The 121,896-nt window shown below is 31.9% G+C and overlaps 1 protein-coding gene across 1 annotated transcript; it reads right to left on the bottom strand.

Annotated features, from left to right (window-relative positions):
• Positions 1–387: 387 nt before the first annotated feature.
• Positions 388–119,296, bottom strand: LOC113404017 (uncharacterized). Its single transcript, XM_026644748.2, has 8 exons — positions 119,188–119,296; positions 95,567–95,717; positions 33,680–33,792; positions 27,178–27,273; positions 21,059–21,194; positions 13,010–13,143; positions 3,298–3,514; positions 388–871 (listed from the first exon to the last, which is right to left on the bottom strand). The coding sequence occupies exons 2-8, from the start codon at positions 95,622–95,624 to the stop codon at positions 720–722; spliced, it is 906 nt and encodes a 301-aa protein (XP_026500533.2). The 5' UTR covers positions 95,625–95,717; positions 119,188–119,296; the 3' UTR covers positions 388–719.
• Between the last annotated feature and the right edge of the window lie 2,600 nt (positions 119,297–121,896).

Here is a 121,896-nt window from a genome sequence, read left to right as displayed (position 1 = left end):
TATAGAAAACCGTTACTATTATATATTTATTAAGGTTAAAGAAAATATAATACAGAAGTTTTTGGAAATATTCTGATGTTAATAAAAATGATATGTTCTACACAGTTGCTTCACGTAAGCTGGATAGTTGGAAGTTTAATTATATACCTAAATATAAATTTAGAAAGTACAATTACATAAAAATCGATAAACATCATTATCTCTTGTGTAATAATTGACAAAATACTAAGTAAATTATATAAAATATTCTTCATTTATAAACAAAAATAAAGAAAAGCTACGTCTTTTTGTAATTGTAATTAGTGATTTCTGTAATTAATATATACTATGTTTACGAATTGTATTTTTTATACAATTAAAATTTTTACAATGTTTTTTCCTAATCGTAAACTCGAACAAAAATACGAACGTTGATTTTAAACAAATGCCGGTTACACGAGTATTAGTTCGTTCGTAAAATTATCAAATTATGTAACATATTCATACATTTTAAAATACAGTTGGAATTTCAAATAACTTTCATCCGTTAAGTTTACTTTTTCAGTAAACACTGAAAAGTTATCCACGGTATAAATTAACTCTTTACGTTAAATTATATAAAATATTAGAACATGAGTATATTATAATATAATCTCGATCTACGATAAAAATACAACGTCAAATTTTATAAAAACATTTATAGCAACAAAATAATCGTGGCATATACTATGTACACGGTTCTACATATAGTTTCTCATCCCATTTAATACAGCGATAATCAATATTATAATAATACTACGGCTTATTATTAAATCGTTTGAGTGATTATGTTCTAGAGTAATTATCTTAACAGGTAGCTGTGTTGGCGCGAGTTCCATTCGTATAACGTTCACTGTGAAATAAAAATAATGTATTAATAATTAATATTACACTAATACGACTTACATAAGTTGTCTGTTAAATATATAAATCACGTAATTGCTTTTTGACAAACAGGAAATGAAAAATAAAGGTCTTAATTATATAACTCCTGTACAAATAACAACCACGTGGAATAGTGGCAAAAGTGCTGGCACCTTTTCCCCGTTGTATTTCAATTCCGATCCGAGTGGCGACAAATGAACCAGCCCTCTTATTTCATTTTTTTTTAATGGTGATTGATAATTATCAATAAAATTTGATTCGATAAGTTTGAATAGAATTGGGTCTGCCAATGATTAGTACTGTAACAAATTGTCTAATATTATACTTTTTTTAAATCATTACGACGAGCAAAAACGGCCCGAACACACTGGCGCCTTAAAAAAATTATTCTTTGCATCGCCACCAATCTTGGGTGCTGCGGTGTTAGGCCTCTTTTATTTATAGTTTCACTGGATCCCTCACCCTTCAAACCGGAACACAACATTACTAAGGCCGATTCACGCCGTAACGACAGAGGCCGGGAGCGGCTGGCAGCGGCCGTCAACGACCGGTAACGACGGGGCAATAAAATCAGTTGCAGTGACGCGTGCAGCCGCGCGCCCTTTTCGAACTTCTCAAGCGTTTTTGTTCGCTTAGTTATGTAGATAAAGTGAACTGACACACTGAAAATGCTCGCCGCGCTGCTGCTCTCCCGGTATTAATTGAGCACTAAGCATTCCGGTTTAGCTGTAGAAGATATGATGAGTGGATGGTACCTACCCAGTTGGGCTTGCACAAAGCCGTACCACCAAGTTCTCGTTACAAATTTTAGCAAACCAAACATATTCACTAAATTACTTTGGTATACTGCGTTCTTTTACAAGTATCATACTTTTAAAATAATTATGTAGACGATCACATTTAATTTGAAATGAGATTGCTTAATTTTAAACTCTACCTCTTTGTAATGACAAACCAAATTACCCAACTATTATGAGAATTAAATTAAAATAGGCATTGAAACATAAAACTTCGTTAAACAAAATTGCTGAGAAGTACTAATAGCACCAGATGTTCTTTGAATCATGAGACTGATTCTTTTTTTCATCGTTTACTTAGTTCATTTATATATGTAGATAGATTGTCGCACTACAAAAGAACTACAACAAAACAAGCCAACTTTATTATCTTGGTGTGCGTGACAACTATGCTTGACATGACTTGACGTGACATGTCATACTATATATATTATATTAGTGTGCGTGACTTAGTGGCCAATCGATGGTCACTTTTTTGACGCGTCTTCAGCTTTGACATTCTATCATATAAATAATAAATCATAGTTTACTCATCCTTTATAAAACAATTTGAAAATTAATATAACTGGTGCATTGCAATGCGATTGAGACAATTAAAAATGTCCAAAATATGACATAACTGCAAAATATCGAATCAAATTTTATTAAATAAAAACGAAATCATAAGAATTCATCATAGCTGTTTCTCACATAATTATATATGAACATCTCGACACGCGCTCAGAAGCTGCGGACGTCATCAGTACTAATTGTAAAATATATATTTAACAAAAAATTTTTTAAGTTAATTTAATAATATTAAAAAAGTTTTTTTTATTAAATAATAATCTTGTATAATATTAAATTCTTGCAGTTTATATTCATTAAATTTTCATTGCGTTCAATATCCAATTGTGTATCCTCATCACGAATAAATTCAGTTTGAACGCGATTGTGATTGCAAGTTATTACATTTTGGAAAGTTTTCAACACACAGCGAGAGTTTTATAATATAACATAATATAGCTTATAGTTCAATTTATCTTAGTAGGGCCTTTTGCAAGTCCGTCTGGGAAGGTACACTCACCACCCACAAACAATCTCAGCACACATTCTAGCACAAGTTATTGTTTTTGTGTTCCGATTTGAAGGAGTTATACTCCTTTGTTCTCGTTGTCTTAGTTCCCAGGATTGTGGTATATTGGCGATATAAGGAATTGTTAATATTCTGAAGGCACCAATGTCTAGGCAATATATATTGGTGCTGGTGACCACTTACCTTATGGCAACATTCCGGTGAAACCATGTTACGATTATAATAAATTACAACAGATAAGAGATAAAATATATACAGAATAAAACTTATGATTTCGTTTCGCGAGCCAGGCCTCGGAACTCTGAATTCTATGTATACATGTGGCTGTTCGTCATTTATAATAAATATTTAAAAGAACAGTTAAAATAAAGGCAAAAAATTATGCAGGAAAAAGAATATCAAGATTAATTTCATTATTATTCTACCCTTTATTTAGAAAACGTATAAGCATTAATATGTGTACAATAATGGGTGTACAGAGATAAAAAAAATCAAAGGTAGGCAATATTTGCAGTAACTTACCCGTAACTGTATGGTTTTGCACATCCGCAAACCCGTCGTTGAGGTTTGCGTAACTGGGTATGGTGCTGAGACAGGTGATTTCAACCGTCTGATTCGGGAACAGTTGTAGGTTAGTGAGGGGAAACCGTAACGAGGAGTTGGTTAAGGAGAGCGGCATACCGTGATGATGGCGATGGACGTTAACCGTCCCGTGAGGAATGGTAAGCCTTTCATCTACCTGGTGGAAATAAAAAAAAATACTTTTAATTGGACCCCTTAATAATAAACAAAATAAACAACGAAACAAAATTTTGGTCTAAATTATCTCACAGAAAATCAAAGTAGTGGTTAGCCAATTTTTTTTCTATCCTCCCTTTATTTTAAGAAATCTAAAATGATTATCCATAAAAAATACTCATATTATAACTTATTCAACTAAGATATAAAATAAAATAAAAAATAAATAATATAAGCAAATTATTACGACAATTCACAACTAGATGGCGTTAGTTGTACTTTAAATCGCGCTATCGTTTGGTATAAACCGATCCATATAGTGTCTGCGATGCTTCGTATCTGTCCTCACGATTAAGTTTTCCTTCACCGAAGAGTACGGTATTTACATACCGATAGAATTTTTGTTCGTCTAGTACTTAGGTACGAAGACGTCTATTAATATATAAAAAACCGAATTTAATATATCTATATATTTTTGTATATATATATAGTCAGGAAGTAAATGTTGTATGAAGTTATGAATATGAACCATTGGAGTGGCTATTATCTGCAACTCTAATAATAAATATTCATTACTACTCTCTGCAACTAATTTTTGAGATGTGATGCCCTTTTTCAGGGCTCTTGGAGATGGAAAGTTTCCATTGGAACCGTAATTGATCTGAACGCTTTCTTCCAAATTGAACTTTATTGTTGACGAGTTTTCAAATAATATGATATACTGATTACTTCACACAAAACTGTCAAACAAAGATTATTTAAATATTATAAATACTTAGTATAAAGCTAAGTCAATAGATGTTTCACCAAAAGTAAAATTAGTATGATTTAAGTACCTTTTAACGCATTTTTTTTGTATAGTATTGAGTTACACATCACAATATAAGGTATATCCTTAGGCTTAATCTAAATTATTGTAGAATCAAATATACTACACTAGAAATAAACCATTTACGATGGTTCGTTAATTTGATATTTTTTTTTGGTAATAAATCAAAATGATTGCATAATATGGTGTTCAAAAATGAATTGGTCATTTTATTTGACGCAATAAATTTGTAAAAACTTTAATTTGTTTCAGAGTTATTTTGTTATTAGACAATACAAACCGGTATGTCCCTGCATTTTAAATCTGTAATATTTTCGTAAATATTCATTTAAATTACTTGCTGTAAAGGGTTATATAGACCTATGCACAATGTATTTAAGGTATAGGTTAATTGGACATACATAGACCATCATGGACTTTTTTGAAGACCTTTTTAAAGTGTACTATACTGTAGTACATTATCTTGATATATCTTATAATATAGGTTATCTATAAATATTCCTTAATCTATAAGCTTCGACATATTGAATTCTAAATATAAAAATGTCTGCGGTTTCTTGTTACAGAATTGTAAAGCGAGTTGCTGAAATGTATTTACGTTGCGAAGTCGGAAAATAGAAGGTCTTGATTAAAAATATAAAAATACAATAACAATTCCTTCATTTTAACAATTTAAAAAAAAAAAGTTGCTCTGTATTAATGATTAAAAAATTTACAGCGAGTGTCACTCGGTATCATTTAGGGATCTAATACCCAATAAACCCAAAATTGTTTATGCATTTAAAATGTTATGTTATACATACTTATAGCTCATACTCATAGGGCTCACATTAGGGAAAAAAACATCTTCTAAATGTTTACGTGAAAAATTTGTAACTTATCTCGTTATATTGCTTCATAATGAGTGGATAAACTTCTTACAAAATGTGTATCGACTTACTCTGATTTCCACGTTGTTAATTGTGCTGCCCTTTCATTATTTATATGTCTAGACAGACTGTCAAAGCTGAAGACGCGGATAATCTAAGGTGCTAATTTTTTAACTCGTAACCTAAATGGATGTTAAGTATAAGTTTCCTTAGGATTTAAGTCATTTGTTTACTGCTGTTTTATTTAATTATTGTGAATAAATTAAAGGTTGTTTGTAATACAAGGGTATTTTCAAAATTGGAATAACACGAGGTCACAATAAATAACATAAAAAATTCTATTCGCCATCGAACAAATCACAATAACGTAAATGGGTTCATTAAAATCGACCGTCGCGTCCCGCCTCACACCAGCTCCAGCTGTTATTAGCCGCAAGACGTTGACGACACCCAATATAATACCGCTGTTGTGGTACAGTGTTGACTGTCTGTCAAATCCAATCAATCTAATAAGTACTAAATTTTTTAAAACGGGTGTATATACTTGTATCGCCAAGATGTCATTTTCAAGTTTGACTGCACATATAAAACCAACTATATAGGTAGGTACATATGTTTGCGTGGGTCGAATTATTGAACCATTTTGTAAGTGGTCCAATTTCGAGTAGTTCCGCAGTACGCATTAAGATTTCTTATAAAAATACTTGGTCTATATTTTAAATTCATTATTTCTCAATAAAAATGGTTCGTCAATTTTACGAAAGTAGTTGTGTAAGCAAATGAATGCCGCTTGATTCATAGTCCATTGCGGTATTGTTTCAAAGCAATAGACGCGTTGTGTTTTGTTAACACGGAACGTAAATGAACGCAATCGATATTGTTGTGTGTATTTTGAACATTTCGCGGTACAGATAATTTTGTCATTTCCTTGTTAAATGGAGCATTATATTATTTTTAGCTTTTGTTTGTCTTTATTTTAAGAGTGTTAAGGATATTTTCTGGTGGATTAAATTTAGATATTATTCTTTGTTGTTTTTAATGAAGTAGTTCAACCGAAAATCGTCTTAATGGTAAAGATCATTAATTTTAATATATTTTCTGCGATATTATTACGCATAACTTAAACTAATTTTAACATAAATTGCGAACTCTGTATATTTTGACAAAGCAATCGACGTTACGAATGTGTTAAAAGCTCGATTTCCTTTTATGTGGTCATTTATTAATCTATAAATTTTTTATGGTCGTACACCGCTGGAACTGGTGGTAGGCTGTATAATTTTAACAACCTTGATATCTGACGTTTTGTTTGAATAAATCAAGAACTGAAGGGATGTAAAAATTTAATAGTTTCCGGCTTTGTTCGTAAAACAGCTTACTGGGATCGGATCTCATTACTTACATAATACTCGGCTGTGGCCCTCTGCTAACGAAAAATGAATATTTATTCATTAGGATAAGTAAAATGTACAATATAAAATGTTCAAAGCTATTCTTATAGTATTTTGTTACGAATTAGTAACAATGAGGACATAAATAAGTATTTACAGATATAAATTTAAAATAGCTTCCGTATAAATCAAACCCGTGGGGACTGTGCCAATAATACTAGCAGCATTTCCCTGTTGAATCGCAATTACGATTTTCTGGGCGAAATATGATCCAAACCCTCCTGTCACCAGTGAATACGTTGGGGGCGGAACCGGTATATGTTTCAGAAATATTGATATTTTATTAAAGAAACACATAAGAGATATGTTTAACTATATATTTTTTTATATATATAACTTTAATGCTTTAAATTTTCTTCTACTAAATAAAAGTTAATGAGCATAAAAATATATGATTTAAAAATGGACGACACGGACAGCTCAATATTTTATTTATTCAAATATATGGAAGACTCCAATATCGATATCTAGTTGTACGTGAGCAAAGAATCTAGACTGTTCCATATCGATTACCAAAATTGGTTTAATAATTACGTATGTAGACGATATGAGCGTCAAAGACACTAAATTACCACTATTAACAATTTCGATTTATTTTATTATAGTTTTTAGTGATATTATAGTTTAATTTAATAGTATTCTAATATTAATGATTGGTGGCGATGTAAGGAACTGTTATGAAAAACCAAAATATACTTTACTCAAGTAAGCTGTAAAAGCACCTTTTTAATCGTCATTTTATAGTTACCATCAAAAGTTAATATTTATTACAGCGCCATTGCAGAGGTGACCACAGACCAACAGGTTGCACATTTGCCTGTCCGCCATATTATATCATAGAAAAAGTATTTCGGGTTAGGTATATCTTTCCTAAAGATAATACTACTGTTATTATTGCATTAGTTGATATTATAGCGAAATAATATACGTTAAAACACATGTTCATGTAAAATTATAGCAAACATGCAAGATTAAACAAACATTTCATGATTTTAGGATATGAGCCGGAAATGCAAAGCGACGAAATAATTAAACGGACAACAGTAATAAACGGACGATTGATTTCAAATTAAAACAGTTGGTTTGAGTTGGTATAAAGTACAGCAATTACTGCATTGCTCGTGTTATTTTTATATAACAGCTTTATATAAAATTTAATTCATTTAATACTATTTGGTTCTCGTCATTTTATATGCGTTAAATTTGTATTATACGTTAAATAAATACGTAAACTTCAGTTGTTTAAGTTTTGATAGACTTTATCGATTTTAATAAAAATATACAGAACGGTTGTTTAGTTACCCTTATAAATGGATGAATATTAATTTGAAGGAGTCATTAATTTTGAAACTACAAGCGGAAATTTCAGTGTTATTTGTACAGATCAATTTTAGTCGATGAGAGTTATAAAATGATTAGAAACGATGCAAAATTAGATCCAAGCCAAGATAGTAAACGAATTAAATAATAAAATATTATCCCAAAAATCATTTCATTGAAACGTAAAAAAACGAGAAAAATATATGTATTTTTTTTTAAATTTTAATTATAAGAAAATGGCAAAATTAAGAATTAAGTTAGCAACAAAAATATATGGGAAGTAACATACATAAAAACATTAGCAGCCTGTATATTTCCAACAAGCATATTCCACCACGCTGCTCCAATGCAGGTTGGTGGAAATATGGGTAGTAAGACTTAACTGATTTCAGCGAGTTAACACTTATAATTCGTATTATATAATTATTTAAAAAAAAAAAAAAGTTATTAAAATTTGTTTTTAATATAACAAAGCAGGCTTTGGACACATGTCATAAAAGCTAACTGAAATATATTATATAACTAATTAGTATAGCTTTAAAGTTTATTTATTAAAAGATATATTATAGATTTTTTTATAAATGTATTTACACAATAATTATTTGCATATAGGCATTGCATAATTGTGTGCAAATGAAAAATATTATTATTATTGCACAGATTATGACCACTGTGAATGGTGGCAAGGTATGCTATGTATACATATATAGCATCGTTTATATTATACTTATGTAATTAAAAGACAATTTAAATAAAATTATGTTGAGATCAGTTTAAGGCGAGAGGAAGATAAATATTTGTATGTCAATATATATAAGCTATTCTCAGAAAACGTTGAAATGATAATCTTTTTTTTATACTATTAAATGGCGGACGGTAAAAGGCGACACTTGATCACATGATGGTAAGTCGTCACCACTACGTACACATTGACGCTATAAGAAATATTAACCATTCCTTGTCCCCAATGATTCTACAAACCATTTGTACTATTAATACTAAGATGTTATGTCCCTTGTGCATGTAACACTGGTTTACTCACCCCCGTCAAAATACAATACATACAGAAAACAATGTTTAACGATACTTTAAAAATAATACATTTATAAAATAAAATGATTAGTATAAATGTATTTTTTTAACTTAGACTTAAAGTTATAAATATCATATTGCTTAATTCCTCAAAAAATATCTAGGGATCGTTTTAATTTCAAGGTAAAAATAAGTGCGTAAGAAATATAAAATAAAAAAGTTCCCATCATCCTCGAAAGTTAAGTTACTTACTTAATTGAACCCCTTAAGAGGTAAGAGAATTCTCCTAGGGGTATTTAACGATACTTGTATAAATAATAAACAAGTAATATATACTAATAGAGCCGAGATGGCCCAGTGGTTAGAACGCGTGCATCTTAACCGATGATTGCGGGTTCAGACCCAGGAAAGCACTACTGAATTCTCATGCGCTTAATTTGTGTCTATAATTCATGTTGTGCTTGAAACCTGCATCTTCTAATTTCAACGAAATTCTGCCACATATGTATCCACCAACCCGCATTGGAGCAGCGTGGTGGAATATGCTCCAAACCTTCACTTCAAAGGGAGAGGAGGCCTTAGCCCAGCGGTGGGAAATTTACAGGTGGGTAGAATAATAATGTAATATACCTACTAATATTATAAATGCGAAAGTAAGTCTGTCTGTTAACTCTTCACGCTTAAAGCGCTGAACCGATTTAGATGAAATTTAGTACGGAGAAAGTTTTGAGTTTCGGGGAAGGCCATTAGCTACTTTTTCCTTTTTTTTTAATTCAACCAAAAATTGGAGGTGATTGTTTGTGTGATAGGTAAAGTTTTATAGAATTCGCGCAGGTATAGCCGCAGGCCCATCTAGTGATCAAATAATATAATAAGCCGTCCTATCAAAATACTCACAATATTCAAGCAGGCTTTTATAAGCACGTTTGATTCTAAATTTCACATAATTATATTAAATACAAATTGACCATCGGTTCGAAAGTAGATTCTACCGAAACAAACCGGCTATAATTTCGGTAGGCACACTTTTCCAAAATCTCAATTAAAAAATTATGTCAATCAAATGTAATTAAAATATATATTCTGCCTGATTTTCACCAAACACTAAATTCACGTTTTAACCCTATTAATATATATCGTTTTAAATTATAATATAAATTACCAACATTCAAAATATCAACGATCTTTTTTTACATAAGAATTGTTTACATTGAGGCCAATTAATTAATTCTTAACACAAATTACTTTATTTGATTTTATTATAAATATAAAATGATTCAAATTTCTATATACTATTCGCTTAAGTAAGCACAATGCACATCATTACACTGAGAAAAGTTACTATACGTTTCATCAGAATCTTCGTATTGTTACCCATTTAACCTAAATGCAGTTTAAAACGAAGCCGTGTTCGAGAACTCGTTTATAAAGACAACCTAATTTAATGTTTAATCCGTTGTTGGATTCAAGTTACCTTAAAATACGAGTAAATTTATTACCTTTGTTTATTATCAAATTTTAGGTGTTGCTATTAAAACCAAGAAAAAAGTGCATTTATGTATTAGACTAACTATGCACGGTGTTTATAGCAATGCCATTTATTATATATAAAATTAATAATACGACTCAGGAACTACCACGCGACGTTGATGTCACTGTGCTGGAAACGTTGCAATGGAAATATCAACGAGTTTTTTCGATAAAGGTTTATCGATACGTCGGTACCTTAAGTTAATAGCGGGGCTGGAACTACTATAACCTTTTTTGCCTTTTATATTGACTACCTCAGATCCTAAGAGGTTCTGATCTTTGAGGTCAAAAGTAAATGGAATCGGTAATCATACTCGTAGTTATCAGAGAGGAATCGGGGACTAAAACTTCGATGCCCGTACCCTGCTAGGACTAATAGCAGAGAGCTACTGTTGTAAGTGTCGACAACTGGTTGTAGTTTCAACGCAATCGTATGTGTTGTTTTGGAATAGAATTAACATAAAGAGGTTACAAATAAAAAAAAATATATTTATTAATATATTAAGGCATACCAACAATGATTATTTATAAGTTTAAAAACAGACGAAATACTTCGTTCTGTGTGAACATTATTAACAGCAGAAGAGGATTAATAAGGCATTGGTCTGATTGAATTGAATTGAATTGATAACATGGTTAAATAAGTTCACATAACTAATGTAATAACTTATTATTATATGTGTTTTAATATAAAGTTTAAACTATTATAATGTATTGCATAAAATAGTGCAGAGCATTCATATACTTCCAAGCTTGTTGACTGAACTGCGCTTCCATTGGTATTATTTATTATGCTCAATTTATCACCTCACAAGAAATAGTATACCAAACTTATAGAACTGGTTCAGAAAAAACAAAATATATCACCGAAATAGATTAGTTAATAGCTTGATGAATGGTGACGTGAACGTGAATATTAACGGAAGATTCCGGATTCAAACCAGGCAAGAACCAATGACGTTTTCGTGTTAAGTACATGTACACATTTGCGTTAATAATTCATCTCGTACTTAGAAGTGAAGTGGAACATGAGGAAAATAGCATCTGTTGGATGAAATTACGCCAACCTGCGTTGGAATATCGTGATGGAATAAACTGAATCATGTTCTTCAAGACGAAAAGGAAGTATTTGCGAAGATTTTATTTACTGTTTGATAATTACTTAATGATATGTAATTTCATTTAAAACATGATTGATTATGTCGTCCTGTCCGATTTTGGTCAGGGCGACTAACCTCAAGGGAGATCAGCTAACTAAGAAGAACTCTCTATTCTCTCACTCTAATAGTTAGTTTAGGATAGGATGACAATCCGACACGTCCGGGTAGAGTGAACAACTCCAACTTCCTCAGACTTTGGGCTATTACTGAGAACTTTTCGACTGAAAAACCCAATAACTTTTTAATAGCCTGACTTAGGGTTTGAACTGCGGGATCTTTGTCATTATATCTAGTCACTAGACCAAGAAGCAGTTGCTCATAAAGGTATCATTGTAACCTGTATCAGGGTATCGGGGATAAGAATTTAACAGATCCTACAATATTGGTTTTATACATCAAATAACATAAATAATAAAAGTAAATCACTTCAAGCGTTCAAATGTATCATCATCAGGCCGATGATGCAAAAGGCTGGTTAAATGTCGCACAGAGAATCGAAATTTCAATTCATGGGAGAAATTATTCTAGCATCATGTCATCGCTCCACACATTAAAATTTATACAGTAATTAACATTTAGTTAAGTCTTCAGGTGCAATAATTAGAATTGATATATTTAGTAACATCCGGACCAATCACAGATTAGACCATATCCTATCTACTAATATTTATAAAATCGTTTTGTCTTCATTGTTTATCAATGAACAGACAAAACTATTGAGCTTAGAAAGCTGAAATTTGAAACATAGGTTTATTACGAAAATATTTTTTATTTGGAAATTTTAATTTTAGGTAGAATATACGTTGTTGAAATTGCGGTTGAGCGTTACCGATAAATATGCCTCGCGAAAACCTTAAACTTTCTGTGCTCTGTATTAGTGGGGAAAAGTGTCATAAGTCCATAGGTTCATTTATTAGGCGAAGGAGGGATTGCATAATTTGCGCGCATCGATTACGTTTTTATTTAATAATAAAAAAAAAATCTGTAAATATAAGCTGAAGGTTCCCTTTGTAGTTATTGTGTTATTGAAAATCTAAATGTAAAAGAATCTTATCTTAGAAAAATAGCCAATAATAACAAATCCAGAAGTTACTTTGTGTATTTATTTCTATTACTTCTAATTATTTTTTTAAGAAAAAAGAGGAAATGCTACTTATGATGTAAGGATTACAGAAAAAATAATAATCAATATAACTAAAATGAAGGCACAGATATCCACGTCTTAAAGGAGAAATGGGTATGAATTTTATTCCTACGAAATTGGGACAACCGGCTCGTAGGTAATATTGTATATATTATACTTACTTTTACATTATTGATGAGCCACGTTAGGTGTGGCGCGGGATGCGCCGGTGAGCTCTGACAGATAGCCTCTAGATCGTCGTTGGACGAAAGTTTTTTATGTTTAATCTTGATTTTTGGACGGTATTTTTGCCGAACTGAAATCAGACAAGAATAAAATACAGATAAAACAACGCAAAATCATATACAATATTAATATATCTATTATAATAATTATGTTGTAGAAGCAGAACATAATACCAAACAACGGAATCCTAAGGTTTTGCATAATAAACATTTTCTTTGTTTAAGTTGGTTCATTAATTATGCTATGAAAAAAAAAAAAAATACGAGTCAATACACGAACAAACGTAGTCTTTTAAAGAGCGGCTCATAGTAAATACTAGATGCATAGTGTAAAATAGCACAAAGGCTATCGCTGGACCATGCAAAACTCAAAGCCGATTTTACGATCGCGCACTTTTATTCCACTTCTATCGTTAAAAACGTACACATTCTATTCACGATAAAGAGATTTAAAAGCTTTCATTTTTTTATTCAGTCTTGACAAGTGGACCTGATCATGACTAACAGCGGTATTGTGATAAGTAATCATTCATTAATTGTCAATCTTCCAACTTATGATATTTTGCCTCCTATGCAAATATTTATATAAAACACACATACTGTACTCATTACTCAGTTCTCTGTGGCTCACTTAATAAACAGACGTGTATTTGTTCAGAATTCTCATTTTACTTGCGAGCCGTCCTTCATATAGGGCACAATCTCTAAAATGTTATTTCAATTATATGAATCTTAATACTTGAATATTAACAATTCAATCGTGTTTGATACCTTTGGTTTATTCACAAATCGTAAGGCGATATTCGCGTATTGAATGAAAATCAAATACATGGAAATATACAAATCAACAGTAAACTATTTGCGTGTGGAATAAGTTCTGGTTTTGGAACATTTACAGGATGATATTAATAATATTAAAGGTAATTTCGATATTTTATTCTTATGTAAATAAATGATACATTTAAAAAATAATCAAACCGAGCAATCGTTTCAATTAATATTTTTGTAATCGAATATATTCAACAATTTTAAATTTCGTTTAAAGTTTTAGACAATCTATCTTTCTAAGTAGCATTTTTTATTAATTAATGGTTTTACTTATATTGTTTAAGGAGTCATTAGTTTAACGTTATATCTTTTTCTGAATATAAAAAATCAGTTTAAATAGAACATTTATAAGTAAAGCCGTTAACTAATATAATAAATACTTTGTTACTCTGAGAAATACGTAAAGTATGGTCTCAGATAAGAGCATATTTTCTTTTAGCAATTTCCTGTTTCAGTGTAAGTAAAATTAAAATTCAAACGATAGTGTCCGATTCAGAAATGAATACCAGTATCTCGTTAGTTTTCGTTTTCCGTGTGGAGTTAAAATACCGTTTACATACATATGTCTACATAAAGAATTCTAAATGAACTTCGAACAAGACTAGCGCAAACATTGAGCAGTGGAACGACATTTACGACTATAATACCCAATCAAAGCGGACATGTATTGAAAATACAGGCGTCACATTAAAACAGTTGAGACAGTTCTCATTTAATTTACATTTCCAATATACTGATAATACAGCCAATCAAAATGCGACGATCACCGTCACGGTATAAAAATAAGCATCCGTATTACGATAAAATCAAAATACTAACAAACAGTACTACAGAGTCGAGATTCAAGTGAGACTTTTGCTTGTACCGTCACTTTGTTTAAAGTAGCTGCGGTTTTTTATAGGCTTATTACGAAATTTCCTAATTCAGATGACGTCATCCAGTCCCATGATCTCGACTCTTTTCTAATTGTTAAGAAACAAACTGACAGCGAACAATATGAAAATATACAGTCAGGCATTAGATTCGTAATTTAGAAATGTGCGGTGCAGTCGACGGGATGAGGTAGCTCTCCAGGCTGATTAGTCTTGGAAGAAAAAGAAACGCGTGATGTCGGCGGCTGCACCTTACATTTTTAAATCATGACTCTAAAGCTTGTTGCTCTTTTAACCTACTTCAAGAAACGTAGAACGTTATATTTTATATGTGTTTTTCGGAACGAAGTTCTTTTACGCGCCTTACAGTAAAGTGAACTGGAAGCCCCTTACTTTATATTTATCTTTCTTTCTCTTTCTATTTATTATTGTCATCTCTTTCTCTTTATCTCTCTATCTATCTATTTATTATATACGGTTTAATATAATATTATTTAAACTTATTTTTTGTTGCTGTACTAGTGGCTCGCCGGCGAAACTTTGCGTTTATTCAACAGATTTTTAGGAAATTCGATAGCCATGACAGGTTTTGTTTTAATTTAATTTCATTTTAAACTGACGATGTCTGTTCGTACGTTTTATATTTTTCTTTATTCCGCCATTAGCGCCGCTTTCTACCCGGCCAGTAACTTCGTTCCGCTCCCTAAAATCATAACAATTTAGTAAATTGCAATCAAGAATCCTCTATATTTTTCTGCACATCTACGGCTGGCGTTCTTCAATATGAAACTATAACCAATTTTTTATGTGCAGCTAAACCGGCTTACGCTATTAGTATATAAGATATTGTTCCAAACGTTGTTTATTTATTCCATTGTATCTGTTATTTAATACATAATATATAGGACAAGCAACTTCGTTCCAATAGGATGTTCCACAATCTCTATTTATTTTTGTATTTTCACCGACTTTTTAAGAACGATTTATAATTTTTATTTGAGTTAGATCCTCAGGTTGAAAGACACATTCAACACTGACTTACAATAAACATAACTATACCATACTTTGTTATTTAGTACTTTCGGATATATTTCGTTTAGTAAAACGTTTACAAAATTACGCGACGTATGATTTTGGTATTTGTAATGAAATTTAAAATATACGAATCCTATCAATTCGATATATATGTCAGTATTCGTGTTATTGAGTGTTAATGGTATTCTAATACAAGAACAGACTACGCAGGGCCTTCAGACAAATGTTATAATACAATTGCACTGTTAATATATTCAACTGTTTTCTTAGACAATACGACTTCCCATCGTTTACAAAGTATTACAGGCTTTTAAAAATAATCTAGCAATTATTGTTTTCAGAAGTTACCAATGTTCTCTTTGAATTAATGTTAGTTTAATAGGGACATAGAGACATACAGCCGTGTTAACCCAGTGGTTAGAATACGTGCATCTTAACCGATTATTGCGGGTTCAAACCCCGGCAAGCACCACTGAATTTTCATGAGCTTAATTTGAGTTTATAATTCATCTCATGCTCGGCGGTGAAGGAGAACATTGTGAGGAAACCTGCATGTGTCTAATATCAATGAAATTCTGCCACATGTATATGCACCAACCTGCATTGGAGCAGCGTGTTGGAATATACTCCAAGCCTTCTCTTCAAAGGGAGAGGAGGCCTTAGGCCAGCAGTGGGAAATTTAATTAACAGGCTGTTAATGTTATGTTAGTGGGGACAGGATGGGATAGTCAGGATTTAACTTGCTGGATATTGCAATTACCATTATATGTACTTGATAAGCCTAGATGACCTATTGTAGGAATACGTAGACCTATGATGTGTAGGACAAACCAGTCATTATTAATAAATCAGGCAGGCTTATAACTCAATTATATACACATTATTTTAAGTCGGTTATCCACTCAAGTCAAACAGCTCTCTGCTGTACAGCACCCGTTATTATTTCGTGATTTGCAGTGCATTGACGTCTTATGGTATATACCCGATTGGGTTATATTATTAACTGTCGGTATCTACGGACAATGACCTAAAACTAATTAAAACAAAATTAAAACGTTTCAAAGATTTTCTTCGTTCAACAACAAATTAGTGAGGATGGTCGTTCGTGCTTAAGTTCCGCAGTCAGGAGATTGTCTAGTTTCTAAGAAATAGTGACTCGGCGAACTACTTTGATCAATGTGTAGTGGTCTATAACTTTGTAATTTAAGTGCAATTTGTTTGAGGATATCAAGTATTACATAATAGGTTTGAATAGGTCGGAGGTACTTTCTGATTCTTGTGAAAATGGTCACATTATATCATCTTTTTCAAAATGGCGGATGTAAATGGTGTCCATTCTTCTCCGCCGGAAATTACACAACTGAATATCAAACATGGTGGTTAATAAATAAAATTATCGTATCGCAATGTTATTATTATTTTATGAAGAAGGAAACTTGAGGTAGAAAATAGTTGGATGTTTTCGTTACGAAGGAAGGGCAAGTGAAGGTGTCAAAAATGTGTTACAGGTCTTTATGTAGAACTAACAACCTCTCTCGACGTCACACAAGTAAGATGTGATCTTTATTAAAATACATTTTTAAAGAAAAAAAAATCGAAACTAATTTACTTCAACCATATGTTTTACGTCAAGGAATCTTTGATCTAAACCGTACTGTGCGAGTACCATCAACATCTTTTTTGATGTGTTTATACTAAAAAAAGAGTGAGCCTCACAGTAGTTGCATTTGATATAGTGTAGTGTGACATTTGACATAGTATCCTGATAATTGACAAACTTTGAGATTATCCTTTCGGAAAATGTGTTCGTACCATCTGACATCCCACTCTAGCATAGCGTTTATTGGTCAAATCAAATAGCGCGCGCTCTCCCAACTTCCTGTTACAAACTTCCGTCCCTTTTTACGTTATCACTCTTATAAAATAATTCACTTTTTCTTATTTTTAAAAAAGTAAAGCTATTCTACATGTAGTAACAAACTCGAATCTTACAGCACCTTGAATTGTCATGTTATTACATTAACAGCCTGTAAATTTCCCACTGCTGGGCTAAGGCCTCCTCTACCTTTGAGGAGAAGGTTTTCTAGCTTATTCCATGTCATAATATATGCTACACTAACTATATACTAATATAATTAGACATAATATTTCTCCAAAGTATCGAATGACGTAAGTCGATTTCCAGTAATTCACGAGTCAGAAACAAGTGAGTTTGAAATTGCCGATATTGGCCTAGCTTCAGCAATGCTATTATTATTATCCTAAAATTGCAAGGAATAAACTGCAATTTTGACAGGATTTCTAAAAATATACGGCAAATAAATTAATACCGAAATTATTTATGTATTTTTTTACATTTCTTAAATTTAAAGTGTTTATGCAAAAACCCAGCGATTAGGAATAGGAAAATTGCTGGATTTTTGCATTGTTTACAAGATCTTATTTATACAGTCGATCTGAATTGTAATCCTAATGATAAGATCATGAACAAATAATACACTGAAACATTCGCAATTTCATGAACTCTATCTAACATTTCTGTATGTATATTTGCTACGAATTATGATACCATTTCATTTCTATAAATCGGGGTCGCTTCTTGCACCTGACGCCTTCCTGGGCACGTGATATCTTAGTATGCATCAAATGCGCTCACCTGTTAACTAGCACGTTTCTTGTGATAATATCCAAGTTTTAATTGAAAATTAAATATTAATGATCATGTTCCTTAAAATAATCAAGTCCATAAAAAAAGACATTCACAAAAAAAGAGAGATACGTGGTTTTTTTTTCTTGTCATATAAATAGGACTAAACAGGAAATATAACTTCCTAACCAAAAAAATATTTTTGACAAAACGGGTCATAAATGACGGGGTTCTAAGGTAATAAACATGATAAAAAAATTACAACCGAATTGAGTACCCCCTTATTCTACAGTCACCAAGTCAGTTAACAACATTTTATAAATGAGATACGGAGTGAGTTCTCAGAGAATAGCACTGCTGTAGATAAATTGTAATCTTGACATAAACATTATACATACAATGAGATTTTAACAAAGGAATTTATGTTATAACAAATTAACTCCATTTGCGATTCCTTGCATCAAAACCGAAATTATGATAGTGAGTCTTTTAGCTTAAATGAATACGTAACAGAATTTTAAAACTAAAATTAAAATTAACATGATGCTATACTTTGTCTATTTACGTATTTATTATGTCCGTTTGACCGATTTTTGCTACGGCGGCTAATATCAAGGATACCTGGCAACATATATCAAGAAGACTGGCAACTACGGACATATAATAAACACATGGGCATTTTCTATTCCGATCTCGTAATCCGATGTAACGGCAAATCGCACACGACCGGAAAGAGTTCAGGCACCAGGGACGTGATTTCTTTGTTCTTTATTCCCAAGATTGGTGACGTATTAGCGATGTTAGGACTTGTACTTCATACAGTCCCAATGTGTATGGTATGTACCACTTATCATTAAAAAATCATTATTCTATCAGTTCATTAAAAAATCCAACTTTCTTATTATAAATGTAAATATATGCAAATGAAAGTTATTTGTTAATTAATTGCTGCTGATTATTTGTACGGTGTATTTATATGAGCTGTTTTTTTTTTTTTTTTCGAAATTAATTAAAAACCTTTTTCTTTATTAATTAAGTTAAGCAATTAATGTAAAACAATACAGTAATGTAAGATAATGTTATTACAATGTTCCCGGTTCCAGCGTATCCAGAAGGCAGCTTAACTTTCCCGCGAATGTTATTTTTTTTAATGTTGCCCGCTTCAAAAATCGTAGCTACAACATATATATGTTAGTATTACGAATAACAGTACCTATAGAGAGCCGAGATGGCCCAGGGGTTAGGACGCGTGCATCTTAACCGATGATTTCGGGTTCAAACCCAGGCAGGCACCACTGAATTTTCATGTGCTTAATTTGTGTTTATAATTCATCTCGTGCTCAGCGGTGAAGGAAAACATCGTGAGGAAACATGTGTCTAATTTCAATGAAATTCTATCACATGTGTATACCACCAACCCGCATTGGAGCAGCGTGGTGGAACATGCTCCAAACCTTCTCCTCAAAGGGAGAGGAGGGCTTAGCCCAGCTGTGGGAAATTTACAGGCTGATAATGTAAAATGTAAAAAAAATTGAGTACAATAAATAAATAGGCTAATCTTATATATTAATAGCGCAAGCCGATTTTTGTCCAGTGATTATGGGACGATAGCTGCATATAAAAAACGATTATAGGTTTGAAGAGCTCCAGCCGTAGGTGTGCGAAAAATAAAGAGGATTCTTGGTTGCAATTTATTAAAGTGTTATGATTTAACAAATAATTAATCTTAGAGAACGATGAAAGATTCTGGCCCCGTAGAGAACGGCGCTATGGCTGTATAAAAAAAATCAAATGTAAATCATACGAAGAGACGTTGTCAATTTACAATGAAATTAAAAAAAAAAAAAAAACCTTGTCATAAGTTTCGAAATTTGTAAAAATCTATTAAATAAACGAGAAGTTCGCGTGCGACCCACTAGTAATAAATAATCGTTGTAATATATTTGCATTATGAGATGCACTGACGTTACATACGATGTCAATAAAATGAAAAAGAACTAAAAAAAAAGACTAACTGTATGTCCACGTCATACCATTTCTCATATTGGTTAACGTTTAATTGTAGTTCTAATGATCGTAACGTGATGATTAATAGCTCTCTTCATTCACTATCCAGACATGTTTTACGTAGTTGTTAATGCCTTAAGGCGCGCTCCTCCACGTGAAATTATGTAAGTTTTAATAAAAATAACCTTAACCAATATAATCTATTTTGTATTTTTTGTTCATTACTCTTAGTCGTCTCACTGGCACTAAGACATCTCGTCAGCACGCCGATAAAATCATTTACCGCGAATGGGCGTTTCTCCTTGAATAAATCTATAGTAGTTCCTGAGATTAGCGCACATAATGATACAAACTAACTAGCCTATAACATATTTAATATCATAACAAATATACAAACAAATAAAATAGAATCGTATATCTTAAATTAAACTATTGTGTATTAGCCTACTTGAGTTTCATTGTACCTTACCAACCTTACGTTAAGAGTTCTATATAAATAAAATGGGTGCCTAGTAACTCAGAAAATAACACATCACTTGAGATCCTTATATAGCTTTCCGAGGCAAATAGCCCGAAATAAAAGTAAGTTTTACTCACCAATAACGCTCACTTCGTGTATTTTGGACGCCTTTGAATATAGAGGTATTTCCAAGGCGATTTCGCACGCGTAAGGACCGGACGCTGGAAAATCCATTCTCTCCAACGTTAGGGATGTTGGAGTCATTTTTACTAACTAGAACAAAAAAGAATAGATAATTAAGAATTGCGAATACTTAGGCGACACTGCTGCAAACATTGAGGTACACTTTTATTCCAATACTTCTGTAGTATTCCTTAAAACAGGAACAGTCTCATCGATTTGGACGATTTTAAAAATGGAATGTTGTATTGTTCTTTTTTTATTGACTTCCAGTGTTGTCAATGATACTTACAGGAATGTTTTTGTGTTTTTTACTTGTTAGGGCTTTGTATAAGTCTGTCTGGGTAGGTACAACGCGAGCTGGTGTAAATACAGGCATAGGGGACATAACGTCTTAATTCCCAAGGTTGGTGGTGCATTGGCGATGTAAGGAATGGTATATATTTCTTACATTGCCAATGTCTATGAGTGATGGTGACCACTAACTATCAGGTGGTACTGTTGTCTACCTATATCATATAAAAAATGCTACTGTAAAGTAAGTCATAGTTTAATTATAATATATATATAATAAATTGATTTCGTCTACGTTTTAGCTGTCAAAAACCAAGAGGTGGTCCTTTCTTTCCCAAGGTACGCTATCATCTATGGACTGACTTATTGAATCTTAAAATAAAATATATTTAAATTATCTTATATCTGGCATCTTAGAAACTATTATTTTATCTGATTCGATTTCCGCTAAAATATTTTCCGTGCTCAATTGTATAAAATACGTTTTATATTCTAAAATCTCCGAAGCGCGCTGCATTTACTTGTATAAGTCTTATGTATATATTGTCCAAAAACATAATCAATTTGAATTTCGGGCCTTTAAATAACTCTGTCTTTGCTCTGCTCCGTGACATTGAAACGCGAGTGTTAATTGTAACCTAAATACTGAAATAAAAGACGTTTTATTGCTTAACACAAATTTATTATTATAATTTAAAATTTTAATTTATAGAAAGCAGCATTTAGCAACGACCTTGCCAACAATATATTAATCAATGCGTTTAATTCTTTGAACGTTGTCAAGTATGATATTGCAAAAGTAATTGTTATTTATTTTGAACTTGGAACGCAGATACATGTCTACGTGTCTGTGCATTGTGTTTTAGTTATATCACACTCAATTCTAATGGAATTTCATTGTAGTTCGAAACATCTTATTTGTATTCCCGTATTCAGCGTATTTCGTAACACACTCAGCATTTCTCCAACTGTTTAACATTCGTTCTTCATATAAGAATATTAATTCATATCTGTGTAACAATATTTTTGTCTTAATAATGATTAATAGATTGTCGCGCGGTCGTTTTTTCATTCATGAATTTTTCCGATTTTAGTTATTTTTGGTTGAAAATGTATTTGAATGTAAATTCTGTAGTGACGATTAAAATAAAATGTGTTTATATGTTAAAAATAGCGGTTTCAATAATTATAAAACATATTAAATAATTAAAACTTTATTATTATTAATAATAATAACAGTTAATTTGTTTTGGACCTTATCAAATATCAATAATCAAAGTTAATACTTTGTAAAATCGTTTATAAATTTGAATGCATTCTTGAATGTATCGGAATGAATGAAAACTCTTTATAAGATTACAGTTCTTTGTTAATGTTCGAAGTTTGTTCAAAGTGAAGTGTAACCGTATTCGGTAAATCGGCTAAGTTGTTTTACACTCAACCGAATTCGTCCTTTCGTCTTTTGATATTGTATCATTTAAATCATTTAAATTATTGAAGATCTTAATTAAATGAACTCTGCAATTTTGCCCATTTTTTGGGAAATTAGATTATTATTAATTTCCGGATTATTATTAATTATATATAAAAAATTACCTTTTATATTTAATACTAATTGTCACTCTTGGATTCGCTCGCGTTTGAAGGTTTAGTCGTCAGGTATTCGGAGTAGAACAGTATCCTATGTCTTTCCTTCTAGATCCAGCTTGCCTCATACAAAATTTCATTAAATTCGGTTCACTAGTTTAACCGTGTAGTAACAGCTAAACAGACAGAGAGAGATAGAGAGATAAGTTTTCTTCTCATATTTTTGTTATAAGTAACAAAAAAACGTAAACTTTCAATTTTCAGGTATTATACATATTTTTGAAGAAGTGTTCTTGGCCTTGGATATCGCTTGATGTTTGGGTATCTCTTTAAATTATATTCCTTAACGCATTATCCCCATCAATTAGCAATCGTTATTATATTATAACAATACAGTCGATCGCTTAATGACTAGCCTGTTTGGCCTCGGGCCGAATTCCGAGTCATGCCATTAACAAATTAATGAGTTTTTCTGTCGAATTCTTAGTGACAGCTTAGCGTGCATCCTAACCGATGATTTCGGGTTCAAATCCAGGCAAGCACCACTGAATTTAATGTGCTTAATTCGTGTTTATAATTCATCTCGTGCTCGACGGTGAAGGAAAACATCGTGAGGAAACCTGTATATGTCTAATTTCAACGAAATTCTGCCACATGTGTATTCCACCATATATGCTCCATACCTTCTCCTCAAAGGCAGAGGAGGCCTTAGCCCAGCAGTGGGAAATTTACAGGCTGTTAATGTAATGCTAATGTGTCTTGGTAATACACGTGATCATTAAATCGTATAGTCATCTCATCGGAGTTCGAGAAATCATTGCATACATCTCACGCAAAGAATGGCTTCCTGCGTAATTGTCCCTTAATAAATCGTTCATGAGGACATCGATACCTGACAATATAATACTTTGAAAATCTTTTATGTATATAATACTGTAAACATATACGCGAGGCGAACATATAAAGAACAAAACATAGATCATTGTGGCAGTAGCGATCTCAGTTGATTCGCTATCTGGATGTTGTTTCTGAGAAGTGTTTCAATTTTCATTTTTGAAATTGCGACAAAAATAAACACATCGACTGAACTAACAAAAGAATTTTTATTTAATTGATATATAAAATCATTTGCTTTGATTTCCGATCGCACATTTTTCTCGAATTAATTTTTATTTACAATTTGTAATAAAATGAAATAAATATTAATCTTTTATGATGTATTCAATGAAATATTTTAATATATATGTTATTGCATTTTGTTTATATCATATTTTATAGAGTTGTGTTGTAGCATTAAATATTTATCGTTTTATATTTATATAGTCAAACATACATATATGTATATTTAAAACAAAGAGGGTAAGGGAAATGTAATGAGAGAGATAGAATAAGTATCTATTCATACTGTTTCATAGAATACAGTTCGATACCGGTAACAATAACTTTGATCAATATTTCAAAGTTTCCATTGAATAGTGTTTTGACGAGCACTAAAGACTTAAATATATTTTTTTATTATAATATAGTTTATAATTTCAAGATGCGATAGATCCATATAATTTAGAATATATTTTTTTAATTTATTTACTGAAGAGCGTTGTAACATTGTGAATTTTGACTTTTTATCACTAATTTTATTAGTACTAATTATAAAAGTTAGTATTAGGTAATTAAAAAGTTTCCAAAACTTCTTGGATAACTGAATATATTTGCAAACGTTGGAAAAACTATAAAATATACTAAAAATATGTATTTAATAGTCTATAGGATTTGTTGATGTTTCAAATTTAATTAGGATAGAAGTTAAAGTGGGGAAATAGGAATAAGCTCGTTTTTTAATTTTATTTTGGCTCATCCATCACTCGAGCATGTAAACCTGAACCAAATAAACCAATTTCCCTATGAAACCATTTTCAAGGATATGCCTTTAGATAGGTCGGAGAAGTCTATCAAATCATTTAGAACCAGTGCATTGCTCTGATACTAAATAAACTCTGTATTTAGGCGTTTTTATGTGTAATGTGATTAATAAACTAAGATGGCCCTGTGGTTAGAATGCGTGCATCTTAACCGATGATTGCGGGTTCAAACCCAGGCAAGCAGCACTGAATTTTCATGTGCTTAATTTGTGTTTATAATTCATCTCGTGTTCGGCGGTGAAGGAAAACATCGTGAGGAAACCTGCATGTGTCTAAATTCAACGAAATTCTGCCACATGTGTATCTACCAACCCGCATTGGAGCAGCGTGGTGGAAAATGCTCCAAACCTTCTCCTCAAAGGGAGAGAAGGCCTTAGCCCAGCAGTGGAAAATTTACAGGCTGTTAATGTGATTAATAAAAAAAGTTAATAATATTAAGGATAGAATTAAACAAAGTATAATACCATCACTATTTGTTTTGTTTTTAACGTATAACCTTTGAAAATATTTTATATAGAAGATAATTCCTGTGGTTCGGTTTTATTAATTTGTAAATGACAATATGTACGGTTATATTCGTTTTCCATTCTCATTTTTAGAGTTCTGTCACTTTGGTGAATGCTTACAGAAACTTATAAAACTGCATTCAGTTAACTCATTGCTGTAAACTGTACATATATCAATATACTTATATGTAAAAGGCACTATCCCCCGCAATATACTATCAGCTATGTCAATTAGGTTCAACCGTTATGTATAGTTATATCTTCATAATAAATTATGAAAGAGACTCTTGAAGGTGATGCAAACGATTTGACATTTCATAAATCGCGGCAACACAAGACGCGTTCACACAAAACCTTTACATAATAGACACGAGTAACATCAGTAATTGTAAAAGGATATCTTTTTTTTCGATGCCTAACTGAATAAAAAAAGGTAGTAATTTTATTTCAAACTTATATAAAAAGATGCAGTGCTTTTCGGTGAAGGTTTATATACGTATAAAAAGCGTTATATGTTAAATGATTGCTTAAACTACAACATATAGAGCTGATATATAGAAGATTCGGTCGTCTTTTTGTAGAGTTAGCGCACCTCGAATATATTTTGTGGCATTTCGATTTTAAGAATTGCGATGGACGACTACAATCGTGTGTAAGATGATTATCTTTAGCAACTCGCATTAGAGCATCGCTATGTCCTCTGTCTGATATTTACGAGTTCATAAATTACTATTGAAATTATATTTTTAAACCTTATATTATTTTTATTACACGTTTTTAATGCCTTAGAATGAATAATTATACTAATTATAAAAAAAAAACATTTTATTTATTGTAATACCTACATTCATTCATATGTCTAATTACTGTGTAAATATAATGAAACTGCAACAGACAGAGTTACTTTCACATTTATAATATTAGCATAGAAGTATTTATTATTCATTTAATTTAAATTTAGATTAATACGACTATTAAGTCTCTAATAAAAGTCACTATTTTTCACAACACAGAGCTCACTTGTGATAAATATTCACTAAAAATAATGTTGTGTAACGTATCATTTGAATTCCTTTAAATATCTTATTTCGCGATGTGATCGAGCCCTTACAAATTGTTTTCGAATATAGCCTTTATGTCAAGAGTGATAAAAGCTACAAGCGCTTACAATGTATTAGGTAAAGGCAATTTTCGATCCGTGACGGTTATGGGTCACGGATAACGTGATACTCCTAAGACCTGGCTTTTTCATGTTAGGTAAAATAGGTTGGTATTAAAAACAAATTGGTTTATAAAAACTTTTGCTTCAACTCCATACTAAGAAGAATATGATTATATATTATTATTATATTATGTGGATCCCAATTAGATTTTATGTTTAATATGACACATATATTAATTATGATGAGATGAGCACGTTGAAATAAAATCCAAGCCTTTTTCTTAAGAGAAGAAGAGCCTTTACCCAGTGTGACATTTAATGGAGATATTATTGATTCTAACAGATAAAAGTAAAAATTCTAATACGTATAAATGTGATTAATTAATCAAACTATCAATATAAATAAGCTTGTAATTTTATTTTTATTTAAATAAATTATTTAAATAAATAAATACATTATTGTTGTTTACGATTTCTATATGGTTGTGTGAGTTGTGTCATTTGAAGGGTTATTGACCCCAGCGGGATTTCAGATTTCTAGAATGATCTGGATAGTATTCAGCCTGTTTGGAAGATGTATTAATTTGTATAGATATATATTTACTTACACTTATATCAGCCCCTGTGAAGTTGTACAGCTCGAAGGGCGGATCTCGACCCTGTACGTACTGCATGATACGTTGTCCGTTCTTGAAAAACACCACCTGCGTTGAAAATAGATTTTAAATACGTAATCATTAATTATGTATTTATTCATTGATTTGTGATGTGATCAACTTGTAAAGTGAATTGTTTCGATTGTTTGAAATCCACTATTTTTGTTTATTTATTTAAATACATGTTTATTTATTGAAAAAAAATATATTATATTAAACTAAATAGTCATGATAAACAAATTGTAGAAAATAACCCGCCGTCCAAAAGATAGTCCTGTAGCAATTACAACCACTTGGGTCACCAGAAGCGTGGACTATTTATTTAGAATGCTCTTTTATATTTTAAAGTACTTATTTGGTACATTTTTTTTATTTGTTCAGATAAATAATAATAATATTCCATATGTATGACTCCTCAATAAATGAACATATACATATTTAATACGAATTTATAGTTTTATTAAGATCACTTGAAGTTTAATTGATCTGGAATTATTTAGTAAATATAATAGAAAGAATTCATTTTATCTTAATCTAATTTCATATATATAAAATATTTTTTTTTATCACCCTCGATATTCTCTTCCAACTCACTTCTCAACCCAATATGTTAAAAGAAAAAAGTAAAGTAACAGCTTGTAATTGTCTCCTGGGCTAAACACTCCTGTCCCTTTGAGGAGTTGGTGTAAAGTTAATTTCACCTACGCTGCTCCAATCGAGATTGCAATGGATACACACGTCAAAGAATTTCATTGGAATAAGATACGACGAGAAGAAGCGTTAAGAAACTTAATAGTAACTCTTTTCCACAATTGTAATTTATATTTACAGTTTATGGAAATTCAATATAATTGATTGTATATATTCTCATGTCTGGAAATCGACGAATACTAAGTCCACGAAAGTTAATACACGCTTGTATTGAGTAATATGCCTCATTTATTAATGTGTTTTTGTCGTTATACATATCGACGTAACTGTAAATGATTGTAATTTTTTTTTTTTATGTTAACGGTAGGCGGACGAGCCAGTGGTAAGTGGTAAGTGGTGACCTGATGGTAAGTGGTCACCACCGCCTATAGACAATGGCGCTGTAAGAAATATTAACCATTCCTTACATCACCAATGCGCCACCAACCTTGGGAACCAAGATGTTATGTCCCTTGTGCCTGTAGTTACACTGGCTCACTCATCCTTCAAACCGGAACACTACAATACTGAGTACTGTTGTTTGGCGGTTGAATATCTGACTACCCAGACGGGCATGCACAATTTCTGCAACATTTCTTTGTAAATGTTTAAATATATACTTTTAATATCGGTTCTATGATAACCAATATATTTAAGGTGTAGTTATATGTCTTGATGCAGCTGTTTATGCAGTAATGCTGGTATTATCGTTGCCTTCAGTGGCTTGGAGAGAGTAAAAGGAGAAAGAGGAGAATTAAAAGTTATTTTGGAGGTTCGGACGTGAAAACACGCGCACGAATGTACGAGTATATACATCCATGTATGGAACTGTGGTTTCTAGAATCGCGTTAATTGAAGTTTTTAGCTAAAAATAAAGCTGAATGTTCTTTGCGGTTTTATTTCGTGAAAATAGTGATCCACGATATCACGCTCGGCCACCTTTGACTCGATACGCACATACTATTTTAGCGCTATTGAGTAAGCTATATTGTATAGTATGTTGTTTATAATTAAATTGGGATGCAACATTTTTTTTTATGAAAAACGAGTTCTTGTATATATTATTCCTATCCTGATAAGTGGACTAAGTTCACAAATAAAAAAATAAATAATTGCAATATACTTCAAAAATCCTTTTTAGATCAACCTGTATAGAATGAATGAAATACGTACGTATATACGAATTTATATTTTTTATGATATAGGGAGGCCGTCGTACAAATGGCCCACTTGATGGTAAGTAGTCATCACTGGAAATAGACACCACCATACATCGCCAATGCGCCACCTACCTTGGGACCTAAAATGTTATGTCCCTTGTGCCTGTTAGTTAGTTTTATTGAGCTGCTTCTTATTTATTCGAAATGTTTTTTTTTTTTCAATCGATAATCAAAAAATCAATCAAATCAAAAGTTGAATCAATTCAACGTCTCTAAATAGACGGCCTAATTCATAGTAGTGCCTTCTTTAAATCGATCTGATAGTTCATGCTATAAGAGTTCAAACAATGAACAAACTCCAGCTCCACAATATAAAAATATTGATAAATATATAAAGTAAATAGAAGGCAATCAGGCTAAAATCATCTGAGCATAGGGCTACGACTGCAAGGAGCTGGATCTGACAGGCGATATACCTCGCGTTCCGTTTATCTCGGTCCACTTACCTCTTTCACCGTTTCGCTTCATGATGTTCAAAGGAATTAATACTATATTAATATTCTGTTTCGATTCAATTTCATTTAAACCACCCAACGTAATATTTATTTTTATTTGATTTAATAATTTTTGATTACATAATCCGTAAAGGTAGATGAGGAAATTGGTTATTTCATGATCATTGGTATTGCACGAACTAAAAACATTCCTTACACTGGCAAATCCCTATCTCCATGCAAACTATATTGATTTTATATTGTATATTTTACGAATATAGCAAATTATATCCAGCCCGAGAGTATATCTCCAGGCGCTTTAGCAAACGCTACCGAATTAGCTAAACCTCAGAGAATTAAGAGATATTTAGTTTTTTAAACTGTATGTGAAAATGTCTTCGATATTTCAAACTTTAAGAAATGAGTCACAGTAATTAAATATACAAAAAAATGAATTAAATTTTACGGTTAATTTAATTCGATATTTAAATTTCCCTTCACGTTTGTCTTCCCAATTGAAAGTCAAGCTTGGGTAGATAGGACTCACTTATCATATATCATACCGACAAGTAACAATACTTTGTATTGTATTACGGTTTGAAGGGTGAGTGAATTAGTGTAACTACAGGCCCAAGGGACATAAAATCTCAGTTGGTTCCAAGGTTGGTGGTGCATTGGTTTAGTAAGGAATGATTCAAATTTCTCACGGTGCCAATTTAGAGCACTGGTGACCTCTTGTCATCAGATGACCCTTTTACCCGTCAGGCGAGATGCATATATATATCTTATCAAATTATATTATTTTCGTACACATTAGGAACATAGTAGAAAAATCGTCTGGATACGTACAATAGGTATTCTTGGAGTTTAAAAGCAAACAGATTATGCGCGATCTTGATGGTATTATAATTATATAATTGTATGGTATTATGTTTAGATCTCTTTTTAATTCGTGTGAAGTCATGCGAGGTAAGCCTAATATATCTTCGCCTGTGCAGAGCCAACGATCCACGCCTACGCCACAACGTCAGACCTCAAGGTGGTTATATTATGATTTTCCTATCGTTTTTTTTTACATACATGACTCTAATAGTATTTCCAGAAAATTATGGTAATCAGTGGCCATTTAAAATATACAACACATGCTTGGTTTTACACTGCGTTCGAATGAGTTAATTTTACTTGCAATTTGAACCGCCTATTCAAAATTTCAACCGAATTGAGCAAAAAGTATTGATTCAACATAATTATGTTTCCGTTTTTCAAGTTACGTTGGACTATTTCATATTTTAATTTTCAATTTCTGTCGGTTTTTACGTACCACTAAATTTAAATAATTTTCGGCTATCTATAAACTACAGAGTGAAAACTGTCAATTTCGAGTTACTTTAAATGAAAACAAACAACTTGTTCTCTTTACAATATAAATTTTATTCCAGCACAATGCAATCTAATCATAAGAAATAATAATAAAAAAAAAAATGACAAGAGGTCGAATTTTGATTTATTTTTAATATCAATATGTTCCCAATTTCATACTGAATGATGACATTGTTAAACCGATAATTTTTCCATTTATTATCCATCTCGTGATCTGCGTTAATGGAAAACATCATTAGACAACTTACATGATTCGTCGGATAAAGTTCTGATATAATACGTGTATTCTGTAACATGGATTTGAGCAGTATGGTGGAATGAGTTCCAGGCCGTCTCGATAGGAGATGAGGCCGTTGTTGAGTAATAAAGTTAATTAATCAATACATGAATAAATCATTTTAATATTATTAAATGCAAAGAATATTAAAACATTTATATATTGATGTATAAAAGTAATTAAATATAAGTAACTGTCTGTTAGTGTCTGACTAAACTCAGGCCTTCGCCTGGAGCTTATTTCCTTTTGAGGAGATAAAAAATCAGCAAAGTTTAAAGGGATGATGAAGTCTACTGACAAATAATTATTTTCAGTTTGATTAGATTTTTATTTTTATTAACATTTGTCAGAGCGTTAGCAGTGTATATATACCGACTAGATGCCTAAATTCAAATCATACAAATTCATACAAAGTTTTCCACTTTAAAATTGAAATTTCCAAAAATCCATTCTTGGTGAGTCTATGTCGTGTAAAGAGTAATTATGTTAAAGCTACCTATTTATAAACATAATGTATACGTCTGTAATAGTTTTTATCTGTAAAACAATATACTCGTTGCCTTTTCAATGTAAGTAATGCGTGGGAAGGTATTCTGACAGCGGGTTTTTATCTCGCGTTTCATTTTCTACCTCCTTATATTAGCAATTCACTAGCAATAAACGCGTCTTCATCTATTCTGATATCAACTAGGGCGATCTTTTTATTATTATATACAGTTGAAGTTTGGAGTCTGGCTGTAGATAAGGCGATCCTGGGTTCACTCGTCAGACTAATAAAAGATATACGGTTTTTCTGTCAAGAAATATTTAATTCCCTATTTTCCCAGTGGCGACTGAGAAAATATTGGAAATAATACATTCTTGGATAGCACGTAAAGTCACTGACTCTTTTGCTCTTTGGTCGGGTTAGTTACCGATTTATTACACTGAGTGTTAACGCACAACCGATATACACTAAATTGGTAAACAAATATTATCGATTTAAAAAAAATATCGAATTATTGAAACATTTAGAGAAATTAAAAAAAAGTTTGAACAGTTGATTTTCTGTTGGTCAAATACGAATGGATCCACGAAATTCAGTCTTTGAATCGGTTATTAAAAAAAAAAAAAGATTTTATATTCTATTTTATTACATTATCTATTTTTGCGACTTCAGCTGTCAGACTTGTTGCGTCGTCAAACATCCAAATGTAATTTATCTACACGTCTCTCTCAGTCGGATAGGTGATTTTGCTGAGATGGGCGGGTATATTTGCTTGCAGAAAACACTCTGATATCTGTTAAAATTATATATTATTTGTGCTGATCGTTATAAATAAATTTATGTTTAAACGTTATTATACTTATGGTTTTTATCTAATTATTTATATTTTTTAGAATCATATTAATCATTTATGTCTGTTTGTAAATAATCACGGAGTCTATTCGATTTCATCAGAAGTTTTATATTTTATATGACTTATAACACCTCGTTAATGGGCTAACACAAAGACTTCTTTCTCTACTTGAGGAGAAGATTTGAATGTTTTATCCGAATCATGTAGGTTTCCTCACGATGTTTTCTCCACTCTTGAGCATGAGATATTTTTAAGGACAAACATGAAAACTCAGTGCAGTTAGAACCAGCAAAATTAGTTTAAAATTCATGCACTTTATAATATTCTGAATAATTTGTCCACAAAATATTTATGAAAGCGCTTTCAGTTTTCGTGTAAAGTAGAGGAGTTTTATGTTCTTGTGTAGCTTTAAAACATTTTGAGGTTCCGACACACAAAAATACGTTTTATGCAAAATAATTTACCGTTTACGCTACGCGCGTTTGGAAGACACTATCTGAAGTATTATTTAAGAGCGATCTTTTATACTTATGAAGAATATAAAAAAATAAGCAATAAGCACTAAACAGCTTTGAATTTAAATTTATATTACGACTTTGTATGCGTATTGTAAGATGAATGTATTTCAATAATTAATGTCACTTTTTTCTTCTACTCTTCGCACTCTCACTAGTACGCCCACGGTTGTCACAAAATATTTCTTAAAGGTGCTACGCTAACATTTATACAAACATTTTCAGTATTAATAAAAGGAACTTTGGCAATGAATACATAAATATAAAATAAACTATTACATTCGCACAATATTATATAAACTCTTCTTCTTTTTCATAATTTTCCCATTACAGTGATACGTTATTGATTTTATTTAGGTGATATTCAAATTTCAGTTCTCTATCAAGTTCTGATTCAGTGCTTGCGGTCGTCACTTCTGTAGACGAGACGTAGCGTACGGGCTTGTTACGTCACTTCTGTAGACAAGACGAAACGTACGGGATTGCTACGGCGATATTGTAACTGTATTGTATGTAGCGGTTGGTTCTGCGTTAAGGGACCATTGGTTTATCCTGTCAGATTATTTTGTTAAAATTGAATTAAAAACGAGAAGCTTACCTTATATAAAGTTTGGGGGTCGACATTGTGTTCGCAGCGCATCACAGCGCTGTGGCCGTGCACCACAAACCGTGGCGCTCGGAGCTCTACCCAAACGTCTTCCATACTCTCAACTGAGGACAAAAATGTTATAATATTTAACGATTTCAAATATAGAACAGTTCTATTTTCTTAAACGAAACAATTTATCGGTGTAGACATTGTTATAAATACAATAGATATAATATTTTTTTAAATAAAATTAATGTTACATTCTGTTCCTATGTGGCGGTAAAATATATATCACTAGTATTATCAAATAAACTTGGGATCCGTGTATCGAAATTATGAGTACAATAGGTTTTGGAAAAAAACCATAACTAGAACATATTTTGTAAAAAATAAATACCAATATACGAGTATAGCATAATTTATTTGTAATGAATAACTAAAACCTTAGCATAATAGTCTTTTTAATGTTATATGTGAGAACTCTTATTGGCCTAATAGTTATTAAGTATTTGTTATTTTTGTTTATCAACGGCTGTATGTTCTCTAATTAAATAAATAAATAAATAATATAAGTTAAGGTCACGCGTAGCATATTATCATCGGAATCATATAGCACACTACAAACTTTCTACAACGGCTTTGAAAATAATAAACATACCTATAAGTAATTATTTATTAATGTTGATGTACACTTATATAAAAAAAAATTGGAATATAGTAATTTTGTATATTGTACGTACATTTAATATTAAAACCATTATTATAAAAATATGTCAATTTTTTATATATATGATAGCGTCGTCGTACGCTGCAGCTATTTTTTTTAATCGTATGACGACACTGACCTCTACATATGAGTATATATGATTTCTTCTCTACAAAATATAATCAGCACATAAAAAGCGATCAAGCCACTGTCACCGATGAGAACTTACTGACAGACTCCATCAGTGTTTATATAATTCATTATTTTAAAAAGTGCATGAAACACATTATCGTAAATGTTAAATTGATTAAATTTTAGACAGTATTTTGACTTATTAATTGAATAGAGATTTTAAAAATAATAAAATACCATAGAAAAATGGTTATAAAAAGCCTGTTTTTTTATACCTTTTTGTATTAGTGGTGTTTAATGGGTTAGTTAGTTAGGTTATGAGCCCCAAGACCGATTTAGCCAATCGCTGGAGTCTAGTGCAGGTCATAGTTATACGGTACAGTAGGAAAATTATTATAGTACGCTAGTATGTAACGGTATTATTTCACTTTTTAATTCTATGGGATGGCAAACCCGACACAATCGAAGATTTAAGGCATAGGAGCAACAATTTTATAGCTTATGAAAACTCAATAACTTGTACCCGTCCGTCCCGTAAAGTTGCAGCGAATTTCTCATTTAATGTAAAATGTTTTGTCACTATTTCGGAAAGGCTATTCAATAATAGACTAAACTTACTTTCAAATGTGAAATCTAGCCCATCAGTATTTCCGCTCATTGATTTGTCTGTTGCCATAGTAGCTTTCGTATCAACGTTGAATAAAACAAGTTTTAATGGTAGGTAATATATATGTATATTAAAACACTTTAGTTACAATTTGAAATTTAATCGAAGGAAGAAGTAACTGCATTGGATTGTTTTTATATTATACATTTAGGAATTTGGTTCAAAAGTTATAAAAAAAAAACAATATGACAATTAATAATGTGACAATCAGTTTTTTACTCTAATAAACAAATATAAAAGTAAACATATGGAACAGAATAAACACCGTTAAACATTAAATAACAAAAAAAAAAAACACAGAGTATTCGATTTACAACTACCCGCTTAACACTGACATTTAAAGTACTTGAGCGATGTTTCCTTGACGACCGACAACCGACCAATGAGCCCGTGACAGGGCTGCGCGCCAGTTTTATACCTTTGATTTTGGGTGTTCCTTACTATACATTACATTGTATATTTTTATTATATTTAAATAAGGAATCCATTCAAGTAAATTTGCCTCTTTGCCAATAATAAGAAAATACGAAATTATATATATTAATACTATATGTATTATCTTAATGGCTGTCTTGTTGGTCTAGTGGTAGTGGTAGATGATATAAGGCCGTATTTAGCGAGGTCCAGGGATCAAAACGCAGGTCGGTATGATGAAATGTTATTAAGCACGCAAGCACGTAAAGCATTTAGTCTAGCGCTGAACTCTTTTCGTACTCTTGGTATTGCGTTGTACATATAAAAAGTCCTGCGCAGTTGGCTAGTTTCCCTTGAGATTGACTACCATGACCAAAATGGGTCAGTAGGAAATTATCAAAATCATTCGATATCACCGTATTCATCATCGTTATATTCGTTATAATTATATTTAACATCATCATATTCGCTATTATCATATTCATCATCATTATATTCATCATAGTCATATTCATCATCATTATGTTCGTCATAATCATATTAATCATCATTATATTTAACATCATCATATTCGCTATTATCATATTAATCATCATTATATTCATCATAATCATATTCATCATCATTATGTTCGTCATAATCATATTAATCATCATTATATTTAACATCATCATATTCGGTATTATCATATTCATCATCATTATATTCATCATAATCATATTCATCATCATTATGTTCGTCATAATCATATTAATCATCATTACATTTATCATTATCATATTCATCATCATTATTATTTAATATTGTCCGGGTAGACATATAACTCCACACCACCTGATGGTAAGTGGAAATGGAATCCAAACGCGAAGATGACTAGTACAGTCAGCAAGAATGAGTTGCACTAGTCGCCTTCGTCATGCCAGCCCGCAAGATGCCTCTTCACGCCTCGTTTGAAGGCACCCAGGTTATAAGAGGAGGGGAACACGTATGCTGGTAAAGAGTTCCATTTTTTGGCGGTGCGACAAAGAAAAGAGTTGTCAAATTTCTTTGTGCGCGATGGGATCGATGTCACAGTTAGGCGGTGACATCGCGAGCCAGCACGTGTAGATCTGATATCATTATAATAATCATCATCATATTCATCATAATTATATTACATATGCACATGAGATTGCGCCCACATTTGTGCACTACAACATGACTTGCATAGTTGGCTAGTCTCCCTTGAGATTGGCCGCCGTATCTGGAATCGGTATGGAAGACAATATGATCGTCGTCGACATTAGTCCCTTAGAGATTATTGGAGCACAATTATTGAGATTTCAAACTTGTTTGTTTTAATTAAACCTTTTTATCGATTCATTTAATAACACTTGACGTTATCACATTGTAATTGTAATTATATTACATACGTTCCGTAATCCGTAAATTCAGAAATTTATAAAAAGACTCATTGTTTAAGTTTAACCTTGACACCCTAAATATATTTTAATTTAATTTTAAATAAGTGTAGTCTAGCCAGTCTGGCAAATGTCCCTTTCGTCAACAGACCTTGACACTAAAGAATAACTAATTCCTTTTGTTTTGTGATATGTTGTATTCCATAGTATCTGTAATACCATACTGCTGGGCTAAGGGCTCCTCTCCCTTTGAGGAGAAGGTTCCACCACGCTGCTCCAATGCGGATTGGTGGATATACTTGTGACAGAATTTCATTGAAATCAGATACATGCAGGTTTCCTCACGATGTTTTCCTTCACCGCAGAAAATGATATGAATTATAAACACAAATTAAGCACATGAAAAATATTTTTCGATGGGAATAAAAGTTTCATTTTTGTTTAACGGTATTTACAATGTAACTTTAAGAATTTATATTTTACATTAAAATTAAGACCATAAATTAAGACCATAAATTTTATAGATAATTAAAAAGATAATTGGTAATAAGTGCCAACAAATGGAAGAAGGCTCATTATTCACTCTTAAGGAAAATTCTTTAACAACGCTTTTTAAATATAATTGAATAGTAAAATAAATAATCTTGATACAGTTTTTTTTATATAAAGCCTATTTGGAATTGAACGATTTTAGTCGATAATTGGGTCTTTTCCCCTTTAACGTAATGGGATGATGTAATGGCATACCTTTCATATGTTTTTTTTTAATATACATTAAAGCTGTAATTATATAAATACAAATTAATTAATAATAAAAAATAGAAAACAGCAACAAAAAACGAACCATCCCTCCTGTCACCAGTGGGGACAATAAAACGAGGTACCCATTATAATTAGATCACGTAAAAACTGCTGAATATTTTGACATTAAATTAATACCATTATATTCGTCGTGTCTCAGAGAAGACTAAACATTAACGTATAAAGTAACTAGATTCTAACATAACTAATTCATGAATTCAGATCATTTGTAAAAAAATATAGTAATAAAAAAAGCATATACAAGATTATATATTATGTACATATATAATTGTGTTGAAGTAAAATAACTTTGTATTTTAAATATTGGAAAAGAGTAACTACTGAGTTTCTTGCCGGGTCTCCTCGGAATTTACATTCCAAGTCGGTGGTAGCTTCACTTAAACGTTTGTAAAATGACGATTCAAAAGTACTCGTAAAAGTCTACTTGGATAAAGTACATTTTAATTTTTACAGCAACGCTCATGATAAATTGTTTACACTCGTATTATTAGTAAAGGAAGTGTGTGACTTATGCTCGAGTAATACAATACACACAGTTGTTAAGTGGGTAAAAGTTTAAATATTTTTACAAGTTGCATGTTAACTATAAAATACAAGCTCTAATATAATTTACACCTCGTAAAAATATTTTCCTATTACAGGCAACATCGAATCGCGTGATCGTAATAGCTCGTACAACATAATACGAGTACTGCTATAATTTTTACAAAAAATATCTGTACTTAATACATTTTTGGACATTATATATTGTAATTTTGATAAGTGATCTAAAAGATATTGAAATGTATTATTTACGACTTATACGAAATAAATAGATAGGTACTATATATAAGTTATTAGGATACCTACTTAATTAAAGTCAATAAAAAATATTGAGTTTTTGTAATAAATACAAGTTCAGGAAGCTGGCAATGTTAAAGTCGACATGCCTCGGAAAACACGTAAAATCTAAAAAAAAACACATCGATTCTTCTTCTACGATCTTTGATCGTGTCAGATTATCATGTTGAACAGCGAGTGAAGTTGAGTTTTCATTTATTATGTGTGATTAGATGCCCTGGACGAAAATCCGTTAGAAGTGAATTAAAAACATCATACGCATTTTACTTAAAATTGGAATATTTTATTCATGTGGACATTGTCAAGAATATCATTTTGTCAAAAATACGAATATCTCAAAGAGTTTATTTAATAGCGTTACGAGCGTTTTAAATGCCAAAATCTTTATTCTAAGAAGACTTTCTCGACTTAAATGTTAGTCATTTAACCTACCATAGCCAAAAATATTTATTTGTATGTTGAAAATAAATTTAAAGTGCTAGTGACGTACTGTGACCACGTATTGATCAGGTGAACGTATATAGGCTATGACAAAATTCTACACTCGATATAAAACTTCATTGTGATAAGTCAGAAAGTGATACAATTAAGGTAAGTAGTATATACGCACTCATCGAACTATCATATACTCCTAAGTAAGTTTTTACCATTTAACGAAGACACATTTAATTTTAAAATGACCGTTAAATTTCGAATGTACTTTCCATTCTTATATCGGAATGACGTAGTGTAAGCTGCTGCTAGTGGCCAGTTTGTTCTTTGTACACCGAATTATCGTGTCGTATCGTTATCACATCGTCGACAAAATCGATAAATCTTTAAGCTTTGTGGCTTTGATGAATTAGTGTCAAGTATTACCAAAAGATCATTTTTATTTCCTTCAAAGACTAATTAGGAGATCTGAGATCTGTGTGTACTGAAATCTATTGGATGGGCTATATTCGTATTATTAAAGTTATATCAAAACCTTTTTTTACTTACCCAATAAAACGAAACTAAAAAGTAAAATGAACGATAATACTTATTTACCAATTTAGTTTTTTTTTTTTGTGTTAGAGGTGGCAAACGAGCAGGAGACTCACCTGATGGAAAGTGACTACCACCGCCTATGGACATCTCTGCAACACAGGGGGGCTTGCAGGTGTGTTGCCGGCCTTTCAGGAAGGAGTACGCTCTTTTCTTGAAGGTTCCCAAGTCGTATCGGTTCGGAAAAACCGCCGGCGAAAGCTGGTTCCACAGAGTGGTTGTGCGAGGCAGAAAATGTCTTAAAAATCGCGTTGTTGTAGATTTTCGGACATCTAGGTGGTGCAGGTGATATTTGGAATTTTAACGAAATGTCCGAAGGTGAAATTCAGCGGCCAGGATTATTCCGAACAATTCCTCGGAACATTCCCCCTGATAAATTCTGTAGAAGATGCAGAGCGATCCAACATCTCTACGCAAAGCCAAAGGATCAAGCAGATCGGAAAGGGCTTGATCATCGATAATTCAAGCCGCTCTACGTTGGAAACGGTCAAATGGAAGGAGCTGGTACTGGGGAGCGCCCGCCCAGAGGTGAGAGCAGTGCTCCATGCGTGGCCGAATTTGTGCCTTGTCTTAGACGATTAGGGCCGACGTGAAATACTGTCTTGCCTTGCTGAGCACACCGAGCTTTTTTGATGTCAATTTGGCTTTGCTTTCCAATTGACCGCGGAACTGAACGAGGCTCGAAATATCGACGCCAAGTATTCCGATACTAGCTGTGGCGGCTAACGGAATGTTCTCAAATCGTGGAGATACGACAAATGGTGTTTTTTTAGCAGTTAACGCGCAAACTTGCATCTTTTTGGGGTTGAAATGGACTAGGTTTAGCATGCCCCAGTTCGAGACTTTGTTTAACGAAGACTCGATTTCAGACACAAGTTTGTTCCAGTTTTCTTCGACGTTTTCCCGAGAAATATTAGCACGGCTGGTGTATGAAGTGTCGACGGTGCTGTCGTCTGCATAGCAGTGAATGTTACTGATTTGCAACAAGTCTTTGATATGCAGAAGAAACAGAGTGGCTGATAGAACGCAGCCTTGTGGAACACCAGCATTGACGAATTTTAAGTCAGAGCATGCACGGTCGACAACAACTTTGATGCTCCGGTCTGCCAAAAAACTGGTAATCCAGTTGCATAATTTCCCGGGAAGCCCATAGGAAGGAAGCTTCGAAAGAAGCGCTTTGTTCCACACGCGATCGAAGGCCTTCACTATGTCCAAACTGGCAGCTAATACCTCCCCCTTGCTCTCAACTGCTTCCACCCATTTATGAGTCAGGTAAACTAGAAGATCACCGGCTGAGCGACCCTGACGGAAACCGTATTGGCGGTCACTAATCAGCTGGTACTCCTCTAGGTACCGCCAGGAGCTAGCAGTTTATAATGGACTCTATTACCTTGGAGAACAAGGAGGTGATGGCTATAGGCCTATAATTGCGAAATCTTATTAGAAAAGCAGTGTTGTTAAAACTTTTGATTAATTGTATAAAAATTAAACTCTGTAAGTATTGTTAAGATAACGAGCCCATTAAATTTTGATATTTGTACAAATTACAATGAATACTTCATTATAAGTTATCATTATAAAGATCCAATTATTTTTATTTTTTAACGAGATAAAGACCAAAACATTTAAAATTTACCACCAGAAGTGCCGAAATATAATAGATTTTTGATGGTACAAATGTAAATAAGTTGAAAAACAAACGGAGAGGAGCAAATCGTTTCCACTGGGAAAGTTTTGAATATCGAGGCAATAAATTTCAATGTAATTTAGGACATTCTTGAAATTTTCAAGCTGGTATATACGTTCTCACAGTTGAAGAAATTGCTGCCGCAGATTCTTGTATTGGTATTTGTCATGATCAAGGTATAAATGATTTTCTGGACTAAATAATATATAAATACATAAAACGCGCTAGATAAAAGCGATTGTTGCATACTGTATTTAAGCAAGTTTTGGTGCAGAGGAATCAAAATTACTTTTTCTTTTAATTTCTTAACGTGTTTTGTCTTGTAATTTCTTACTTAGGTTTTGCTGTTGAAACACTTGGACCATGGAGTAGTAGTGCTAAAAGCTTAATTAAAAGTATAAAATCTCGCCTTGTTGCCTCTACTGGTGATAGAAGAGCTGGTTCATTTTATGCCCAGAGGATCTATATTCGATTCAATGTAGAAATACTGCTAGAATTATTGCCACGACTCCAGTCATGATTTATACAGTAACTATTTTCAATTTATATTGGTATACAGTAAAGGACTTGATGATATTAATTCTTATGTAATCTTAAATATTTCTATCTATGTATTTATTAAAAGGTTTTCATTTCGTTCTCTGTTTTACTAGACTGTAATTTGTCACAAAGAACTGCGTTGAACTTTAAACGTTTCTGTTGTGAAGGAAATATCAGGTCTTTAGCAGAACAATTTTATTTTATATATATATTTGGACTGGACTGGAAAATGTAATTCTTAACAAGCAAAGAAGACTTACGAGTAAACGTATAACTTTAGCTTTGTAAACATCAAGAGCAAAGTTTTAACAAACAACTTGTTTACTTGTACTAGAAAACTTTATGAAGTTTTTTTTTCAGTTTTATAATAAATTGTTTTTTAAGTACCAGACATTTTTTTCAGTAATATATAATACTACGCTCTAGATTGAAGGTGAGTCGGTTCCTATAATAGATGTCGTATTGGCAGTTGATGACACCATCAACCACGTCTTTCAGATCATTTACATCCAGAAAGATCTGGTGGAATAGAATCTTTTTTTGGACATATTTAATGAGATGGGCAAATAAGCCACCTGAAGGTAAGTGGTCATCGGTGCCCTTAACCCTTCAGAAATATTAACCATTCCTTACATCGCCAATGTACCACCAACTTTTGGAAACTGTTATGAGAGATGTAATGTTCCGTATGCCTGTATAACTACACTGGCTCGCTAAGCTTACTTTAGTATTTTAGTTCCGAACCTGTGCTGGCTTTAAATTCACTTTAAGTGTTGTTATGTGTTGCTTCAATGTTGCAATGCTGGTTCCCAGATAAAGATATGGCAGATTTTTATTATTCCTTTTTTTTTAGCCACCGAGCTCTAAATACTAGATAGATTATAAACACAAATTACGTACATGAAGTATCAGTCATAGAAAGTCCTAGATTTGAGCCCAATCTTAGGGGTTTAACTTTCTAACCGCTGGGTTTGTAAAATCACTAGTCTTGTTACTTAAATTTCTTGCCTTTTATAAGAAGGGTTCGAATTCTAGGTCGGTCCAATAGAAAAAAATATTGGGGTTTTCTGAAAAGGATTTCTTAATAGAATCTCTCTCTTTCTCTCTGCTCGTGAGTGTGAGTAGTGAGGGAATAGTTAATAATATCTCGTACACGGATGGCTTATAATTTATTTTCTGTTGTAGGGTCAAATGTGCAGGAGCACCTGATGGACTATCCCGCCAATGAACATCTCCATCACCGAAAGTCTTACATTTGCGTTGCCGCCCTTTGTGATTAGTAGTAATATTATAATTTACAAATTTGTTGTTTAACGATATAATAATTGCATTACATATTCTGACAATCACGCGATTCTAAAATGCAATGTTCAAGTAATTATCGAATGTCTAAAAATGTTTGTGTCGATACAAATACACACTATATTAGTTGAGGGTATGATGTTATTCGGTTCGGATTTGTTTATAAGAGATAGGGACTAGACCCTATGTCTCAGGACCGCCATAAATTAAGAGATAAGTGTATATTATGGATCCCGAATAAGCAATGCGGGCAAAATTATAATCCAATATAAATACGCAAACGTCGTACAAAGTTTCAAGTGGAATCGTTTTAGTTGCAACTTATACTAAAAACTTAATTGATAGTTAAAACTCAGGATTATGTTAAAATAATATATAATCCCGCTAAGAGCGGTAAAAGCATTGGATATCTTTTCTCGTGTATCTATGTGTAAACTGCTGGATTAGACTATTGATTTTTAAATCATTTGAATTTTTAAATTCGAAATAGCCCAAAATAACATAAATTAATTTTACTTTATCTGATAAATATAATTTGATTGAATATTTTATTAAACAAATACGAATAAATATTATTTGTATTGACTTATTACGTTTAAAATTTTGAGTGATAATATTAAAGAGGATTTGAAAGATAAAGACACTCTAAATGAAATATTTTTCAATATCATCATCATTTCAGCATGACTACTGTAGGTTTTCCTATCTGCCCTAGGTTAGGCCTCCCCACAAGGTCAAGGTTAATTTGGCCTAGACAGATGTGTTTAAGCAGGTATTCACCTCTTTTGAGGACATATGTCACAAGCTGGTACCGATAGATGACACTTATTAAATCAAATTATTGTTTCTGAATCATGCATATTTTTATATTTATATAGCTTATATACCTATATAGTTTAGAACAGCGCAATAAATAACTTCGATCATATCCTTTAGCATCCTATTCGCGTCTTACACAATTCTGTCGACAGACTTACGTTCGACAATATTAATCTGTTAGGAAACACATACAACACACATCGACCCAGCCGGCAGGGTCGAGGTACCTCATTCGTCACGACTTGTCAAGGACGTGGCGTATGAAGATGTACAATGCACACGTGATTCCTGCCGACTTCGACATCGTGATTGACCTCACAGGAGGCACTCACTTCTTCACCAGGTGATGCTGGAGAGGTCACAAGAACCGCAATACACAGTCCGAAAAAAAAGTCATAATAAGTAACAATTGTCTTTATGAATGGTGTCACGCTACGTACTTGACTCATATTTGATAATAATTTTCATTGAAGTGATAACTGGGGTTGAATTAATTCTATCTTATTATAATCCTCGAAATTGCAAATAAATCTCAGTAGGTTCAAATGGGTCAAATTGCCAATAAGAAATTTTGTTATTAACAATATTTACAATATGTTTTAATGTAACTTTGGAAAATATTATATAAAATGCGAAACTGTTGTCTAGTACATAGTAGTAGGAACCGGTGCAAACTGGTTATTACTTTCATCGAGTGTAAGGAACTGTCAAATCTGTCGCTCTCGGATACATAAACACACATACATAAACACTACATATTTACGTATCTGTCTCGATGTGATTGTGCAGGTAGAGCGAGGAATATCCACGTTTCTTCCGCGTGTCTTCTGCGTCGAATATTGGCGTCTTTATTTTGGGTAAATTATTTTTCCTAAATCAGATGTATTTTTTAATGAAGGTAAAGCATGCGGCCAATAATATACTGGCATACGACTTGCATTTCACAAGAGGTTTTGAAACAGTCATTTTGTATATTTCTGAATTCACACAAAACTAGTAATCAGAGTAATGCACCGATTTGGGCTCTTTTCAGGGAAAGATATTGAAACATAATAAGAATTATACTTACATTAATCGTAAAATATGTTGATTTTTTTAAAGCTATAAATAGACACGACGCTATTCCCAAGGGAGAGGTACCTAGCTTCGCACACGTTATTTATGTGTAAGTGTACTCTCATTTGAGAGCTGAGATGGCCTAGTGGTTAGAACGCGTGCATCTTAACCGATGATTGCGGGTTCAAACCCAGGCAAGCACCATTGAATTTATATGTGCTTAATTTGTGTTTATAATTCATCTCGTGTTTGGCGGTGAAGGAAAACATCGTGAGGAAACCTGCATGTGTCTAATTTCAACGAAATTCTGCCACATGCTTCAAACCGTCTCCTCAGAGAGAGAGGAGGCCTTAGCCCAGCATTGGGAAAATTACAGGCTGTTAACGATACCGATAGAACGGCAAATGTGACAAGACTTGAAAGAGGACTTCACGTATTTTTCAAGGCACATATAAGCTCTACAAACTATCGGGCTCCGGCTGTTACTAAAAATTACTCGCCTGAAAAACCCAATAACTTTTTATTGGCCTGACCCGGGGCTTAAACCTAAGACCATGGGATCGGTGACGTTATAAGATAGCTATTAGACTAGCGAGGCAGTGAATTTGTCTTTCAGTCAGACAGTTTCAGTGTATAGATAACGGGAAAAGAAGAACTGACTACTGATACTGCAATCCACTTCTGACGCATAATTTATTATAATCCATAACAAAGGGAGAATAATATTTTTATATGAATAATATTTTGATCTATATTTATAAAAATGTTTTAGGGTTCTGTAACTCTAAAGGGATAAATGAAACCCAAATAAGACCACTTCGTTGTCCGTCTGTGCGTGCGTTTGTCTATCTGTCAGTATGTCCGTCAAAACTTACCATGTCAATCGCACTCGCAAGGGAATTAAAACCTATAGGGTACTTCCCGTGGACCTAGAATCGTGGAATTTGGCAAGTAAAAATTCCTTATAGCACAAGTAAAGGGGCAATACGGTACTGAACCCTCAGAGCGCGAGTCCGGCTCGCAATTACGCAAGCAGAATCGAATTGTTTTTTTTTTATAATAGTTGCCGTCACTTGCGTAAAGGGTGCCATCTTGTTTATGTAGAATCTATATCTACATTGTAGTTAGGACTGTATTATTGTAGGTATTTTAATTAACTTGCATTGCTCTTATAAGTGCAAAAAATGCTCTTAAATAAGAAAGCATATTATTATTTATAGGACCACTTTAACTGATACTCAATGTCTGCGTCTAAGAACTGGTGTTGCGGACTACTCATCGTATCTAAAGACGAGAGGTAATTCCTTTTGTGACAGTTCTCCCTTACAAATCATTTTTGTTGTCTTAGTATAAAAGTTTTTTTTCTATGTTACATGATTTATTTATTTAGTGTAATCACAGGCACAAGGGACATAACATCTTAATCCCAAGGTTGGTGGCGCATAGGTGATGTAAGGAATGGTTAATATTTCTCACAGCGCCTTTGTCTATGGGTGGTGGTGTCCATTTACCATCAGGTGACCCATATGCCCGTCCGCCAACCAACACCATAAAAAAAGTATATATATATATATTTCGGACTTACGGGATGCCCATATATGGTTAGTTACAAATATCATAGGTACATGTTAGTCTTGCATAATTTAAAACAATATTAATGTTTTACTAATATAATATGTTTTTAGAAAAGCTTAGGAAAATAGAACAACTGCTAAATTTATTTTTACATTATACGCTTAAATCATAGAGGATTTTTTATTCGAATATGTCCGAAATTCGCCTTTTAAAGATGGTAATATAAGTGGACTGAAAATTGGGCAAGTGGTCACCACTGTCAAACGTTAGTACTGAAATATTAATAATTTTTGCCTGTTTTTCCGGTTCACTCGCCCTTCAAACCGGAACAGAATACTAAGTATTACTGTTTGGCTGTAGAATATGTATATGATATTATATGACATACATTTGTTTTTTATTGTACACTATCAAAACAATTAACCAATAAGTATAATTATTTTGCTCTAATCATTCTATTTGCAATTTAATTGCGGGTTCAAATCCGATCAGGAGGAAAATTACCATTGAATTTTAATGTACTTGATCTGTGTTCAAAAATGATCTCGTATTTGGCGGTGAAGATAAATTTCGGATGATACCACATATGTTTTAACTAAGCCGCATTGGAACAGCTTTGCTGAACAACTCCAACAGTTCATAATCTTACTCCAACAAAAGGGCCAGTAGCCATGGCTGCAATCTATACCATAACATATGTAAGTTCTATAATAGGATCTAAAGGATCAGAATCAAACCTGCCGGTATTTATATAGCTAGACGGTACCATTTACCGTTGAACTATTGAGATTCGAGTTTTGCTTAAAACTTATCTCACGTACTGTTCAAAGTAAGTTCGATTGCTACTAAACTTCTTTATACGTCGAAACTTGAAATATCTTTTTGTAGCACAAAAAGTATTGCACTATGTAAGAATACTCTTAATCATATCGAAGTGTAATGAATATCACTCATATTATTTAAAAGCTGTTGCGTCCTGCGTCCGTTAATACTCGTAATTAGTCAAAATATCTGAAACTATATATATTTTAATATATATTGCATGAGACTATTAAACCGAAAATGAAAACTAATCAAATTATTATTTTTGTTATAAAATCGAGATAAGCGATTACAATATATTTTTCAACGAATACGTACTGCTGTTATACTACAGTCCTTAATCGGATTAAACAACTATATATACAATATAGTTATATATATATATATTTATATAGTAAAATCTTGTGAACTACTATATAAGAGACGATAGCCGATGCGTCCGAAACTTTAATGATTACTGTTCCTTTTTAAATATATACACACTGTATATATTATACACTGTTGATTGAAAGTAACTTTAATTTAAGCGGTATACAAAACAAATTAAATTCAATATATTACATTGAGACCAGCTCCCGAAATTTGGCTTCAATCTGTTTGGTGGAACTGGCTTAAAATTCAGTTATGAAATTTGACAGTTACAAATTAAATCAAATCAATTTTATTCAAGTAAACTTCACAACGAAGCGTTTTTGAATCATCGATATTAAAATACTAACACCGTTTCGGAAAGCAGTCTCCAGCGAGAAGAAACGGCATTAAACTCGCATTAAGCAGGCGCATACATTAAGCAGGAGTTATATATTTTAACTTATTAATAAAATAAATATTACGAGCTATTTATTGTATATATAACACACGATATATTAATTGTTTATGTAGAAATAAAATAGGCAATTTAAAGGACCAGTTTAACTACTGACAAAGTACATGGTTTATATTACTTGCAGCACGGCGGTAACCACTAAAATCTGGTAGCCCGTTTGCCAATCTACCTACCTATTATATATGATATAAAAAATCAGGACCGCAAAAACCATCGATGAAATAAAATTATTAATTAAAATATTCGCCGAATGTTTTAACATTCTACTAGTAACTTTAGCAATTATTTACTTCGAAACTAGATTTAGCTTTAACTAATAAGTTTAAATATTTGTAATTATCGAGTACGATTCGCGGAAATTAACTTCTCGCTGAGTATCAAAGATTAAATACTCATTTTAAATCCTGAAAAACAAACGAACAATATTTACCTCATTATAATGTCAGTGGGATAATTTATCAACGTAATTATACTAAGATTACGAAGAAAACGCCGTTAAATTTTCATTTGATAAATTTGTTTTTATAATTAATCTCACTTGGTGTGGTGTTTTGTGCAAGACTTTCTGGATTGGTACCACCCACTCATACATTCTACCGCGAAGCAGGATACTTGTGAAGAGATTGTTGTTGTTTCGTTTTGAGTGAGTGAGCCAGTGTAATTACAGGCACAAGGGACATTGGCATTGGCGATGTAAGCAATGGTTAATGTTCTTTATAACGCTAATATCTATAGGCGGTAGCGATCAATTTCCATCAGGTTACCTATAAGCACGTATGCCCTTCTCTATAAAATAAAAATATATCACAGTCAGCGGTGACAAGGCATTGGGTTGCAATGGGACATAAATACTATACATGGTGTTACTTAACTTATCTATACTAATATTATAAAGAGGAAAACTTTGTTTGTTTAGTTGTAATGAATAGGCTCAAAAACTACTGGACCGATTTAAAAAAATCTTTTACCATTCGAAAGCTACATTATCCACGAGTAACATAGGCTAAATTTTATTTTGAAAAAATAGGGTTCCGTAAGCTATTTGGGTTTTTCGGACACAAGGTGTAAAAAATCAACCAGAAAGTTACTTATTTTGCGTACGTTGCTTAAACTATAAAAGATAGAACCATAAAATGTTCAAATTAATTGTAGATCTTATAAATATTTACAAAAAAGTCCGCGACACACTATACCTATCTATGTCGAGTGAGGCACAACAACCATTTTTTTTATTTAAAAATCTTGAATTTGTTTTGGACTACATTTTATTTTACTCATGCTATTAATCCTTATCAAAATAATTTCTCCCAGGAATGAAACAGTCAACGAAATAAACAATTTAATTATGCAGAAAGTACCGGGTGAAGTTAAGTGCTATAAATCCATAGACACCGTCACTAACATCGAAGACGCAGAGCACTACCCCCAGAATTTTTTAAATTCTCTGAACCCCGCTGGGCTCATGAACCTCATGAACTGTCGTTATAAGTTGGCACGCCGATAATGCTTCTCACGCGGGCTGCCGCGAACGACCTCTATTAAACATATAAAAGTATAATAAGCTTTGAATTTTCAAAAAATATTCAATGTACACCTACAGATTCGGTCGATTTACTCCTTAATTATATGTATAGAAGAAAATTGTCGGTAAATAAGTTTACATAATCAAAAATCAAGTCATAATAAAACTATTTACATCACATCCATGATCTGCATAGTGTTAAATAAAGTTTTCATAATTTTCGCAAAGTTTAAAAAAATCATCTTCCTACTTCTATTTATTTAAAAAAAAATGATTTTGTATCTTTATGGGTTATTTTGATTTCCTTTTGAGATAAGCAATCCTGTCACAAATCCGAAATCTACGCGGACGAAGTCGCGGGCAGAAGCTAGTACCTATATATATTTAATCCAATTTAAAAGTGACTTACTGACATACATCGTACATCCTGAATCGATGATCTAATAGGATGAATTTTTGCACAGGCATTCCTGGTGGAACGTAGGTAAGCATTAAGAAAGGATTTTTTATATTTCATCATTCTTACGGCGTTAAATGAGGGATGAAAGTTTCTAATTTTTCAATGTTAGAAAGAAATAATCGATGTTTAGACTTATGTCAATGACATAAAGACAGTTCAAGCTTTTTTGAAAATTCATCACCTAAGTTCGTTATTTCGGTTAATGGTGCAATAATGATTTGAGTGCAAAATATTGTTTTTTTTTTTACTGCAGACTTGTTAGTGATCTAGGTAAAAGATGGGTATGGTATTCGGGTTACCAAAAAAATCTACTACCGTGGGTAGGTGGCTTTAAAGGCATTATACACTATAATAATCGATAATGAACAAATATTAATAACATTGTTTTGATTGTCTTAAACATTGTTTAAGTTATCTCCGCGTAATGTTTACTCGATATCTTCAGTTTGGACATTTACCCAACCTATGTTTATATGTACCAATGTTTTGGATTGAATTTAGCCTCATGTGTATGTATGTCTTAACACTAAACCTCTATACACAGTGAACCCTAAACATTTTGTTTAATAGCATTGTTTTGCAGTTGTGGAATTTCGAGACGAACCCAGGATTTAATGGAATCCAGGAATATATAATTTTTATGTCATCAGTTAAATTTAAACATTTGTAAAATTATGATATAAACAAGACGTACATCTTACATGTTGGTAATATTCCTTATTAGGGGTTTGCTATTAGGAGGGTCGACTGACTTAATATTTATACTCAGCCTGGGGACCGGAATAGTTGCTTTATGAAGTAATCTCCATATTACAGCCGTAATAAATTCCGCCTTAAGATAAAGCACTCCTTCTACAACAATGCGATGATACTTAATTTTGACAAATTCATGAACATTAAAATGGGAGGTTGTGTTCAGCTGTGCATGTGTGTTGATATCGATTTTTGTTTATCATCACACACATTTAAACAGTTAATCTATAATACTAATCTAAAATACAATTACTTTTATAGTCCCGGGCATCGATACAGGGAAATCAAGATCTGAAAATGTAGAATATTGGTACTAGATCAACGAGGCAATTATCATGACATAAAATCATGACATGATATATACAATGAGTCGAGATGTCTCAGTGGTTAGAACGCGTGCATCTTAACCGATGATTTCGGGTTCAAACCCAGGCAGGCACCACTGAATTTACATGTGCTTAATTTGTTTATAATTCATCTCGTGCTCGGCGGTGAAGGAAAACATCGTGAGGAAACATGTATGTGTCTAATTTCATCTAAATTCTGCCTCATTGTATTCCACCAACCCGCATTGGAGGAGCGTGGTGGAATATGCTCCAAACCTTCTCCTCAAAGGGAGAGGAGGCCTTAGCCCAGCAGTGGGAAATTCAAAGGCTAATGTTTGTGCTTGTTAATGTTAATGTCATCTGCAATATATGGCATGTTAACAAACATTGGTATTATTAGAACTTGCGTATTTAACGTAATTTTTGGTAAAATGTTCTTGTAATGAAATAATAAGAAAATATGTTGAAACGTTACTCGCGCAATCTTCACCCGCAACAGTCCTTTAGAAATTTACTTTGAAGGTTTTCGGAGTACATTTATGGAGATCGCAAAGGTGTTTGAGCTACATTCTTATCGTTTCATTTAATTAAATTTGACGCCGTGATTTTAATATTTTATTATGGATGTTTTCATTTCCATATAAATATAGACGAAATTGTAATTTATTTACTCATTTACAAGACAGATAATAAAAACTAATCTCTCAATCGATAGCAATCTATATCTATTGCACTTGGACTAAACCACGAGAACAAATATATATTGGGTATTATTTTTAAAATAAATAATATATCCGTATTTTTATAATTATAGAATGACAAAGATCTCATCGGCTATTTTAGTAGAAATTCGAAACTCATCGAACACGAGCGTAAAATCTCAGAATATGATAGGCGACTTTAATAATTATAAAATTTATTTCGATACACTTATCAAAATGTTTTATCGCCGTAAGTATTACCGGTACACAATATTTCACGAGTGAACTCACTCTCAGAATCGTACTGAAGCGCGTCCCGGTTGCAATGTACAATATAAATGCGTCGTAATCACTAAGTTAATAATAATTAATAAGAATGTAATGTAAAATTATGGTTATTATTATTATTATATAATAATTATTATTACATGGATGCAAATGTTATACCTACGTATTATATGTGCAAGTAAATCAGAAACACAAGAATGGACCAAAATATTATTTTTATTTTTTAATTTAATTTCCATGTATAGGCAAACAGTTACAGTCCAAATAAAAACGATCTCAATTATTAAATTAGTTATTTTAAATAAATAAATAAAAATTTACGATCTAATTACATCTTGCTAAAATAATATATAACTGCATTAATTGAATAGTTATTTCACTGAAAATTTTTTTTTTATCAAAATCGTTTTAGTAATTTCTTAGTTATGTAAAGATCATCTTATATAATTTTAGTGCAATTATTTAAAATCAATATGGTAAAATATAACAAGCCTTATGTTTTATAGCTATTACTTAATACACGTTATTTAAAAAAAAAAATACTTCAAACATCAACAATGTTGACAAGTACTTTCGAGTATATTACTTTAGACAGTTTTAATTTACGTTTAAAATTATTTACATGGTAGCTGAAACCGCAGTTTCATCTTCGTCTATTTGGCTTGTCACGAAAATTCATCGTTGTCGTGTTATTTTAACAAGGTAAATTTTATATAAGTGGATATATATTTATACCCCTAGACGGGTTTATTAAAAAAAATCAATGTCCGTCGTAGGGTTCAAGCTTGTTTTTTATCTCTTAAAAATCAGGTCCGTGGCTTAAAAGTGAAATCGTAACAGATAGAGTTACTTTTGCATTAATAATAAGTAACAGTATGTTTGAAGTAATATTTTTTTTTGTTATAATTGATAACTTTAATATTCTTTTGCAGATGAAATAATAAAAAAACAGTTGCACATATTATATAATAATGATCTTTTAAAATAATCAACGCTTAAGAAAAGCGTCTTTCAAGCATTACGAATAAATACGGAACACTTGAAAGCATATCATTTTCAATGGAATGGTGAAACTCGAAGTCAATTTAAAATCAAAGTACATCAGATAAATAAAAGACGTTGGGAGTGTCCTGAAGCAATATCCGTTTCCGTAAGATCGAATTCTATCTTGTTCCTAGGAAGCAAGGCGACCTGAATTTGCATTCCAACGGTTTAACCCCTCCACTGTCTTCCCTTTGAACAAACAACCCGTTCAATGCCGACTACAGAGATAAAACACGGAATGTGTTTTTGTATTCAAATAGCAAATAAATATTATTTATTAAATTATATACTAAATCTACGGTTATAGAGATGAATGTTTTGTTTGTTCGGTTTTTAAATATTCTAGTTTATGGATATGGATGCTACTTACAATCTGAGAGCTCAAGACTCCCCTTGGGACGTTTTTACATTTTTCGTCTGTTTATTTCACAATTTATTTGCATCAATGTTATGTATGTGCATAATAATTTTGATTATTTTGATAGAAACAGTGGCAGAAGTAAAAACTACTGGTTTCCGACTCCGCAAAATCAATTCATGGTCTTTGGTCAAGATGTTCGCTTCTATAATAAAATTCCTGAAATACTTTTAGCTTTGCCAAATATAAAAAGGCGTACTACTCGATAAAGTATTACGTATAATATAGATGATAAAAACGTGTACAGTATTCGTTCATTTCGATGTAAGTAATCATGAATTTTTGGTATATTTGTTATCCTACAAGTGACTACCGCCTCCCATGAATATGTCCGAAGGTGAAATTCAGCAGCCGGGATTAATCTAAAAAAAACCTCGGAACATTTTGTGAAATGTACGATAGAAGAGTGATCAAAAATCTTTATGTCAAAGAATCGAGCAGATTGGAAAGGTCTTGACCGTATAATTCGAACCTATGCGCTGAATTTAATCATTTATGTAAATAAATATCGGAAAAGAGTAACTCAGTAACTACTGAGTTACTCTTTTCCGATATTAACTACTAACTGTAGTAAGAATAGTTTTGCTGTTTTTCAGTAGAAACTGCATTCCAAAACAATGATAGTTTTAAATTTAATTTATTGATAATGATTCAAACTACTTGAATAAAGTATTTTTTGACACACATATACTACACCATCTTTATCACCAATTCGTGTAATTATATCTCCGTTTATGGGGCGCAGCTTTACAATAATTATTATTATATATACAATACAACTAATAATATCATATAATCATTAAATGAGCGATATATAGATATAAAAATTACTTGGAAATTTCAATTTGAAAATGAAGTTGGTAAAAACAAAATGATTTAAGAACAAATTCAAAATATTCTGACACCAGTAATTCTACCCGTATTATATCATCAAACCATTTAGGTTATTAATAAGGGTGCTAAAGTTGACTTAAATTTATAACTAATTTTTCCCACCGCAATCACGTGCCACATCAATTACTGCTATTGTACGTAACCAGTATGACAAAATTAGTAAAGTCATAATTATTAAATATTTATGAAATTTGAGCGAATATCGTTTCAAACGTTTAATAAATAATTGCTTATATAATTTATCACACACTTTAATCGAATCGAATTAAACGACGGTTACCTAAAACCTTGCGACTTAAAGATTATAACTTTTTTTGATAATTTCGTTTAGTATTATTTTTAAATATTGTAGTTCAATCTCTTGGATTAATAGAGAAGATTTAAAAAAAAAAAAAAGAAAAAAGTTTTTTTAAAAGACACGGTCTTATTACCTCCCCCGGTGAGAAGAGGGTTAGTTCATTTTGTTCAGAGGCGAAATTGCGATAGAACTTAGAAATGTTGCTAGGAATTTTGCTCTGATTCTTTGCGGTTACGATTTGTGCAGCAAATTATTTTAAATTCTTACCTTTAGATATTTAAATAGCTGTATTCTGCGTTTTTATCTCTGAGAGATTTGGGTGATAACTTGTTTCAAACAAATTATGAGTATTTGTTCCTAAGTTTGTCGTATTGGTTGCCTTGGGTTAAGTTCCGTACTTTTTGTTTTTCATACTAATTTATAGCCAAAAAAATATCTACCAAAGAGGCCATTTCTTTTTATATTTTTATTTGAATTGTGTCTGAAAATGTTTTATGTATACATTCGAAATAATCATCCAAAAATTAGAATTTAGATTTTTTTAACTATACATCTATCATAGAGTCTCTAGCCACAAATGAATATCAATTTCCAACTAACTCCTTCCAGTAGATTCGGAGAATATAGGCTGCAATTGTCGGTCCGTCTGTCTGTCCGAGAGACACGAGATTGATTCTACAAGGGTTCTGTTTGTTCATTAAATGGACTATACTAACTAACAAGGGTTCTGATTGTTTACTATGTGGGTAACAATAAAAATAAGAGATATTGTCAAATGTATTTAAATATTGAAAAAAACAAACGCCGATCGTTCGGGAAGATGTATTCACTCTGTGATGGATTGGCAGTGTGGACGAAAGTTTAATTTCTATTGTAGAAACTGAAACATATTTATATTTACTCTTACAGTATAGTATTTATTGGAGCTCCAAATTAATCACATGATGATTAAAAAAACCGTGACGCGTCGAATTAATTTGCGTCTTGTGCACCAACCAAGTGGAGGAGCGTGGTGGAATAAGCTTTAAGCCTTTATCTATCGGTATGGGACTGCTTCGTCATGATTAACTGCATCCGTTTTTTTATTATACCTTATTGTTCTCTGCACAACAATTTTAAAGATAATTTGCAAACGTAGACGATTGCAATAAAAAAAACATATATTAAAACATCACGTTTTCTAAAACGATTATAAATGTTTCTTAATTCAACGTAATTGGTCTTACACGTATACGTTCCTTTTAACTTTTCCGTGTAAATGTCTGATCGCAATGTTTTCTCATTGAAGCATCGATTTCCAATTCGGTGTCCTCACGGCAAGGGGCCATTAATTCTCACCCGACCAGTTTACCAGAGCATAATCCGTTGTGAGTAGCGCCATGTTTCCTGCCTTAATGGAATGTGTTTGAATGATGTACAAGCCTTAAGCATCTCAGAGATTATAGTTGTGGTATAATCGTATACTATACGTAAGCTCTGTTTAAGGTCCGGCTGGGTAGGTACCACCCACTCATCATATATTGAACCGCCAAGCAGCAACACTGTATTGTTGTGGTCTGGTTTGAAGGGTGAGTGAGTCAGTGTAACTACAGGCACAAGAGACATCATAACTTAGTTCTCTGGGTGGTAGTGGTACATTGGAGATGTAAGGAATTATTAAAATTTCTAACGGCGCTAATGGCCGGTGATGACCATTTACCATCAGGTGGTGCACCTATTTAATAAAAAAAATGAATATAAGTACAATACTTATTATAAATTAATATTTATATGTACCGCATCTTACACCGTTCATGTGACTCACGCGGAGTATAATTGTTGTGGTCATATGTATGAAGTTTTATGGTATAGTACCAACACGTGCATTTAAGTTTAACGTAGAATTGCAACGCTTGCCGACATAAGAAGTGGATATTCAAAATGAGAATTAAAACGTTATTAGAGGAAAATATAAAAAAGATCTGCTATCACTCAGAATCGTTCAATTAAAATTTGGTAAATATATTATGATTGACTGTAAAATAATTTTCTTATTAAAACATGAACAAAGCCGAATATTGATTTTATAAAGCGGTCTTAGGAAGACAAAACAAATTAAATTAAATATGACGACGAACGGAAAACGTAACTCAAAGCGGGTATATCGCTCGATCAAAAAATATCATAAATATACGTAGATATTTAGAGAATATTATTAAACGTTGTATCCATAACATTTTCTACCTTCTAACACGTTCTAGGTAAACTATGTTCAATTTCAATGATGATTTGATGTCATTCTCGTGTATGTATGTATGTATTATATTATATATATGTATATATGTATTTGCAACTGTGTTTGTGCACACGGCATCCGACAAGACCGGAAAGAGTTCAGGCGCAGGACCAACGGCTTGTGCACACTTTACGACACAGATAAATAACTTGTTTTTGGGGTTTAAACCAAGAACATAGGCATCTGCGGTCTTATAGAAGCAGATAGAGGGACCAACGAGGCAGTCAACGAGTCAAGGAGTGAGTCAATTTCAATAACACAATACAACTATTACGTACCAGTATAGTAAATATATTTTAATAATATGTAGCCATTTGTAAGGTATCATAAAAATAACTACTGGTACTAGTGGAATCATGGTGTTGAAACAGTTACGTAACTGTATTTGACTATTTCATAAAATGATATCTGAAACACAATTCATTCTCACCAAATTTTAACACCTTGCAAGTATGTCATCATTTATTTCGTATTTATCAAATTTTCTGTGATTTTTGGAAAGCGTGCGATTATGTAGCACACTAAGCATAGGAAATTAATTTAGAAACGGTATTCATACCTAAAAAACCGGGCAAGTGTGAGTCGAACTCGCGGACTGATGGTTCCGTTGCAACTAACAGACAAATAAACTGATACTGATGCTAATAAAAAAATACGGTTTTTTGCTTCCTGACAAATTTTATGATGATGATTTTAGGTGAACGGGAAGTTCCCTATAGGTTTGACTCCGTATTTGAATGTATGGGAAATGCGACATAAACCGCCATATCTTTTGATTGTGTCGATTTTTTCACAGTTCCAAGGGACCGCAGAGCTCAGAATTTGGTATCAATTTTATACCTCTACGTGTTCCTGATAAAATGTGACTGTTCTGGATAGACAAACAGACAGACGGACAACGAAGTAGTCTTATAAGTGTTCCTTGTTTTCCTTCAGAGGTACGGAACCCTAAAAACAAACTGTTCAGGCAATTTATAATTTAGTATATTTCTGGAATTTTTCGAAATAAGTAGTGGTACTTACGGTAACGTCACAATATAATGTATATACACATAAACAAGATTCAATTATTTTGTTAGAAACAGCGACATTGTGTAAACACGAGTAGATGAACTTGGTGTAACAAGTTTATCTTTCGCAATGTAAATACATCCTTCCTGTGACAGTGAAATTCTCTAGATAATTTGACATTTACCAATATATAAATTTACAGCCATGTTAAGGAAATATCAAGTAATTAGGCTAAACTTTATACGGATGATAAAAATAAAATTGGAGTTTTTATTCTTTGATTTTTATACTTTTTATATAAAAGCATTTGTATTATTTTAATACTATTACAAGTAAATGCAATGATGACAGTATGATGATAACAGGATCTAAATGTCTCATTTCTGAGTTAAGATCTACTCTTCCTTTGAGGAACGGAATGAAGCTTCCACAACGCTACGACGGAGAATCCACCAAACCGCATTGGCGTTCTTCAACTACAGCTTCTATTATTTAAATTTTTCTTGTTACATATCGATCCATAACTTCTAGTTAGAAAAAATCCACTTAAAAATGTTATTTTATTCGTGATTTTATTTTGATCCATCAAATGTCTTCTTTAATAAAAAAATCCAATATTTCTTAAAGCTGAATAAAAAGACGAAAAATTGATTATTTTTTGGAATTGGATTCATAAAATTTTCGACCGTTCTTGATAAACTTGGTAAAACGAGATCAAATAATGTTGTTTTCGAGATTAAATAAAAAAGTTAATCATCAAATCTTGTTAATCTTTGTACTTAAAATTTATTTGAATACTGGCTTCGTTAAATGAACCTTTCCACCTTGGAAGCATTAAGCTGCGAACAAACTTCGAAAACATCAATAAAATTACTAAAGACGATATCTTTAATTAAAAATTATCGTGTGAATTTAAGATATTTAGTGTATTTAAAAGCCGCTGTTAGCGAGATTTCTATTGTCTCGGTGCTGATATCTGGAACAATATCACATACCTTATCATTGTGTCAAATTACATTAAGTCTTTGTTGTTAGTTCAATCTTAATGACAGGTAAATAAAATTTTCTTAAATTGACACAGGCTTTGAGATCATTGGTGACGTTTTAATACACCCCTTATTATATTCAAGCATATCAAAGGCGTGTTTGTTTTTTCTATGTTTTTGGAAGGTACGGCAAGTAACCCACCTGATGGCATGTGGCCACCATCGCTCATAGATATTAGCACCGAATTAAACATTCCATAAGACACCAATGCGCCATCTCCCTAGGAAACTAAGATATTATTACCCTTGTACCGGCACAACTATAGTAGTAGAATATCTAGTGAGTGGGTGGTAACGTACTTGCGTTCCGGTTTGAAGGGTGAGTGAGCTAGTGTAACTACAGGCACATGGGACAACATCTTACTTCCCGAGGTTAGTGGCGCATTGGTGATGTAAGGAATGGTTAATATTTCTTACAGCGCTCTTGTCTATTGGCAGTGGTGACTACTTACGATCAGGTAGACCATTGGCTCGTCCAATAACTTGCCTTGTTTTTTATTTTACAGGTACCTTATATATTAAAAATGTGACAAGCTATCAGGTCATTTGGGGGTAAGTGGTATAAGTCACTCGTCCCTCTAATTACATTGACATTCATCTTCTCAAATTGGTATACAAAAATTCAAGGTAAAATAAACAGAAAAAAACCTTATCAATAATTTTATTCCTCACAACTTTGATTATGTTTATTTATTAATTCGTTTAATTATAACTTAACTAGGATATAAGCGGAGGAATACCAAAGTTACTTTAATTAAATATTACTTTACAATCACGATTTGAGAAACTAAAGCGTAGTAACAAAACAAACAAACTGTATAACGCAATTTCATTAAAATTTACTATGAAAATATTATGCAAACTATGGTTTCGAATTAGTTTTGTTTCCAAGATTCTGATTCGATATGATCACATATTTGAATCACCTCCTCAGTACTAATGCAGAAATATTACAGACGAACAATGCAATTGAAATTTACGTATTTAAATTTTTATTAACACTAACAGCAGTGTATTCTTGGTGGTAGGGCTTTGTGCAAGCTCGTCTGGGGAGGTACCACCCACTCATCAGATATTCTACCGCCAAACAGCAGTACTCAGTATTGTTGTGTTACGGTTTAAAGGGTGAGTGAGCCAGTGTAACTACAGGCACAAGGGACGTAACATCTTAGTTCCCCAGGTTGGTGGCGCATTGGTGATGTAAGGAGTGGTTAATATTTCTTACAACGCTATTGTTTATGGGCGGTGGTGACCACTTACCATCAGGTGGTCCATTTGCTCGTCCGCCTACCGATATCATAAAAGTGCGATTCTGTAAAAAATCACTTCGTATCTCACTCGTGAAATATTTACAACCGCCTTACTGTCGTACGCCATTTTGATACGTGTATTATATAAATTTTATAATTATTTTACTAATTTTTATATGAATACATTTCGCGTAATAAAATTAAGCTGTAGGTAAATGGTTTTGTGATTGCTCTTATATGCTATTTTAATAACTATATATGTATGTCGAGGAACGAGCAACGCCATTTGCTAATACGGTCAAGAACTATGCCTCGGTGTTGCTATTTAATAAATTCTCGATATCGTAATGTCAAGTGGACAATTGGATGGAATCGATTTTGCGAAACGGCAACACTGCATTTTTGATGGAGCTGTCATTCATTCATTTGTTATTATCGATTTGATTCCGTAAAAAAAGATATTGAGATGTTCGTTAACGGGTTTATTTGAGCACCGAGTAATGGAGTAAGAGCGATCTGAGGTGCGGAGGATGCGACATGTATATATAATTATTTATTATTGTTTTGTTTTAGGTTATGGGTTTACTTAAAGTCTACTACATTCATAATATGCATTCAAAATTAAATTGAGCCTGTAATTTCGACCGTACCGTTCAATCTTTATCGTGTCTTCTCTGTCGCACGTGACATTGGCGAAATAATCTGTGCACTCTCGGCACAACTAAATGCCACAATAAAAAAATCAAAAATGACTCATTGTCATTCATATCACATTTTGACATTTCAAACTCGTGTTCTGCGGTGAGTTTCGAGTTTCATGTTACAGAATAGCCTAACGCGTCTTAAAATAATATTCGCTTTTTTATATTTAGCCTTAGAGATGTGCAATTGTGACTACAGAGTTTGTCTGTTTTACGAGGCATACAATTTTAAACACTTTGACAATACAATTTTACTTTGACAATATTTCTAGCATCATAGCCGCTCAAAGGGATCATAATCCGAATAAAAAGACTTAACAACAGTTTTTTACTTTAGCGTTACGTAGTTTATTTTAGTAAAAATATTTCAAAGACCTTGACTAGACGTTTATAGATATAAAACAAATTTCATTTTCAAATAGTCTTTACCTTTAAAGAGGTCACATTCGGCTCTTGGACATGGCATTGTAAGGTATAAAAACAACTCCTAACGCGGGCTTACATGCTACGGGCATATTCTACCGCCAAAAAGTAATACTTCGTATTTATGTCGTTCGGTATGAAGGGCGATTAAGTTACAAGGGACTTAAAGATGCTGACCACTTACTGTCCGTTGAAAAATTGCCAGTTAGCCTGAAGATCTTTACCTCGAACGTGTTTAAGTATTTTCAAGCCATATATTAATTAATTTATTCTAACGTAACACGTAAATAATAATGAAATTCTATAAATAAGTGAGCTGGAGTAATGATTACAGGTGAAATGAGTTTCCAATGTTAGCCCGCACTGCATGCCCATCTGATCAGGTACCGCATCCTCATCAGGTATTCTGCCGCCAAATAGCTATACTTAGTATTGTTTTGTTCCTTGTTTGGTGAGTAAGCCAGTATAACTACAGACACAAGGGACATAGCATCTTAGTTCCCGAGAATATATCTATGACCACTTACCATCTGGTGGCCCTTTTTACCCCTCCACGTACTTATACCGTTTTAATAATGCCAATATCATAAACAGAGACGACATCTTTGCATTGGTACGCTGTCTGGTCTAACCATTATGCAAAAATTAAATTAAAATGGATAGTATAAAATATTTACTATAAATCAAAAACTTTAAAACGCTTTTTCCGAAAATACCATTTTTGTGCTCTTGTTTTACTTGTTCTCTGAAGATATGGGTGGTATACATTACGGGAGCCATATTGAGCTAAGATAGTTCAGTGGTAACAACATGTAAAACCTAACAGAAAATCTTGGTTTATAAACCTGGTCAACATCAATGAGTATAATGCTTTAAATTTGTCTTTATAATTCATCCAGGCGACGAAAGATTACATCGTGATGCTCTATGTATGATTAACCAATATTTCGCTTTATACAAAATATGTTCTTCTCAACAGGAGTCAGAAATACAACAAAAATATGAATACCTTAAAGGAATGTTAAATTATATCGATTGAAGTAAATTAATGTACGATGTGATTTGGCCTTCCTCAATAGTTAAATCGTCAATTGCATAGGAGATATGTGCATTGGTGTGTGATTGCACACACATGCATTTTCTCCTCCCTTACTCTAATAGTCCGATTGGATGACAAAACGATACCTATCGCATACCTACTTTTCGATCGATGGGATTGGCTTATATTTATGTGTATAAACATTCAAGACAAAATCATCTAATATTTTTATTTTCTATCTGAGTAAATCCACGCTTAGTACTATTATTATATTTTTTTATTTGAATAGGCTTCAATATTTGATTACTTCATATTTCGTGTTAACGTGACCTGCGTACGGTATTGAAGAATACGTTTCAAGTCTATTGTGTTTGAACACAATACATCATAATTATGAGAATTTTACAGCTGTGTAAAATTTCTTACATAGTCAGAATACGTACAAAATATTAATTAAAAAAACTACTACGAAACGAAACGACTTATTACGAAACTACTGACGTAGTTCAACTTAGATACAGGTATAGTTTTTTAATGAAAGACGTTTCGATAATGCTTTCTTGCGTCCATATTCAGTCTACTCTGAAGACTGTATTTACTAATATTTACTTGCATTCGAGTGTCAAAAGGATCATAGCTCTTAAAGTCTATAATTTTCACGCTGCAAGAAAACCTATAAATCTGTTGAGATTTTGGAACTTTAGAATTATGAACGGAAACAATAGAAAATTTACACTAAATAATACTTGTAAAATGAAACTTAAGATTACAGAATCTATTGCAACGATAATCATATTATCAGGTATGTAGAAGACTAATTGGTCTACATAAATAATCAGTAGTACTAGCCCGATTTAAGCCCGTAATCTTCTCCTCTCCTTCTTCTTCTTCTAGATCTTTAAGTATACAATGTTGACGTATAATAACTACACTTCTTTAAATCTCTTTCACTATTCTTAAAGGAAGCGCTGATTAATTACAAAGAATTTAAATTACAATTCAGCGCGAAAAGGCTACTTGCGTTCCTACCAGTATTCCACAAGAACATAATCCGCACTGCAATTATTACATGGAACATTTCGTTTGAATTTAAATTTATAATTGAACTAGCTGTTACTTGCCCGTTTATTGGGCGTAAATTTGAATAATTTAATAAAATCTCGTGGGATAACATTTTTAATATTACTTAATCGAGGGATTATAATATAATTATTATAGTTAAAGCTCGTATCATATGACGTCACAATTTTTTTCTGGGGTCACTCTCGACCTTTTTCTTATAGTTCAACTGAGTCATATTTTAAATAACAACTGTTCATGGCAGGAAGAGGCCATGAAAAAATATAGGCATGTCTTTAACGTACAAAAATGGCATCTCCTTTGTTAAGGTACCGGGCGTGCATTTTTTAATGCGTTACTAACTATAGGATTTTATGGAACATGACAATACGAAGTTTTGATGTTCGCTATAGGATAACTGATTAGTCCGTTTTAACACCTCCCCCTGGCGCACAAATACCTATTATAGAAATATATAAAATAGCTATAATTTTAATTTTAATGTCACATAATCTATATAAAACAAAGTTTCCGAAACTGCCCATTTTATAAAGCTCGTATATATAAAGACAAATGTCCTAAGCATTCATCTCATTGTAATGGAACTTTGGTTTGTTGTTTTGCATACGCTCAAAGGGCGTAGGGCCAAATGCAAACAATTTTTTTCTTTCAATATTTGTCCTTCAATAAACATATTTTACATAGACCCTTATTTATCCGTGCAAAACCGGGGCTTGTAGTCAATACTCGTATCGTATAAATGTAAAATTCAGACTTTGAATATTATATCAAAAGTCAAATATAGCAATATTCAAAAATCATGGTACGATTCTCATATTTGAGCAGCATACTCGTATATCAATTCAAGCTAAACTAAACATAGTTTAGCTTGAATAGCACAAGGGATGCGATTCCCGAGGGAATGCGGGCTGTTCGAACTTCAATATCGTTCGAAATTTTGATATGATATTCAAATTTTAAATTTATTTTCAGCATATATTATGTTTTATCAACATTTTATTATATGGAAGTAAATTTATGTAATTTTAGGGCAAAGTAAATACGCACACATAAAATAGAACTTTTAAAATTAATGCCCCGCTTTGAAACGACGAAGTTCCGTGATTTATACCTACAGACAGAATAAAACAGATGATTCGTATCGAAAATTACTTACACGGTAAGAACTTACGAAATTTCTTTCATATACCTTATCTCAGCAGTTAAAGTACGACCGCTGAAAGTCAATTGTTTGTTTGATTAGTATCTAAAATCACAATCACTACAGACGATTGCATATTCTTAAAACGATGGCCCAGTGACTAGACCAAATTACTCCTAAATCAAAGTGAGTTCAACCTCGAGCCAGCACCATCGAATATTCAAGTGTTTCATTTGTGTTTATAATTCATCTCTTGCTCGGTGTAGGAAGCATTATATGATTTTGTAACTTGGCCTATTCAAAAATTTAAACGTCATGTCAAAAAAAAATTGATTAAAAAGTCATATTACATATAAGATGAAACAGCGTGGACTTAGTATTTACTGATTTATAGGCAATATATTACGAATTTAATTGAACTTTACTGACATATTCTGTAATTAAAATGGCGGAAAAGATTAACTACTGAATTTCTCGCTCAACTACTGCTTTCCAAACCGGTGGTATCATTACATTTAATTCAACTCTGTATAATGGCGATTCAAAAGTGCTTTTGTGAGCATACATGAATAAAAAATATTTACATTTTGATTTGATTTAGATTTTGTTCTTGATCATTGCGAAGAAAGGTGCATGTATGTATGTGTGTATCCACCAATCCGTATTATAACAGTATGATGGAATCGTCTTCAAACGAAACCTTAAGAAGAGTTCTTATCCCAGCTTTCAGATATTTTTAAACTGTTACTTTTATACTTGGGACAATGCTAGGCGGGTATTATTTGCATTATAAACTTTACTTGGTGGTAGAGCTTTTGCAGATGCATCTGGATCGGCAACGTCCACTCATCAGATATTCTACCGCCAAATAGCAATTCTCAGTTCAATTGTGTTCCGGTTCGCAGGATGAGTCAGCCAGTGTAACTATAACCACGAAGCTTAGCTTTAGGCGCGTTAGCGATATAAGGAGTGGATACTGGAGTTAGGCCAATGAGCCCCTGGGCTGTAAGAAATATACATTGGTGGATGGGCCACCTACCTATAGTATAAAAATATTTTTGCTTTTGATCTGTATTTATTTACTAAAAATGATAAACCGCATCTATATCCTAAAAATAATAATAATAATAATATTATAACTGGGAATGGAGTTTCATATTAATAAACGCGGAGACATTTGTTGTCTTCCCTGACTGAATAAAAATATTAAACCAAAATATACAACTTATACTAGAAGATGCAGCGCAATTTCGGAACAGGTTTAATTACATTATATTACTATGTAAGCTGCGGAAAGCTTCGCAGCTCCATCTGCTTTATATTTAGACTATTGAAGTGACATGCGTGAAATGAATGTTCTCGGGGCTTGTGGCAACCATGTAAATTTGAGACTATGCGCTTTAACTACCTAAAGTCGTGCCGATCGCCGTCCCATCAGATTATGAGTGAGGGAATAGAGGGTGCGCTTGAGTATGTGACCATACTTATTCTAGAATTAATATGTCCTGCGCTATTGGCTACTGGCGTGTTGATCATTATTTAATGTATCGATGTTAATAATCATGATGAATATGGTGACAACGAATATGATGATGATGAATATGATGATGACTTATATGATGAAGATAACAAATATGATGATGATGAAAATAAAAATGACGAATATGATGATAACTGATATGATGATGTTGAATACAATGAGGATGAATATGATGATGATGATGAATATGATGGAAACGAATATGATGTCGATGATAATTTCCTACTAAAATGGGTATTTTGGTCATGGTGGTCAATCTCAAGAGAAACTAGCCAACTGCGCAGGACTTGTTATATGTACAAGAGTATGTGCAACACACTGGTGCACTGGTATGGTATGGTATGGTATGGTGATAAGATTGGGGGCATAGAGATCAACCTTATGACCGATGGAATCCGATGCAACCGGAAAAGTTCAGGCATAATCGATGATTTTACATGTTTTCCAAGGTATAGGAGTGTACTCACTTGCAATTTCCAGACTCTGAACTGCTACTAAGATTTTTTTAACAGAAAATATAAATAACTTCTTATCCGCTGGGGTTTGAACTCAAGTCCTCGGGGTCTGCTGATTTACACTAGACCACCGGAAGCCAGTTAATTATGAGATGCGTGAATCATTAATTTGGATCGTGGATATGGTAATTTGACCTTTGTTTACGTTAGTCTTCGCAAAAATAATATATCTTTATATTATAGGGCTATATGAGCTGACAAAAAACGCTGAGTTGAGAGCAAGCGGGGTATCTTCTCTACCTAATCGATGTTAGTTTTTTAATTTGACAATCCATAACTAAAAGCTTCTATATTCAACAAAGGATGAACTTGGATTTAACCTAACATGTTTAGTCCAGTAAAAAAATATTTTACAATAAGAATTAATGTAGATTACAAGAACGCCTTGAAATACAGCATGGATTAAATTATGACAAGATGGTTTCTCGAATGGAAAACTTTACGTTAGTTCCCTCAAAGTGAGTTATTCGAGCAGCTCAGTCATTCTTGCTCTAGGTGAAAGGGCTTCCAATGTCTTATATAATGAAGTTCTCGTATAATTTAACTTCAAAAGTTTGCAAGGTTTTTCTTCTTTAGTGATACGAGATTATCATGTTACTAATTTTTATTTTTATTTAAAATAGATTACTAGAGACACTTTACACGGGTAACATAAAAGTCTATAAACAACTTTAAGATTGAAGAACAAACATAAAAAGTATTTTGTTTTTTGGGCAGTAAAGTTGAAATTATTTTCTACTATAATATGCATGTAAACCTTTAACCTTTATATATATAGGTCTTCCTCTCGAATGACTCCTTTTATTGATGAAAACGACTTTAAAATTCGTTGCGTAGTGATTAAATGACTTTGTTTTATACTATGTAGTCACAAATAACATTTTTCCCATTTACAATTGACCGAATTATTTATCACTGTTTGGTTTTGTTTACAGAATAAAATATTAATTTTACTGCCGCTTGTTATAGACAAAGTCTGTTTAGTTCAAGATAAGAAATTATTCATACTATAAATTTCCGATTTAATAAAGGCAAAATATACTTATACGAGCAGTAGCCTTAGCCAAGTAAGTCAAGATATACGACGTTTTTGAACTGCGGCAATAACTTGTCATTGTGCCTTTAATAAATATTAATAAAAGTATATAAAATAAATATTCAATACGGAAATAAAATTCTTTATAACTTTGTATTGTTTCCTACATATTCGCTAATACCTTCCTTATCCGTTATATTTAACCAATGTTTTTATTTTACCAACGAATTTCAGTCAACATAATGGTTATATTACAATTGATTTTGACGTTTTATGTCGATTGTGTTTTGATGCGAGTTTTTTTGAGCACCACTGTATGAGATATTCTAGATTTCGTACTAGTGAGGGGTTGATCGGTGTTAGGTATAAAAAGCATATGTCCTTCTTTTTAGTATAAGTTTTTTTAAATCAAATTTGCTTCATGGGTTTGGCCGTGAAAGAACAACAGACAGACGGACAAACAGTCGGAGAGACAGGACTGTCAAGACAGGCAAACAGTATTATTTATAATATTAGTATAGATAATTGCATATGCATCTTTATCTTAACGAATTTTTAAACTAGGTGTTTTTTTTTTATTGTAGCTGCAGTTAACTTTTATAGTGTAACATTTAAGCACCTTTGTTTATTATTCAGTAAATTGAATGCGAAGTGATTAAATAATTTAGTGGGCAGTTTTACTATGTCAAGTAATCTTACAAGTAAGGTCGCGAAATATCGCGTGTGGCGCTATTACCCATATATTACGACCCCATATCAAATTCTCAAGTAGCTTAAATCTTATCAAGGCTTAAAGGCCTCGAACCGGTGATTTTATGTTAATTTAACACAGTTTGGAATTCGTTTACAAAGTCGTTGAGGATAAAATATTAAGTGTTTCTATTGAAATCATTTAAAAGGAAAATACTCACGCTGGAAGTTAAGCTTTTACAGTCTCTAAAAATTTTGAAACTAACCGTAATAGTAATTATTTTATGGAATATGTAGTATGACTATGTGGATTAAGAAAATTAAGTTGTTGATTTTGACTTAATTTTTTTTGATCAATAATATTCACGAATACAGCTCAATTTGTGCTCAAATGCGGAAGCAACCGCCCCGCTGGGTGCATAGTTTCAAAATTTATATTAATTATAAAAAGAGTAAATGGGATCCTTCTTTGTTTTTTGACATTAAATAACTATAAGATTTTAAATTAACATGGTTATTTTTATTACTAACAGTGTTTACGCAGCAAACGTACGAGAAAGGAGTTAGTCCGATATGGACGCTTCTAATGCCGTCAACACCTACCCGCAAACGTCGTAACAAGACATTCGTAGATAATGTCGAAATATCGAGCTCCACCAAATAAAAATAAAAAACATGGTAAATATCCCGTTTTAAATACTGTTAGTAATTACATAATTAGTTCAAAGAGATTAATTTTATGTATACAATGACTGTCCAAAATCAACGTCAATATATTTTTCAATTATCTTTTCGAAGAGCGCAATATTAATGTGCAATACTGGCTTTCTGTGTCTACTTATACCCTTATGTGGTATTTACAATCAAAGCTGTAGTAAATACAATATAAGAACATCTGCTTACGCTAAATTTTGTTAGGTTTTACTATATTCTTGCATTATTTGACAGAGTTTGAATTATAATTTTGATATTTTTCGCTCGGTCTGTTAGTTTGTCGTTACTGTCTGTGATTGTTGGTTTGTCATTAACGAACCAGTAATCACACATCAACATGGCGTAGTGTTTTGTTATTAAAATAGGTAGGAAGACTTACAAAGTAGCCACATGATGGTGATGTCAAGTGGTCATTGCCATTGGCAGTATAAGAAATATTAGCCATCTCTAGTGTCTGTAATTCCACTGACTTACTCACCTTTCAAAACGGATTACAACAATATTAAATATTGTTTTTTTGTTGATTCTAGATTGTAAGCTATCCTGCAAACAAATACAATTGCGGGCAGACCTACTTCTCAAGTTTTCCATTGCTTCTCCTTTAATCTATTTGTAATACATAATCTTGTATATGTAATACATAAGAAACAAGTTCTGATTCTTTGTATTGGAAATGCATTTTATTTCGACACAGTTCCGCACCACTTGCGATCTTTGAGTACCTTTTGACGCGAAACGATGTCGACATTTTTCGCTATGATTGCTGTTCGAATGACATTTTCGCCTTTCACTACCTGCTCTCTCATTAAAATGACAGTAAATAGAGTAACAGCTTGTAAATGTCCTGCTGGACTTCCTTTGAGGACAAGGTGCAAAACGAATTAATGTATATGTTACTCTAAAAGCTCGAACTAAGGTAAATCTTAAGATTTTCCAGTAAAACCTAAGATTTACCGACATGAGTTGGCAAATGTAAGTATTTATTATAAAGGGACGACTTATTCGGACTTTTACCATTCCAACCTAACCTAACCTAACATGTAAATCCTAAGATTTACCAAGTGAATGATGGTAAAAGTTCGAATCCCAAAGCTTTATGGACATTTACCATTCACAATCGGTAAATCTTAGGTTTTACTGGAAAATCTTAAGATTTACCATATGTTGTTGTTGTATATGTTGCAGAATTTCAGTGAAATCAGATACATGCAAGTTTCCTCACGATGTTTTCTTCGCCCCCTTATAATTATAGGCTAGATATCGTCTGACATATGCAGTTTTCCTCACAATGTTTGACTATGTCGCTGAGCCTAGATTGATTATTAATTTAAATTAAAATTAAGTTCATGACTCAATTAAAACAGTCTTAATGGGATTGAACCTGTAAAAATAATCCGTTTAATTTATCGACGCAGATTTTTAGAGATTATCTATTATTTGGATTATGAGTCAACTTAAGAAAGTGTTTCGTGGAATGTTAATAAACTTAGCGAAACGTCTTTAAACTAATTTAAGAAGATGTAATCCTTATTCAAGGAAAAGCGACGAAAGTCAATTGTAACACAAGTACAGACGAGTAAAACAATTCTTTAGCAAAAAATATATACAATAAACAAAATTTATTTACATAACAATAATTCTTATGTAAATAAATTTTGTTTATTAACTATGATTCTAATTTATTCAACTTGTAAATCATATCACAATAATAATAAAACAAGTATTCACGAATTTATTTAAATTTTAACATAATTATACGAAATATTTTGATCGTAAAATATATAAATAACTTTGATGTTTTCGTAACCTACACAATTTTAGAGCTAGCCGTAAATGTCTATAATTAAAAGTGTAATTAGTATATAATTGCAAAGAATTGTAATAGTTCATGCTTTATTGTGGTGTTTGTTTTTTAAATGTATTTATTTTTTTCAATATTGTCGTCGGTTTATCAATTTGGATAACGTTAAAACAATGTATTCGTTTAACATTCAGTTTCGTATCTAAGAAGAAACCCGGTTCAGATAATGTGCCCTTAATAAATTGTATGTTATATGTATATAACATAAATATCGTCATAATATTATATATTATTTAGAGAAATTATTATTTAAAAGACATTCACCGCTCCCTAAGCCTTTGTGAAAATTAAAACTTCAACGAATATACGTATAAAATATTTTCTATGGGAAACAGTTTATCTACAAAATTCAATACAGAAAAATTCAAGGTAATTTATGTACTGATGGGAAAATCTTGGGTGGGGTTCAACCGACCGCTACGAAAATAACTTTAGTTTTGCTATTGCCGGTCGAATATACCGGCGAGGCGTGTTGTTTTATGTATTGACATATTTAATAAATAAATTTAAATTTAAATAAAAAATAAAAATAAATTATTAAATAAAAAATAAATTTAAAACTGTATGTCGGTATGTATATTTGCCGGAAATTTACAGAGTTCTATAAAAACACGGAAAAGGTTTTTATGCTATCTACTTCGCTATAGGATAACTGATTAGTCCGTTTTAACACCTCCCCCTGGCGCACAAATACCTATTATAGAAATATATAAAATAGCTATAATTTTAATTTTAATGTCACATAATCTATATAAAACAAAGTTTCCGAAACTGCCCATTTTATAAAGCTCGTATATATAAAGACAAATGTCCTAAGCATTCATCTCATTGTAATGGAACTTTGGTTTGTTGTTTTGCATACGCTCAAAGGGCGTAGGGCCAAATTCAAACAATTTTTTTCTTTCAATATTTGTCCTTCAATAAACATATTTTACATAGACCCTTATTTATCCGTGCAAAACCGGGGCTTGTAGTCAATACTCGTATCGTATAAATGTAAAATTCAGACTTTGAATATTATATCAAAAGTCAAATATAGCAATATTCAAAAATCATGGTACGATTCTCATATTTGAGCAGCATACTCGTATATCAATTCAAGCTAAACTAAACATAGTTTAGCTTGAATAGCACAAGGGATGCGATTCCCGGGGGAATGCGGGCTGTTCGAACTTCAATATCGTTCGAAATTTTGATATGATATTCAAATTTTAAATTTATTTTCAGCATATATTATGTTTTATCAACATTTTATTATATGGAAGTAAATTTATGTCATTTTAGGGCAAAGTAAATACGCACACATAAAATAGAACTTTTAAAATTAATGCCCCGCTTTGAAACGACGAAGTTCCGTGATTTATACCTACAGAAAGAATAAAACAGATGATTCGTATCGAAAATTACTTACACGGTAAGAACTTACGAAATTTCTTTCATATACCTTATCTCAGCAGTTAAAGTACGACCGCTGTAAGTCAATTGTTTGTTTAATTAGTATCTGAAATCACAATCACTACAGACGATTGCATATTCTTAAAACGATGGCCCAGTGACTAGACCAAATTACTCCTAAATCAAAGTGAGTTCAACCTCGAGCCAGCACCATCGAATATTCAAGTGTTTCATTTGTGTTTATAATTCATCTCTTGCTCGGTGTAGGAAGCATTATATGATTTTGTAACGTGGTCTATTCAAAAATTTAAACCTCATGTCAAAAAAATTTTATTAAAAAGTCATATTACATATAAGATGAAACAGTGTGGACTTAGTATTTACTGATTTATAGGCAATATATTACGAATTTAATTGAACTTTATTGACATATTCTGTAATTAAAATGGCGGAAGAGATTAACTACTGAGTTTCTCGCTCAACTACTGCTTTCCAAACCGGTGGTATCATTACATTTAATTCAACTCTGTATAATGGCGATTCAAAAGTGCTTTTGTGAGCATACATGAATAAAAAATATTTACATTTTGATTTGATTTAGATTTTGTTCTTGATCATTGCGAAGAAAGGTGCATGTATGTATGTGTGTATCCACCAATCCGTATTATAACAGTATGATGGAATCGTCTTCAAACGAAACCTTAAGAAGAGTTCTTATCCCAGCTTTCAGATATTTTTAGACTGTTACTTTTATACTTGGGACAATGCTAGGCGGGTATTATTTGCATTATAAACTTTACTTGTGGTAGAGCTTTTGCAGATCCATCTGGATCGGTAACGATCCACTCATCAGATATTCTACCGCCAAATAGCAATTCTTAGTTCAATTGTGTTCCGGTTCGCAGGATGAGTCAACCAGTGTAACTATAACCACGAAGCTTAGCTTATAAGCTTCCTTGGTTGGTGGCGCGTTAGCGATATAAGGAGTGGTTACTGGAGTTAGGCCAATGAGCCCCTGGGCTGTAAGAAATATACATTGGTAGATGGGCCAACTACCTATAGTATAAAAATATTTTTGCTTTTGATCTGTATTTATTTACTAAAAATGATAAATATACAAGTATGTTAGTTGTGTTGTCCTTCTTTAACGCAGCAACAGAGCTAGTACATATTTTGAAAATATCAGTGTTTTAAGTTAGCCCATTTGCTCGTCCGCACCTATATCATAAAAATAATAATAATAATATTATAACTGGGAATGGAGTTTCATATTAATAAATGCGGAGACATTTGTTGTCTTCCCTGACTGAATAAAAATATTAAACCAAAATATACAACTTATACTAGAAGATGCAGCGCAATTTCGGAACAGGTTTAATTACATTATATTACTATGTAAGCTGCGGAAAGCTTCGCAGCTCCATCTGCTTTATATTTAGACTATTGAAGTGACATGCGTGAAATGAATGTTCTCGGGGCTTGTGGCAACCATGTAAATTTGAGACTATGCGCTTTAACTACCTAAAGTCGTGCCGATCGCCGTCCCATCAGATTATGAGTGAGGGAATAGAGGGTGCGCTTGAGTATGTGACCATACTTATGTTCTAGAATTAATATGTCCTGTGCTATTGGCTACTGGCGTTTTGATCATTATTTAATATATCGATGTTAATATTCATGATGAATATGGTGACAACGAATATGATGATGATGAATATGATGATGACGTATATGATGAAGATAACAAATATGATGACGATGAAAATAAAAATGACGAATATGATGATAACTGATATGATGATGTTGAATACAATGAGGATGAATATGATGATGATGATGAATATGATGGAAACGAATATGACGTCGATGATAATCTCAAGAGAAACTAGCCAACTGCGCAGGACTTATTATGTGTACAAGAGTATGTGCAACACACTGGTGCACTGGTATGGTATGGTATGGTATGGTGATAAGATTGGGGGCATAGAGATCAATCTTATGACCGATGGAATCCGATACAACCGGAAAAGTTAAGGCATAACCGATGACTTTACATGTTTTTCAAAGCATAGGAGTCACTTGCAATTTCCAGACTCTGAACTGCTACTAAGATTTTTTAAACAGAAAATATAAATGACTTCTTATTCGCTGGGGTTTGAACTCAAGTCCTCGGGGTCTGCAGATTTATACTAGACCACCGGAAGCCATTTAATTATGAGATGCGTGAATCATTAATTTGGATCGTGGATTTATTTTAATTTATAACCGTAATTTGATGTTTGTTTACGTTAGTCTTCACAAAAATAATATATCTGTATATTATAGAGCTATATGAGCTGACAAAAAACGCTGAGTTGAGAGCAAGCGGGGTATCTTCTCTTCCTAATCGATGTTAGTTTTTTAATTTGACAATCAATAACTAAAAGCTTCTATATTCAACAAAGGATGAACTTGGATTTAACCTAACATGTTTAGTCCAGTAAAAAAATATTTTGCAATAAGAATTAATGTAGATTACAAGAACGCCTTGAAATACAGCATGGATTAAATTATGACAAGATTGTTTCTCGAATGGAAAACTTTACGTTAGTTCCCTCAAAGTGAGTTATACGAGCGGCTCAGTCATTCCTGCTCTAGGTGAAAGGGCTTCCAATGTCTAATATAATGAAGTTCTCGTATAATTTAACTTCAAAAGTTTGCAAGGTTTTTCTTCTTTAGTGATACGAGATTATCATGTTACTAATTTTTTTTTTATTTAAAATAGATTACTAGAGACACTTTACACGGGTAACATAAAAGTCTATAAACAACTTTAAGATTGAAGAACAAACATAAAAAGTATTTTGTTTTTTGGGCAGTAAAGTCGAAATTATTTTCTACTATAATATGCATGTAAACCTTTAACCTTTATATATATAGATCTTCCTCTCGAATGACTCCTTTTATTGATGAAAACGACTTTAAAATTCGTTGCGTAGTGATTAAATGACTTTGTTTTATACTATGTAGTCACAAATAACACTTTTCCCATTTACAATTGACCGAATTATTTATCACTGTTTGGTTTTGTTTACAGAATAAAATATTAATTTTACTGCCGCTTGTTATAGACAAAGTCTGTTTAGTTCAAGATAAGAAATTATGCATACTATAAATTTCCGATTTAATAAAGGCAAAATATACTTATACGAGCAGTAGCCTTAGCCAAGTAAGTCAAGATATACGACGTTTTTGAACTGCGGCAATAACTTGTCATTGTGCCTTTAATAAATATTAATAAAAGTATATAAAATAAATATTCAATACGGAAATAAAATTCTTTATAACTTTGTATTGTTTCCTACATATTCGCTAATACCTTCCTTATCCGTTATATTTAACCAATGTTTTTAATTTACCAACGAATTTCAGTCAACATAATGGTTATATTACAATTGATTTTGACGTTTTATGTCGATTGTGTTTTGATGCGAGTTTTTTTGAGCACCACTGTATGAGATATTCTAGATTTCGTACTAGTGAGGGGTTGATCGGTGTTAGGTATAAAAAGCATATGTCCTTCTTTTTAGTATAAGTTTTTGAATCAAATTTGCTTCATGGGTTTGGCCGTGGAAGAACAACAGACAGACGGACAAACAGTCGGAGAGACAGGACTGTCAAGACAGGCAAACAGTATTATTTATAATATTAGTATAGATAATTGCATATGCATCTTTATCTTAACGAATTTTTAAACTAGGTGTTTTTTTTTTATTGTAGCTGCAGTTAACTTTTATAGTGTAACATTTAAGCACCTTTGTTTATTATTCAGTAAATTGAATGCGAAGTGATTAAATAATTTAGTGGGCAGTTTTACTATGTCAAGTAATCTTACAAGTAAGGTCGCGAAATATCGCGTGTGGCGCTATTACCCATATATTACGAACCCATATCAAATTCTCAAGTAGCTTAAATCTTATCAAGGCTTAAAGGCCTCGAACCGGTGATTTTATGTTAATTTAACACAGTTTGGAATTCGTTTACAAAGTCGTTGAGGATAAAATATTAAGTGTTTCTATTGAAATCATTTAAAAGGAAAATACTCACGCTGGAAGTTAAGCTTTTACAGTCTCTAAAAATTTTGAAACTAACCGTAATAATAATTATTTTATGGAATGTGTAGTATGACTATGTGGATTAAGAAAATTAAGTTGTTGATTTTGACTAAATTTTTTTTGATCAATAATATTCACGAATACAGCTCAATTTGTGCTCAAATGCGGAAGCAACCCCGCTGGGTGCATAGTTTCAAAATTTATATTAATTATAAAAAGAGTAAATGGGATCCTTCTTTGTTTTTTGACATTAAATAATTATAAGATTTTAAATTAACATGGTTATTTTTATTACTAACAGTGTTTACGCAGCAAACGTACGAGAAAGGAGGTAGTCCGATATGGACACTTCTAATGCCGTCAACATCTACCCGTAAACGTTAAACGTCGTAACAAGACATTCGTAGATAATGTTGAAATATCGAGCTCCACCAAATAAAAATAAAAAACATGGTAAACATCCCGTTTTAAATATTGTTAGTAATTACATAATTAGTTCAAAGAGATTAATTTTATGTATACAATGACTGTCCAAGATCAACGTCAATATATTTTTCAATTATCTTTCCTGCAAACAAATACAATTGCGTACATACCTACTTCTCAAATTTTCCATTGCTTCTCCTTTAATCTATTTGTAACACATAATCTTGTATATGTAATACATAAGAAACAAGTCCTGATTCTTTGTATTGGAAATGCATTTTATTTCGACACAGTTCCGCACCACTTGCGATCTTTGAGTACCTTTTGACGCGAAACGATGTCGATATTTTTCGCTATGATTGCTGTTCGAATGACATTTTCGCCTTTCACTACCTGCTCTCTCATTAAAATGACAGTAAATAGAGTAACAGCTTGTAAATGTCCTGCTGGACTACCTTTCCTTTGAGGACAAGGTGCAATACGAATTAATGTATATGTTACTGTAAAAGCTCGAACTAAGGTAAACCGTAAGATTTTCCAGTAAAACCTAAGATTTACCGACATGAAAGTCGTCCCTTTATAATAAATGTAAGTATTTATTATAAAGGGACGACTTCTTCGGACTTTTACCATTCCAACCTAACCTAACCTAACATGTAAATTCAAAGATTTACCAAGTGAATGATGATAAAAGTTCGAATCCCAAAGTTTTATGGACATTTACCATTCATAATCGGTAAAACTTAGGTTTTACTGGAAAATCTTAAGATTTACCTTAGTTCGAGCTTTTACAGTAACATATACATATGTTGCAGAATTTCAGTGAAATCAGATACATGCAAGTTTCCTCACGATGATGATTACTTTTTCTTCGCCCCCTTATAATTATAGGCTAGATATCGTCTGACATATGCAGTTTTCCTCACAATGTTTGACTATGTCGCTGAGCCTAGATTGATTATTAATTTAAATTAAAATTAAGTTCATGACTCAATTAAAACAGTCTTAATGGGATTGAACCTGTAAAAATAATCCGTTTAATTTATCGACGCAGATTTTTAGAGATTATCTATTATTTGGATTATGAGTCAACTTAAGAAAGTGTTTCGTGGAATGTTAATAAACTTAGCGAAACGTCTTTAAACTAATTTAAGAAGATGTAATCCTTATTCAAGGAAAAGCGACGAAAGTCAATTGTAACACAAGTACAGACGAGTAAAACAAATCTTTAGCAAAAAATATATACAATAAACAAAATTTATTTACATAACAATAATTCTTATGTAAATAAATTTTGTTTATTAACTATGATTCTAATTTATTCAACTTGTAAATCATATCACAATAATAATAAAACAAATATTCACGAATTTATTTAAATTTTAACATAATTATACGAAATATGTTGATCGTAAAATATATAAATAACTTTGATGTTTTCGTAACCTACACAATTTTAGAGCTAGCCGTAAATGTCTATAATTAAAAGTGTAATTAGTATATAATTGCAAAGAATTGTAATAGTTCATGCTTTATTGTGGTGTTTGTTTTTTAAATGTATTTATTTTTTTCAATATTGTCGTCGGTTTATCAATTTGGATAACGTTAAAACAATGTATTCGTTTAACATTCAGTTTCGTATCTAAGAAGAAACCCGGTTCAGATAATGTGCCCTTAATAAATTGTACGTTATATGTATATAACATAAATATCGTCATAATATTATATATTATTTAGAGAAATAATTATTTAGAAGACATTCACCGCTTCCTAAGCCTTTGTGAAAATTAAAACTTCAACGACTATACGTATAAAATATTTTCTATGGGAAACAGTTTGTCTACAAAATTAAATACAGAAAAATTGAAGGTAATTTATGTACTGATGGGAAAATCTTAGGTGGGGTTCCACCGACCGCTACGAAAATAACTTTAGTTTTGCTATTGCCGGTCGAATATACCGAGGAGCCGTGTTGTTTTATGTATGACATATTTAATATAAAACTGTATGTCGGTATGTATATTTGCCGGAAATTTACAGAGTTGTATAAAAACATGGAAAAGGTTTTTATGCTATGTACTTTGTTGTAATTTACCGCTAGATGGCGCTAAACTAGGTCGATAGCCGACACAATAGGTACTTACACAGAACTACTCTTGGGAATTGATATATAGTAAATAATTTTACTTCATAGATTGCTTCTAGCATTAAATCCTGGAACTCGATTACAAAGTTTGTAGATCACTTCATATAACGATTCATTTTGATTTCTTAAATACTCCAGAGTTCTCTGTTTGGTACTTATGAATTTTTCACATATATTTTTATGGCAACGCCAACGCCACGCCGTTCAAGAAAGTTCTTCAAGTTGGCACAAAAGTTTGCCGTCGTTTGGTCAAACTATATCCCAATAAGTAAGAGGGAGACAAAAAATATATAAATTTCTATAAGTATGAAAGAGCGAGTATTATGAATTAAACAAGCACAGTGTACATATTTTTATGATGTAGGTAATTAAAAAAATATTTTTTATAAATCGTAATTTTGATCTAACGGGGAAACGCATATTCTTGCCACTATTCCGTGGTCATGATTTGTGTAGTCATCTCTAATTCTCTCAAGCATAAACATATTTAAGACTTCACAGTTATTATATATATATGATGTATGTATTAACTAACTATGATAATTAGTGACTCACTCGTACACACTTCGAAGGACCGGCGTGTTATTGCTCTGCTATTATCAATATAAAATAAAAACCGCGCTTCGCTCAGCGTTTTCTTTTGCTATTAATTCGAAAATACGACAAAGAGAAAGCTCATAAGTATTTTTTACACCAGCATTATTCTTTAGTGTAACAAATAGTTTGGATAGACGCCAAACTTAGCGGAATATTTAATATAAAATTACTAATTACGAGCAGTGCGCCGCGCTTCCTGATACAAAGGGTCGGCTTATCTGCAGACATTTTCCTTTGCTGTTGTTTTTTCTTATTACTGAAACCATGTGCTCGCGACTTTGATGAAAATTTCATTAAATTGCATGGCAACTCGTTTCGGATGCAATGTATCGTAGTCGACTCGTCGTTTTGCAATATTTCGTTTTATTAAAAAATATCCAGAAGTTTGAGTGTAATGGATGTATTGTAGTTTCATTATATTCTTGCTGAAATATTTTAAACTGTTATTGATGTATTAACAATTACATACTTGTTTCAATAATATGCTAATTCATACGTGATTAAGTTTGTGTGTCTACGCCAAACATCTACATTATGTTGCTATTTTTTGGCTTGAATCTGACACAAGGTTTACATAATTTATGTAAACCTTGATGATTAAAATTATATATTAGGATAAAACAGCAGTGTAGTCAAATGTTCAGATTTCTTCCGGAAGTCAATTGTATGGACGGTTTTTGTAAATAGAATAAATAAATAATAAATATATTCACAGTTTGTAAATTTCCCATTGTGCTGGGCTAAGGCCTCCTCTCCCTTTTTGAGGAGATGGTTAGGAGCATATTCCACCACGCTGCTACGAGGCGGGTTGGTAGAGAGTCCCGTGCTACTCGGGATACCAGTCTTTGCCTAGAGCCGGCTTAAGCCTCCGTGAGTCTGAATATGCCCTTTATCTTTAAAACGTCATATTGTATGGACTTCAAAGTAACGAAAAGAAGGTGATAAGGAAATAAATAAATAATTGCCATCAAATAATCGAACAATCAATGAGAGTAAAGTTTTGCAATAGTGGATGTACCGCGAGTTTTAATTTAAACATAGCTGTTTTGTACTTTCATTTAAAGTTTGCCTCGCGGCAAACAACCGCGGCTGCTGCTGTGAAAAACAATAGGCGATTTTTGCGAAGTTTACGCTCCAACGCGGATTAATAATACGTAATTTTGAGTATGTTCTCAATAACAAAAACTTTATGAGACTTTCGGGAAACAGATTATATTATATAAAACGGTTTGTTGATTATTCTTAAATTATGCATAAATTATTTATTTTTAAAGCTATATTACATCATAAAAGATTTGGACAAGACTGTATACTGACATACATTACATACATTCACATTAACAGCCTGTAAATTTCCCACTGCTGGGCTAAGGTCTCCTTTCCCTTTGAGAAGAAGGTTTGGAGCATATTTCACCACGCTGCTCCAATGCGTGTTGGTGGAATACACATGTGGCAGAATTTCGTTGAAATTAGTAAGCAAACATGCAGGTTTCCTCACGATATTTTCCTTCACCGCCGGGCACGAGATGAATTATAAACACAAACGTATACTGACATATGTTGTTACAATGATAAATTGTAACAACCATAGATTAGAGTTTTTTTAATTGTAATTATTTCTTTAAGGAGCTGACGATAAAATTCTGCTAAAAACTTCATACAAAATACTAACCGCAAAACCCGATCGCAAAATATCGGAAAGCGTTAACCGGCATTGACCATAATAATTAATTATAATATTTAAACACGCCAATAGCACAATTGCCATAAGTACGTTTTCAGCACATTTCAACCGAGATACGAACTGAAGTCTAAATTTATGGTGTTCTATCAAAATATAGCAAGCGACTCCGGAAAGTCACACCTGCAACTCGCTATGTTGTTTTTACATAGCGTGCTATTTATATAGTGACAATGAGAAATGGTTCACTCTTCCGACACAAAATTTATAGCCGAAATTAAAATGGTATTTAAAATAGGATTCGTGCGATGAGTCCCACAGTACTAAAAGTATTATAAATAACGATTAAGAAAAATCCATACGAGAATGTCTCTCGCAAAGAGTGGTTGGAAAATCGGGTCGAAGTAGAAGCACAACAGATTTTTTTTTGTTCGCTCTAATTTTTGCTTTATCAATAATATCGACGGTAAAATTAATTTCGGTAATGGAAGTATTTAGCTTGGTTTGGAGATTCTGGATATAATGGTTAGTGCTAACAAATGCGCCGCGGGCGCTTGTTCTCATCGCAGTCTCATGAAATATATTAAATTTTGTTTAATAACTTGAGCAAAAGACGCTCCTCTATTATTATTTTTTTAGGTTACGTGTAGGCGGACGAGCAAATAAGTCACCTGATGCTAAGTGGTCACCATCGCCCATAGACAATGGCACTGCAATAAATATTAACCATTCCTTACATCGCCAATACTCCACTAACCTTGGGAACAAAGATGGTATGTCCCTTGTGCCTCTAGTTACACAAATAAATACTGGACAACATCACATACATTACTCTGATCCCAATGTGAGTAGCTAAAGTACTTGTGTAATGGAAAATCAGAAGTAACGACGGTACCACATACACCCAGACCCAAGACAACATAGAAAACTAATGAACTTTTTCTACATCGACTCGGCCGGGAATCGAACCCGGGACCTCGGAGTGGCGTACCCATGAAAACCGGTGTACACACTACTCGAAAACGGAGGTCGTTACACAATACTAAGCATTGCTATTTATCGGTAGAATATCTGATGAGTGGGTGGTATCCACCCAGACGGGCTTGCTCAAAGCCCTATCAAGTTCTCCATTAAAAATACCAGTAACTTAAACAAAAAAACCGATCAAATTAATTATTATCGTAAAAGTACCAAGAAAAAAAGAAAGTATGTCAATAGTTAGTAGCACGAAGCACACTCTTGCGATTAGATTAGCTGTTAGCATTACATCGGGCAGTGACGTCATCCTTATGTAAATAAAGACTGGTTCATATTATCAAAAGCTTAACGCTTTTGTATAATTAATGGCTCTCTCGGAATTGAACTAAAGGTATTTTTTTTGTTTCCTGATTTTTTTTAACGATTTATATATTGAAAGGAAAAAAAACCTTGGGTGCTTCCCATATCATGTCCTAATAGAAAATATTTTTTTCAAAAACATGAGCAAGAATATTAAAAACCAGATGTTCAAATCAAACTAAAAAAAAAACAAGTTACAACAACATTCGGTCATCGATCCGAAAACTTTTCACTCACGTATTCTTCCCTAAAAAGTTGACGTACGCGAGGTTTTAATGAAATTTATTCGTACGTCTCGACCATTAGCGACTTTATCTTAACAAACATAATCTCTTTAATTCGCGGTACAAAACTTCGTGACTGAATTTCAACAGAAGATTATGGTTGTCGAATTACATTTGAAAGATTACCTTAAATACCTTCTTGTTACTAAACTTTGTGACAGATTATAATTGCCGTACCATCATGAATAGATTATGCGTTTAAAGATAATTGGTTAGTGATTTGGTGATGCTCTCCAGATCCAAAAAGTTCAAAGCTTTATTGGATTTTTCTCTCGACAAATTATCCATAGCAGCCCAGGGTCTGGAATTTGACAGAGTTTACACTCCCTCGGAAAACATGTAAAGCTCTTACCGAGACCTTCTTTTCTTGAACTCTTCTCGGTCGCGTTGTGTTCGTTTGGATAAACAGAGTGAGGGAAAAAGGACTTATGTCTGCGCAGATACTTCTGCACAGTTAGCTAGCCTCCTTGGAAAAAGGAGGTTAGTTTTTTAGGGTATTCCGGCGCTTGTGACTCCTACAGACTCCACTCATCCGGTCCATTATTTTCTTACTAGTACTTTTCGTGATTAGCTAACTATTTTGACGGTATCCTTTATTTTTGAACAAATTAATACAAATGAAATTTAGAACAAAAGAAAAATTAGTATTTGTCACGGATCGATTAGCGAAAATAAAAATGCAAGTATTCTTTTCTTCCACACTAAGATAGAAAAATTGCAAATTAAAGCATTCGCGTTTCTCCGATGTTTTAGTATGAGAAAAATGAAGACTAATAGGTTTGACAAAGTGCCATTCACAAAACAGAGAAAAAAGTCTTAAATGCGTTTATTATACCGAATGAAATTTAGATTTGTTTGGTAAGTAGGAGTAATCTTTTACATGCTCGTGTTTAATTGACAAATTAAAATAACTGTTGCTCTAAAACATTTTGCTGAATTCCATGAATTCATTAATTCATTCCATTGTATTCTTTTAAATTTATCTTATTGTTAATTTCTAGTTTTAATACCAATAAATTTTACGAATTTTAATGGGTTCTTCTAGATTATTTTTTAAACATCATCGATTTAATTAGATGTAGTGGACGGATGAATGTCCCCATAACACAGGATTTTCATACCATGGGGGTCATTAATCTATTATTTTGTTTAATGTTTTTTCTAAGTATTCTGTATGTGTCATTAATCTTCTGTACTACTGTTATTGGCAAATAAATGTATTATTATTATATTATTATTACTATCTGGGTAGCACTAGTGACTTAGATTTATATATATACACAGACAGTTTATTATGGTACCACATATTATCAAAATATAGTTCATCCAAACATAACTGTTTTTCTATACACACACTACAAGTTAAGTACACTTTAGAAGATGTCCTAAAAAAATCTTTTGATATACAGGGATATTGGTAATTCGACGTATTCCCGTTAGGAGGTAATAGGGGTGACTATTTGCGATAATTTTAACCCCCATATGATGCAAAAATATGCATGATGCAAAAGTGAACCATTTTTGAGTTATCGCGTTTTTTAGATTTTTTCAAAATAAGTCAAAAATGCAACTTCAAAAATGTATTTAAAAAAAGTATCAATTAAAATCTACTTTTTTCTTTTGATTTATAAAAACGATTAAACACTGGATATTTTTCAATATTTAAACAATAATTATCGGTCCAAATTTAAAAATGCGAGACGGAAAACGATATTATTTCAATATTTTTTTTTATCTTTTTCCATCAAATATGCCTCCTAACGGGAATACGTCGAATTACCAATAACCCTGTATTTAAAAAGCGGTAATAACCAGTAGCGTAATTTGACACGAGATACCGTATTTTCAGTATTGAATAGACTAATTATATTTATTTATTATATTACGTTATGTTATATCCGTCAGTAAATACCGCACAGCTGGGCACATGTCTCCTTAACAGCTTAAAATAATGTTTAGGTCTTACGACACATGTACAGGTTTTTTTGATGAAGTTTTATTTTACCTTTGCCTAAAATGAATATGAACACATCAGAATCAATGTTGCTCATATCTGAAGCCGTGTTTTTCGTGGCAATCCACGTTTTCCATTATACCTACCAAGACGTCCCCGTGGAGAGATCACGAACCAAAAGGTATTGTTTGCAAATGTTTAGTCGTTAATTCGAAGTACCCGAAGCCGTGGTCACAGTAATATCCAGATATTATCTTCGATCGCACCAGTCGTGCATCAAGAAATGTTTGTTCAGGAAGTGATGGCTAATAAAATTACGTCCAATTTATTTCCTACTGCCCATTTGGAAAACCTGGCGTCGACTGAAACAGGAAAATCTTTCGAAACTTAGCTCTTTAGCACCGTCTGAAAGTATTTTAACTTTTATAGTGGAATTAATGGCTTTAAATTCTTTTTCTTTTTTGAATTCTAAATTCGATATATATATAATATAATATTTTTAATGTTTTATAATGAAATATATAATAGGTACCAATCGATAGCGTTTAATATGGATGTAAAATTTGAATATTTGTTCTGCTATTATTTAATTAAATCAAAATAATGTATTTATTTTCGTACTACCTAATTCGGTAGGTAGCAACTACGAATATTTTAATATTAAAATTAATTTGCCATATTATCATATACAAAAATGAGTTTCAAGCAGTACATAGTGATAAAAAAGCTTATACACCAAGTCGTTACAACAAAAATTATAAATAAAGTTCGTTGATTCAAATCCAATTTTGGAACAACTCGTTTTTTTTTTTTCAATATATTTATTTACGTTTTTAAATATTTATGTATGGGAAGAAATTAGGACATTATTTTAATTAATTTATTATAGCCAGACGTGTCACGTGATGGTAAGTGATACAAATTATTGCTTTTAAATGGTAAAATATTGGAAAAGTAGATGGTACTTAAATAGATTCCGTGACGCGCACGGGACGGAGGGGGTACCGCTGGTTTTTAGTGGGTATTCCGGTGTACTAGGCGTCCTGGGCACCGGCGAGTCCCACATAATATTCACTTCAAGTGGGGTTTTTTTCCAGCGACAAAACATGGTACTTAAATAGCTCTATAAATAAGTTCCTTACCGTATTCTTAATACTAGCAACAATTAAGATAGTTGCTATTTTGCTACTTTTTTTAACCATTTTACATTAACATACCTTAAACAGAGATTAATTAATATGTGTTCCTTGTGCTTAGTGTTCACATCAAGAACTAGACTAGACCGACGTCTGGTCATCTGCAATTTTAGTGTGTTTTATTTAAGCTTTTTGCAAGCTCGTCTGGGTAGGTTCTACCCACCCATCAGATATTCTACCGCCAAAAAACAGTACATAGTATTGTTGTGTTCCGGTTTGAAGGGTGAGTGAGCCAGTGTTACTAGGCACTTGGGACATAACATCTTAGTTCCTATGGTTGGTGGCTTATGGGCATATATAGATTGGTTAATATTTATTACAGCGCCTATGTCTATGGATAGTGGTGACCACTAACTATCAGGTGGTCCATTTGCTTGTCTGTGTACCGATATAGTTTTGAATACGTTATCTTACAATTATAATTGTACTGAAATAATGATAAAATGACCAGATAAATATTATTAATGGGGATTTACAATTAGTTTAAAATCACCATGGTTAAGTTCTTTAACCGTAACCTAACATCATTTTTTCTATTGTATATGTCAAAAAAATTATATGAAAACTGTTGAATAAATAAATTTATAAAGTAGATCATATGTATCTTTGAAAATGTATAAGTTTAAGTTTTCTGCTACTATGGCGCTATTGTTTTTCAGAGTCAGCACACTTAGTATGTGGACACGTAGTATAATTTTATAACCTGTAATATGTATATAAATATATATATAATACCAATAACCAATAAAAACTTTATTTAATGTTAATAAAAATGAGCCGAGGTTACATATACAGATAGTGGTTAGAAACAATCATATTAACCTATACTTAATTTATGTTTATAATCTTGATCTCGGCGGCGAAGAAACACATCGGAGGGAACCTGCTTGTGTCTTATTTCGATAAAATTTGGCGACATGTGTATCAACCAACCCGCATTGGAGTGTGGTGGAATAAACTCCAAACTTTCCTCAAAGAAAGTTGACAGCAGTGGGGCATTTAAAGGCTATTTCTATACTTTACTTTAAGCTGTTTAAACATTTTTTTAAAGAAATTAATATTGTTAGAGATACAAAAGTCTTTTCTCAAATTAGCCATCCTATATAACGACCAAATTTTAGACGTCTATGCCGATGTAATCGGTCATTTGTGTATCAGTATTTAATTTGCCCTCCATCAAGTTTCGTAAACTTTCTTCCCTCTTTGTCGGAAGGGTCGAGCGAACCCTTTCACTTTGGGAATGATAAATGACTCTTTATTATATTAGTACATCTCCTGTTGTTAAATAAGGTCTATATATTATCACATAACATTTTTATTAATACTATGTAACTATAATGTACTTTAAGCCTTTTCATACTAGAAATAAAACTAGTTTTAATTGAAAAAAGAGTCTTTGAAATATTTAGTTGGCTGTTCCGTGCTGGACACACAAACAGACAGATATGAGGGATGTATGCGTGCGTGTGATAAGCCGGTAAGAAGACACTAATACTTTATATATTAAGTATATTCATATATATATAAGCGCTGTTGAAACACAGCCGGGATAAAACGTAAAGATTTATACTATTTGTGGAGGAACAGAAAGACATTTTTTATCGTTTTATTAAGCAGATTCTAGTCGCGAGCAGAGTTCTCGGTGTACATAAATCAAAACTGTCTGCGCTACTTCGTCTATGAGAAAAGTTTACATTTAATAACCGCCTAATCAATGAAAGTTTTAATTTAAAACATCAATCATTTACTCAATTTATAATACTTCTACAGAGATAATAAATACACTTTTTTTTAATAACCAATATTTTAGTTATTTTATAACCTGTGGAGAATTTGAATTTTTTAGGATGTTCACACCACTAAATACCACTAATATAGATATAAATATATGTGCACCAAAGCATGTCAGTTTCAAAAAAGGAACCAAGAATTTTTGTTTAGTAAATAAATTAAGTAGGTAGACACCGAGGTACCTACTGAATCGGCAAACGTAAGAATTGATAACATTAAGTGCTTAAATATATATATAAATATGAATTAAAAATAGTTACTGTATAAATCTTGACCGCTTGGAATGGTGGCAGCATTTCCCCGTTGAATCGCAATTCCGATCCTCTGGGCTAAAAACGAACCAGCCCTCCTGTCAACAGTGGAGGCAATAAGGCGAGGTGGTATACTTTTGCATCATTACTCCAAGGGCCAAGTGTTTCGACAGCAAATGGGACAAAAAAGTAATTTGACATAAGACACGAATATTTAGATATTTTTTTTGCTTCAGCTTTTTCCGCAGTGGCACCGGCTCTTAACATTGTTTCTCGGATATGAGACGGGGCCAACGTGACAAAGCATGTAGCGTCCCACACAAGGGCCCCTCCTCGTTCCCAGGGAACCAATGTTAATCCATCAGGTCTCTTACCATCATCACGACTAATTCCACGAGGCTCTGTAAGAGCAGGAACGTCGATGGTGGCAAAAGCCCTTTTTATTGTATCATTAAGAGAACCGTGGCGGAAAAGCCTGTCTGAACTCCTTGGGCAAGAGAGTCCATGTAAACCGAAAGAGTCCACCTCCTTTCCACACGGGCATCTGTGCTCAGAGCACAGTGGTGTTCCTAATCGGAGACCGTAAGAATTGATAACCTTAAGTACCCAATATGCGGAATCAATTTATTATCTAAAAGTGTCCCAAGATTTTTAGAGGGCATTGAATGGTATGTTTATTAGGTTTTCTTATATAATTTGATGAGAATTTTAAATAATGTTTACTCGATACGCAGTTAAAAATGTATATACAAGAATCAATTTTCCCGCCATAACGAGTATCTGTCAATGTTCATGTCAACAGATTAAAAATATATATTATAATGTTTAATAGACAAAGTGACAGATAGTCGTCAGTAATTTTCAGATAATAATAATTCATATAATATTTAATATAAGTTAATACATTATAATTGAATCTTACAGTAGTTACTAAGTCACACGTAATGAGTAATTAGTTAAAGCTTAGTAAATATATATAGTACTAACTATAACGAAAACGAGCAACAAATTCAAATAAATTCTATGTAAATATTGAAGGAGGTAGTCGTAAAGCTGACAATAATTTCATGGCTGGAACTTATAATCTTGGTAGATTATGTTTAAACTGGAACGAGCTATCTCGTTAGCTTAGATGCATTGCAACTTGCAAGACATTGGATTATCTTCTAGTGAATTTCTGACATATCGCTCTTGCTGGTCGTATTTTTATTTATTTTACAGGAGCTTTTGTTTCTTGACGGTTGTTTGGGCTCAAGATCCACTGGGTATGTACCACCTACTCGTCATATATTCTACTGCCAAGCCATTATTCTGGTTTGCAGGGTGAGTGAGCCAGTGTAACAAGTTTGTTTGCCCATTGCGGTTTTAAGGTAAAAATAAATAAACGAATGTTAAGCTATAGACATTTCGGTATAATTCAAACGTAGTATTTTTAGAGATAACTTTAAATTAATAGTTCTATTGATAATATCAATTTTAATCATTTACAGGTAGACATAAATACTACAACATATTATTAAAATGTCATTTAGTTGTCCGAGTGGGAGTTTGATTAATGAATGTAATAAAATAAAAAATAAAATATATTGACAAATTTACACCAATTTATATTCTTTTCTTTAACGAATAACTTCAAAACATATCGGAATATAAATAAAATATATACAAAATTGAAATATTCTTTATTTAAGTAGGCTCATAAAAGCTCTTATGAATCGTCATGTAATAGTGTTTTTTTTAGTTAGTTAATTAAATGTAAACATTTCACCGGTTCGGAAAATGGATTCTACCGAGGAGAACCGGCGAGAAACTCAGTAGTTACTCTTTTCCGCAATTTAATTATACCGTATGTCAGTAAAGTACAATTAAATATTTATATATCCTGCCTAGAAATCAATAAATACTAAGTCAATGATTTTTTATCTTTAATAAAATATCAATTCCAAAAAAATCTGCATGACATTATATCTTTGCTACTTCTAAAAAAAAAAAAACATTGATATAAAGAAAAAACGTAATTTATGAATCGAAGAATAATGGTTTATGGTAATCCTTAAATATTTCCAACAGATGACAGTAATCGAAGTAGAGAGACATACGTGCTTTCTCCGACACGCAGAGGATCAAAGAGTAAATATAAATTATTCAAGCAACTGTTTACAGCCTTCATCATAGTAACTAAATAATCTTCGTATCTTATGTTTATAGAGTAACTACATGACACAAAATCCATACTAATATCCATACTAATATTATAAATGCGAAAGTAACTCTGTCTGTCTGTCTCGCTTTCACGTCAAAACTACTGGACCGATTTAAATGAAATTTGGTACACAAATAGTCTAGAGGCTGAGAAAGGACATAGGCTACTTTTTATTTGAAAAAAAAGAGCTGTACAGGGTTGAAAAGGGGGATGAAAGGTTATAAGTTGTTGAAAGTATTGTTATTTTTAGAACTAGAAGCATAAAACTTATATGTACACTTATAAACTAACATATCATGACACGCACTAAGGAACGAATTTTGGAAATTCTACCCCTAAAGGGGTGAAATAGGGGTTGAACGTTTCTATGGAAGTCCGTTATTTTTTAAGTTAGAAACATGAAACTTTATTTTTGGGATACTGATAAAAAATGAGTAGATACGTATTTAAGCGTTTTTTGATATTCTACTACTAAGAGGGTGAAGTAAGGGTTGAAAGTTTTTATGGAAGTCCGTCATTTTTTAAGTTAAAAACATGAAACTTTATTTTTGGGATACTGATTAAAAATGAGTTGATTCGGATTTAAGCGTTTCTGTATATTTTACGCCTAAGGAGAGAAATTGGGTTGACATTTCGTATAAAAGATAGTTTGGAAGTCCGTCATTTTGAAGTTAGAAGCTCGAAATTTTATTTTTGGGCTATCGATTAATAATGAGTTGATTCGAATTTAAGAGTTTCTGGATATTCTATCCTAAGGGCTATAATACGCACCAATGTGGTATACAAAGAGGTAACAGTAACTTACATTAACGTAATATTTTAAGTTAATTTGTAAATATATTCATATTCTACGCGAGCAAAGCCGCGGGTAACAGCTAGTAATTTAATATTTGCATAAGTTCTGTATTCTTGATAGGATTTGATATGTTATAGTTATAGATATTTAATCTATATTGTAATCTAAAAAAAAGCAAAAAATAATGCGTTAAATTGCAATCATATTTCACGGTTCACAATATTTCGACAGTTTACAATCTGACGAGATAGATTGTAATCTAACGATGTTTGTAATCTTACGGTAACATATACATTGAATCAATTAAACTAAATTGGGAGAAACGATTACGAAAATGTCGGCGCTAATTTTAATTCGGTTAGACTAAGTCTCGCCTTTAAGGCGATGCTTAGATAACATGCAGATGCTAAGACGGTAAGCAGGATAAATTACTGTACAAGTAGGTATATTATGTTCTTGAGAGATTCTGCACATATTCATATTAATTAACGGATTCTAACGCTCCCTGTTAACAAACACTTCAATTAAGAAACGTAGAATAAATTTCGTAAAGTATATTAAAGGAGCGGTTTTATCAGCTTCAACATTTACCTTGATAACGAAACGAAACGTAAACGAATAAAAACGATATTGGTGTTTTGAATATTTGTAAATAAATAATTTATTATTTAAATAATAATATTCATATTCCTAATTATTTGAAAAAATATATATGAAGTTAAATTCAAAAATGCAAACAACCGAATAATAAACATGACGAATTTATGAGTCTATTAGAACTTTGAAAAATGTTTGCTCCGAATCCGAATGTAGAACTATAAAAAAAAAAAAAACTATAAAAACACTCCAACAAGTAATAGCAGCGGCTGCAACAGGCCCTCGAGCTGTAACAATTACTCGTCAGGGAATCCAAGCAGTATAAAAAAATAGTCGACCTGCTTTTATCCTCATTTCCTTATAGTAAAAGGGTTTATTTAATTTCCAACTGACGACTGCGTCAAAGGAAAGATATTACAGGAACAGTTTTGTAATTACTTGTTTTATTTAACAAGGCAATTAAACTAACCAGTCGTTTTGCGTCTACTTATTTTTATAACTTTATTGTGTACTTGTAACCTGCGGCTTTGCTCTTAGCATAAAAAGTAGCATTTGTTTTTCCTTGGGGCTTCGAGCTTGTTTTATACAATTCCAACAATTTAGGTTCAGTTGGTTGGTCATAAAAGCGTAACAGACACATAGACAGGTATATATATATATACTTATATTATTAACTTGGTGGTAGGGCTTTGTGCAAACCCATTGGCGCATTGGCGATGCAAGGAATGGTTAGTTTACAGCGCCATTATCTATGGGCGGTGGTGATCACTTACCATAAATTGGTCCATATGCATATAACATAAAAAAATTAAAAAAAACCGAAGTAATCACAACGTGCACTGATAAAAAGTAATGCAATTTAAATTTAATTTAATTATTAAAAAGACGAAAATAAAGCATATATCTTTTATCGGTTAGGTCATGAATCATGTATCATTATTTATATTGTTGTTTAGCCGGGTAGCCTAACATACAGTCAGACAGAGCTAGTATATATTTTAAAAATTAGTGTATTTTGTACAGCTACAATAGATACCAGTGAGATAGGCTTGATGTGTCTAAAAATGTTACCGGTACGTTTAATTCTTATGACCCAATATAATTAATGTATTTAATCGATTCTCCCGTTTTCGTATTATAGACATTCTATTAAAAACATTTAATACTGGTTGTATTTTAGGTATTTTATATACTAACTACACAATTAAGTATTATTCCATTTTCAGTTAATATTTGGTTGAAACGAGTAACTCTTGAGTTTCTTGTCAGTTCTTGCCGGTAGATTCTACATTTCGAACTAGTTTTTCGTTCAATTTAATTCCGTTATATCAATAGAAATGTTTATAAGAGCTGACTGGAACAAAGTTTTCGATCCAAATTATTATATTAATGAAACGGTATTTTGTATAATTTAACATTCAAGATTAAGATTATTCGGTTGAAGGTTGAATATTGAACGAAATATATAACTTTTATTGGTTAGGATTTCTTTGAATTACGTAATGTAATGATTTAAAAGTAATTTTGTGAGAAATGTTTTGAGAATGGATGTGGATGGATATAGAGGTAGAGGACGACCAAAGAAACGATGGATGGATTGTGTGAAAGACGACATGGTTAGAAAGAATGTTACTTGTGAGATGACGTCCGACAGAGAAGTATGGAAGAAGAAGACATGCTGCGCTGACCCAAGTAAATTAGATAAGGACAGGAGGATGATGAATGATTTAAAAGTAATTACGAGAGTCTAATTGAATAAATAATGTTTAGTTCTTTTTTTTTTGTAATATTAATATCAATCTTCATAAATGCTTGTATTGATGTTGTAATTGTATTTTTATTGTACAGATACATGAAAGGAATAAATTTAACTAAATAAAACAAGATAGAAATCACAAAGATGCGCCTTATCTCAATACGATAATTCTTCCAACAAACCTTTGAGGTACTGAGAGGACAATAAATTAAAGAGGTAGAAAGAAAATGTAACTTAAATTAAACGAAACGAGTAATAAAAAAATTATGATAAAAGATCTAGAAAGTCATTAACTAATAATAATAATACTTCTTATATTACGATAGAAGTACATCTTATAGATAAAAAAAATGTACGATTTTAGGTGAGCCAAGGTAAAATGACAAAAACAGACTTTCATGACTACTACTTCCTACCGCTGTCCTACCTATCATTCAATAGAAGTTTAGATAATATTACATTTTTTAATTTGATGCAAAATAATTCTTTTAGTACCAATTAAATTGGATTCGAAAACTTTCTTGCTTCGCGATTACTGTAAGAGAACTTTGTCAATTATTTATATCTATGGTGTTGATAGCAATTTATTTATCTTTAAATATTTTTGAATCACAACTTTTTATTTAAATTCCGAGCATTTCCAGTCTTGTTAATCTTTTTCTGAAATTATTTTATAATCTTGTAATTAAAAAATTTAAAAAATTGAGATGTAACATTTCAATTTTGTGGATTGCATTCGCGTTGTACAAGTACGACAGTCTAAGCAGCTGTTCGTTAGTCTTACAATTATTTTTACAGTAGCTGATCGTGCGGCTTTACACGCACGAAATCTATAAAACTTTACCTACGGGACGAATAAAAAAGAAGCCTATTACATTCTTCGCGATACAAATTATCTCCATACCAAATTTCATCAAAATCGGTTTAAGCGCGAAGAGGTAACAGCCAGAGTTACTTTCTCATTTCTAATATTAAAATAGATTTTTATATTTAATTGTCGGTAGGTATATAGGTATAGTAAATTAAATTTTCATTAAATTCGTATAAAATTTTAAAAGAAAAAGTATTATTTTGAAGTCTTTATAACTAAGTTGGTGTCGAGGTAAAATTATCAATTTGGTCAGGTTAATATTTCAAGATATTCAGTAGCTATGCTCAGATATTTTGTATTATATGATTGACGGCGCTGTCATGTATCATTTCTTTTATATCTTTATTAGATAATATGTTAACAGGTACTTCAAACGATGTTCAAGCTCTCCGATAAAATATGGATACAATAGTTAAGGTGCATACAGGCGCACCTTTGAACTTAACTTTACATTTCTGTGAGTATATAAAAGTATATTCATAATTTATACATGATCTTGTTAGTATTTAATGAAGTATGGTATTCTATTAATTTTATGCTCTATATAATATATTTCTATTTGAACTATGTAAATATACTAGATCAACCAATAAGAGCAGCGTGGGGGAAATAAGCTCCAATGGAGGATCTCCTCAAAAAGGTGAATGATGGTGTTTGCCCAGCAGTGGGACATTTACAGGCGGCTACTTCATTTTTTACATTCTCAACTGCAGACCTCACAGTTCAAGATTACTATTTTTATTAAAATCTGCCACAGTAAATAATTATTGCAAATAAAAAAAGACAAATTCGTCTTCATAAAATGTTATAAAAAATAAAATATTAAAAACTATGAAATAAGATTAAATGAAATAACTTACCTGAGACGAGTCCGCAGGAAAGAAACAGAAGGAGCCACTTGAAAGCACGTAACCTCATTTCGAACGGATTTCACAAACGGCTCACAGGAAGCGACAGTCAAATATGATCACTATTATGCTAAAGTAGCACATACTTCTACTCAACGACGACCTGAAAAGATAAAAAGATTTTATTAGAACAATTTGTTAAGTTGCCAATTCTATCCTGACGTAGGTTTTAGTTTTAGTTATTACATCAATTTGTAAACTTGCCAAGTCTAACCTTATGTAGGATATAGCTTTACTTATTGCACGAGATTAATTTACGTTAGTTAATTTTAAGAATGATACATTTAGTAAAGAGTTAAGAATTGTTAGAGGGGTTAGGGAGATAGAGATTTTCTTTTAATAGCTAACACGGGCGCTTATACCGTTGATCGTAAATGGCCAATACAATATAATTAAATTAAAAAGAATTATATTTAAAGTTAATAGTTGTAAGATATTTAGAAATTAATTAGTTTTATACGGACGAATTTCAGCTATTCGAGCAGCGTAGTTGTTATACCAAGAAGTACCAAGTAGTACCAAGAAGTCAAGACTGTGGATACTAGAAAACACAAAGCTGAACTCATGCCATTAGCGGCTATTTACGTTACATTACATAATTATAAAACTAAGTACCATACTGAGTTCTAACTATTTACATATAAGTTTAAAAGTTAATTTCTATAGCTAGAATTTTAATATGAATGTGCCCGCACATTGAACTTTATGCAAATAATAAATTTATATACGTAAGAAGTTTTAATGTACTTATATCTGTAAATTCTTAATGTAATTAAAAAAAAGCCATCTATAAGCCATTCTTTTAGTTCCAACGACAGGAAGCTTTGCGGCCAATTATGAAATCACTAGAATATCCCGGAAAAAATAGATAACTTATAATAATAAGTAAATTTCCATTAAAAGGGCAGAGTTCAAATCTTTTTCCTCATAAGAGGTCTTAATCAATATGTGTGGTATTTAAAGGTTACTTTAATTAAAATAAGCATTCAAGATAAAATTGTGAAACTCATCAAAATGCCTACAAATCGCATCAGAATATTGCTGAGTAATTTTCGGCTATTCATTTAGTAAGCTCTTTTTAAATAAAAGTATATCACGGAAGCCAACAAATAAACAAGCGAATGATATTAAATTTTCATTATTAATTTGTTAAAAAGTAAATTTGACATTTGTTAACTTTTTTTTTACTTTTGACATTGACAAACGTTGCATGAGGTGCAACAGGCAACGTTTGGGCTGTATGAGAGGACTGGTTGTAAAAAAAATGTGGGAAGGGGTAGAATTATTTTAAATTGCGAATAAGTAATATAATGTATATACAATACAATATTTATAAAACTATATAGACAATTATTAGTTTGAAATTTACAGTCTGCAACTTGTACTCAATAATTATCATCTACTAAAGTATCTTCATTAATAATACGACGTAATTATACGATTAAGGTACAGTTCAATTATGATAACACCACAGTAATCAATCTTGGTCATTCAGTCGATCGATACAAATACAATTACACAAACAGTAATTAGTATCACTTTTGGCAGTTCCGAAATTATAAGAATATCCGCATCAGAATGTGAATAAGAATTTCTTAAGAACCTTTTTATTTTCCTTGATTTCCTTCTTTTTTTTAAGTCTGTTTATTTGACTTACTATTTATGGTACGGAATGATAAAAAAAAAATACTAAAATTTATATATTCCGCCAACAATGCATTAGAATAGAGAGTAGGCTAGAGTCAGATCCAAACTTCCTTGAAAGTATTGGCGTTTTAACTAGCTGTTAATTTATTTAATTTATAATTAAATTAATTTTATTAACTACATTTGTAAAACGACTTCATCAATTATGACTCGATGAAGAACATGACCTGCATGAACTGAAAAATTAAAAATAATATTTTAATATTATATTTCCAATATCGAATCGGGTATTTTTAGGGAGGCTTGATTTAGTTAACACCGATGCTTAGGAAAACGTAGTTTTCTCATAGTGATTGAATTTTTCTTCCATTTGATATTTCCATTAGTAAAATTACATATTCGTAATTCACTACTTATCAGGAACATTTTTTTGGAACCGATTTCAATAATAATTTTCATATTATACTGAAGGAAGAACTTTATAATTAGATACTAGGTATATAATATTATTTTTTAGTTTTAATTTCTGTTTTTTTTTTCATTGGGTTCGAAAACGGCAATAATTTGCCCTTTTGCAAATACGGGTTAAAATAGCTTCAATAAATTATTCAATCCGCGCAGACTACACGCAAAAAGGAACGATACCCTTAGTTGTAAACCTTAGGGTTTAAATATTTTTTTATATAACGTGGCCCCATTTAAGCCGATTAAATAAAAAGTCATAGTATTAAAATTGGTTCACAAACATACAGAGAAGAATGAGAGCAGAATTGATAAACACATCCACGCTGAAGTCGGCTTTATAAAAATATTTTCATCGTTTTATTTACATGACCCACTTGAACACGCTATAATATATTAAAAATTAAATTAAATTGACGAGTAGGTACTATTTAATTCATAGCTACGTATTTGGTATATTCAAATACACAATCGATTTAAACAAAACGGTACGACGAATAGGCCATCTGATGTTATGTGGTCGCCAAAGCACATAAACATTGGCGTCATAGGAATTTTTAACAATTTCTGACATCGCCAACGTACTACCAACTTTGGGAACCAACATTTTTACTTGCCCTCCAAAATGGCACCCAACAATACTAAGTATTGCTACTAGGCTGTAAAATGTGTGATGAGGTTGCATTTAATTAGTTCGTGTTCAAAAAAATTATATTCCAAATAAACTAGGTAGGGCTTTGTGCAAGCCCGTCTGGGTAGGTACCACTTACTCGATACCGATAGTAGATTAGAACTGATTTTGATAAATTTTGGTATGAGGCAAGCTAGAAACCCAAATAAGGCTTTGTACCTAACACCGGGCGACCAGCCTCTAAAATAACCCTGAAGATAACTATATTAATAATAAATATTGAAAAATAAATATTGAAAAATAACTTAAACTATAATTACTTTATTTTTACTCTATAAATTATCATTATAACATACAGCCTCAGTTTACATCTACACACACGCTCGCCCCCACGCACACATACGTGTATCTTATAAATATGCGAGAAGGTAGTAATTGTAAGCGTTTTCAAATCATTTCTCATTTAGATTTGTATATGTGTCTCGTTGGTTTAAAAAACTTAAGAAAAACGACATTATTTTTCATCGTGAGGACTGTTTGTAAAATACGAAAGGAGATAAAAGAGAAAATCAGGTAAGGAGATATTCAAATTGGAGTTGTATGAACAAACTTCGAGGTGGATTTGGTGATCTTGGATTCAGGAATTATGTAAATCTTCGGGGCGCGACTAACTCGTTCAACGCATTAGCTTTTGTATATGAAGAAGAATTGGTTTCAGTTTTAAAATATTTTTCATAAAAGGAACACGAAATCAACCTAATTTATTCTTTTCCATAACCGACTCCCTGGAAAAGGTCACTGTGGCTGATAAGACAGCCTCTATAGTGTATCGTACATTTAGAAAGTGTGGATACCCGGTCTTAATATGATCTCAGTAAATGGATTATATGTTTTAGTATCACAAAAGGACATGAATACAATGAAACTTACACACTCATATAGAGGTACATACTCATGCACACAAAAACATAGGCATAAACACACATTTAGAATATTACGTTAAGAAGTAATGTTAAACTTAAATACACGCATTCTATTCAACGATAAAATTATAAATTTATACTTTTGCATATTTATCGCGTGTAATACGAGTTTACATATAGTTCATAATAGTTTTAATTATATCTATTGGCATTATAGCTATTGTCATGTGTTATTAATAAAAAAAATAAAAAAAAAATAATGCTGTGTCCGAGACAATAAAATGAAAATTTAGAAAATATTTTTACATTTCACGTTTGTTCTTTTCACGAGTTTGTTCTTTTATTTTATAATATAGGTAGGTCCACCTACATAGACTACCTGACGGTACGTGGTCACCACTGCACATAGACATTGGCATTGTAACATGTGAGCTAAGATGGTACGTATAAGTCCATTGTGCTTGTAGTTACTAAGTAACCCACCCTGTAAACCAGACCATTGCTGTTTGGTAATAAAATATCTAATCAGTGTGTACCTACCCCGATGGGCTTGCAAAGGTCTACCTACAAAGTATTAACAGAACACCTCTACTATCTTTGTAATTAAAATAATCTAGTAGTAGATTTAACAGGTGACAATTTTAGAACTATGTACAATTAAGTACTCAAAACATGATTTTAATTTGATATATTTGTAAACATGTTGTTTGAATAATTTTTGCGTCTTTATTATATTTGTATTGCTATTTTTTTAGAAAATAAAGTTGATTAAATGTGTTGTTGTTTTGATACGTACTGAATATCAAAATGTTGTATATACATATATAATTACTTATCCCGAGACTTGTTGCCATGGAATCAGTGTTGCCCAGTACAATAAATGTAATTACAAAACAGAATCCTTTGTGAGTGATATCAACTCACTCGAATAAAGACCCTTTTACACTAGGGCTTTGAGGGCGAGTTTGACACAACCTCGACTAAAAATTTACATACAACATTGACGTTATCTTTCAGTCAAATAATGTTACCAAAACAAAATAATTACGACTGACACTTATTAATAATAAAATTACATTGTCAATTTCTATTCTCGCTTAATATAATGCCTGTAGGATATTACGTAAAATGTATAATGCGGTAAAAATTGGAAGAAAAACGTTTCAAATGTTTATCATCTTATAAATGACTTTTTAACTTGTCAGCATTCTTAATTTGTTTTGGCATATAGATTAGTTCATAACGATCAAATCGATGCAATACAATTTTAGTCATTGTGTATCGCTTGCGCGCCATCTGTCGTTCAAGTAATTTATAGCTTTGCTTAATTACACTCTCACAAAACACTAGTGTGAAAAGACCGTAAAATTTAATTTCGCGGTCGCACGCCTGACTTTGAGAAAATAGTTATTATAAGCTAGTATACAAACTTGTATAACCTCTTTAGATACTTTGTTGCTGTTTCATATAAAGCAATTTAATGTTTGTTAATCTTCATATTATTTCTAACATCCATATCTCTTATCCTGTGTATGTAAATGAAAGTAGACTGTATTAAGTAGCTATTGTTTTCTTATAATAACATTATTTTTATTCAGTATTTAATTGAAATCATTATATAGATAAATATAACAAAAAAAAAATCACTACGATTCATTACTAAATATGAAAATGCCGCAAAAAAAAATTATCTACGCCGCCATTTTTGCTTTTTTGTATAGTGATTTTTACCCGCGTTGTACGTTCGAAATATAAACAAACTTTAAAATATTTTATATGTGTGCGTACGTATTACGTGCTATTTTTATGTATACGTTTAATACAGATTTATTATAAATATTAAATACCATTATTATTAAACTCTTATAAATAAAGCTAAATTTAGTAAATAAATAAAACTTCCGATTTCGACAAAGTTTAGAATATTGTATAATATCAGCTTCATCTTAATATTGAAGGCATAACGTTAATATATTTGATTGTTATATATTATAAGCCTATATCACACCCAGTACTATCATAAATTCTTGTCAAAAACACATTTAGAGGATTTATCATTAAATATTGGTCGTTAATAATTTTACATGACATTCTATATAATATCTACAATTCAAGTTGAAATTATTCATTATTATTCAACACATGTATTTCATTAACTTCAGGTTCATTTTATTTTATTATTTTCTCATTATTTTGAAGTACATGACATTTAACCCTTTTTTTGCTGTTGATATTATTTCATGATTTATTATAATTTTATTTAATGACATGATTTTATTTATATATTACGTACAGATTTATACATACATTTTATCAAAATTTATTTGCATACCTGAAAAGTTAAAAAGTTTGAAGCAAAGCAATAATAATAATTACCCTTTATTACATGTAGGAATATGTTATATATTTGTAATTATTATATAATATAGGCATTAGGGTTAACAGCGTTTTAATTAAAGGACAATAATGTCCCGTGATCCTGGGACCGATTACCGGGTCCGTCCAATCAAAGCTATTGGGCTTACTGAGAATATTATTTTAGCAGTAGCACGGAGCTAGAAATATTAATGTTATACTGGGAATATCGTGACTTAGGGAAGCATGTAAAATAGTTACTCTTACGTCGATAGTGTCAAATTCAGTAACGAGAGAGTGCTCCTTAGTGTTGTTTGAGAATTAGCGTCATTCATTGTGAATAAAGAGTTTCGATTTGCTCAGGAGAACATTAATGACTCATATATATTAAAGGTCAGCTATGTTTCTTATGTAACGATAAAGAATAAAAATGTTTAACATATACATCGATAAGAATAATAAATAATATTTAAAAATAGAATGAAACTTGTGAACCTAATATTAGCACAATATTTGCATATTTCTATTTAATATTGCATTTATTTAAAAACATAGAATTTACAAGTATGCATAAAAATATGTATACTTACGAGAAATTAGTAAATTAATTAATACAAAATGGCGTGTGTAAACTTTAGTTATTGAATGGCCGGTTTACTATTTCTATTTTTGAAATAACATTTTTCTGTAATAATATCGTTGGACAATTTACAGAGAAAATAAACTTTAAAATGACGACAAAGGAGGTACAATGTTTAATATTGTTCTATGCACAAAATATAAAGTTATACATACATACATGCACCCTGAAAATATCACACTACTTTTTGGGTAGTCGTGTAAAAACTAAAAAATGTTCAGGTAGATTTATATACAGATACAGAGCGCTTTATAGCGGTAACTATTATCAAAATATCGTTTTTAACCGTGGATTTAATAAAATAGGTTATTAACAACCGTTATACCTATACAGGCTATATATGTGGTCTTATGCGAAGTAAAAGAACAAACACACGGTATCCAATCATATCGATTTATTTTTCTCGTTTAAATATAATTTTTACCCTTTAAAAACTAAAAACCTAATTTTTTTTAAAGCTCATGTTGCTTTTTAATTTCTATGTTAGAAAGTGTACCAAAAAATATTGGGCAGAATCTATCATTTTTTTTTCATAAGAAATCATCATCTTTTTTATATCAACTACCGAAATATATATTGATTATGCGGCTTAAGTATGAAATTAAATGTGAAAAAATACAATTAAAATTTCTGTTGAAAAAAAAATATCCATTTCCGAACAACCTATTAGTATAATATAACATAACATGACGTCATGTACAACGTTAGTTTATACGTCATATAAATGTTACGTGCGAAAACTTACTGCTGCACTTTTTCAACAGTAAGTAGTTATATAACTAGGTGCCCACCAGACTTTATACGAGTAAAATTCATGCAAAGCTACTCGTCTTATTTCCACCATTTAAAGCTGAAATTTTCAAAAAATCTCTTGTTAGCGGATACTAAGACTACTACTTTATAAACGAACTTGTGTTATAATCTCAGCTCTATATTCTACTAGTACTACCAAAACTGGTTGATTATCTATTAGTTTAGGTTGTGCGTTGATGCCAAACAGGAGATATATTTTATAAATATAGATGAGAGTACGCTTGCGTGATCCGTGTAGTATAAGTTATTATATATCAATAAAGAGAAACAAAGGATGAATTGTAACGAATTTCGGCACATTGATAGCATTTATAAGATTTGACGATTCATCTTTTATTTACGAACAGCAAATTTTTGTACGGTAAATATTATGCGGTAATCTTTATTTGTATACTGTTGTTAAGTAGGAATTTCTCGTATGTATGGTACATACGAGAAATTCTAGACGACGTACTATATTTCTTTTAAATTCCAACCTCTTCATTTGATGTCTAATATACACATTAATTTACAGAACATTAAACGTAGTTATTAATTCGGTCTTCTAAATATATATTAATTGAAAATAAGTAAGCTAATACGCTAACTATAACTAAAGCATACAAATCATCACTCCCCATTATAGCAAATCGGTTCAGCGGTTCAAGCGTGAAGGGGTAACAGACAGACGTTACTTCCACATTTATAATATTAGTGTAAACATAAATTAATTTTAGAAAATCATACGATTTTTTATAACATTTTTTTTTCTTATTGATTATGTTGCACACTCTCGTCTTGTAAAACATACACCACTTGTGGGATTTATAATTACATTATGTGACTAATATGGAATCCGGACTGATTTGAAATGTCCGGTTTTATGTCTGGAATTTTCATATTTGGAATCGTTATTATTATCAAAATACATGTATTAATATTCTATTACTACTGATAATAGCTCTTTAATTAAATTTTCACGTCATTAAACTAACGATATTGGTACAATAATTATTCATTGCGTCGTTCCAGTCTCGTGCACATATGTTACAATGCAGGACTTAACAAAATGCCATTTATCAACTTAATTAAATCCTTCAAACTTAGCACAACTATTTTATAGAATAATTATTCTGAAGAAGCATGTAATGAGTTAATTTTACATGCGTTTAGTGAAATAGTTTTGTCAAAGATGCTTTTAAGGGTTTTATACCCAAAAACGGGAGCCTATTACTAAAACTCCGCTTGAATTTTTTACAGATAATATATGATTTTACAGATGCCGTTTTTATAGATAATGGTTAGGAACTCTTCGTGCGCGAGTCCGATTCGCCCTTGGCCGGTATTTAATACTATTAATCTATACTAATATTATAAATGTGAAAGTAACTCTGTCTGTCTGTCTGTCGCTCTTTCACTACCAAACCAATGAATCGAATTTGATGAAATTTGGTACGAAGGAAACTTGAACTCCAAGGAAGGACATAGGCTACTTTTTTCACCTAACACATGACAACCAACCACTAAAACGCGAGCGAAGCCGCGGGCGACAACTAGTAATGTATATATTATTATAAGAATACGAGAAATACGAACTTATTTTACAAAGCTGGTGCATTGGTGATGTAAGAAATGGACAATACTTTAAACGCCAATGTCCATGGGCGGTGGTGATCATTTACAATCAGCCAGTTTACCAGCCCATTTACGAGTCAGGCTAAATATTGCAAAAAAGAAAGAATAATATGACGACATTTTCATGTTCAACGATTATGTAACGAGATTTCTTGTCTGTTGATCGCAATGGGATTTCGTAAATTTTATATCGTGGTACTTTTCTGCTAAACTTACTTTTTATTTATTTATAAATTTTGTCTTTGTTGTATTTATATATAATTATTTTAAAATGTTTTCATGGTGTTTCTTTTTTAATTATTTTTTTTATTGATAAAATGTTTCTAAAATCTAAATGAGTAATATAAAAAAGGTGATAATTTTTCACTCACTAATACATATTTTAGGTACATGATAAGTATTTTCAAATCTATTAAAGTAATTTTATAATATTCAAGTAAGTATAAGACAATTCATTAATGATCATTTAATTTTAACGAATAGTATATATGACTACTGTTTACCGAAATTCTTTGATCATTATCATTGTTAAAATGTTTTGGACAACACTATACAGTTACCAAACATTAAAAATTAGAAAATTAATCTACAGACAGACAAAAAAAAATAATGTAGTTATCTGTATTAAGAAATACATAGTTCGTTTAAATCATAAAGTGCAATTAATTTATTTTTACACTATGAGATTAATGAGACTTGGACTGAAGTTAAATTGAGTTTAAATTGTTCTGTGTGTGTATTTAATAGATTATGCTCTGGATAAATTATATTGCTAGAGAATACACAAAATCCTGTCGAAATATATGACTAATGATGTTTGCCGAGATCTGAGCCTCAATTGTCTTCTTTGCATTCATTCCTATGTATTTAAACAAACGAAAAAAAACGTATAACAAATAAAAAAGACATCGTACAAATGTAAAATATTGTTCTGTAACTGTCGGTTGATGTCACATTGCTGGGCTAATTCCATTTGATTTTGGAGCTAATTCCATCACGCTGTTCCAAACACGTGGCAGAATACCAATGAAGTTACACACATGCAGGTTTCCTCACGATGTTTCCCTTTGCAGCCGAGCATGAGATGAATGTACTGAAAAGGCCACAAAAAACGTAAAAATTTGAAATCAATATAAAAGTTTACTAGAATTTTATAATTATTACAAGGTTAAATTGACTGTAAAGCGACTGTCTTTTCGGCAAAAACATAATTAGAAGTATATAGTATATAAAAACAAAATATTTTTAAAGCAACATTCTGTATTCTACCTAACGCAAACTATGTGATCGTCAAAAATAAAACTATTCTAAAATGTCGTTTGACTACTGTTTGTGATACAATGTTTGTTATAGCTCGGTGTGAACTTTTAGTACATAAAATACAAACCATTGCGTCATTTCAGCTGTTCCACGTGTTTTATTATGAAATAAAACATATAAATTATTATATAGTCCTGCTTATAAATTTGCTTTATTAAATTTTCCAGCAGTTAAGAGTAATTTTCTTCGTTTTACATACAACATTACATTACCGGATGATCAAATTTCCGCTCATTCTCCACGTCTAAACGTTTTACCCGCTTAACGTTATGGAAATTCTTCTTTAGGCGCGTTGAGTATTGTTAGAGGAAAATCTTATGGGGTCGTCATGGACTTGATGCTGTTAACTGATGTTGTATATATTTGTAGTTATGAACATGACGTGATGCACTAGGCTAGTAGGGAAACCTTATTTAAAAAGAAAAAACATAATTAATTCTTGTGAAATTAGTCTGTCTGAAAATAGTCTTTAAACATCCAGACTACTAGTCTGGCTATTTAAAAAAAAAGTAATTATCCAAAAAAAGAAGAAAACCTTTATTGTATTATAGATAAGTTTTCATTTCTGGTGGAAATGAAAAACAAAAAAAGAAATGAAAGACATGGCAGGAATCCTATTTTTTTTTTCTGTTATGTACTTGTTTCTTTTTTAAGGCCAACAATACTAGCAAGGTACAAACAATACCGGTTATTTCTAACCAATCATTGTCAGGCAAAGTATACGCTTCACTAATGAATGTAGGCGGCGTTTACTGGGCGTTCATTTTATTGTTTTATTTTGTTCGCTTTAAATTGTCGTCCTTATTATTAGAAATTGTGGTCATCGATATTTATATAAACGGTACCGAGATCTCATTCTACATAATCATTGTATAACAGTTATAACACTAAAGGACGATTTTGCGATGGAATAAAATCATATCATATCAAAACATTTCTTTTGGACAAAAGTCATCTGGCAAATTCAATAAAATACAGCAACATTTCACGACATCGCATCGTGCGTAATAATACATGTGTTTTCTTGGAAAATATGCAAATCCGAACATAAACTTAGCCTTATGTTTTAGCCTCAGCTCAGAGTGAACTTTAACAAATTCTCACAAGTACTATATTAGTCGAGTGGCTTATGCAGACAAGGATTGATCCACCTCGTTTCAACCAGCGGGAGTTGTTAGAGCCGAAGTCCGGGCACAGTATTCAAGAAACGATTTGTTGTGCTTAAAGTTAGTAAGTATTGACTGCGAGGTGTAATTCAAGAGTCTGCTGCAGCGTCAATAAAAAAACGTAAGTTACGAAATCGCATCTATGACGTATAAATTTATAGGAATCGTTACTGAAGTACAACATCTATATGATATAACTCTATAAAAAATTGTCGTTTTTTTTTAATTCGCTTAATTTGTTGTAATTTTTTTCCATTACACCTATTTAGCGTGTTTCAAAGAAGGTATTTCGATAAAAATTATCATACAGTATAATTCAACGTGTAACGTAGCCATCGCAACGCGTGGCAGGGCTGCTAATATATAAATCGAGGCTTGGGGTTCTTAACAAACACATCTGATTGAGTAAATATCACCTCTACGAGTAAGGTCCAGGAAACACTTCATGAATGAAAGTAGGTGTGCCAAGGAAAAATCTGGCAATTCCTTTTCAAACAATTTATTGACACGTCGATTTAAATTTTATTGTTAACGTATAATTTATTTTAAACAAGAACGTGGATTTAACGCTTGTCAAATATAAAGCGAGTGAAATTACGAAGCCAATTTATTTATATAATAATATGATGTACTAAAAGCCTTCTCCAAAAAGTCCTGCATTTTCTGGTATAAGTTTTATATATATTGGTTTGCATTTAGTTAGGCATAACCAGAAAAGCCTTTTCTCATTATAAGGCTTTTGTTCATTATTCCATAATGAAAAAAGCAAAGTAATCAGACAAAAACTATGTCAATGGTTTACTATTACATAAAATAAAACCTTGAATTTTATCCGTCTTTAAAACTATCAATATACCTAATTTAAAAAATAAAAAAAAAACTGCATTAAGTTAATCGAATCGCTTTCATTCGGCCGCCATTTTGAACTATTGTTCTGTCCACTCCCCGTGAAAGCATATTACATTTGACGATAAAGAGTTATTGAACGTTGTGGTTAAAAAAATATTTTCATACAGAAATAAGTAATAATAAGGTCAATGAACTGTTAATTGATATGACGTCACTCGAAATTTGTGTGCTCTTATTGAGCCCAGTGGAATTCGTAATGATGGCTAGAGACCTGATGGTCTGACTTTGGTTTCCTTTGAACGAGATTGGGTTGTATTTGTGAGACGCTACATGCATTGATACGCTAACCCCATCTCATAACAGAGAAACAGTGATAAAAGCCGAAATCGCCTCGATAAGCAGGAGCGAACAAACAATGTAAATATTCGTCTTTTATTTTAAATTATGTCTTTGTAAATTTTTCAAAAATTATATAAGTACTACAATACTTTGATTTTAAAAATTCCATATCTCAAAATAGAAGAATGATCTTTCTAAATTTAAATGTTACAATAATTGACCTCAAAACTTAGGTTTTAAACCAATAACGTTTCAGGTCATAATTCTAAGCCACAATATTTTTATAAGCCACCCCTGACACCTGATCAGAATTAAATTATTTACTAAATACATTATACGGAATAGAATAACCAATAATTTTATTAATGTGATTAATTGTCTTATCTTCATGTTCTGAAACAAGATCGATGCTGTTGTCGCTAACCGGTAAATACTCTCACATCACCTGAGGTTGTTTGAGGAGCCTTGTGTTATTAGTTTAGTTCTACAACTCTACATGTTGATCGGATTTGCGATTCAACGGGAAAATTCTACTAGCAATCTTGCCATCGCTCCATATTTCCATTTGTACAGTAGCTATTTTTATTTGTATATAATTGACTTTAAGATTAATAATTATTTTGTTAAATACATATTTGGCCTCCACGAGTACTTGGAGTTTAATGTTAGTGGCAATATTCTGTTTTTGATATGTTTCACTTGAAAATGAAAAAAATGAAAAATAGTTTATTCTTTATCAAGTTGTACATAGCAAATAAAGGTTGGGACCCTCTAGTGAGTATAATATAATACTCGTGACAGAAGGGCCCGCTCTTCCATAACATACAATTCTGTCCATGTTCTTAAAAAGAATAAACAATATCTTACTATATACTAAAACTCACAATCAGTAGGTAAACTAACATTATATCAAAATAAATTTTACTTGTGTGTGCGTGTGTGTGTGTGTGTGGGCGTGTGTGTGTGTGTGTGTGTGTGTGTGTATGTGTGTGTGAGTGCGTTTGTGTGTGTGTGTGTATGTGTGTGTATGTAGAGTAGGTGGGTGTATGTGTAGATTACAGTAGATTAGATTGTATTGTACTTGTATTACGCGATTCTATACTTAGCTTACTTCAAAGAATTTACTTAAAAATGCAAAATCATATCTTATGAGAATCAATTCAGCTTTAGTAGATATTGATACGTCGATGAGGTGCATAATGTATAACTCTATCGCCATATCCAATTGGCATACCGTATGAATTACATCATCGACTTAACAAGATCGCTATTTCGTTTAATAATGTGCAGAAGTTTATTTGTGTGTGTTTTCGGGAGTAAATATTAAATTGCGTGTATTATAACGATGTTTCTTTTTAGAATGGAAGTTCGTTGGTAAAATTATGAAACATTACCAGACGTGGTGTCTAAATAATATAGAATCGTGTATAGTTCAATATCGCAAAAATCTCGCTCATTTTATTTGGATGGCATTATATAACATTAAAATAGATATCATAAAAAAATTGGTCACTTATGTGCATTATGTCTTATGCAAAATATCACCTAATGCTTAAACAAAAATGGATTGTTATGTTTTGACCGTTTGATCATATAATAAGAATATATTTTTTTTAAATATTCTACAAATTTAAATAGATATTTCGATAAGCGCTGTGTCATGATACTTGCTAATAATAATAGCTTTCAGCGAACTATTTGTTTGACGTTGTTGCCTGACACTAATGTCATATCGATGTTACGTGTTTGTTTCAGGGCGTGGGCAGAAATAGGTCGATACGAGGGCGCAACAAGTAGTAAAAAGAGAGGTCCAAGGATTCCGAACAAAACACCTGTGACACCCTAAAGAAGATTTGTAGCTAAACCCGCAATGATTGATAGACGACGCTACGACATTTGAGGAGCGCTGGACGATAACAATATTATATTTTGGTAAGTATATACCTAGTTATTTAAGAATAAAAGATAATTTAAATTGTATATATACATTTCAATAGATTCTAAAAATATATATACTTTGTACAAGAATTATAGCCGACGTGAGTAATTACATCGCAAATATTTATAAAAAAAACTTAAGTTATTGACTTGTTGTTGACTTTCTTTATGAATATTTGATTAAAAATTTTGTATAAATATTTTTCACGCCGATATTCATCATGAAATCCAATCGCACGCTAATCTAAAACAAAATTCCATTTATAATTAATATTATAAAATTGCTAGTAATTCAAACAAGAAAGTGGTTCTTCAAGCATTTTTATTTTTTCAGTTTTGTTATGGCGTTATACTTGTCGCGAAACATTCTGCCACAACCCATAGCAGATGGTATTTTTGACATTCTCACTCTTCAGTATTACAAGTCTCGTTTAATATTTCTCAGTTTCCTACCACGGATTTTTTTAAAAGCTTAAAATAAAATTATAAATGGATGAGTAAATTAACAGCCTGTATATGTCCCAGTGCTCAGCTGCTCCAATGCAGAACGCAGGTTTCCTCACGATGTTTTCCTTCGCCGACGAGCACGAGATGAATAATAAACACAAATTAAGCACTTGTAAATTCAGTGATGCTTCCCCCGGGTTTCAAACCGCGATCTTCGTATCGTATTTGCTTTTTAAAAAAAAATAGGGGTTTGCGAATAGAACAAATAAACCAGGTCAATCAACGTTTTGAATATTTTCCGTATTGTCTGAGTATAATACAAATTCAGCCTACAATTTGGACTAACACGAATGATTGAGAATTGAAAGACCAATCCTATGGGGACGAGTGTTGTCAACAAAGAAAACCTCAACCTCAACACAATATGGAATAATTGCTAAGAAGAAAAAAGGAAAATATGTACCAATACAATTAAACTTGAATATTGTGTAAATCTATGTAGATTGTAGGTATTCCACAATTTAATTTTTGTTATTTTGTATGTATATTTAATTTAAGATTTTATTATATAACACAAAATACAAAATTTATTTCGGATATTCTAGAATTTAATGATATGAGAGCAATCTTAAAAGGGTTTTTATTCGTGTATCAACACGAAATCTTAGAACAAAAGCTTTTGACATTTATAGTATTTAACACTAATAATAAAACCTGAACATTCCAATAAAAACCGGTTCAACCGTTTTAAACATTCTCTTTTTTTTAAGTTGTGAAATCCGAATAATAGCGAATAGAAAAATAGAACTAAGAAGGATAAGTGCTGTCAAACAAGGAAGAGGCCTCAGCAAAACAGGATTGATTCAAAGAGGAAAAATATTTGCTAAAACAATTAACTTTTGATAACACTTATAAGAATGGGCGTATCCTTATTCCATTATCATTTTTGTAATCTTGTTAAGTGAATTAATAATTTTTATTTTGCAAACAGTCCTACGGATATTCTAGAAGCATTTGTCATATCTTATCTTAATCATAATCTTTATATGTATAATTATTTCAAAACATCCTCGACGTAAGATCTCAAACATTTTTTAAATATTTATACAAAAAAATAAAAAAATCGTGCAAAAGTAAACGGATAATATGAAATAATTTGTTTTATAGAAGAACATTTAAAAAAACTGACGTGTATTTACTGAAACGTAATTTTGGACGATTAGTATAAAATCGATACCGAAAAAGTAAACTGCGGTAAAAATTGACATCACCTTAAAATAATAATAACCATTAATAATTCTATCCATCCACATAAATAGGGGCGCATTTGACGATTTTTATACTATTGGTTTATATATACGAGTTTAATAATAATCAAGCAAAAGGCGCATTTGATAGTAACTTTGCCAACGATTCTTGAAATACACAATTGTCTTAAAGGACACAACTGACATATTTCCTCGAAATGTCAAGTTGAAAAAGCACTTAGATATACTGCGTAGTTTTGAATAAAATATTTGCATCTGAACACACAATTTGTTTATTGAAAAGCTCTTACGTCATATTGAATGAAATAGACGTACAGTACACGGTAGGCATTTGCCTCCACTCCAACTGATGGTAAGTGGTAGTGTAATCCAAACGCAGAGATGGTTAGTACAGTCAGGGAGAATATGGCTAATATGATAGTGCAATCATTGAGGTAGGAAAGACACAATTATCAACGTATAACATGTCTTCAAAAACTAGACAAGTGTGGCAGAACAGGCTGATTCTCTTATGATATCATTTTTATAACTTTTAATTGAACATCTTAGTGACAATGGTATCAGAAGTTTTAGTTTTAGCGCATACGGAAAAACGAAATGTTGTCGCAGGTACATATCAAAGGAAATGTGATTAGATTTATAGAAGTGAACGTGGAATAACTAATCGTTGTATAAACATTTTCCAGTTAGCGACAACAGCATCGATCTTGTTTTAGAATATGATTAGACAAGTAATTAAGTATTAATGATAAATGTTTAAGAAAAATTTCGATAAAATTTAAGTGACAGATCGGAGTCTTGACTTTGGAAGTGTGTATACTCACGTGTTTCGGAAAGCACGTAAAGGTGGTCATGAGCCCGAATTTCTTCCGGTCGTGTCGGATTTGCTGTCCCGTCCAAACTAGTTGTACATTAATGACATTCAAAAAGCAAGAGTACCGCTATTATTTATATGTATCAAATAAAGATTTTCAATTTTGATCACGTGTTTCCTTTATCGGTACAAACGCCCAATATTTATTGATAAATTTTCTCATAAATTCCATTCAATACATTTTAAGCAATTTTTATAATACCAATTATTTAATTTCCATACTTTTTAACATATATTTCATATTTTAAAGGTTCTAATGTAAACTTTATTATTAAAACTGAAACAGAACAGGTCAGAAGTGCAAATTTCGACAAACATACGTTTTCATGATTCCAGAATGATATTCTCCGTTTTAGATATATTTTTATGTATTTGAATATTTGTTTGTTGTAACCGTACGTGTGTTGCTGTATGTGTGTCGTTTGAGTAAACGTTTATACGGCGTGTGTAATATTTTGAATGATGCAATAATATTTACGTTTTTTCGTGTAGAAACTAGTCAAATAAAGGAGATAAACCATACCCCCAAATATATTTTTATCCGTATGCAGTGTACATCATGCTGTTACTGATTTTTCTTTATATTATCTTAGGTACGTATGACAAAATAATATGATATATATAACCCAGCTAAATGAAGGAGTCCTTAAGGACTAGCTCGTATAACCCGTTTCGTCATGATTTTCCAGATAATATTTTGCAACAAGAGCTGTAAACTTTAAAGTAGTTATATTTTAAGAAAATTTTAAGCTACTTTTATTTATATATATATTATATATAAGTTACTATTATAATTATCATCGGTTTATTAATAAACAAAAAAAAAACATATAACGAAGTAATATTTTTTCACATAACCTTAAAATAAAAACGCTTTTAAAAGATAAATATAAATACACGCTATAAATAAACAAATAAAACTTCTATTTATATCCATGCTTTTATGGACTTAAAGAAATCTTCAATATGAAATGTCAAAGTAACTTTTTAATAATTCACGGTCAGCGGCACGTGGGTTTTAATATGAATACATTTACAAAGGACGATATGTTTCCGTGACTTTGTACTGTGGTCTTTGTACATGGGATGTACTAACCCCTGGGAACCTTTTGATTTCCCGAGGTAAAACTACTTCGTGTATGTACACCCTGATCATATCAAGCTTGGTATAAAAGTATCTAGTTGTTTCGGCGTCATCCATCCGCTTCAATGGATAGCGTATGAAAACTGGATAAATATTTACCACCAAACACGTTTTTCGTGGAACTAATATGATTACTTATATATATATGTGTTATATATATAACATAGAGTAACGAAGCCTACTAAGTAGGAAACTAAAATGATCGGAACCAAAACCAAAGGGGTATTAAAGATATGTTTCGATCCTAACAATTTAAATAAAAATGTCATGTGAGAGAGAATTATTCGATTCGATAGCGCTGTAAGAAATATCAACCATGCCTTACATCGCCAACGCACCACCAACTTGGGAAATAAAGTGTCACAATCAAACAACAAAATTTAAGTATTGCCTGTCTTAGCATTAGAATATCCAATGAGTACATGGTACCTACCCAGGCAGATTTGGACAAAGCCAAGACCAAAGACCAAGTGTAACAATTTTCTGTTTTCTGATTAAAACAGATCCGTACAGTTTTTATTGATCTTGAACAGGATTTTACCGAACACAACAAATTGGTAGTTTGGTTTTTATACTATCGAAATGAATATACGGTAGATTTTAACGTGCTCCTTGGCCTTTTATAATGCCATTCGGGTTGCGGTAAAACATTGACACCTGTTTTTGCTTCCCGCAAAATAAAGAGTGTTTTTCATCCTGTTACGTAAATAGAGACAAAAAACACTTTCCCCGAAGGAACCAGGAAGTGACGTCGCTTTATGTATATAATGTAGAAAGATAAAGAGGTAGCAATTAACAGTTTTATAAGAGCGCATAATTTCAATCGGTCAATTTGAAAGTTGGTGAAAAAAATTATGTGTGGTAAGGTGTACTTCGCCAATAAGAGAGTTTCTATTCAAATCAGGAAGTACTCAAACTCATTCCGAAATAAAAATGGAAATTAGAATTTAGAAATACCTACCATAATTGCAATTTGTAAAAAAAAAAGTATAGTGCAGTGTATATACCGGTTTGGAAGTCAGTCATTCTTTTGAAAGGTCAAGAATTTATAATATTTCAGCTTCGATTTATATTCGGCAAATATCCGGAATTTTAGTGAAATAGTCGGCCGAATACGAATCTTCGGTAAACCAATCAAAAATTCCGACAATCGTACGTAAATCGACTGTTTCGAACACCTCTAAGATATTAATAATTGTATGTTCTTCTTAGTTTTCATAATATATCCTGTGTGATACGCATATTATGTTTCATAACAAAATATATTAATATATTTTATTTTCCATAGTTACGTCTAGTGAGCGAACCGTTAAAACAACTTTACCGATAAATGAGTGAACTTAGTATAGACGCTTTGGGCATAGTTCCCAAACATAGATTATACTATTATAATGTTAGCGAGTTCTATTCGCCTCAGTAAATAATCAATAGTATCAAAAAAGTAGTTTGTTATCATATTATTTTATTATAACCAGCTTAAATTGGATTTAAGCAGTTTTAATTTGTTTACATATTAATTTATCTATACATATAATACAATTGAAGTGTCTCTTTGTAATATTAAAATAACCCATTTTTATTAAATGCATATGTATGTATACACGGTACTTATACCAAAATAACATTTTTTACAATTTTTTTGTTTGTCTGTCTGTCTGTTTGTTCCGGCTAATCTCTGGAACGACTGAACCGATTTCGACGGGACTTTCACTGGCAGATAGCGGATGTAATAAGGAGTAACTTACTTTTATTTTAGAATTATATATAGAATCAAAATAAAATCACGCTACAACATCCAAATAACTTAAATTCAAACAACGCGCCCGAAGTCGCGGGCACAGCTAGTTTCCAAATATAAAAATACTCTACTTAAGTTTGCAACGAAGCATTTTCCGATAGCATCCAACTAAAGATTCCCTGGGCGAAAAATGAACAAGCCCTTCTGTCACCAGTGGAAGCAATAAGTCGGGGAAATGAAGAAGAACTGCTTAATCGAATTCGACGAAACCTACACCTGATGTTTATTTTGCTATTACGCGTCGAATGTAATTCGTTCTCACGATATTTGAGACCTAATACGCGTAACGAACATGTGTAGTTACTAGTTAGTGAGCGAGCGTGTCGGTATATGCTCATGTTTCATAGTAACCACGATTCGAGTTGAGAACAATATAAATCAACTCAATCAATAAAGGTTCTATGTTCCTGCATTTTGGCGTTACAGCGCTCACAAATATGAAGATGTTTTTTTTTTATTTATAAAAATACTGAACTAATATAATATATAAAACTTATACTAGAAAATTGACCGCTTCCTTGATTATCCTTCTTTGATATTGAAATATAGGGGCGCAGAACTTGAGATCCTGAGTTCAATCCGCAGGACGCTCCGATAATTTTTTTTGTCGAAAAATTTTGAGTATCAACTCGAAGCAGTTGGAAACGTGTACAGTCCCGCGCAAGTAAAGGCGTTGTTTATTCGTCTGTATTCTTTCCGATCGTGTCGGATTTGCCGTCTCGACGGATTATAAACGCGAAGGAATAGAGAGTGTAAACTTGTGCACAATAATATGTCCCGCGTAGTTAGGTAGTCTCCCTTGAGTTTGTCTGCCGTGGCTGAAATCGGCCAGAACGACATCACAAGAAAAGGCAGTGCGTTTAAGACGTTTTAGTATAAATAATACATGACAAAGGTCTACCGACGGTTTTGCTTGTATGAGTACGTGTAATGAAAAAAAAATATAGTTAATATTACGACGTAATTATTGAAATAATGAGCGTTCATAAGTTGTTGTAGGTATACCTTACAATAACAACTTGTAATAGCTGTATCAAATTTAAATTGCTACCGTGATGAATAATGTATAAGGAAACATTATAATTTGTATCGTATCATTAATTCACTTTAACCTTTTGTAGCAACTTGCCCCCATTTTGCTCTCAAGATTTGACATTATTTATTTAAAAAATAAGCTGTCTCCACACTTCGTTATCTATTCCAGCCGTATAGCTGTTACCTAAAAATACATGATATCAACTACAAGTCCCATGAGCCTGATATATAATTTAATTTATTTACTTTTAATATTATTAAATAAATTTACATGTTATAATTGCTCTGTACGTTTTATCTTATAAAATTTAATGTTTTTTTTTTAATTCCGTGTATTAACTAGTACTTTATAATTATAATAATTAATGTACATTAATTAATAACAGAGTTTCATCAAACAAAGATAATAAACTGAAATCAACAGTCTAGATTTTATTTTAAAACAATAATTATTACAGTAAATAGGAATCTCGGTGGCGGTGTCATCGATATCGACGTTTATTGATATAACGTATAGTTAAAGAAAAACCATAAATATTTAACAAAAAAGTAATAATAATAAACACAGCGTTTCGTTAATATCACGTACTGTACGGTATATACTCCTTGTACAGTGCGGTGGCAAAGAGAGGATACGACAAGACTGCATAAGAGAGCGTCATCCTGATGTCACTGAATATATCTTATGAAATATAGTCGCTGTTTTCGCACGCAAACGAAATTTTAGACTGCTTAATACTTCAACATAAACTATGTCTCAGATACGTATAGTATCTACTGCCCAGAATTGCTATTCTAAAACACTATCATTGTATTTCACATAATTGACATTATGTTAAAGTTCAGTTACTTGATATAAAAGTAAAAATATAATAGTAAAATAGTTAGGTAATATAACTGTTCTCTTTTCGTATTGCAATCTGTTATCTGTGACTGAGTCCATTTTTTCAATATGGAACTCGTAATTTTTCCGCCTGCCTTTTTCCAGGTCACAGATTACCACACTGTCAATTTCCGTCACGATCGGTTCAGTGACTCAGCTATGGTGACGTGCAAACAGACAGATAGATCGAGTTTTAATATTACTGTAAATACTAACACATGCGGTTCTACCGCGACAATTTCACAAAACATTTATTTTTATACTATAGGTGGCAAACGAGCAGAAGGCTCACCTGATGGAAAGTGACTTCCAACGCCCATGGATATCTGAAACACCGGAGGCTTACAGGTGCGTTGCCGGTCTTTAATACGTCTGTAGCGCTTGCTATCTCGAACATTAAAATTATCCTAAAAATAATTAGACATTGTATGGATTTGAATTGGAGAACGTACGCTATGAAATGAATTCTATATTTTAAATTGTAAGTCGTATAATAAAAAAATCTTAAACCTTATAGTGATAGTCAATCTCCCAGTACATAGTTTTTTATATAAAGATCAAGGTATTCTTTTGGTTAAACATGATTGTGGAAAAAAATGGTTTTGTTTTCATGTAACCGAATTCTGTCACCGTTATAAGATAAAATTTAAAATAGTTTTTAAGTGTAATCATGAGTTTATCAGCAAAAATGTTACATCAAAATTGGTCTAGCGGTTTTTGCGTAATGCATGACCAAAGACAAAATGTTCTAATTATAGTGCTCACGTTCTATGTTAATTAGTTTTTCCGTTCAGAATCACAGGTAAACGAAATTTCATAGATAGATAAAATCGTACAACAAATTCAAATTTTTTGTGATTTTCTCAACCGATCCCAAACAATAATTAACTTCGTTATCTTAAACGTGTGTTGCGTGATAACTAAAATTAATGAGTGACAGTTGTATTAGCCCTCACGAATTTTATAACTTCGTCACATTACCACAGAAAATATTTCTGAAAATACCTTGAAATAAATCGATAAATTTATAGAAACTTGTATAGAAATGTACATATTAATGACTTGACGAGCGTTAATCGACCAGTAATTTTAAATAATATCCTAAATCAAGTCTAAATTTATAATTTTGATCAAACATATTATTAAAATCCAGTCGACAATGTTTATGTTCAAGTTTCGTAGTGACACTACATGATTATAACTTGTAAATAAACCGAAATGTTCGTCATCGTTATAGGCGTACGTAGCACAAAAACCATAAAAAAGCTCCACAAACCACACCACTTAAGAGTTGATAAACATTCACGCAAATAAATACGTATACAACGTAGCGTGCAAGTAAAAAAACTTCGAACGAGCTATAAAATAAAGAGCTGAAGTGAGAATTATTACACGATATCACCATTTAGTGGAGTAACAATAACGACCTGTTGAAAACTGGGTTGCTGTCCTGCTCTAGCGTTATCGGTCACGTATGTGCGTCTCGTTTTGTCTTTACGGGGTAAGCGCGACGCGTCCGCACGAGCCGGCACTTCGGGTCTCACTGAGCGCCCTCCGATCTATAAGAGAGCGCTCCGCCCGCCCACGGAATACGAGTCCTGAATAAGGGGAACGGTAAATAGAATCGGTCACCTGCCACAATGACACGCATCAATAATATTGTTTTAAAAAATAGATTACGTATTCCTATAGAGGAACTGAAGTAAGGTAAGTTTATTAAAAAATCGAAACCAAGTCGGTTCTACCATTCTCTATATTGTTCAATACAATTTCATGATTTATTGAATAAATAATAATATAAAAATAAAAAACATAAATTTTCTATAAATTAAAAGTTCGTTTTTATGTATACTTTACTTTACCAGTAATATTATAATATTATGTTTCATAGTAAACATTACTTGCTTAATGGCAAACCATATTAACTCCAATCGAAATGCTTAGCGTAAAATTAGCGCAAATTTTGAGTTACTTTCAAGTGATGTCGGCATTCCGAGTGACAAGGATCGACACAGGTAGGTTGGTACGATTGAAACGCAAAAGCAATATTTTTAAGGGTAGCAATCACTTCTACCGGCACAACGCAAGGAGCGTTAAAATATTAATCTAAAGAAATGAAACAAATCGACTACTCAACGGATGTTCTTTTTTTAAATATACATTACGTGACCATAGATAATGTATGCTATCGTTTACAGTGATGTTGATTAAAAAAACATTTTTTGTATACATTGGGTTCTTATAAAAATCTAAAATGACTTTATCCGCGCGAATTTATAAAACTACCTGATGACACAAACCGTCACCACACATGTTACCACCTCGAGGGGTGAATAAAAGAAAAGTTCCCCGGGACTCAAACTATCTCCACGTCAAATTTCATCTAAATCGGTTCGTCGTTTAAGCGTGAAAAGGTAGCAGACAGAGTTTCTTTCGAATTTATAATATTTGTATAGATTTTCAGTTGCCAATGATACCTAATTTTTTTTAAATACAATAAATATATTTTCTTTTCAAATCTAGTGCCTTATATTTTCATTTATATAAGAAAAGAGACACGATTCAAGTAGAAAATATTTTTTTCAACTTATCATAAAATAACTAAGTAATGAAATTAGAATGAATAGAATTATTTACAATATTACATATGAAAAAAAAGGATATTATAATAAGATTTACGAGGTTAATATTTCTAGAGTATAAACTGATTATGAAATTTCCACGAAGTAGTACTGAGGTCGACGCTAAGTGGCGCTTAATCGGCGCTTTTGAATTGACCATTCAAGAGAATTGGCACCGAGTAAATCGGAATAGAAGTAAAGCAATAAGATTAGAAAACGAGCTTTGATTTGATTGATATTAATTTGTGTAAAAAATCCCTTTAGCACTACTTTTGTCTATTTATTTATTTCCTAGTCAGGAAGAATGGCTAATGGACCACCTGATCGTAAGTGGCCACTCATATACATTTTAAGTATAAGCAATATTAGCACCAAACTTCGAAAGTAAGATAATATTATGTCCCTTATGTCTGGCTCATCTTTCAAACCGAAACATAATAACATTAAGTATTGGTGTTTAGCAATGGAATATTATGATGATTGTATGAAAATACAGTAATATACTAGATTAAGTTATGAGAAGTATGAATGACTGTCACTGTGTGTGTAAATATAAATAACCTCCCTGTCCTCCGTACGCTCAGTCCGAGGCTATTTAAATTAGCAAGATAAAGATCAGGCACCCACCAACGGCTTTACGCCATAGGGAACACGCTGCTAACTTCTTAATTCGAGATGATGTGTTTTTGTGATTTTGTGCCCCATATTGTACAATCGGTAGCTGTACGTACGATTTAACAACTACGACGGGAAATAGCTGGGATCGGACAACATATTTATATTTAAAGAACAGACTAGAGCAACCTTATATGGTTAAGTTGTTGGGATTGTAAAAATTATCAGTAATATTTATATATATAATTGTAAATGTGTGCTGTTGAATAAAGGCCATTTCTTCTCCTGAGGACTTGGTACAGAAGCTTATTCAAACACGCTGCTCCAATGGGAATTGGTGGACGCACATATCGCAAAATTGTATTTGTCACATACAGGTTTCCCCTTCACGGTGTCTATTGACATTCTTTTCGACGACGCATGAAATTGTTTATGAAAACAGACGTGCTTAACATAAAACCTCGACTTTTTTTTGGATCATCAGAAATTATTAGAGTTTCATAATGTTTATTGTTTTACTACGGAGTAGTAAGTTAATTACCATATTGAGACCTTGGCTTGGTGGAAGAATAGCTTTTACTCAATACGGCGTGTATTGAGTAAAAGCTATTCTTAATAAGCAATACAAATACGATATTAGCATAACGTTTTGTCATTTTACAGGAGAAGAACTTTGGAAAGAGTGTCCCTCTGACGTGACATAACCTATGCCCAACCTGAAATGAAAATTTCATTAAGGTTTTTAATTAATTTAAGGTATTGTATAAATCACAATCTTCAAAGATAAAGACTGATGTTTTCTAAGCACCACCATGATAAGACGATTAACTTGCGCGTAGGTTCATACAATACATTTTACAATTACATAATACAATTTACAATAATTAGTAACAGAAACTT

This window comes from Vanessa tameamea, chromosome 10 (genome assembly GCF_037043105.1).
Source record: "Vanessa tameamea isolate UH-Manoa-2023 chromosome 10, ilVanTame1 primary haplotype, whole genome shotgun sequence".
Lineage (NCBI taxonomy): Eukaryota > Metazoa > Arthropoda > Insecta > Lepidoptera > Nymphalidae > Vanessa > Vanessa tameamea.
Note: the sequence above shows the minus strand (reverse complement) of the source record. Positions and strands in the feature narration are given on the sequence as shown.

Excerpts from the sequence above, each read along its gene's own strand:
- LOC113404017 (XM_026644748.2), bottom strand. The coding sequence starts at position 95,624 with ATGAGGTTACGTGCTTTCAAGTGGCTCCTTCTGTTTCTTTCCTGCGGA. Across the intron at positions 21,195-27,177 it reads TCACAGGGGCTGATATAAGT|TTAGTAAAAATGACTCCAAC; the intron begins GTAAGTAAATAT and ends TTTTTGTTCTAG. Across the intron at positions 872-3,297 it reads GCAAAACCATACAGTTACGG|TGAACGTTATACGAATGGAA; the intron begins GTAAGTTACTGC and ends TTTATTTCACAG.